The sequence below is a fragment of the Lutjanus erythropterus genome, chromosome 18 (genome assembly GCF_056507025.1).
Source record: "Lutjanus erythropterus isolate fLutEry1 chromosome 18, fLutEry1.hap2, whole genome shotgun sequence".
NCBI lineage: Eukaryota > Metazoa > Chordata > Actinopteri > Lutjaniformes > Lutjanidae > Lutjanus > Lutjanus erythropterus.
The window spans coordinates 6,097,523-6,241,701 of NC_139334.1; the positions used below are offsets into that span (position 1 = coordinate 6,097,523).

Here is a 144,179-nt window from a genome sequence, read left to right on the forward strand (position 1 = left end):
CTTGATAGAGTTCTTGAAGACGTTTCGCCTCTCATCCAAGAGGCTTCTTCAGTATTAATTTTAAAATGATTTTATGGATTTATGGATTTTATGGGCTCTCTGATCAGAGCTGTGTCCATAGCAACAGTCTATACAGAAATAACAGACCTTAGAATGCTGTAATTGACCAATCAGAATCAAATATTTAACAAAGCTGTGTAATAAAATATCCTAAGAGGGAATTCTGCTTGTATAATGAATACTTACTTGTGATACTTCAAGTAAATTTCTCAGAAAATAGTTCTGTACTTTCATGTATTCTAAATATAGGGTTTTAACTTGTAACAGGATATTTTTACATTGTGCTAGTGTAGTTTTTCTTTATGTAAATGAGCCCAGTACGTTGTGCACAACAGTGTAATTAAGGCAACTGAGCACTTCATTTACATCTTAAATTGCTACAGAACTACTCTAATTGAGTTGAAGCTCAATGTCACTTATTACAGAGTGAAGACAGGACACTGGACATATGACTGTTTCACACAGCAGTGCAGTGACATACGCTCACACGCACACAGTGTTTCAGTAAACCACTGTGCATCTGCTGTAGAGGAACATCCTGCCCCACACAGACTAGCATGCATGCCGGCTCGTCTGTCACATCCAAAACCCATGTCTGCACCACAGGAAATACGTGCGTGCACACACATAGACACAAACACATATGCACAGATACACACAGGTAATAAAATTTGGTGAGAACAGAACCGTGACTTACTAACTGCAATTCGGCAAAGTGAAACCCTCAGCTGTGCAGAAAATATGCATTTCTCATGAGTTATATTTCAGTGGTGATGATCAAAGAGTGACAAGAAAAAGAAAAACAGCGTTGCAACGTTGCAACATTCCACCTGTGTTAGCTCAAAAGATCCTGATGATGCACTGAGGTCAGTGGGATCAGTTGGGTTTGTGGCAAGACTATGGTCTGCTCTATTCTGGTCTGGCTGGGGATGAGCTCTCTCTCTCTCTGTGTGTGTGTGTGTTTGTGTCAAGCGTTGGGGCATTTGGGGTAACTGAGGTCTCGGGTTTACGGGTGCTTTTATGTGAGGCTGCAGCACTTCACCCTCCAGCTGCTCTGTTGCCATGATGTGGTGCCTCTGTGTACCTCAAAGCTGAGTGTAAATTTACCACTCTGGTGAAGACAAGTCGTTCACAAAACACACAGGCACAATGTGATAAGCACTGAGAACCAAAACATAATAAAACTAGAAGGAGTGTTTAGTTTGTTCTATCACTCGTCCTCCTGATTCAATTTTCAAAGTAAAAGCAACTGAATATGATGCACATTTAGCAGCCCATGTGTCACATATGTTGTGTCTTATCATAAGTGCTTGGAAGCAGAATTGTGTTGTACCTAAAAGCCAGATAAAGGAAACAGAGTCGATCCCAGATTACTAAATCTTAATGGATCCACAGGTCAGTTTTATTCAGTATACTTCTCAAAGTTTCAGTGACTGGGTGCCAATTTAGAGAGCTAACGTGTGTTCAAGGGCAGCACAGGAAAACCCATTAACTTGTTGTAGCATTTGTGATTGGTCTCATACTGACATTTAATATTCAGTTCTTTGAGCTACTAATTCACCTGTTTGCAGATAACGCAGAAGAGTTACATTCCACGTCCAAGTAGTGTAGTCGGCTATTGGTCAAAGTATTGAAAAAAAAAAAACAGTTTAATGCATGCCTTTCATGTCGTGTTTGGCAGCCACACAAAATGTTTCTGAGGATCTGCTACTGGCCTGCAGGTCAAAGGTAAGAAAAACAATATATGTGTGTATATGGTGTGTTGCTTTACTTATGTTTGAAGAACTAACATTTGTAAATAAATAAATAAATAAATAAAGACCTATTAGGTTTATTTGGTGGTTGGCTGAACTTATAATTGCGAGTAAACTCTTGTAACTTGAAAAGGTTACTTTTTCAAGTTCCTATTCAAAAAAAAAAAAAAAAATTACTGGAAAAAGGACTTCTTGAAAAAGTAATTTATAAAATATTTAGTTGAAACAATTTATATTTGTGAAACTGTTTTCTCAGCTTCAGTCACCCTGAGCTAACATTTTAAATCCCTGAAATCATAAGTGTAAAGAATTAGATACCCCAACCTAACTGGACTTAACAAGCACACAGGTTGCAAATAATTTCAAGTTGAAACAGGTTAGGCAAAGATTACTTCATTTCAGTTGTTCCTCTTTCGATACCTTAATTTCAGTTCAAATCATTATGTTTGAAGACTGCAGTGATGTGATTGATGTGACAAAATCTATTAATTTGTACTGTGTTTCATAAGGTACACAGGACGAACTATATGACAGCCATAAATTGTTGTAAAGGAAGCTGGATGTTCAGTCTTTGTGTTGGCATGGTTTCTGAATAACAGGAAAAGCTTTGGTGGAGGGGGTGGGATGGAGGGTTTACTACCTGTAAACATGGTAAATCTGTCTTGCAGCAGGTATCAGAGGTACAACATTGCATTACAGCTACACCCTTAACCTGGTAGATGTCATGATGTTGTGTAATAATGACATTCAGTCTAATCTGTCCTCAGACAGCTCAGCTCTGATCATCGTTCCTTACAGTGATCTCGACTTTATCTGAATATACATATTCTCGCTGCAGTGACAGTGCTTTCTGTTACGGCCCCTCACAGACTCTCTGTTGTCTTGCTCCTGCTGCAGGTTACTATAGACACGTAGCGCTCCTCGGGAACTCTGGGATACGGCTTGCTCAGTGTGTGGCGACACGGCGCACTCCCCTCCTCTCTGTGTGGTTACCACAGTCAAGTCTCCATGTCTGCTGGAGCCAATAAATAAATAATGGGCCCGGTGATCACTTCCAACCGTGATACTGCACGCTGAAACCACTGCATCTGGGAGTGCCTCACTTACAATGACAACAATAGCACAGACACATGTGGACACACACACACACACAGGTTAAAGCTGAGCTGGTTACAGTGACCTCATTTCTCTACAGACACAACTTTCTAAGAACTTAGAGAGGTCTTTTTAGAATAATGCTTTCAACTGTTTGGTTGCTGATGGTTTTTACACCATATTAACTCTGTCAAGGAGGATGTGTTTTCAGTTTGGCTTGTTGTCAGCAGGATTACAGGAAAACTATGGGCTGGATTTTCACAGAATTTAGTGGAGGGAGGAAAAAATTTGAGTGAATCAGAGTCACAGGACAGATACACAAAACAATTGTCACTTTTGTTAACATTAGGTCCGTCAGGTTAAGTGTAACACATCTTTCTACGACAAAATGAGGTGAATTCATTGTGCATGTGTGAACCTGACATTATTAAAGTGAATGGCATACTTTGCACAACAAAACACAACAGCCACCTCAAAAGCAGCAGATATCTAAGAAATAAGCAATGTGCTTTTTTTCCAAGTCAATATCACCCAAATAAGCCTATCATTATTATTATTATTACTATTATTATTATTATTATTATTATTATTATTATTATTATTATTATTATTATTGCGGGTTAGTATAATTTCTTTCAATACATTAGCTTTAACATTCACCCATTCACCCAACTTATATAAACTAAACGTTAGATATGGACACAGATACAGATGTTGACCAAACATCCATGGAGATTCTCTTCCTCTGAGCCAACAGTTTTTTTGTCTTAAAAGATGTTGCAGGAGCCTTAATGGTTTTGAAAATCTATCCAGACATACAGTAATGGTTGCATTTGCAGATTCACATTACAAAGAAGGTTGCGTTAATGACCTTGGCAATGTCTGTGCTCTTAGAGTGCCCTTCTAGTGTAAAATGTGACAAATCAGGAATTTTTACACGTTTTATATTTTCATTTCTTACACTGTCTTGTGCAAACTTCCTCTTTGGGGGTTCTTCTAAAAATGCTGAGAATTAGTTTGAGAACTTCCAGAGGAAATCTCTAAAAGTGTCTCAATATGAGTTAAATCTTCCAGCAGGACTCTCTTTCAGTCTATACAGATCAAATCTGTGTAATGTTATAAATCAGGGCACGCTGTACTAAAAGTGGACAGGGACATCAGTCTTTGGAATGAGCAGTGTAATATAATTAGAAGAAAATGGCCAGTATGAGGTGTGAGTGAGCTGGTAGGACACTGGCCCCGTGTATGCGGCCCAAAAACAGGCTCCCATGGCCTATCCTAGAGGCAGGCAGGACCATGGTGTTTGATGCAATGACGGCCACTTCATTATAAAAGCCTCCTCAAGTCCCACGCTGCATTCCACGTTTATAGGGAACATATGGGGAAGCCTGCAATTTTTAGACCACAAAATAAGCCCCTTTGCAGCTGGACGCACGACCGCACTGGGTCCTTTTTGCTCTCGCGAGCCACACCCGAGAGGCGTAGGACCACTGACAGTGATTAAACCACCACAGTTTTCTCAGCAAAACAGGAGTTATATTAAGCTTAAATACAGGGGCTTGATAAACAAGGCCTGGGCAGGGGAAAAAAAGAATTGAGTGAAAGACGGCCACAATGATCTTCAGACTATTTTCCCCTCACGGTCATGGGCAGTGCAAAGCCATGAGATACATTTCAAAACATGAAGCAGATGTTTACCTAGACAAAGAAGAAATAACACAGAAGACGGAGAAAAAGGCCTGGACTCCAGCGCTTTCTTCAAATGTCAAGCTTGGCCTGCACTACAATGGAGCCAATTCCCGTTTCTTGCACAATGCTGTGGGATGGTCCTATATTTGTTTTGCTTTTCTCTATTCCTCATTGAAAATCCAGAGGCAACGTCTCTCACCACAAATGGACAAAAATAAGGAAACTGACGATAATCCGAAACAGTCTCCTTGTGAAAACAGCGAGCAGAAAAATATATTACACACTTAAATGAAATCTGAAAAACAAAACAATGTGAATTATTACCAGCAACATGTCTCACTTGCACAAATACATGCACGTAAAATGAATATAAACTGAAACAACCACAAGCCCCTGTACTGTGGAAGCAGTGCTCCAGCATCCCCTTTTTTAAACAAATGCAGACGAGTACAGACCAGGGCCTGTTTTACAGAAACTTTTTAACTTGCAGATCTTTTCTTAACTGTTTGGTATGGAAATTAAGTCAATGTTCCTATCCTAACTTAAGATAGGAAATGTGTAACACAAGCATCCTAACTTCCCAAAATCTTAAAGAAAGTCTCCTAATTTTAACTTCTCCACCTGTAATAGTAGCAACCTGATCAACTAGTTAACAGTAGTATTATCTAACAGTAGCTAATGATAATGTTAGCTGACACAGGTTAACAGTTGTTTTCGCAAACACTAGCAAAAAGTAGTGTTTGTTAACAGTTGAGTGAGTTAAGTCGTCTAAGTCTGTTTGCATGACTACTCTTTTATTGCTTTCACACAAAGGCCAGATATGGTGTAGAATGTGTCTGCTATCTTGGCCAACAGTCCTTCCTTTATCTCTCAAGAACATCTTTGAATTCCTCTACAGATTTTTACCAACACCTCTGACTCATCTGTCTAGAAGTTAAGTGCCTGTCATTGTTTTTGCTCAACAGTTGCAGAGTTTCTCGGAGAGATGAGAAAAGTAGTATCAGTTGTTAAGTAATAGATGCAAAAATTGATTAGCAATGTTGGACTGAGTATTAAGATTTCCTAAATACTCAGATAAGATAAGAGGAAGTAAGATAAGATAGGACTCCTAAAGTTTGTTAAGATTGATTTATGTAATACTAAACTGAGAAAAATCCTATCTTTTACTTTTCCCATCTTAACTTACATGTTCAGTTTCTTCAGTATGGACCAGAACTCTGAGGAAGAACGCAAAAAGGAATCTAGGAAAATATATTTCATCACAAAGGCTCAGACATCGTGTCCCTGTCCTCACAGGGTGCAGTGTTTCCCTGTGGCCCTGCGTGTGTCACAGCAGTACCTCTGGTTCAGCAGGGAGACACAGAACTGTAATCTGTCCCTGGGCTGGCAGGCCAGGGCCGAGGCCATGTCGGGAGGCAACAGAGGTGTTAGAAGAGGAAGCCTCGCTGTGTGTGAGGTTAAGTCGGAGGCCTGTAGTGGCCGCGTGGACGGACTGATAAAAGCCCTGGGGCCGCGGCTGTGGCCTCAGCGTTCGGCCACACTTGCCGACACGCCGTGTCATTTAGCCCGCGCTGCCGCCTAACTCAACGGCAACTGCTCATTTACAGGGCAGTGCGGGCTACCAGGAAGAGCGGCAAAGCTCTCTCTCTTTCTCTCTCTCTCTCTCACACACACACACACACACACTCTCTCAGAACATGGTACTGTATATACACATACAAACACATGCTGTGGTCCACGCAGCAGTTTTGTCCAGCAATTAGCAGAGGTGGGCTGACAGTCATACACAAAGCAGTGTGAAATAGACACAGTTTTATACACACACGCACGCGCACACACACACACACACACACACACACAGGTTTCCAGGGAAAGCAATTGGGTCACATGAGTGACCAGACAGTGGTTTGGGTCCACTGTCCCACAGCCAGACATGGTCAGTGTGTCACCGAGAGACAGGAGAAAGGAGAGAGGAAGTGTGGATACCACAGGTTTGCAAATGCCAGTGATTTGTGTGCTCAAACACACAGAAACAGGCAGAAACATGCACATACATCATGTAGCACTGTGAGATTGTCAGGTTAACAGTCCCACAACAAACACTTAGTCTTTCTTTCTGTGTGTGACTGCAAATTTATCACACAGAATCTGAAGCAATATGAATCATTTCCTGTTTTTCTAACTATTGCAGTAGAAACAAATAAATTGCATAAAAACTGCTGAAAAATAAAAGTCATCACTGGTATCACATCTCATGTGAGGCTGCTACTGTACACGTAGAAAATGAATCTAGAAAATGAAAAAGTGTGAAAACCACAATCAGGTTAATCGCTTTGCACTTTTTGAGGGGAGTAAAGGGGCTATACATGTGGCCACAAAGCTCAAGTTTCAGTTTTTTTTACACTACACAAGAAGGCTAGGGTAAAAAATTCGAATATATTGCAAAAGTAAATGGTTTAAAGGAAAACTGAATTTGAAGTGAAATAAATGTTGCAGTTGGAGTGTTTATATTAACATTGCTTAAATTTAAAGGCAAAATACAGGATTTTTCAAAAAGAAAAACCTTTGCACATAATCATCCACCAGAAGTATAAGGCCATGCCTGCATCTGCAGAGACTCCGCCCTCTGCCAGTACCTTCTTATTTTCTCATTATTTTGCTGTGCTCATGATGCTGTACCAAGCAAAAATGTCTGTATTTTACATCCTGGAAATGAGACTCAACAATCAACTATCTTTCTGGTGTGTTTACAAACACCAACTGACAAATGCTGCATATTCTACCTTTAAATATTAAAAAAAACTGAGACAAAGTGTCATAGAAATAAAAAAAACTGTAACTATAACCTGACACTGGAGATGAAAGAGAAGAAAGGAGGACTGAAGGTAGAGTGTAGAGTGTAGAGAGTAAACTGGCAGTGCTGCTTCTAATGAGACTAAGATTATGATACTATCAAGTGGTAAGTGAGGGTGGAGGTTTTGCAGGCCCAAAACCACCGGTTCTTACAAACACAGATGTGCTGTGAGTCAGACAAACATAAAAGTAGCACAGGACATACATACACAGTGAGGAACAACACACTCAGTGTTGTTCAGCAGTTAGACTGACACTTTCCTGTCTCCTAGCAGCTGCTAAAGCCACAGTTACCTCTGATTCTCTTACTCTCTTCATCTGATTCACATCACTGTCTTTCTGTTTGTGTTTAGATTAATGCTTTTTAATGCTTCTCCAGCTCTTCCTCTGCAGTGGTTTTAGCGCTCTCTGCAAACCTCAGTGAGCCACAGTGGCGCAGGCCGCTGCCTGGTTTGAACTCAAAAGAAAATAGAATGTTTCCAAAACTTGGACAACCAATGAAAAGTGAGAGCGAGGATGGCGAGTCAGAGAAAGAGAAGCATGGAAAGTAAAAAACCCGAAACAGAGAAACCAGAGAAAAACCAAAAGACGATAGCAGAAGAAGGCAGGGAGGGAGGGAGGGAGGGAGGGAGGGGGAAGGAGGGTGAGACTCGAGGGTGGGAGGGAGAGGCCCGGTGACCTCACGTGACATGTGACGTGGGCTCCACCACTCACGGAGAGGAGTGTGTGTGTCTGAGTGTGGAGGATGGCGAGGAGGATGCAGATACACTGTGGCTTTTAGCCTCTTACTAGCACTGACGCTTCAGTCAGGCCACCACCATCGTGGGAGAGAAAACAGAAAGACAGATCAAGCTAACAGGCTAGCTGGCTAACCTCAGACCTTCACCCCCCCCACCCTGCGTGACAGAGAGGACCACAAACCCAAGCCCTCCCCTCCACGGCGGCCCGTTGCCACCACCACCACCCCCTGGGCCCCCTCTCAGCTACAGCCCTGGTGAGTCCACCTCTACACCTGAAGACACAAATGAAGTGTGAAACTGCTTCTCTCACTGTCTCTGAGCTGCCCTCTCTTTCTGTTTCTTCTTTTCTTTCTCTCTCTGACCCTCTCCTCTCTCAAACGTCTCCTGGTGCTGCTGCTAGCACATGCTGCTGCTGCTCTCTCTGCAGGCTTGTGGCTTGGGATTCCTGTGGTAGTCACAAACCCCAGATTCTTGGTTGCAAACGGGCTCTGAGCTCCAGGAGTTTCGTCCTCTCTGCTTCTCCTTCTCGCTTTCTCTCTCTTGCACTTCTGTTCAAATCCTCCTTTTTTCCTCCATAAGGTTGGTGGAGATCGACTGCAGTGAGGGCTCCACACCGTTCTGGCTTCCCTGTCATGGCATCCAACAGCATCTTTGACTCCTTCTCCAACTACAGCAGCAGTCTACTCAGAGGTGAGTGCTGATCCTCCCCTCTGCCCCCCTCCTCCTTCCCTCCCACCTCCATCCAACCCTCTGTCCAGTTGTATTGAATGTGCAAGAACCTGTTACTTCTGACAAAAAAGCGTTGACATGAATATGTTGTGTAATTGCTCCACAAAGGAGGATCTGATTTTGCACGGTAGCCCCTCATCCAGTTGACTGATATGGGCCTTAAATGCCTCCGCCTCGCCGCTCCTCCTGTGTTTTCTGTAAGCTTGATGGAGTAGCAGCCATAATGGGATTCTCACCACAGACATTCATTATCAAGTGAAACTAGGCGCTCTCACTGTGAGAATACGAGCTCGCAGGCTCCATGTGACTGGGCCCTTTACTGGAACACGGCAATACAATAAAAGAGCAAAGAGAAAAAAAAAAGAAAACATATTAGGCGCTCTCACTCTGCTTTACTTCCAGGAGGTACTTTTGGTCTGTGTGGTGAGGTGAGTGCACTATACTTGGCGACGCTAAACGCCAGCCTCAATGAAGAAGCCATTTGTTGCCATGGTAATTCCAATCAGATGGCTTTTACTTGCAAACAGTGAGGCTCTTCAAGTGTAGAGAAGTAGAAGAAACTTTTACTTGATTTTGACTAGAACACTTTTTGAGATTACTCCTGTAAGTGATAGCAGGATAGCAAATTGAACTTTCTGGTATCTGTATGCAGTATTGGGTATCAGATTGTATCCGAGTCTATGCACTGATCCAATACCACATAATTCATTAGCCCTGAAATGGGGCCCTCTTACTTCCCAGCAGCATCCCATATTCGGGGTGGGAATTCTTAGCATGTCATGTTTTGATTCCAATTCAGAGGGCTACAATGCGATTATAAAACGATTATCAATGCATCTTGATGTATGAAATTATTAACCTTTTAAGCCAGGGGATGTAGTCACATTGTATTCATTTGCAGGTGCTCACGCTCAGCCATCCTCACCAAAACTCAAGAAGTAGCCTGGTCTACAACGTAAACACTCACAGTTTTTACGTCCGTTACGTTTCATCATCCAATTGGTTCAGCTGTAAGGAATGTACAACCTGTAATACAAAGTACAAATTGGGTCTTTTCTGCATCGATTCATAATCTTTCAAGAGAGAATCATGATGCATTTAAGAATCAATTGTTACCCCCATCCCTAATCCAGATGCCATTTTTAACCCCAGGTTGGCAAAATCGTATTGTATGGCATTCATTCTCTGTATGTATTTTTTAATGTTTGACAAAACATTTAAGCTGAGCCAGGCCATACAACAATGACAGCAATCACATCACATCCATACAGGGTTAGTGTGTTGCAATATACCAGACAATAATCGTGAAATTTAAAAAAGGTTGTTTTATCAAATTAATAATATACATTTGATATGTATCACGATACAGAGGTTACAATTCAATATACTGCGATACTGTAAGCAAGGTCACATACTGCTACTTTTTTCTATCCAATTTCAGGAAAGCTACCATATTATAAAGAAGTCACCACCGGATGCATAAAATCTGAGTTTAAAAAGTTGATTTTTTTAATGAAATCAGTGACGATAGATAAAACTGATGTCTACTGAATATTTCTGACTCTTTGTGATTCAGTGTTTTTGAGAATCGATACAGGATAACAAAACATAATATCATGATACTCAAGCATATCAATGTTTTAGTACACCAGTGTCATGATTCTTCAAATCCACAATTCGAACTGACTTTCGATTTTAAGGTCACATTTATCCATTTAAACTTTTTTCTTTTTTAGCACCAATGGCTCTGTCATTGTTAGACTATCGAGTCTTGATTTGTGAAAATCAACAGATTATTAGTTTTATGCCCTAACAACTGTCACTTACACTTTTTTACATTCTTCTTAAAGAATACCGCCATAAGTGGAGGTGCGGATGAGGTAGAAAGAGAAAAAAACACTGGGAGGATCAGCGTTTCTGTCTTTGATTTCGATTACTGAAATAGAAAGCTCGTTTTGATTGGGTTTTGGTACTCTGTATTGGCTGAAGCGCGAAGATCAGGTATCAGAATCACTATTGGGTACAAAAAATTGTATCAGAACATCTCTGCAGGCAAAACTCTTGAAAACAAACATGAAGTAGTCTTGACAAAGCTGTTAATCTGATGGCGGCCAGGGGCCTCAGTCGTTCCCACTCTTCACTGTCACACGACCACCGAGACAGCCACCGAAAGGCAGCAGAAAAAAACAAAATCTCCTTCCCAATTAAGGCCTCATTGCAGTGTTAATTAGAGACAGCCACAGGAGAAGCACTACCAGCTCCTAATTGTTTACAGAATATATCTTAAAATCTCTGGAGCCTCTCACACACACACACACACAGTGAGACACAGACAGTTAAACACAGTCAGGACATCTGTGTCTCACATGAGAACAATCCTCTGATATCCTCCTCAGTGGAACCGCAGTGACAGCGGATGATGTTCCAGTGTTCTCACAGCTTCTACAGACACTCAGGCATTTATAGTTTCCTCCTGACAAGGCTCAGGCCTTTTCCCTTCTTTTCTTCTCTCTAGCCGCTGGATCTGCATCTCTTTATCTTCTCACTGTTTACACATCAGTGTCTCCAAATTCAGGTTTCACGCATGCCGTCCATCAGGCCTTTGAGACATTTTAACCTCTCTCATAATGTTCTTTTCAAGTGCCTGATTTTGATTTTGAACCCGACCAGAGTGGTGAGACGGGAATTGAGACAGTAGGTCAAGAGGGGGAAAGAGAGACAAGCGTTTAAAGCTGTAATCATCCGTTGGAAATCATTAGTGAATATGCAATATCCTTTTACAATTCGTTCTGTCAGGAGACTGAAACCGAACTGCAAGAGAACAAAGGCCAAGAGTCATTAAATCCCCTGGTTCAATCTGAAAGCATTTCAGATCGGGACTACCTCATGTAAGCAAAATACCCCAGCGGTTAGTTTAACAACTTGCATTACACAGGCAAAGCAATTTGGCAAGTTCTCTTTTTTAGACTCAAATCAAACTGAAATTAAGAGGAACGCTTACAGAGAATCAAGGAGACTGTTAAAAGTCTGGCTCCCCGAGCTCAGGCTTTAATACTGTGTGACATGAAACTCATGGAAACACTGTACTCACCAAGTCAGAAGTCGGGGGACACTCATTCATCTCAAAAATGACACACATACACACACACAAACATGCATTAACTGGACAGTTCACCCCAGAATTAAAAATATATATTTTCCCTCTGGTCTGTAGTGCTATTTATCCATTGAATGAGCTTTGCAGATATCGGCCTAAGAGATGTCTGCCTTCGCTCTAACATAATGCAACTAGATGGGACTTGGCTTGTGGCGCCAAAAAATACATTTGAAAAATTCAAAAGCAATGGATTATCTTGAGAAATTGGGTCATGATTTCTGGAAAAAGATAGAGACCTTCTTGTGTCCAGTTTAATATAGGAACTACTTTCTTTATGCCAGGGGTGGGTAACCTTTTTCTCTGAGACTTTTTGACATCCATAGCAGAGACGCTTAATTTGAAATGATAAGGTAAAATTTAGAGGGAAAGGCACCATGCTGTAGATATAGGAAATGGCACACATTAAACAAACACATTGGCATTGGTGTATTGGCAACATATTTTTCCAATCTGAGAATGTAAAACGAAATTAAAATTTCCTACATGAAATTGAAAAATTCAAAAGCAGCGTCTCTCTTCCAGAACTCATGACCTAATTATTCAAGATAATCCACAGACCTTACTGTGAGCAAACGTATCGTTTTTTGGCGCTTTGGGGATCACAAGCTGAGTACCATCTACTTTTATATTTGGCATTTCTACGGCTGATATTTCCAAATATCAATATGAATTGTCCCTTTAAAGTTCCTGAATTTCTAAAAACAAAATTTCTCCTCAAAATAAAAAGATTCATATATTTAACATCTCTGAGTTGTATTAGCCTGTCATTTTATTTGTGATAAAAAAAGACAGCAGCACTGTAACAAATATCAGCTCAATACAAACACTGACAGGCTGCACTGTAGGTGTTATATTGGTAACTCATTTCAGCCAATCTCACAGTGCAGACAGAGAACGCATGTAAGCATGTGATGTGCAACATCAGATGCACTTCGCGTGAGAAGCGAGAGGACGCCTCACCTCAGAAACCTCAGTCCTCTGCTGAAGCTCTGGGAGACAGACACACACACACATAAACACACGTAAAAAACATATGACACATGCACACCGAGTCACACAGAGAATAGACAGTAAGACAGACAGAGCAGGCGTCTCATGGCGTCCAGGTCTGCATCAAGAAAAAGCTAACAGTGTGACAGTTAGTATGTTGTGAGAGAGAGAAAGAGAAAGAGATGGAGAGCTTTGCATCAGCGAGGCGTTAATCTGATGCAGACTCACAGAGCTGCTGCAGTTCACTGATAATAACCACAATGAGGCTACACCTGCTAACCCTCACACAGCAGCACCACTTTTTAATCAGAAAGCTGCATTTCAGAGGCACTTTTACACTTTTTTAAAAGCAGCAAGCTCCAAAAAAAGCACTGGACTTTCCCCCTGTGAAGCTGAATTGTATAAACTTTACAGAGTTTTCCGATGCTGACATATTGGCAGTGTTTGTATCAGGTGGGGTACCTGGTTTATAGCAGCTGTGATTGGACCTGTGTGGTGGGTCATATCCTTGGCTCAGTGTCTGTCACCACATTTCCCTCCTCTTGGAAGGGCCGTCGTGTTCCCTGCAGGCTGTTTTATACAAGGGGTCCGTTTTTTTAAGAGTGTTACGCTCTTGGGAGCCAGCTCCCTTTGTGGCAGAGAAAAAAGGGCCCGGTTTATTAGGGTGGGAATGGTTTTATATGTTTGGCTTATTGCGCTGCATGAATGGAAGTGAGGGCTTGTGTGTGAGAAACGCGCCATGCCTCACCACAGTTGTAGCGAGGTTATTTTGGAGGATTCTGGGAGGTGGTCTGGTTTGTTCTACAAGTTCTCGGAGAGACGCTTGCACAGTGTGAGACAAGGACACTTTAAATGCATCAAAATGAGTCCTTCACAGGGGATAAAACATGAATTTCAAGCTAAGAACCACTGACAAATAAAAATGTGCTATACAGTAGCTCAAAAAAGAAAAAGGCTATAAATTTGACAGAACACATGGCTGGCCTCTGGTAAATTTATTAATAACAAAGTCATATGGTGAAGATTTTTTTCTCCTCTCTTAAATTAACATGCTTGATTGGAGCCCATTCAAAAGCCTGCTGAGTGTGAGGCCCCTGAGTGACGCCAAAACATGAGGACCGGGCTGAAATCTGTAACCAGATATTAAGAGTTTCAATATTCTGAAGTGAAAGCAAATAATAGAAAACTCATGACAGCCACAGAGCAGCGAAATCCTGTCTCCAATTTAGCTGAGTATAATATCTATTTATAAAACTCTGAAGGCATATTGGATAGAAGGAACGCTCTGGACTTGATTAGGGCTGTAAACGTTTTTGGAGGTACTTATTTACTTTTTGGTCCGTCTCGCTGTTTTCAGCGTCTGTCAACACGACTTTATGGGGGAACACTTTCAGGGGTTGCCAGTAAGATGGCTTCCAGGTAGGGTACGCAGAGGGGCTGTGCTGATTATGTGGTCGACTAATCCCAAACCTGCCTCCGCCCTTGTGCACTTTTGGCTCAAAACCACAGTGCTCGGCGTTGCGTTGGTCAAGGTTAAAGTCGCGCTAAGTGTAGTAGTAAATACAATTTTCTGGTGGTCGGCAAGCAACCACAGAGGCCAGATTCTTTTTCAGCCGATCTGATAATATAGATTTATGCTGTAAAGGTTTCTCTAAGTGTTCTGAAAGGTTGAGCAACTTCTTTCAACAAACAATCCTGGAGGGGTGGGGTGGGGGGGTGGTTCTGTAAATCTACTGGAAAGTAGACAGTAGGTACGTCCTCATACTGTAAAAAAAAATTACAAAGAAATGTGCAGGAATCAATCTCTTTTCTCATTAACTCATTTTATTTACTTATGCTAATTACACTTAAAATCTACTAAAGTTCAATGAAGAAATTATATGATGAAAATTTCATATGTTGAAGATTTGCTGTGTTTGTTACTTTAAAGCTACAACAAGGAGCTTTTAATTTGTTACGAAACAGTCTCAGTTTAATTACTGATGCCTGTATATGACCTACATAATCAAGCGAGACTATCCGCAAGAAGACTGGCTGTTCCTCTGTGGTTATTCTTCATACCTGCCACTAGGTTGGATTCTCCTTGTGCTGAGATGAAATGATCCTGTGTTTACATTTTTCCAGCCAAAGTCAAAATAAGTAGCACATTAGAAGCAGGAGAAGATTTTTATTCAAATAATTGTATTTTTGACATTATATTTTGTGGTTATTAAAATATACACATAACCGCATTTGTCCACAGGGGCCTCTGAAATCAACACAATATGAAAGTTCCACGTAGTAGCTTTAAGATAAGCCAAGGTTGCTTGTTTTCACAATAATTGAAACACTTGGTACCAATATGAAGGTTAGTACTGAATTCAGTACCCGTTTACACTTAAAATTTAATAAATTCACTGGGAGCAGTTTCACATATTGTCTCTGTGCCAATATTCCAATAAAGTAGCTCAACCATGAGAAGCTGCGGCTTTAAGTTCTTTGTGTCAAATGAAGAAGTGACTTATCAAACTGAGAAAATGTAAAACAAAATCAAATACATTTTGAGCAGTTGTTGGTTCACCTTAATATCTTAAGTTTACTGAACATATTTTCTCAGGTATACCTGAATGAATCAAATTTATTTGATTAAAAAAGTTTGTTTTGAATTATTAAATCTAGCTCAACTTATCTTTTCAGTTTCAGTCAGCTTAAAATTTTAAGACAGCCTGGACACTAACTTTTTTTAATGTAAGAAAAATACTTATTTTTACAGTGTAGGGAGAAGTGAATATGATCAGAGTCCGGTGTCGGGCCAAGCAGGCAGGAAGAACACTCGTCTCGGTGTCTCGGGCAGCCCCCTTTTAACACAGTTCATCCAGAAGTTAGTCTGCATGTTAAACTTTGTGATGTGATTGTGCATGGCAGCTGTGAGAGTGGTGACCTCAGGGGATGTATGCTGAACACATTCAGTGAAGTCACCATCAGATGGAACAAAAAAGAAAAAGGAGCAAATATGTACTATAGTCTTACATGATAATTAAAGAGTGGCGGCTGAAAATAATTGGTATGAAGGACACGGATGTCCAGATATGATGCAAGTGATGTAAGAGGAATTCGATAATGTCTAGACCAGCTTCTTCAACCGGGACGTAAAAACAGGAACAGGAAAATATGCAGACTTTGAAAATGCTTGCGTAATTGGATAATGAGGTGGAAATGATCACAATATAAAATTCTTTAGCATGATTTTTTAAAAAAGTAATGTCCATACCGGATGAGGCTCTTCAGTTTCTATGACTCATTTCTTTATGGTTAATTTGCTTCACTTACGAGCTGATAATATTTCATATAAACCCTTAAGTTAAAATGATTATGTCCACATCACTGTTATTAGACTCTTCATGATCTCATTCGTCCTGCATGGCGGACGACTAAATTAAGGAAAAGCCGTTCTCGCAATTTTCTCTTTCTTAATTTTGTTTTAAACCTACGCCCTAAACCACAGGCCAGCCCCACAGCTTATTACATGGTAAGGCTGGGATTGTAGAAAGAACGCAAGTATTATTGTAAGCTAATTTATGTATTATTAACCTAAATTCATGCAGCAATTATGTTGGTGTATGGGATTAGCTTGCGATTTTCTGCAAAGCTAGAAATAAGATAAACAATTCAAAAAGAAAAACCTGAAATAAAACATCACAGGTTCAGTTTGTTTTCAGTAACTCTGGCTACAATTAGAGAGCTGTGACCTGAGTTTGACTCAGATGAAGAAGACTTATTGTTTAGACCCCTCCCTGTATCGTTACACAGATGTTGTCAACAACATCCTTTTTGTTGCACTACAGTAAAGAGGAGGAAAAAGCAAAAAACTGCCTGTGACTAAGCACAATGTCGATTGCTGTGCACTTTTGTTTTTAACATTACAGTTGCATTCTAACCCACAAATTACTTTAATGGGCGGGCATGGGTCTGGTCGGCAGCACATAAAATGACTCAAACTTATGGAGATCCCACATGTTCAGAAACATATCAGCAGATCTTTTTTTTTTTTTTTTTTTACATAAGATGGAAGACAGGAGGAACAGAGGGTTTTATTTTATCATGTGTGAAAGTTTAGCAAAGATCTAAAGCCCAGAGGAACTCATTCTGTCACCATCAAAGGATTAAAAGGAATGTTTTTCGCAGACAAAAAAAATCCAGCCTCCAAACTGAATCTTCACGTCATTATGTGCAACTTTAATCATGCTCAAAACATCCTTATAGCCTATCCCTCTTCCCATAAGCAATAAAGAAAAAACTTAATTACGGTGGAGGAAAAATGCAGATAATGATAGGATGTGAGAGGCTGCAGGCTATGAAATGTTTTCAGATTCTCTTATTTTCCTCTATTTTCCCAGATTTTTTTCTCTCTCGACTTGTTTACATACAGTTAATTGTCGTTGCTGCAATAAAACATGTTTTTGGGTTGCTTCTTCCCTCCCCTCAAACATAACTTTAACCACAGGGAATTGATTTTTGTGGAGACAGCATTTCAAAAATTGGATTTTAGTTTTCTCTTTGTCTATTCATTGGGGGGTACAGATGACTGACTGTGCTAACTGCATCAGTAATGGGCCACCTAATTGTGCTTTTCAACTCAGCACTGCAGAGTGAGGATGCAAATTTGAGCATTTAGCCTCATCATTTATGTTTCGACGAAAAGATGAGAATGAAGGAATAGTTTGACGTTTTGGGAAATATGCTTACTTGGCTTCTTGCTAAGAGTAAGATGAGAAGATTAATACCACTCTCATATTACAGTATTTCAGTTAAAGGTCCAGCATGAAAGATTTAGGGGGATCTATTAGCAGATTATGGCACAAACCAAATATAATATTCATAAGTATGTTTTCATTAGTGTATAATCACATGAAAATAAGATTTGATGTGTTTTTGTTATCATCATCAACTGTTTATATTTACAGAGGGTGCGGGTCCTCGTGTTTAAACAGTAGCCCAAAGTGGCACCGCTAGATTATTATATTTATTTGTTTATTTTGTTAAAAAGTTGTGCATCTCATAAGTTTTTTTTTCCACAAAAACAAATTATTTCCACAATAAAAACCTTAAAAAGGCATCTACCGCTTCTATGTCAGTAAAAGTTCAAGAATCTATGACAATGTTAATTCACTTCTAAAGTTTCCCTGCTGGAGACACAATGTCTCCTTTTTCACTTCACCAAATGCAATGGCAGCTTGAATTTTCTACATCACACTATTTGTCATGTCACAAATCATACTCATAGGCCCATCCCTTAAAATCAGCTTTTCAGCAGGCACAGAGAAATTTTCCACTTTCAGCAAAGACAAATAAAAACACCCCTGCATGTCAAACTCTTCATGCACAGTGAACCTATAACATCCAACTGCAGGAACAAGAGGACATACACATTTCTAAGTGGACAAAGACTTTAACTTTTGATCTTTGTCCCAAATAAGTGTGGCTCCAAAATGTTGGACTACTCCTTTAAGTTAAAAATTTTAAATATTACATCAGTTGGAAATTTATTATTTACTTCCTCCACAAATGTTGCCCTGATGTCCATATTCTAATTGTGCTTATTCTGCAACCTTACTACATTATAAAAATGCATGCAAAATTTACAGAATGATCTGTTGTTCCTGAGTTGAAGCAGGTTTTGCCCTGAAATAAACTCAAGCAAGCTCATATTTTCTCTGCAGCTGCTCACTTCTGTATTGGCTCAGTAGGAAACACCAGGCCAGGGATTCCCCCTCAGCTGTGCAGCAGAAGTGGCCCCTCGATCTCTTCTCCATAGTCTGTCTGCTGTGAGGTCACTGTCTGCTGCACATACTCTTCTCACGGTCGCAGACACCGCCATCATGAGCATAAACGCATGGGGAACTTTATGGTATACATACATACACACACATGCACACACACACACACACACACACACAGTCCACCGCCTGAGTTTCTTCCCTGTGCTGAGTCAGAGAGGAGCAGTGCATGTCAACATGATGACCGTGACGTTTTCCCACTCTAAATGCTGTCTGACCTCACCGTAATAGCTGGTCAGGACTAACATATGGTCTCCCGATGCCTTAGTCCAGCAGAATTACCCACACGGTGACTAAACAGCAGAGGACTTAACTGAAAAATATCAGTGAGTGCCGTCTTGATCTTATAAAGTGCCAATTTGTGTCTCATGCTTAAAAAAATATTTAACCGACTACTGTGTACTGTGGTTACTCTTGCACTGACAGGCCTGAGAGTTCCTAACCAGTGAGCCTTTCCTGTTAGACATGACCTTGTTGAATTCACTGTCCACAAAATCTAAGTAAGGCCCGTTCAGAACTGGTATTAGCATGCGTCCTGGGTGGGTCACAAGTGGACAGCTTTAAGTACAAGTGTGAGATTGGATCATTCAGACCACATTTGGAGGTGGTCTGGGCAGCATGTGACCACATTCTTTTAGCGTGTGAATGCAATTGTGGCCTGGGTCACTGTAAGACTGCCAACTCTGTTGATGTCCTGCAAATACATAATTTGTTTCATTGAAGTGCAAATTATGTATGGGCCGTCATACCTGCAGAGGATGGTTGTGAACACACTGGTAACCCCAGACTCTCGCTGCTATTTTGAGAGAAACATTGTAAATTTTGTAAACACTGTCTATGACAAATTCTTAATGACTTGGGCCTTCTTGTAAATTTGGCAGATGTTATGCATTGATTTGTGTCTTTTGTTGTGGGACAAAAAACATTGTGTTTGTCCCAGCAGCCTGCAGTTAAAAACAATATATTAAGTGTGACCTCGAAAGGGACTTTCAAACTTCTGCATGTGAAGAAACTTCTGTTGTACTAAGGAGTTTGATTTTTGTTGTCAGAAATTAATTTTTACAAAATAAAACTGTTCGTAGTTATGACAGGATAAGCATAAACAGCAACATGAACTAAACAGCATCCTAATGCATTATGTCATGTCAAAGGGAGAGTTCACCCCAAAATCAAAAATACATATTTTTCCCCTGGTCTGTAGTGCTACTTACCTATCTAGACTTTTTTGGTGTGTGTTGCAGAGTTTTAGAGATATTGGCCATTGGGTCATGATTTTTGGAAAGAGACACTGGTTTTGAATTATTCAGAAGACCTTCTTGGTGCTCTGAGCACCACAAGCAGAGTGCCATTTTGTCCCATTATATTGGAGAGAAGACAGACATCTGAGGCTGATATCTCCAAAACACTATAGGCTAGGGGTAAAATATGTTTTTTTGATTTTAGGGTGAACTGTCCCTTTAAAATAAGCACAACAAAACTGAAAATAAGTTGGTCCTCAAGTCCTCTCAGCTCTGCACATTTTAGCATGACAGCTAGCTGTGCTAACACTGCCAACCTGGCAGAGAGACGTTTGTGTAAGAAGGGCCTGACGGACCTGAACACAACTTTTCCCCTTTAATCAGTGTGATGACATAAGAGGCAGACAGCGAGCCAGTCATTCAGTCAGTATGGAGTTTGATTAACCTAATCACCAGGCAGCCAGGCTCCAAGCTACTGATTGGGTTTACAAACGCTCCTTGTCATCGTTGTGTCATTAGCTCGTCGTTAGCCGCGGCCGCCTTGACGTGGAGCAGCGACGTGCCGCGCCTAAACACAGCAATCAGGGGATTAGAGTGCAGTTACAGCAAAGCCTCAGTGGACGCCTGAGGCTCTGAGTCAAAGAGGGGAAAGTCCTGCCTTACTATGCTAGCTCCACGTGGCCAGGGTGCTAACTGTACACGGGCAATGCCACTACTGATTAGCAGTGGAGATGATGAGAGGAAACATTCAGTCACTTCGGACACACGGGTTTCCCCAGTGGTTTGTTTCCCGGACTCCAATTAAGCCATGTCTTTGACTCAAGCAATGATTTGAATGGAGGGACTCCATTGAAAATAAGTTTTAGCCTCCAATTAGGTTTGCTTAATCTAGAGCTGGGAATCAAGCCCACAGAGTTGCATGCAACACAGCAACTCTCTGAAGTCACTGCAGAATGGCTCAGTGACATGTGGAGATGATTTATTTTTCTTTGATTTAATTTGAAATCAATTGCAGTGATTGACAATAATCACTTACTGTGCAAAAGATTGGATTTATGAGGAGTGACAATATTATGTGTCTAAGTGCTCTCCTGAGCTCCTTGGCTCGGAGGCTGAGAGTCGCCACACCCTTGTTTCCTTACGATGAAAAGCCCTGAGGGCCAGCCGAGTACTTTCCAAGAGTTGTCTCACGTCTGCAGAGGAAAGTGGCACGGACACTTGTCAGGAAACCAGCGCCGGGTTCCTGCTCGAATCTGGTTGGATTCTGCGGTGAGTCAAATGGTGCTTGGGAGGCTGAACCCCTCTGAAGAGGGAAATAAATGCAAATTCAATATTTGGGGGCTCTTTGAAGTCCATTTGCACTTGAATGAGTGTGACAGAACCTGGAATGACCCCTGCTGAAAGAGTCCCTTAACAGCGATGAAAGGAGTTGAAAGGGACAAACGCTGATGACAATAGTTGAAAAGTTGGAGACGTGTACATGGTGTGTATTCAAGAGTGTTCACATAATGAATGTGTGTGTGTGTGTGTGCATTGTGTTATATATGCCCAGACAGCAAGGATGACTAATTGAGTTTGTCTCCTTAAAACCATTTGAATATGACAACACGGTGCAGCTAAGAACAATACGTTTGGCCCGGTGCCTGGCTGGCACAGTCCCTTCTGACTTGTGATTTGCTGGTTAGCATTCATACCATTCATGTCATACGTTACATACCTCACCATGTTCCTTCATAGCTCCTTCATAACAGGGACCTAGACTCAAAAAATAAAAACATGTGGCTTTTGTTGCAGTGAGGAATGAACAACAGCATTCCTGGTGCAACCACATCAAAGGTCCCCCGCGCCACGGGGCTAAATGAGGGCAGACTGTCCTGCTCGCCCCTCCTGACATGACTGCCGCTAATTAACCAGAGATCTAAAACTGACACTTCATCTTCATCATGTTTCCTCACGTCTTCGCTCTAATCTTCACAGTTTTTTAAACATGCACGGCTTCTCCTTCAAGAGGGGACAGCCACACAACAAGCACAAAGGGGCATTGTCTGCTGGTGAAAATGTGGTTTACAGGCTCTGCTATAATGGCTTGGTGGTTGCTGGAAGCCATGCGCACTTCCTAATATTCGACTCACATGCGATTTCATTTTGAGAAAAGACTGAGCTATGGAGCTTTGCCTTTGTGTGAGGGGGACGCCTCACAACTTATTTTCTCCCTCGCCCCCTCCCTGCTTTTCACCCCCTCTTCCCCTCTCTGGTGGTGCTACTATATTTGTGTGGGATCTCTAGCGATGGAAGAGCAGACACAGGCTGCGTTGCCAGTCAAACGTGTTCGGGCTGTCAGACTGAACGGCTTCCAGCGCTGCGATCTGTCTCCTCTCCTCGTCAGTAGGAGCTGTTTGATCTGACAGAGAGACTCCATTAGAGACACAGGGAAGTTCAACTGCTGGGAGGTTGGATGGCTTCAGCAGTCAGAGTAGCAGCCCAGAGAGGAAAAGGTTTGCACACACAGTCTGGTTGCAATCTTGGTGTCTGTGCTGTGTATCTATAAATGTCTCTGAGTATTACTTGTCCGTAGACTAGGTGTGTGTGGTTACACATTGACGAGTGCAACGTAAGAAAGACCAACTGGGCTGACATATTTTGGGTGCTCTGTTGGGCAAAGGGGTGATGACGCAGTGGATAATGATATCATAAATGTGCGGCGCTGCTGAGCTGCAGTGACAGAGGTGGGGGTGGTGGGGGTAATATTTGCTGAGGTGCTGAGAAGAGCAAGTGAAACGTGCTGTCCTCTTCAGCAAACACGATAGTTTAATCTCATTCTCATGTTAGTGATGACCTTATAAACCTGTGCCACATACTGTAAAAGGACATACTGGACTTTAGTGAGACTGTTCTCATTAACTTGACTTAAATATACAAGTTTTGCTTATTTAAGTTAATTAAAAGAGCAATATGTAGCAATTGTGTGCGCATAAATGAGTATAGCAGTCAAAATTGTGAGTTGGAACCATAGACTGTACATTAAATTAGGTTGAAATCTTATTTAACATACAATCTGTGGTTGAAGCGAGTTGTTTCTAAAGCTCTGCAGGTGCGGGATCTCTGCAGGAAAATAACTGAAAATAACAAGTGATAACGAGTCCTCCGCTGTAAGTTTGTCAGCTGTTTATAAGTGTCAACTGTCTGTCAATGTAAAGCTAAGCCCTTTATCCTGAAATCGAAAGCCCACTGCTCCGAAAACACTCGCTGTGGAGTCGGAATTCAGTGACTGCCTGCCTTACTGCCTGCCAGACTCCATTAAAATATTGCTCAGTTTAACTGATATATATATCTGCTCCTTCTAAAAGATTAATAATGTTTTCATACAACTTATAAACAGACACTGAACTCATTTGTCGATCATTCTGTATTAATCTGAACTCTAATTTATGCAAAATGGGCACACAAAAACAGGTATTCCAGCCAGCACAGAAATTCCAAAGAGGGACGCAGAGGCAGCAGCACTGATGACACAGAAGCAAGTATTTCAACTTGACATGTTTCCTTGATCTCTGATGACATATGCTAGTTATTTTATTTTATTACAGTAAATCAAATTATTACAGATTTCTCCTGTAATTAAATTAAAAATTTCTAGTATTTTTTCAGAACACTTCAGAACTTAGATATACGTGTTCTTCTAACTTGAAGTTGAATGCACGTTCTGTACAGAGTTCAGTCAACTCATTAAATTAAATTTCTGAAGAAACTTAATCAGTATATCAACAGACTCCCTACACGCATTGTTTGAGAGTTAAAGTTCTGCTGAGACCCTTCTTTTTTTATAGTTTGAAGAAAACATATATGGTGAAAACTTGCTGTGTGTCTCAAATACAAATTAAGTAGTGATTTCCTGATTTCACAATAGTAAAAATGTCACATTTCCTCGTGTTTACAACTGAATTAGCATCAAGTTTAACTGACTGGATACTGACATGTTTTTGCTCAACAAATAGTTTATTTTTACAGTGTAGTCTAACAAAGTAGATGCTGGTGTCAGGGCGGTGAAATGGTAGAAGACAATGGTTTGATAAATATGCATCAATGGTTGAGCCACAGACCGTCACTACACTCCCTACATTTAATGTGGCTACGACTTCCACTAATCGGGAGGAACTCTGACAAATGACTCAATTCTCCAAGACGTATTTACAAGTAATATTAGGGGATTATTTAGTATTAGACTTAGGCGGTTTTATCAGCAGCTAGCGGGGTGTGTTCATAGCTGTTAAGAAGGAGCAGGGAGAGTGAACTGATGTGGCTCCTGTGAGAGTTTTGTCTCCTGATCTGTGTGTGGCAGCTGGGCTCTGGCAGGGCTCTGGCACCGGAGCTGCATGGCAGTTAAACTGTCACTGGCAGGAACTGTAAATCTTTTGCAGAAGGTGAATGCAGCATGGCAGCGCCACAGGTGTGTGAGCGTATGTGTGTGTGCAACTTTGTCACAACACTGTAGCTGCTTGTCTGTACGTCTTTGTCGCTCAGCCATCCCGAGAAGCAGGCTCCAAAATTTGAGCTGGACACATTTTGGCGAAGTCAGAGTGAGTCAGGATGTGTGTGTGTGTGTGTGTGTGTGTGTGTGTGTGTGTGTGTGTGTGTGTGTGTGTGTGTGTGTGTTTGTGTGTGCGTCTGTAGGGGGGTGGGGGTGCTGTCACTTTGGCAACGCAACTGCACATATTGCAGCGATTACCACAGCGGAAAAATGTTTTTCTGCAACATGCAATTACTACAGATTACAGATTGCCGTCCTTGCATCAGAAGCTCTCGCTAGAAAAGGAGAAGCAGTGCGTTTGTGTGTGTATATGTGGATTTGTGTGTGTGTCGTTACACACAAATAGACAGACAGACACGGAGACAAAGAAAGATGAGAAATGATTATAGCTCACACTAAAAACCACAACTGAAAAAAATGGGGGAGTTGACGTATTTATGGGACTCATTTAGATTTAAAAGTTACACTGACTCGCCGGGGTAAATAAAGACCCTGGAAAAGAACACAATCTGTCCTTCAGTGAGATGAAGAAAAGTAGAGCAGGGTACATTTTGTAGGCCTTTGTCCATCATCATCAACATTATGAAAAACATACTCTGATGTCCTTGTGTACACAAGCCAAATGCCACAAGTCATATCAATTTTGGACTTTACATTTTGTTCCTGGTTACAAATGACCATGAATATCAAAAAGCTTCCCTCAGGTCACACTAAACAATATGGCCCAACAGTGGTGCCCCGCAGCAAGGCAGGGCCCTATTTACAAACCCACCAGATCAAAACTCAACCCAAAGTGCTCCTATAATAGCACTGGGGCCTTCTGGTGAGCTTACCATCCAATGCTACTTTTAGTGGGTTTCCAAAGAATAAACAGGCCCGGGAACCACATCACAGGCTGCTGACTGTCATCGTTGGGTGAGTGTACCCGACGGATGATGTGAGGGCGGAGCGACCGTGACACCGGGGTTTACGGCGAGTTCCCCCCGGCCTGCCTCGGGTGTGGTGTGTGCCACTGAAAGGGCAGGGAGGGGGCCTGACCACTTTCAACCCCCGAAAGCTGATCACAGTGAACCCATCAGTGTCTCACTGTGCCCTCTGTGACTTTTTCAGTTATTGTGAGCAGGAAAGTGATGAGTCCTGATTTCTGGGTGTTAAAAACAGGGGAAGATGTACAATCAGATATGCACATACATAACACCAAGCCTCCTCTAAAAGTCACGCTAACACAATATGAAAATATCTTTCTTCATTCAGAAAAAGTCCTGCATTTAAAGGGATAGTTCGATTTTTTTTTAAACGGGGTTATGTGAGGTACTTCTCCATAGTCAGCATATTAAGCAGGAGAAGTACTGGTGTAGAAAGCAAACCACTGTACTGCTGTGGACAGGGTCAGCCACCAAAAAAATCTGTATCAGTTAAGTGTATGCTACATTTTGAATATTTCCACCGCTTTACCTTGCCATCAGATAGCCTTTTTCTGATGGTAAACTGCCATTATGTAAGCCAAATATCACTCTCTCAAAACCAACCAAACTCTATTGGCCAAATCAGTAATTTTATCTTGCAGAACAGGGAATTGCTGTCCTACCGCTGCTTCGATCTGTTTGTTGGTGTTATTGTGCGACTTGTGTGTTTCAGAAAGGTTAGTTTGGATTCACTGATGTCACACAATAACACAAACAAACTAAATGATCAAGGCAGCAACTGCTGTGTTATGTGAGGCAAAATTGCTGATTTTGCCAATGGAGTCTGGTCGAGGGAGAGACAGTAATATTTGTTTTTTCTCGGAAAAAGGCTGTCTAAAGCCAAGTCAAAGTGGTGAAAATATTCTAAATATGGCATACACTTAAACTGATGTTGATTTTTTGTGGGGATGGACCTTTTTTTAAGTGTCTAAAATATGTTTTGTTGCTGACCCTGTCCACAGCAGTACATTACTTTGCTTCCTGCACCACTACTACTGCTTCTCCAAACTGGGCCCATGTCATCCACCATCTACTGTAGCCAATACACTGACTATTGATAATGTGACCTCATATAACCCCACTTCAAACTGACTCAGTGATATCAATTACACAGCTACATAAATCTAAAGGTAGCTAACATTAGCCACCATAAGCTACTGGTCACACCAGACCCAAGTAAAGCAGTGGCAGTAAAACCTCTGAGTGCACTGAACTGAAAAAGTATACATTTGACTGGTGGTGAGTTTAACTTTTCATTTGTCAGAAGACAAACTGTGTAATTCTGTTCTTCAACAATTAGTGTCACAGTAGTCCATCTATAGAAAAATGGTCCCAGTGCATAAGTAGCATTTTGTTGTTGTAGCTGGTCATGGTGGAGCTGGTTTTGACAGGTATAATCAAGTGGTTCTGAACTAACACTTAAAAGATTAATCAATTAATCAATGAATCAATAATTCAATTAGCTGTCAACCACTAAATTAATTGCAAACCATTCTGATGACTGATAAATCTCTTGAGAAATATTAAATTTTTTATAAAGCGTTAATTCTCTGATTCCAGCTATTTAAATGTGAATATTGTCTTATTTCTTTGCTCTCTATGTTCATAAACTGAATATCCAGGACAAAACAAGGCATTTGGAGATGTCAACATTTTTTGTCATTTTCTGACATTTATAGAAAAAACTACAATCAATTAATTGAGAAAATAATGAACAGATTAATCATCAATTAAAATAATGGTTAGTTGCAACCCTATTCCCTAATATGTTGTATTTTATAGATTTAGCATTTATTTTTTCTAAATGTAAAAGCTTAATCTGAAATGTAACAGATAACTAAAGTTGTCAAATGAGTGTAGTGGAGGAAAAAAGCGCAAGATTTCCTTCTGAAATATACTCAAGAAGAAGTGTTAAATTACATAAAATGGAAGTGGAAATACTGAAGTAAAGTACAAGTACTTCAAAACTGTCCTATTTGAGTAAACGTCTTTAGTTGGTTTCCACCGCTGCTCTAGAGGGTTGGAGAACATCAAAGTGGCACCACTACCAAACTCATCCCATCATTTATTCAATATGAAATGAAGTGTCAGACACAAATACATGCCTGGTATGTTTGAAAATGAATGCACTCTTTAAGAAGTCCATTTACATTTAGCAGACAGAAATAAAAACATAGTCGGAGTCGTCCCCCAACAGCCATTATGCTGCTCAATTGATTCAAAGGGCTTTTATAAGCCCTTGGCTCCGCTCTGCACCTTTTATAAAATGTAAGAATATTAAAGATGCATGAGATGAATGTGCTCATTGTCTCTTCTGGTGACTGCTGCATCTCAACTCATCACACTTACATAGTAATTAGCTCCTGGGTTTGGAAATGTCACCATTCTCTTCATCATTTTTAGGATAATATATACTCAAAAAATGCCTTCAAGGATCTGGAATTGAGGCCTGACACTCTCATGAGTTACTGGATGTATACGGTACCATGAGGGGCAAATTACAGAAGAAAACTATAGAAATTATAATAAAAATAAAGTTTTTTAAGGTCATTAAGAGCTAAAACAAAGTTTGAATACACAAGCACATTCCAGTGATCATTAAAACTAACACAGACAGCCCCGATGGAGAAAACACAACATACAAATTTATATGATCAAAAATTGTCCAATGTGTTTCCTATTTTCTTGTCTGAACATCAAAATGGACAAAAATGACCACCAATTGTGATGTGCTGACATATTATGTAATCAAAATTTGAGAGAGAATCAGCCATCAGAGCAGCGCGAGCCCGAAACCCAAACAGTCTGTACCCACTCACTGTTGTTTAAAAGTTTCTCCATATACTTGTGTATATAAACACTCCAACGCTAGAATATGATTTGGCTTTGAGGGGACTGGCACAAATGGCTTTGGTGACTTACATCATGCTTGGAAGTCTAATCACAGACACTCTTGTCATATCAAGCAGAAAAAGTCCATTTCATAGTGAGCTACGTCTCCAAAAGAAAAAAAAAAAAGGAGGGAAGGGTAAACAAGCCCGGCGTTCCACAGCCACCGCAGAATTCATCATTCATACAAAAAAATACCCCGAGAGCCCAAAGTAGAGCTAATTTAATCCGAGAGGAATAAAACTCCATTTCATAGAAGTCGTCCATTCAGAACACTCATATTTCCACTGAGCAGAAACCCCCGGCTGAAATTCGAGCAGACACTTTTCGGAAGGAATGCATTCGGTGGGTTGAGGGCCAAAGCTTGCCCTGTAATTTGTGAATGTACAGAAATGTGTGACCGCCACAGCTCCTCTAAAGATAGAAATCTTTGTCTTATGTCATCGTTGAACCTCAAACTATTTCTAATTGCCCCCATAGCCCCCTTTTCCAAATGAATAGCTACCCATCCAAAGGCTTATGTGTGCACGTCTGAAAATAGCCCGGGAGTTTACACAGGCTAATAGATCATATTCAGTTAAAAAAAATGAAAAACTTTAAAGGGATCTCCACGTATCTGAGAGTGTCCCCATCTTCAAAGTGACTTTTAAGTGGCACTGAAAGCTGCGTGGGTGGCATTTCGAGGCAGGTATAAGTTTACAGACCCCAAAGGCTTCCACTGTTAATGGGGATCATACTCATATTAGTCTTTACAATCTGACTCATTACACATAAAACCTACAGTAAGTGGGGTTTCCTTTGGTTTTATACTCACAGAGGAGGATCGCTTCATGAGGACTCTAAGGAAATTCAGCATTAGTGAAAATTCAAGTCCCATTTAGAGCCATTTGACTGCAGTGGTTTGTTGGCTAGAAAGACACAATTAAAGGGACAGTTCACCCCAAAATGAAGGATTGATATTTTTCTACAGTGCTATTTACCTATGTAGATTATTTTGGTGTGACTTGCCGAGTTTTCGAGATATCAGTCGTAGCAGTGTCTACCTTCTCTCCAAAGTAATGGAACTATGGCACTCAGTTTGTGGTGTTCAAAGCGCCATAAAATAGATTTCAAAAACTCAGCAGCAATGTCTGTTTCCGGAAATCATGACCCAGTTACTCAAAATAATCTACAGACCTTGTTGTGAGCAGTTTCATGCAGGAACTACTTTCTGTCTTCTGCCCACCAACTGTTGCACTGTGCAGAAAGAAGCGTGCATCTACTCACGGAGGAGAGGCTACAGACTAAAGACCATTATGAATGCAATCTAAGACCCATTTCATGCCCAGACTGGACCGAATAATTTGCAGAGTAAATTAATTTATTCACATTCCACATGAACATTCAGTTGACTGGTATAGGGCTATTGTATTGTAGGATTATTATATAGGAATGTCAGAGTAGATCCAAACACTGTCTGCAGGTTGACTACCAGAGGCATGACCCAACTTATTTTGACTGTGACTGGCTTACTCTTCATAATTCAATCAATTTTTAAGACTTGACAAAGTTGTATATATGAAGCTTTAAAAAGTTCTGAGAACTAAAATACATATTCTGGGACTTTATACTTTTTAATGACCCACAGAAACCCTGCATTAATGTTAACATCTCCCCTGTCATGAGCAGGAGCCTCTCCTCCATGAGTAAATGCGTGCTTGGTGCATGGTGTGCATGCTGATTCGGTTGGTCGACAGAAGAAAAAAATGTTCCTACATGAAATTGATTATAACGAGGTCTGTGGATTATCTTGAGCAAATGGGTCATGATTTCTAAAAGGAAGACACTGCTGCTGACTTTTTCAAAATATTTGTTGGCAGTTATATTACATTTGAGAAAGGGCAGACATCTCTACAGCTGATATCTCCAAAACTTGGCAACTCACAACAAAACAATTTTGATCATGTCAATCTGGATCTGGAACAATCTGGATAAATAGCACAACAGATAAGAGGAGTGGAGGAGAGTATGTATTTTTGATTTTGGGGGTGAACTATCTCTTTGGTGTCGTCTTTCTAGCCAACAAACTATTTTCTGATTCCAAAGGAAACCACTTTTTTTCTTATGACTATTTACTGTGATTCAGGTCAGGAATACAGGGGTGAAGGTAACCTCTGAGAACAACCATCAGTAAACAATGATGTGATTTCTTGATTTATATCTAAAGGATCCTATTTCTTTTTATCCTTCAATGGTAAGAATCATGTATGCTGAGGCCTATTTGAGGTGGGTCCAGGGTTTCACATATCCTCCTCGAGTCCTGTCTTCATTTCAGGCTCAACCCACCCGGATCATTAAAAATCGTTCAGGGGCACGGCGGGCTGCGTCCTCAATGCCTGTGCGGCTGAAACTGTAGAAACTGCATGTTGAAATGCAGAGGTCTAAATGTGACAGGCGCCCGGAGCGCACATTACGGCTGAGCAGGGTATAGCTGGGGCGTGTGGTCACATATTAATAATGAACTAGGGCAGGAGGATGACTAAAATATCACCGGCATTGTCATTGTCCCAGTCGAGCTGGACTCAAAATAGAGGCTGTATGATAGTTGATCTGATCAGAGGTGATTTTTTGCAGTTAGGATTGTGGGGATTTAGCTGCTGCTGTTGCATGGATTCAAATTGTGGAGTAAGAGTGTGTGATTTGGGGTTCCCCGACCTTTTCAACTAAAAAAACACCTAAACTAAAACACATTAGGCTAAGGATATTAAGGTATTTCCCTGAAACTCTTTTATAAAGAAGGATTTCTGCTGTCTATACTGAATTCATAGGAGGGTGGAACAAGTGTCATGCTTGATGACCAATATTTACGATAATCATGGCATTTAAAAAATTAAACATTTATCTAATGTTAATAACACACATAGCACATCACAAGGGCTTGTTGATCTTTTGCTTATGAGTTCACCTGGTGCCTTTTTACTGTGCATTCAGTGTAATTGCACTTTTTGTACACTTTTGTTCAGTTTTGTAGAGGCTCTCTCCAGTTCCCTACACATATTTTGTTTTTCTTTTTTGAAAAACTTCTTATTTGATCATATTGACAGAACAAACACAAAACAAGTGTACACATACAGTTATATTTTTTTTTAAGGATTAAACTTAAATTAAATCATTTGATATCATACGTGTACACAAAAGTACCCAGTGTGCAGATAACATACAAACATAGATACATGCATATGCCTGTACCTGTATACACAAAAAACTACACTCATATTTTGTGTGTAATTCATTTGCCAAAAAAGAGACAAAACGTACAATAAGCAAAGTTAAAGATGAATTTGACTGATAGATTATTTTTTCAAGTTTTCTATAGAGATCCCAGTAATATCTATTTCTTTTGGCCGCAATAATTGTGTGAAAATCTGATATCATGATAGTCCTAGATGGTGGTAATGCCTGTGTATTGTGGTATATGTATTTTATTGTATTTTTTTTTTTTAAATATCTGTAGTGTATAATACTTGAAGCTGTGTACTTAAATTATGCTGTAGGCCTTCATGTAAATCCCCAACTAGGGAAAGAGTCGAAAATTAGCAATAGCTTTAAACTCTTTGTGCAACACATCAGTTTCATGCTCTATATTGTAACCACATTAATTGCATCATCCCTACCAAATAAAGTTAATCAAAATTTTAAAAAAGCTTCATCCTCATAATGAAATATTCTTACTCTAAGTGGTATAATTTCTAAAGTAAAAAGGTGTGTTTTTTTTGTTGTTGTTTTTTTTTATTTGTGGGTAACCCCCTTCAGTCACCACACCCCACTGAACTACTGTCCTAGATCACCAATATAACAAGCAACCACAAACAAGGAGCGTCAGAGAGTTACACAAGCTGATAGGTTCATATTTCTGTGACCCAAAAAGAGATACTTTAAAAAAGATAGAGGGTACATTTTAAAAAAGAGAAGAGTGACAGGGTGATGTTTTATGTTTTATAGAAATAATGTTTAACAACACTTTCTACCAGCAGATAATTCAGATACAGATATACTGTGGATAAACTTAATAGATTTTTTTTTTGCTTTTCCACCGTCACTTATCATGAGGTTTGTGGCCAGATTTGATCCCCACATAAACGGCTATGTAAAATAAATGGCTCTAATAAATCAGCGTTATCTGCAATTAGAAATTGTCTATTTTTAACTGGATTCAATCTTTCCCCTCCATCTCTCTCTCTGACTGTGGCTCTGATTTTATGTGATACGGAGGAAAATCTGAAGCCACTCCGATGACTCCTCGGGCCATCAGTTAACTGCACTTAATTTATTCGCATGCAAGTAAACAACACAAAAACCGCCACACACACACACACAAGCTCACACATACACAGAGGAGGGCACGTGAAAATAAAACGCGTTATTATTAAAATGAAACATCGATTCACTGGATGCATTTCAAAACGAGCTTCAAGTAAAAATCCACATGACTTGTTCAGTATTTCTTTTTACTGTCGATTTCCTGCTTGACCGAATGGATTTAAATCAGTGCTTATTTCAAAATGTTTTGGGGACATTTTATTTAGTTTTTCAGGGAAGATGCAATAATTTTCTGAATTAATTTCTGCGCCAGTAAAATCGCAGAATCTTCTTGGAAAATGCATAAAATGTCATTAATAATAATAAACTCTGTCAGTGCGCATTAGACCCGATAAGGTAAACTTATAAACAGTATTTTAAGTGGTGTTTGAGAATTTGCTCATGCATTTACAGTAAAAGACAAAAACAATTACCCATAAATGTTATATTTAAAGACAGACATGTTAACTCTGATCCGTGACGCGCCTTCAATTGTGGTTATTTAACGAATAAACGTCAGTGCTTTTTATAATAAATTAATTTCTCAACAGTAATAAACACAACTGTGATTCAGCCAAAATCTCAAATATAGATGTAGACAAAAAAGTCACCGGCGCTTCTTTTAACGAGACAAACACCTCACGGATGGAATTAGTTTAACCGATTTTAAAATGTTTAAAAAAATGAATTCAGATTGCCGACTGTCTCAGAGCAGAGATAAAAGTTGCCTTTACTCTGCAGTCAGATGTGAAATGTCTGCCTGAGACTGTCTAAGCTGATTGAAAAGGCAAATGCGCCAACTAGTGTCAGAAAGCAGCATGGCGGCGGAGGGGGCGCAGGGTGTGCCGTCATTTGATGTAGTAACCCTCAAACATTTCAGGTTTCTAATGAATTCAGCCTCCGGCACACACACGTTGATTATTACTCTGTTGTGTCGTTTGATGTGGAAGAGACACATTTTGCCTGTTTGCTTTAATTTTCCTGTTAATGGAGTTCAGTCAATTAAACTGATACAGATCTGTCTTACACCTATAATTTCACTTTATGAAAATGTTATTTAAGTGGAGAGAAGGTGCAAATTCGCCAGAGATAAGAGCCTTTAAAAATGAATAAGTGAGAATGAAACCACTGTCTACTGCAGTCAGTAAGTCCTAAATTAAAAACTCAAAAGAAGGAAAAAGAAAAGATGCTGAAATTGAGATAAATGTGCTCATCCTTTAGTTTATATATCATTTAAATTTTAATTGGCTCCCCGTAAGACTAATAATTCATAACAACACAAAGGCTGATTTGCATTAAACCACAAATCAGATATTTTATTATTATTTATTAAATCCATCATAGTCAATATCTTACACATTTATAGAGTTAACTCATCTCATGTCGCCGGTTCTCATAATTTTAAATCAATTTATGTCCAAATGATTCATTTTTTAGGCAATTATGTACAAAAAACGTATACCCTCTATTTTCCCTCTGCATCAGGTTAACGTGTGTGTATAAGCTGTATAATAATAACACAAGCAGAGAAGAGCACAGATATGTATCAATAATTCAGCCCGTGTGTAACAGCAGCAGTATGCAGAGCTGCAGAAGCAGCAGCGGGGAGTTTGATTGGTCTGGTGAAAGCCCAACCCAGCAGATTCATTGGTGGAAATCATCCCCACACTCCCAACCACTAAACACTAAAATGACTCGGGTAAAATAATATCGCGGCACTCTGCACTCCGTTCAGCCTCCTCGCGGCTCCTTCTTTGCGCCCTGTAAAGGATAAACTTTAAAGGAGACTCAGCGGGAGCGACGGGACAGCTCCTGAAATTCCACAATATCTTTGTTTTCGTGGGAAAGATCCAAGGCGGATAAAGTTGGGAGAACTTTTTTACGCACGGAAAGGACACTGATTCTTCTACTTCAGTTTGACTGTAGATATTCGGGGTTGAGAAAGTTTATTTTTCGGTTTTTTAAGTGGAGTTTGGTGGAGTCTGAAGAGGTGAAGTTTGGCTGTTTAATCGAGATTATTTTTTAAAATCCGAGAAAGCCAGTCAACTGGATTGCCCAACTTTTTTCATCACGGCTGGATTACCTTCTTAATGCCAACAGACTGTCACTGATCAACACATATTTAGGAGATCCATTGACTGATTTAAGAGTGAGAGCTCGAGTAGTTCGTGGTGTTGCTAAATCGCGCACACGCATCTCAAACTGTCCATCAAGTGCGCGACAGATAAGAGCGACAAGTCTGTGAGAGACTTTGGAGACTTCGTTTTAGTGAGAAACAAAGAGACCCTGATGTTCCTCAGGCTGATTCATTCTGTGTTGATGATATAGCAACCAGTCATCAGAGTTTACTGTGTCTGTTAAGGTAGTTTTAAGGAGGACTCGTGCGCTCTCGCCTCCATCCTTTTGGGCTCCTGAGACCATCCGCGTGTGGAGGAAAAGAGACTAAAAAAAAGAGACTGTTTTCCTCCCAAAGAGTCCAGTCAGGTGGTACTGACCCAAGCTGTTGTGATGCATATTCCCGTAGAGCCGCCAACCACCAGACGGTTCACGCCGCCCTCCACGTCCTTCCCCTGCAGTAAGATTGGAGACAGCAACGGGGCCATGGCCACCCCGGGGCCCCTCAGGTCGAGACCGGACACCAGGAACGTGGTGGACGTCCTCGCCGACCACGCCGGCGAGCTGGTGCGCACCGACAGTCCCAACTTCCTCTGCTCCGTCCTGCCGTCTCACTGGAGGTGCAACAAGACGCTGCCCGTGGCGTTCAAGGCAAGACACATGGCTCCTAATTATCATTTATTATATTTTTTATTTTAATGACGCACGCTGGGGTTTTATAACTGTGGGAAAATGCACGAGGAAAGTCAGACTTAAGACCAACCAGATGCATTTTAATGAGGAAATTTAATTGCATTTATTTAGAAATCTGGAAGTTGTGCTTTTTGCATTCATGTAGGATATTAAATCATTAAAAAGCACAGATAAGCTCTGCTTTTATTGGCTTTAATGGCAACATCCAGAATAACAATATCTTAAACCGGGCCAGAAATGATTACAGATAATAGGCATGAAATTACAAGAAGTCTGAACAAGAAGAAATAAAAATTTTAATTATCATATTTTTTCTGTTTTATACGCAAGTTTGATGCTTGATAGATAAATATTTGTGACGTGTGTCAATATTAAGCCTTGCCTTGTCCTAATCATATATTTTAAGGAAAATAAATAACTGCGGTTATACAAATTTATACTAAAATTTAGATTTAAATGTCATTACAATAGAGGATGTTTACTTAATGAAATCCGACAGTTATAAGATTTATATCACGGTTTCTTGTTGACATTATGATGGTGAAATTGTGCACATATTCCTGTTTATTATATGATGAGATCCGGATGCGGTTTTACGCGCGACGCGCAGTGTGTACATTTGGTTTGGTGACCCAGAGTGACCGCCGGTGCTTCGCTTCACTTTCTCCTCCTGTGCAGGTCGTGGCTCTCGGTGACGTCCCCGACGGGACTCTGGTCACCGTGATGGCCGGGAACGACGAGAACTACTCGGCCGAGCTGAGGAACGCCTCCGCCGTGATGAAGAACCAGGTGGCCCGCTTCAACGACCTGCGCTTCGTGGGCAGGAGCGGCCGAGGTGAGGAGCTGAACACCCCCCCCCCCCCCCCCCCCCCCCCAACACTCTCTCTCTCTCTCTCTCCCTGTCTCTCTTACACATACACACACACTGACAGTGAGAGAGGACTGCTGTAATACCATTTGCAGCAACATTTGGAAACGCGCTTACAATAAAATAATGGATCGTATTTCTCGGTCCAAGTGGAAGAAAGACTGACAGCTGATAGCATGTTATTATTTTTAAGTGAATGTGAAAAATTATCAAACGTTTAGGTCACAAACTATGTTGCACATGATCATTAAAACACAGCTTTTAAAGATATTTTATGTCATATAATTTTTGGCCTTGTCTCTGTTGTCCATTATAAAGATTTAAAAGATCTGGAATCATTTAGGTACGGGTACGGCGAGTGCCCACACTTCTTTGCCAACTGACGTCCACGGGTGTCATCCGAAACATCTGGCCTGCGTCACGCTGAACAGTTGCGATGTGTGACTGTAATTTTCTTAATCCAATGGAATACAAATAATTATCCACGTGGTGTAAAAGTGGATGAAGGAGGAAAAAGCACCTCGCAAGTCACGTCCCCGGGGCAATTCTGTCAAACAACCCGTGCCACTGGAAAGTTTATAGCCTAATGCATAGTATTTATCATAGGTATTGTGTTTAATTGCTGTAATAACAACAACAATAATAACAGGAAAAAAAAAAATCATACCTGAACAGTAGGCATGTTAGCAGAATGGGATGTAGTAGTGAGCCCACTGGACAACATTACTGAGTAAATATAAAATATATTGAATAAATCAAAACTAGAGCCCGACTGATATTTATTTTTGTAAGACCGATACTAATACTGATTTTAGAGGGGGAAACTTCACACATTACTTATATGGCGGCTGATATCATGCACTCTTGAACTGAAATGAAAATGGACCCTTTCTATATGGATTTGTGCACTGATATGACTATGCAAAGGTACTCAGACGGCTGCTTTTTTAACAGATAACATTAATAAAGAAACAAAATATTCTCTCACATGTTAAATATTTTAACAAATATACTGTCAACCAATTCTAGAAATCTGAAAAAAAGAGAATAAATAGAAAAAGAAATAGCTAAACAAACATCAGTACTGTTCAGTATCAGTAGAGTCAATTTGGGGCAGGTTGTCTCCTCTTGTCCTCATAAATATTTTCTATTGTGCTAAATCTTAATCACCCATCATTTTTTGGATCACATGTGGTGTTAAAAAGAAATCATATTGGTGCGTATTGGTGCTGATACATCTTTTTGATAGGCCCATATCATGCTCGTATCAGCTGGCTGATATCTGTCGGGCTCTAACCAATACCTCCTGTTTCCAGGCATAACTAATGAAATGTCCTAAACTAAAAATAATAATTGTTCACAAAAAAATTCAACTAGAGGAGAAAATTCTCTCAATCCCTCTCAAATCCTTTTAGGCCTTTAATGTTTCCTTTTCATGTTTCTTTGAAGAACGGGAAATGTATCTCGTCTCCAGATTAAAAAAGTAGCCTACTCTAATACCTTTTATTTCTGTAGTCAATTATCCCACCCGAGGATTCTTCCTTCTTCCTCCCACGCAGTCTGTTTTTAACGGGGACGAGCACCGGACAGGCTCCGCATGGACTTTTGATGCAGATGGGAGCAAGATCCCGCCTTGTTGAACAATAAACTCTCGCTGTAAGCTCTTTTTAGGACAATCTGGAACACATTTATCCCAATAATCTAAATCATACCCGCAGTCAGGCCATCAAAAGAGGTGGTCTCTGCTTTCCCCCCCTTTCTTTAATTCAAAGGCTGCAGCGAGACAAAAAGCCGGTGATGATTTGAAGTTGAACAAGCGAGGTATTGTTGTAAACAAGAAGAAAATAGTCTGCAGATTATTCGAAAAGACGATTTATAAAGCGAAATGACGTTCTTCCATAAATCTCACGGACACTGTTGTTGCTGTGCTGCAGGGAAGAGCTTCACTCTGACCATCACCGTGTTCACTGGACCGCCACAAGTGGCCACCTACCACCGCGCCATCAAAGTCACCGTGGACGGACCCCGGGAACCGCGCAGTGAGTGCGCACACGCACACACGCACACACACGCACACACGCACACACACACTATTGATGCTGCTGAAGTGCATTGTGGTGTGAATGTTGCAGCAGTTGCAGCTAATTCTGGTTCTGAAAGTGCTGGGTGTCAGTATCTCTACTTGCTAAAACAACTGACTCATATGCAGACGACACGTACCAACCAAACAGTGCGTACCTCTGACAGGGTGTGTATTTGTGTGTGAAGGTAAAAATCAGTTCACACCATCACATGTGCAAAAATTCGGTTCCCACTAGATTTATTTTGGGGTTAAGACTTGGTTTTGGGGTTAAGATTAGAGTTAACACTGGGTTAAGGTTGGGGTTAGGCGTGCAGCGGTTATGGTAAGCCTCTAAAGACTGAATGTAGGACAGTGTATTGTCCTCAAGTATGGTTGTGCAGGTTTGTGTGTATGCGTCTGAGGTGGCAAAAGTAGGCTACATGCATTCTCTAATCATGTAGAAGTAGAGGTTTTGTGTCAAAAGACTAGTAAAGTAGAAGTGCTGATTGAACTTATTTGATCACGTAAAAGTGAAAGAAAAAAATGGGGGAGACCTGGGGCATTTGCAACAGGAACGAGCTAGAATGACGACACTTAATCATATATATGTATGTATATATATATATATATATATATATATATATATATATATATATATATATATATATATACACACACACACATATATATATATACATATGTATGTGAATTTTAATTTTTGGATGGACAGTATTTTGCCTCTACTGTCCAAAGTTTAGATGATTGTGAATTTAATTTAAACTTGCATCAATTTTATTGGTTAAAATTATGTGAACAAATTATTCAAATATACATGGTGCTAGCTAGCACACAAGATTTTATCATGGCTGTGGTACATGCTGTGGTATAATTGCCCCGGTTCAATGTAAGCACCTTGTTTGTCCGTGGTGACATATTTTCTGTTGGAAAGTGAACATATTTCACTAAATCTAAATGTAAAATTAATCCAAATAATTAAAATCTAGTTACTACTAGAATAGTTGCCTAGTCTTCTGCAAAAATAATGAGTATGAGATTTTTGTTTTGAAGCATGATGCCTGACTTCCAAAAGAATTTGAGCCATATAGGGCCTACAGGGTTACACTTGCCCCCAAACACTTTTACAACTGCCTCTTCCAAGGGAGAAATTGCAACATTCTGAATACTTAATATTATGGTCTTGTCCTTACCAGTGAAAATATATAAATTGTATTATTATTAATTAGTTCACATATGTATGTTTCTTATATCAAAAGTTGACTAGTGTATTTCAAGTAGTGTGTGTGTTATGAATGAAGATGTTAGAACTGTCCCCGTTCTCCCCTACAGGCTCTGAAATGTACTCAAAATATGAAAGTAAAAAAGTCATGTCGCTGTTTCTGTGTAACCCTTTTCTCTGTGGTCGAATCTCCCTCCATCTGTTTTGTCTTGTTACGTCTGTCGTATGTAATATGTGATGATGGACACACCTCGTCTTTTTTAAGTGTTATTGTCCAGGCTGATGTTGTGAAGGTGGTGCACAGTGATGCAAAATAAAAATAATCAATAATTCCCTTAAGGTAAAATAAAACTTAAGGACTGAGACTTAAAAAAAAAATACAGTACAGATATTTGTGTTAAAATGTAGAGTAAAAGTAAAACACTGACAGAAAAATAAATTCTCAAGTAAAGTACAGATATCTGAAAACTCTACTTAAGTACAGTAATGAAGTGCTTATACTCGGTTACTTCCCACCTCTGTTTGGTGTGTGTGTGTGTGTGCATGCGTGTGTGTGCAGCAGGGACGGCCCAGTCAGAGGAAACTGTAAAGCATATTAAGGCATAACCCAAGACCACTAAGAGGAGCTGAGTGAGTCTCCAAGCCGCAGGTGGCTCAGCTCAGTCGACTCCACTCCCTCCCTCCTCCTCACTCACCCCTCACCCCTACCTTCCCCAGTGCTGGTCAGAGGCTCCCGTACCTGACCGACCACATAAGTGGCTCGTTGATTTAACACAGGGCAGACTCCAGCCACTGTTAGCCCTGGCAGGGAGGCCCGGCGTGCTAAAGCTGTTAGCGCCACCGTTCAGCCGCAGCTGCATTCTCGTGTGGTTTAATGCTGTTGGTGTGAGGGATAGCTGAGAGTAGAGTTACTCAGATGAGTCAGGGGCTGAGGGCTGGTGACGTATGGATGAATTTTTCGTGAGCTGGGTAGGATTTCATGATGTACCTATGGAGGGATCGTGTTTTTAATGGTTCTGGAGGTCTGTGGACAAGCAGACGGCTGTGGCTCGTGCTCATGTCTGTGGAGGAGGGATATTTGGGACAGGGTGGATTTACCCCAGTCAAAACAGACAACAGGAGGGGAAGAGAGAGTGGTAGCACACAAGGAGGGGGGACATGGCTGGCAGAGAGGGAGCCGAGGGGCACAGAGAGAGGGGGCATCACAAACCCGCTCCACCTGCCCGGCTGAACACTATTTGCAGAGGCATTAAAGAGAACACTGAGGGAGGGACTAGATAATTATAAACACTCTATGTGCATGTGTGTTTGTGTGTGTGTGTGTGTGTGTGTATGTGTGGATGGTTTCAATTTGTCTATGTTACAAGAAAAAAAAGTGTGTCTGTGCATAAATGCATTCTTATATGCATCTGCAAGCGTCTCAGCTTGAAATAACTGTGTACATTAAGGCCGTCTCCCGTCTGTCTGTCAACATGTTACGGCTCCGGTGGAGGCGTCAGAGTGGCCGTGCTACTTTTACACTGGCGCTGCTGGGCGCTATAAAGTGTCACTGTTTAATATAGGTCAGGAGGAATTTAGAGCTCCATTAAAGTCTGTTACAAGGTGCTGAGAGGGAATTCATAGAAAGTCAGAAAATAAACTTCTGCAAAGGCTCTCTTTTTTTTTTTTTTTTTGTAAAGAAATGTCTGAGTATGATTTTTTACTGCTGCATTCATGTGCTCCTCAGATGGTCCCATTTTCAGAGTTGGGAAGTTGTTCTTCTGACTTCGGGGTGTTCATGAGCTTTCAGGGTAATGTGAAAAACCATGGCCCCTTAAACCACTAATATATTGCTTTATCAGATTTGTTATCAGGGTTAATGCTAATTAGAGCTGCCACAATTAGCCAATGACTTGATTAGTTGTCAACTATTAACTTAATTGTCAACTATTTTGAAAATGAATTAATCCTTTTGAGAGATTTTTAAGAGAAATGCCCAAAATTTCTTTTGATTTCTATGACAGTAAATTGAATATCTTTGGGCTGTGGACAAAACAAGACATTTGAGAGCATCATCTTGGGCTTTGAGAAACTGATCAACATTGGTCACCATTTTCTGACATTTTATGGATCAACCTAATCTTGATTGGCTAACTGATTAATCAAGAAAATGATTGATGGATTAACTAACAATGAAAATAATCATCAGTTGCAGCCCAAACAACAAATCGCAGAGTCATGCACCAAAACCTTTAGGTTTTCCCAGTCAGGAACAAATTTTTCTGATTCAAAAAATGAAGCGCTTCCTGAACTCACATTGAGTTTGTTTGATGTGTTCTTTGGATAAGGATACATGTGTACTCAAAAATTCACTTCAGTTCAGGCACACTATTAAAGAAATTAAACTGCCTTTATTGTCACACCAAGGTCCAACTTGACAGTGCCGGCACCATAAAAGAAAAAAAACAAAAAACAAAAAGAGAGTGCCCTGGAATCTTTTGCAATTTTTCTGATTATTCTAACACCACATGAATGTTGCAAAGTAAAACCTCCTTCAGCTCAGCCCTCGGGAACCAGAGATTTTTTGATAAGTGCAAATGTTAAGACGGCTGTAATATGAAGAATACATCCAGTAACTCTGCAGTGAAAACAGCCCCAGCATCAATCAGATCATTCAAACAGGTGATTGCATCTAATAAAATAAGCGGCATATTTATAATGTTGATTATACTGGTTTGAATGAGCTGTCAGATCTGAGTCCGAGATGAGTTTTCAGTTCAGTTTAGTGTTTTTGAAGGGCTCATAGTCCCAAAATAGAAATCACTTGCGAGATGAGATAAAGGATCTCTCACATTTGAACAAGAAGCACATTCTAGAGTATAATATCAGTCATGCTCCGGCACAGTCAAAAGCACAGGAACACACACACTACCATTCAGACATTATTAGGGCCATAAAAATAATCAGATTCTTCTCTAACCACAAGGCACCACATTGTATCAGCTAGAGCCAAAGCAGGAGGCGCTTTTGCCAACACATAAAACTAACAGCATTTTTTCATTACAAATCTCATCCTCACAGACAGTTATATATTCCAACACTGCTTTGATCCCACTTTGTATGAATACAGCACAACATACAGCTCTGCTTTATCATTCATAGAGTGCAGACAGCCTGAAGCCAGACTTGGCCGCGCTGCGCTCACCTGTCCACAGGCTGGCAGGCTGCGGGACCCGGCCTGCACATGGCTTTACGGGCTGTTTGCGTAGGGCCTGCATTTGCATGGCTGCCAGCCGAGTCCACGGCAGGAGTTGGCACAGACGGGGAGGAGGTTTTATTAATGTTTACTGATCCAGTCAGGAGAACCTGACGGACAGGACTGCAGCGGTGCCTCGCCTGCAGCAATGTAACAAAGAACGCCATGCCTTCTGAAAACACTTGAGCAGTGAGTGTAAGTGTGTAGACGGTACACACACGGGCACAAATGTGTACAAATGTGTACACTAGTGTATTTTCACATGCCCACACACACATAAACTAATATAAACACACAGTGACGGGACCTGAACAGAAAGTAGGCTAAATGTTCAGCCAAGTATTTTTGTCACCCATGCTGCTGATTTCCTCACCACACATCCGGCATTCGTCATCAGACCCCCTCCCCTCATCTATCTGTCATACTTTATTATCAAACTTGTGTTGAGGACAAACTGTTGCAACTGAAAACTCTCCCTGCAGCAGCTTGAGTGCGCTGTGCTGAGCTAAAAAGACAGAAACGCAGAAAAAGGAAAGCAGATGACTTAAGTGTGGAGACCCTCCCTGTTCATCGCTGCCGTCAGATGCCTCTGCACCACCGCTCAGGGTTACTCTCACCAATTAATCTCTCAACTATATTTTTGGTGCTCTTCTCATTGCCTCACTTATATATGACATCAGCCGCTACTTATTTACCCACGGGGGAGGGGCTGTTTGTATTTCTGTATCTCTCAACCTGAAATGAATCAGTCCCCGGAAAAAAAGATGAACTCACCGCAGGTCAGCCTAGGTCAGTAAGAGAGATAAAAAAAAGGGCTGATAATATTTTGAGCTTGTTAAATGGTGTTCAGAAATAATTTTCACACAGTGTAGGTTTGTATGTGTGTCTCCTTTTAAGGGTCTGAGAAAAACAATTAGAATCAAAGCATTTGAACGTGTCAACAAAATATTTTAAGTCAAGTTTGTGAATATGTAGAAAATGATACCACTTCCAGATGTATAGAAAAGATTTGAAGATATAGAAAAAAATGAAAATGTCTAATTAACATTTGCATGAATTAGGGCTGCAACTGATTGTTATTTTTATTGTAGATTAATCTGTTGATAATTTTCCCAAATAATGGATTAGTTGTTTGGTCCATAAAATGTCAGAAAATGGTAAAAAAAAAAAAAAAAAAAAAAAAAAAAAAGACGACGTCCTCAATTTTGTCCACAACCCAAAGATATTCAGTTTACTGTCCTTATGGACTGAAGAAGCCAGAAAATATTCACATTTGATAAACCAAGAGAGTGAAGTCAAAGTGTCAAGCAAAATCAGCAAATTATCGTGGTAGTAATTATTAATTTAGGGCTGCAACTAATGATTACCTTCATTGCTGATTAAACTGTAGATTATTTTCATGATTTATCGATTAATCATTTAGTCTGTATGTCAAAAAAATGTGAAAAATGCTCATTACCGTTTGAAACAGCACAAAACGACGTCTTTTAGTTTCTTCTTTTGTCCAACCAACAGTCCAAGATCATTATATTTAAGAAGCCGGAACCAGCAAATATATAGCTAATATCTATATTTTTACTTGAAAAATGACTAAAAAGATGAATCAATTATCAAAATATTTGGTAACTAAGTTTCTTTCATTTGACAACGTAATTAAGTGATTAATCATTGCAGCTCTATATTATTTATTCAATTTATTTCTAAAAATCAAAAATATTTTAGACCCTTTTTTGTTCTATCAGAGGTCTGTTTCTTGAGAATGAGAACAGAAACAGAAAGGAGAGACAGTCATTTGCTGAATGTGTAGGATGTGGAGGCCCGTTCTATGGTGCCTCAGTGAGATAAATTTGTATGATGAGTCTTGAAAATGATACACACGACTACACCCTCACCACTAACACAAGTATATAGTATACAGTGTACATACAATACCTGCATACGTTCAGACAGGGCTCCCACCCATGGCCTCACACATCCACCAAAATCACACAAGTGCTGTCGTGTTTTGTTGCCTCTGTTTACTCGGCTGGGTGTGTTCACACAGCTCCAGGAGGAGAATGGCGGGCGTGGGGGGGGTGAAGTTGGGGCGGCGGGGGTGCATGTTGGAGTTGGCGGGTTGATTCTATTTGCATTTGGCACACAGACTGTACAAAGTATGCAAATAGACAAACAATGACATTTGCTGTGTTATTTTTCCTGTGATATTGCAGTCTCTCTGTAAAGTCAACAAAAAAGATAGCATGCGCGTTGTTGCGTATGTATTTGCGTGTGCGGGTGCTTGGCTCATACACCTGCCAGGTGCGTCCATCTCTTTAAGTCGGCCCCCACACGGACCACGCCCATGCTCCACAAATCACATGAAAGGCTCGGCCTCGCTGCGAATTGCTCTCTCAAAGGCAACTTTGATGTTTGAAAATGGAGATGGGTGTCTTTGAAAGAAAGGCCTACAGGTGTATGAGTGCCAAGGGAAGGGAAAACAGTGGCATATCTGATGCTGGGTGCTTTCCTGATTGCTAAAAGCTCACCACATGTATAACCTGGAGACATAGTGGCCTATGTATGCACACAATCACACACACACACACACACACACACACAAAGAGTGTCTAGCCTCTACAATCCAACTCATGACCACCTAGTTTATGATTTGGTGGAAAAGACATTTTGCCTCAACACCACTGACAGACAGATAGGAGCAGATAAAGAGAGGATTTTATGGCTGCTTAAGAGGAATGACAGGCTGTGGCGTCTGCAGTGACTGGAGGCCGCCGACTGTGGCGTTCCTCTTCCCCGGGGTCACTACAGACGCGTCATACTTGGCCTCAGCGATTAGAAGTAGAGCAAATATTGGTCAACTGATAAATCTGTTGGAATGCAGCACTGCATAATGAATAGGTTTGGACTGATTTCAGAGAGGATTTGGTGTGTCGGGACAAAACACAAAACACCGCAATCTGAGGTCTGAGGCTTGTGATGGGTGGCACATGAGGACAGCTTCCTCCAGGTCATGCAGGATTTCTGCATATTAGAGACAGCCAGTCGCTTTCCATTGAAAATTTATTTTGTGGGATATTTTAATGTGCTTTTTAGTTTGTGTATGAATGAATGCAGCACTGTTGGCTTAAGTAATTAAAGGGACAGTTCACCCCAATAACAAAAACACGTATTTTTCCTCGTAGAGTTATTTATCCATCTAGATTGTTTTGGTGTGAGTAGCAGAATTTTAAGTGGCACAAAAATGGCAGGTAATCATAAGATAATGAGAAACCACTGAGTTTCTACTCTACTAGTCTTTTACTAGTCGTAACTTGTTTTGTGCCATTCACTGTCTGGTTTAGAAGAAAGCAGGAACTACTCATGGAGAAAGTGATCAGTATAATTGATTCAGAGATATTCATTAACTAATCATAATATAATGATTCAATTATAAAGGACTTCCCAGTCTGTTCTCTAATAACTGATCATTATCCATTATATGGTCCTTCATTAGGAATTATTAAGGAAGTACCTATTAACAATTCATCAATTATCAAGTCATTCCTCATTTGTTCCTCGCTCGTTTCTTCATCAACTAATCATTAAGTAATCATAAGCAACTCCAAAAAATTGATTTGGAGTTACTCATCATGATTTGGAGTTACTCATCAAGTAATTTTTCACTATTAGTTCCTCATTTGTTCCCTGGTAACTATACTACTTATTGTAAAGTTTTACCAGTAGTTCTGGTAGTTCTGACAGATTCTACCAATACCAAGAAATACATGAAACTGCTCACAACAAGGTCTGTGGATTATGTTGAGTAACTGTGACATGATTTCTGGAATGAGACATTGTTGTTGAGTGTTTGAGATCTACTTTTTGGCTCTTTAAGCACCACAAGCTGAGTGCCATCAAATCCCATTACATCCAAGAGAAGGCAGACATCTCTACATCCAATATCTCCAAAACTCTGCAACTCACACTAAAACAATCTAGGTAGATAAATAGCACTATGTTTAAGATGAAAAATATCTATTTTTGATTTTAGGGGTGAACTGTTGCTTTAAAGCATGATGGGACACACATGAAAGCATCTGTAATATAATCAAATGTTGTTGTGGGAGAGTAAATAAAGGACTGAGATGGAGGCTCTTTGACCACTGTTGCCACCTTAACCACATCTAGAAGCTTTGAGGCCAACTCCCTTTGAGGGCTACACACACACACACACACACACACACACAGACACATGCACACACAGCTGCTGGTAATCCTACTTAGGCTTTTGTACTTAGGCTTTCCTGTGAAAGCAGAGCTAATTAGTCTAAATACCTCGACTAAACTGCGATGTAAACAAAGAAAATATACCCATTAGTCTATTACTGTTTTCTTCTCCTCTCCCCTCGCTGCTTCTGTTTGTTGGGAATGTTGCTGCAGCATAAGTTTCTGCTAAAAACGGGAAAAAAGAAGAACATTGTCTAACATTTTCAAACGGCGCGACGTCTCCTCCTCGGGCCAGTTGATGACTGTTGGAGACACACACAATAGCCTCGGGGTGAGATGCCCTCTCCTTTTCCACTCAGACAAAAATTTCCACCCCATATTTGCTGACGCCAGATAGAACAGCAGGACGTACAAGGAACTACCGAATTATTTACAGAGGCCCCAGACAGCGCTTTTAATTCACTTTGATGATGCAAGGAGAAGACATTTTCTCACTGGCCTCCACCTACTCCCCTACACACTCCCCTAGAAACTCAGCAGCCAAGCGTCTTTCCTGTTTACCTACCTATGAAGGGAAGTAAAATGCCCACTCTGTGTGTGCTCACTCTTCCTTATTTACACTGACCCATACAGGAGGGAGCCATTACGACCTTTCAGCCGTAATTCAATAAAAGTTCCGTTCTGCATTTAGAAAAATAAATGGCCCATGAGTGGAGGAATATTTTCTCCCCCGCTGCATTATGACAATAAACCGTTTTCTGTGTTGGGGCTAGTGGGAGGGGGGATGGAGTGGAGTGGGGGGCGGTTTGTGGGAAGAAGGCACCTGCTGGTTACTGGAAAACACGCTGTGTACCACCACCACCCTGCGGTTTTTTGGATATTTATTTCCTCAAGCCTTAATGGTGAGGAACAGTGAGCAAATAATAGGTGCAGCGAGATCTTTCTTTTGCTTCCAGGAGTGGAGAAAGTTGTAATCCTCAGTGTAAACACAGAGTGAAGACTTGGCTCTTCAAAATAAGCTGGAAACATCACAGAAAAGGAGTTGTCCATCTCTATAACCTCAACACCAGGGCTCGAAATTTACTTTTTTTTTCTGTGTCCTGCAACTGTCCCAAAGATGACATATAAGAGATGTGACACATACAATGACTGATAATCAACTGATAGTCTAGAAACGGCAGAAATTATACCTCATTTGACATCATTTTGTCCGGTCATTTGTTGAATAAGGAAAATTAAATTGAGAAAAAAAAAAACAAGAAAAAAAAAATGTATCTTATTATTAATGATTACTTAAATAATCCACTAATGTTTTCAACTGTTGGTTAAAGGAAAATACCCAAAATTTGCAACCCTAATATGAGTGCTTAATAGTTGTTGTTGAATTGGAAAAATACAGACTCAGCTGCCCTCAGGTCTACTGCTGCTGCCAGCTTAATGGCTAACTCACACCTTCTCTAAGCTAAAAGAAATAGCACAAATATTCAACAAAACATAAAAGTGCGTATTTCTCAAAGGTTACTACACAATTCGATTTGAATTTTGATTTTACATACATATACATACGTCTATTTTTTTTTTTTAGCACTGATGGCTATGTGATATTAGACTCAATCAAGTCTTGATTTGAAAAGATCAATTGATTATTTGTTTTATACTCTGACAGCTTTTAAGTAATTTACAATTCAATTTAATTCAAATATATAATAATATATGGGTAAGCTGACCTGTTTTATCTTTGAAGTCAAGTTTTTTTCTTTGGATACGCACCAGAAAGCTGCAAGTAGGCAGGGGTGGAGAGAACTGCCACCTTTGATTTGAAATTGAAATCTTAACACCACTAATTTCTACATAATATGACGTTCACTTGAATGTTGTGGAGATGTTTTGTGTGACAAATAAAAATTGCGAGTTAAGTCATATGTTTAACTATTGAGGTTGCCAGGTGTATGTCAAAACAATACACCTTCATAAATGACTGACCGTGAATGACGATGATGATGAGTTATAGCAGCCATATTTATTCATTGTTAATACATCACTTTAAGTTTTCATATTTACATAAAGTAACGATTTAGATTCCCAGTATGTGGTCAGTTTATCCAAATAACATCTGTTTACTCTTATGTTTAGAATTGTCCCAGACACTGTATCTTTGTGTCCCCTGGACAACGGGACAACCTTAAGCTCAAGGTCTGCTCAACTCTACTGCAGCAGTCCACTAACATGATAACCTCTGAGAAAATTGTGAAAGTGAAATATGTGTGCCTACACAGTGGAAAATTCACACATTCACATTTCACACATTTACTTTGACCCACCTGGAATATCAATTGTCATTCTGTGGAACTGTGTGTGTGTGTGTGTGTGTGTGTGTGTGTGTGTGTGTGTGTGTGTGTGTGTGTGTTTAAGGGCAAATGCATGCTTGTTGCACATTATTGTGTGTGACCTAGTATGCACGGAGGTGTGAATGCGAAGCCGTTTGACACATCTGCTGGCGTTGCATTGATGTATGTGACAGCGGCAGCTTGCTTTCCTTTCCCACAGCCCTGCAAGGCCCCCCCCACCCCCCACACCTCGCTGCTTCGAACAACTTGACTACCATGTACACACAAACATGCGCACATGCACAACAAGTCCATTCACCATTGGAGCTAAAATAACACACTCAGAGCAGCTTATTGCTTTAATATGATCTGTCACTGGAGCCAAATAGGCCTTCTGTGCTCAACAAGGCTGGAGCAGCGGCAGTGCAGGGAAATCTACAAAGTGTGCAGGCAAGCAGCCAAAAAGGCCTGAAAAACAGCCCCGCTCATATCAACTCCAACACGCCTCAGCTCCACAGTAGGAGACAGTTACACACACACACACACACACACACACACACACACACACACACACACACACACACACACACACACACACACAGTATGGAATGGTGGGACAAAAGAGGGATGATTGCTCTCAATGTGCTACGGGCCTTGTTGCATTGTTGGAGAATCCGGGTGCATTGGGCCTTATTTTGTTACCCCTTCACTCTGTATGCCTGCCTCAACCTGCCCCGCTGTAGGGCTGTCCTTGTGTGGCACTGCTTCTGTTCCACACATACACACACACACACACACGCACACATGTAAAGAGCTTTATCCCCTTATCAGAAAAGGAAGGCTGCACTCTCTTTGCTCAAACAGTCTCATGTAGCAACTTCCGCTGTGAGCAGCTTGTTTTCAGGCCTGCAAGGGGGATTTTCACACTGCTGATGTCCCCTGAGAGACTGAAGCATCTGCCTGAGGGACCAGACGATCCCCCAGCTGTGGTCAGCGAGGGTGAACAACACATATAAGGGGGCCATAACTTTTACTGACCTTCTCCTCAGAGCTTAGACAGGAACAATGTTTTCACAAAACCTCCCGTTGTCACTGATTTCATTGCTGTCATGTTTATGACAGAGACCTCAACTCACACTTAGATTATGTCCCAAGAAATAAATACCTTGTGCATTCAATCCATAGTAATGACAGAGTCGTAAAACTTAATGCATTCATTCTGAAAGTGTTACGAGAGTATTATGTAAATGAGAGTAAAGTAGTGTAATGTCTGCGTGCGGCTAGCATCGACTCATTTAGGCCCAGACGAGACAGCCACAATCACCAGCCAAGGGTAAAACCCACATCCTTCAGGGTCAGCCTCAAAACAAGAACTTTGATTCGCCCCACTGTAAATACCCAACTGTGTGATTGGTGGCCTTGGGAAATGCAGTGCCAAATACACTGCTGTAGAGATGCTTTTTGAGCTGCGAGTAACAGAACGAAAGGGGAAGTATGCAAGAAAGCAGCAGAAAGAAAGCAGGGTGGGAACGAAAATGTTGGGGGTTCAGGTCTGCTAGAGAGGAGGAAGAGGAAGACAGGTGTACAAGACTTTGCTCAACAGATGTTGAAACGTCCCCAGCGTCTGTTGAAGGCAAACGGAAGTTTGCTCGCAGGCAAGTAGGCCTTGCTGCGATGCATGTTTAACTGTCGCCCCACATCTCACTGTGGGGTTTCAAAAGTTAGATAAGGATGCTGCTCGTGTGTTTACATCTCTTAAACACTTAGCTTTCACTTAAATAACAAATGACGCATGGACTTACTTTAGCTAAGAGGGCACCTAGATGAATTTTAAAGGGATAGTTTAGATTATTTGAAGTGTGGTTGAATGAGGTGCTTATTGATAGTCTGTTTATTGCCTACAGCAGATGGCAGTCAGCACGCCCCCAGTTTAGAGAAGCACAGAGGAGTACCAGCACAGAAAACAAGCAATGTACCGCTGTGGATGGGCTCAGCAACATGTGTTTTAGCTACTTATAAAAAGGTCCATCTAATAAATATCAGCACCAGTTTAAGTGTACGCTATATTTAGAATATTTTCACTGCTTTACTTTGTTGTCAGACAGCCTTTTCTGACAGGAAACCACGACTATACACGGTAAATATCACTCTCTCCAAAGCAACCAAACTCTATAGACAAAGTCAGTATTTTTTTTCTCCCAACGTGTTGTGGTGTACTGCTGGTGGTGTACTGCTGCTACAATTGGTTAGTAAGTGTGTGTTATTGTGTGACTTAAGTGTTTTAAAAGGTTAGTTTTGATTTAGTCACACAATAACACTAACTAAAAGATCAAGACAGCAGAATACCAGTCACTCCTGTGTTCTGTGAGGTAAAATGACTGATTTCACCCATGTAGTTTGGTTTGGAGACAGCAATATTTGGCTTGCTTGTCAGAATAGACTGTCAGATGGCAAGGTAAAGCTGTATGAAATAAAATATTTTATATAAAATATTATAAATATAGCATTCACTCAAATTGATTTTTGAAGTAGAACTTTGACTAAAATAAGTTCTGCTGTTGACCCTGGCCATCCTGGTACTCCTCTCTGCTTCTCCAAACTGGAGGTTTGACAATTGCCATCTACTGTAGGTACTACCCTGCCTATCAAATACCTCATGCAACCCCAATTCAGATAATCAGAATTATCACTTTAATTTGAGGGGTTATTAAATTAACTCATAAACTCAAAAAAGAAGTTCATTCAAACGTGCCATAACCTACAGAAAAATATCCACTGCTATGATGGTAGCTGTCATACTAGAATCACAAATACTTCTTGACATTTTTGCATGTAATCCTATAGCATACTTACATAGACTTTACAGTCCAGACATAGTTTTCAGTGTGATACCTGCACTCCAAATCAATTCTAGCCTGTTATCAGGGGCCTATCAAGTCCATTTATACGTCGAATACAAATATTTACACTTCAAATATATTCAGTGCAGACTTGGGCCAGGGCCAAAGCACGTATTGCCCTTTGCCGTCCAGATAGAGTTTCACTTTGCCCCTGAAAAAGCGCCCAGCCCTTTACTAAAAAGAGCTTGTGTTTAATGTGTCTCCCTTCGGACGGGAACATATGTTTCTTTCTTTCAATGGAGACAGGGACAGGCAGACAGAGAGACAGAGAGAGAGACAGAAAGAGAGGAGAAGTGGAGAAAAAATGGGGGATGAAGGAAGGAAACAGGTCGTATTGGGTGATCATTCAGCTGTGGTGTTGGTGTTTAAGGCCTGGCTGTCACCTCACTGAGCAAACACTGCCTCTGTGTTGAGCTGATACAGGCTTTGTGGAGGCAAGGCTGGGCCGTATGTTGCTGTTCACAGTCTTATAGAGCACCGGGTGCAATCTCATGAAAAATATCTTCACACTTTTCACATCATTTGCGCTTGAACCTGACACTGAGCGCTTCAAAGCACAGGGTCAAAAGGGCAGAGCAACATCTCAAGTTATTCTGCAGCGGAGATAAAACACTATCAGGAAATAAAGACACACACACACACACACACACACACACACACACACACACACACACACACACACACTGCATACAAAACAAAGCGGGACTGAGAACGGCACACCCATTTCTTCAAAACACAGCCATCGCCTTTCAGTACATCGTTAATACCAGACATTTTATATCAAGCATTTTATTTGTTCTTCATAGACTTCCATAATGCTTTCAGATGATGCGACCGCTGCTCTGAGAGGAGGCTAGTAAATCTACAACCTTGAGCATCCATTTCAGCTCTGGGTGCGTATTGAGCGCTGCTGTTTAGGCCTCATGTGTGCATTGGCCCCCATCTCCCAGCTCTATCTTGTGGTTATGATATCATAGAGAGAAAAACAAGGGCATTCTCTCCTAAGTGCACCCTGACACATTAAATATTCATCCGACCACAGAAACCCCTCTGAAATGGGGCCAGTGTGGAGCAGCGAGGCACCCCTCTGGCCCCCGGACCTGCAGAGTAGAAGTCAAATGTTGGCGGTCGGAGCAGACACACTGTGGCTACAGGCAGGGTCAACTGGCCAAAGAGAGCGTGTTAACACGAGGTTTAACTGGGAGACAGAGACTGAGTCTGTCTGCTGCTTTCATGCAGAGACTGTAATGATTTAGATCATCATAAAAACTTTTAAACTGTTTCTTTCAGCAATAGTCAACTTGTGGGGCAGAAATGTACAGTCACATGATTTTTTTTTTTACAATAAATCACACACAGTATATGTTAAGTAAGTCTTGTCCCATCTTTTAATTTGCCTTTATATACCACATTTTACCATGTTTACCGTGCCAATGTTTTATATCTTTTCTTTCCAGCACATCATCATCTATATGACCTGACAATTATATTTTCACTTTAACATATTGTATCAACACACTGGACCCCAAAACACACAGATTTATCAAATTCAAATAACAGTTAGTTCATAATAATAGTTTTACTTGGTCTATCAAGATCAAACAAAAGTTTTAAGAGTTTCAAGCCAGAATTTTGATTGAAGTTGATGTCAATGCTCAATGTGGTGTTTTTGTGTTGCAATGTCTTGAACCACTCGTGCGATTTGATCAAGCAGAGATGTAAGATGTATTTTGATGACATTGTGAAGTAGTGTGGGATCATGGGAGTTGTTGTCTTCATTGTTAAACAACCACAATTTCTGATGAAACTCTGACATAACTGAGACTGCAATCATGTTAATTTAAGTTTTACTCACGTCATGTTTAGTCACGTTCACTCATTGTTTTGGATAATGTAAGTACACTACTCAAAAAAAAAAAAAGTATATGTCTTGTATTTTAGTCATTTTAATGAGGAAATGTAGCTTTTACTTATCTATAATATACAGTAGAAAAGCTTTGGTGTCAAATCATAATCCTTTTAATAGCCACAAATTTTTAAAAGAGAAAAGTGCTTGCAAAATACACAGAGGTGCAAATTAAAAAGAAAAAAATTGACTTTTTAGCTGCAGCTAAAAATCAAAACAAAGTCTGTTTAAAAAAGATGACAGAGTGTGTGTGAGACTACTGCCCTCCTGATAGGTTTATTTTACAAGTATCCAAAAGACAAAGACAGAGAGAAAATCAGAAGAGAGGAGGAAAAGTAAGTTTCGAGCCACCTCCCGGTTGATTAGTGGTGTTAACAGCGACTGTGGGGCCTGGGTTAATGAGCTCCAGGCCTCGTTTTAATGAAGCCTCCACTCTCCCCCAAAAGTCACCCTCTCACAGTCCACTAAACCCCCTACTGGAAGCTCCGAACAGTTTGTCACCAAACGCAAGTGCGTCCCTGCCAGCTGGAACTGAGCCACAGGATCTGCAGCTCGGCTCAAGTGTGTGTGTGTGTGTGTGTGTGTGTGTGTGTGAGTGTGCGTGTATGTGTGTGTTTGTGGGCAGCTGAATGATCACTTTCATCCCTAAAGAGCCAGCCAATTCATCTCAGACCACCACTGGCCACAGAAAAACTGACCAATTATCATTTTTTTTCCCTGTGCCGTCTCATGTCTTTTTTTTTCCAACCAAAGAGCAGTGGGATGTATCATTTCCCTGACCTCAGCTGTTTGAGGTGGTGTAAATCTCTTAATAACTACACAAGGACACATATAGGGGCTATATTTGGAGGGCTGCTTCCCCTAGCCGCCCCTGCTCTGGCCTGGAACAGACAGTAGCCACAGTGTCTATGTGGATGATGGAGCCTGGACCTGGCGCTGTGTGTGTGTGTGTGTGTGTGTGTGTGTGTGAGTGTGTGTGTCGTAGGCCTTCATTCCTTCCATCACAGTTTAAAGAGTGTGAGGGTGAATAAAAAAGATATCACAGGGTGTGTGTAGGTGTGTGTTCGCCCAGGACATGTTCCCGAGTAACAGCACGGAGTAAACCGGTGGGCTGGTGGGTGGAATCACACACACACACGCACACACACACTGTTCCTTTCCTTTGGCGTCCTAATGCTCCGGAAAACAAACAGCTGGAGAGCAGCAACAGAACTGCTGTCTCTGCTCAGACAGATTAGTCATGACTGAGTCTTTCTCTGTCTCACACATGTAAAGTGCAACGTAACTGTTGATCAGTGGGTGTGAAGAAAAAAGTAAATACAAGTATAAGTATTCTGTCTTTCATTTTGACTCTGGACAGCAGTGTCTGAAAGCAGAGGTGGCAAAAGTACGCACATTTTGTACTCAAGTAGAAGTACAGATACTTGTGTTACAAAAAGACCTAGGTTAAAGTAATGATTCAACTAACTCTAACTTATCTTCTCCATTTGAAGTGGGGTTGTATGAGGCACTTATCAACAATCAGAGTATCAGCTACAGTAGATGCCAATCGACACACCCCAAGTTTGGAGAAGCAGAGAAGCTAAGCAATGAACAGCTGCGGACAGGGTCAGCAACAAAAGTTGTTCTAGCCACTTTAAAAAAAGGTCCGCCCAACAAAACTGATATCAGTTTAAGTGTACACTATATTTAGAATATGTTCACCACGTTACTTTAGCCTTTTTCTGACAGGAAACTGCTGTTCTCACCACTGTTCACCCGGGTCTCACTGTGTTCACCAAACTCGATAGGGAAAGCAAAGTGATGAAAATATTCTAAATATGGTATACACTGACGAGCTTAAACTGATGGTTTATTGCTTAACATCTGTGCTGGTGGTCTGCTTTTCCTAACTAGAGGTGTGCTGACCAGCATCTACTGTAGGTAATACACTGACTATCAATAAGCACCTCATACAACCCCACATCAAAAAATCTGAACTATCCCTTTAAGTACAGTAACTAAGTCTTTGTACTTAGTTACTTCCCATCTCTGCCTAACCATGTTCAGACATCATGTCTGCGCATCACTGTGCGCCTGTGTACCCTTGTGTGTCTGTGTGTGTGTGTGTGTGTTGGGGGGCCGTCAATGTTAGATATTTCTATATAGTTCGTAAAGAGAGAGGAATGGAGGGGAGGTGGTGGGCACAAACAAATGGACAGAGCGGTAAACGAGAGGAAACTTTACCCATGGGTCAGCCTCCGAGGGAAGATATATTGCCCATGGGTCAGTGGAGAGAAAGGACGGGCAAAATCCATATTGGTCCGTCTGCCTTGCCCCCTTTATATAGTGATAAAATATTCAAATCCAGCCATTACTTCACATTAGGCTACTCTGTAGAGATGCCAGGGAGAAAACCACAGAATGTATACATGCTGGTTCACACACAGTTTTGGTGCATTGATAGTTACATTAAAATCTCTTCCTCCCATTAGAGGCATAGCCCTCATCCGGACTCACGTCTGACATTTAAGGTGTGTTCACATGTACAGCATGTGCACGTGTGTGTGTGTGTGTGTGTGTGTATTTGTACATGTATGCGTACATGTGTTTGTCTATATAAAAGGCATGTTCAGAGTTTTTTTTTTTTTTCTCACCATCTCCCTGGATGGGACATCAAAGTGATAGGGGCACTAAGTGTGTTGGTCCCAGTCTGGATAAAAGAGATGCAGCAGATACACTTCACTTACTCAAGAGTTAATTCTCACCTCCTGCCTACACCTACACCCACGCACACACACACACACACACACACACACACACACACACACACACACACACACACACAGGCACACACACCGAGATCTAAAAAAGCTCTCTTTCTCTCTCTTTTTTCTATCCGTTATGTTTAAAACTGATGACTGTATGGTCTGGTAGCCTAGTCTGGGTGTTTCCTTCTGACTAAGTGCTGTGTCAGTCAGACCTGAATGTGTGTGTGGGTGTATGTGAGAGGGGTGGTTACTGGGGGGTAGATCTACTCACTATTTCTTGTTTTTTAAGCAAGCTAAGCAAAGATCACATCATCAGTTCATAGAAAAGCCTAATATAACAAGTCATAGTTGATTACTTCTTAGACTTTAGGTCTAGGGAAAACAGCATTCCCCTAGCAATCATTTCCAACCACTATTGTTATCTGTGTTATCTGCTGATGACGCGGCAGCAGGTGCTGCTTGGGTAACAGTGTCTCGCCAGTGCATTTCAAGGTCTGCTAACATTGAAAAAATATTATTGTATTTGGAAGCTGAAAACATGGTGACAAAGTCTCTCTCTCCAATTTACATAAACTCAACAAAATTATGAACACAACATTTTTTTACTTTTGCTCCCATTTTTCATTAACTGAATTAAAAGATCTATGACCTCTTCTATGATCACAAAAGGTTTATTTCTCTCAAATTTTCTTCACAAATATGTTAAAATTCATGTGTTCATCCTGTGCAATAATCATGTTGTTTAATCAGTGCTTCTATATGCCTCAAGGCCACACTGGTTTTAACAAATTTGTGAACAAAATTTGAGAGAAATAAACCTCTTGTGTGCATAGAAGAAGTCGTTTCTTTTACTTCAACTCATGAAAGTTTGCTAAAACAAAAAAGTGTTGAGTTTATATTTTTTATTTTGTGAGTGTGTGAGTGTTTTGCATTATGAATTACAATGGAGGATACTGAAGGTCTTCACAGTCCAAGTCAAAATTTACACTAATTACAGGAGACGTTTTTAGCCAAGTCCATGTCAGACTGCCACGCTCCATTAACAAATTTGGGAAAGGGAAAGGTTTTCCAACAGGACTCTTGTTATTGTTTGTGCTATTTTTGTACAACTCTGGAAATATAAAGTGCCATTTTGTGCCTTTTTCCTGGTTGTGTAGGTAGGTGGTAAGCTGGCAAAGTCCTTGATTTCTCTCTTACCGGTACTCCTCATGTTGCTGTTTCAGGGCACAGAGTGAAGATAGAAGACCCTCAGAAGATGCAGTTCTCGGACAGGCTGTCAGAGATCGAGCGCTACCAGCGGAGTATGCGAATAGGCCCAGGGAACAGTAACCCCCGCCAAAACCTCCACCAAACCCTGCACCAAACCCACCTCGGCACCACACAAGGTGAGGACCACTGATACATATAACACTGTGAAATCAGATCACATTAAAGGGATAGACTGAATTATTTGAAGTGGGTTTGTACACTTTATTTTGAGTATTTTCATCACTTTACTTGGCAAACAGACAGCCTTTTCTGACACGAAACCACTGTTATACAAGCCAAAATCACTCCAAACCAAAAACCCAACCAAACGCCACAGGCAAAATTAGTCATTTTACCTCACAGAACACAGGAGTTGCTGGTCTACCACCGCCTTGATCAGTTAGTTTATTGATGTTAGTGTGTGACTTTGCTGAATCCAAGTTATCCTTTTACAGCACAAAAGTTATACAATAATAAAAATAAACTAATCGATTGAGGCAGTGCTAGAGCAGCATTGTTCTGTGCGGTAAAATTATTTATTTCGCCGGAAGAGTGATCTCTGGCTTATATAAAAGCAGTTTCCTGTCATGAAACGCTGTCTGACAGCAAAATAAAGTGTGAAAATATTATATTCATAGTTTACACAAATAGATTTTGATCTTTTTTAGGTGGACCTTTTTTTAGTGGCTAAAATACCTTACTTAGCTGTCCTCATCTGCAGCCGTTCATAGCTTAGATCTACTGTAACTAATAAACTGACTATCAACAAGTACCTCATACAACCCCACATCAAAAAATCCGAACTATCCCTTTAACTGCCATTACTTAGAAGTAAATAACCCCTCTAATAAAACAAACATATTCAGTTTTATTTGGCCAGAGGGTAAGTAATCTGTAATACAAATCTGTTATACATCAACACAGTACGCACCGTTCACCCAGCGTCAAACTAAGCCAAGAGCACTTCATGCGCGTTTCCAGTTCTGTTCCACTAATCTGGGAGCTGTTATATGTGTTGGCCGTGCAAGGGGAAGCTTGTGTCAGTTTTGTCCCCGGATGCCCTGCGTTGGTGGGTCTTTGGACCCCACAGTGTGCAGGGGTTGAGTCTGTGGCCAGGTGGCATGGCGGGTGCTGCCAGCCCGAGCTTGGCCTGGGTGCTGAAGCTGGCCTCCACACACCGCACACTACAGCCTCAGGAATGTAACAGCCGCCCGCTACCTTGGCAATCACGTCACTCTCAGACTGGTCGAATGTGCGGGGGCGGGGGGGTTAGGACTCAGACTGAGGTGGTGCGATGGAGAAGGGGAGGGGGTTGTTTCATGCGGACAGCTGCGTGGGTGATGGCTGGAGTGATGATGAGTGTTCGCTCTCTGTCATATGTCAGAGCCTCTTTAATAGGATGCCATGTCTGGACGCAGACTAAACACACACACTTCCACACACACACACCCACTCTCTAGTTCTCATGCAAGCTAATGAATCTCATTACCTTTGTATCAGCATGTTGCTGTGGACAGGAGAGCTTGTTTGGGAGCTCTAGGCCATGTGTGGGTGTGTATCACAGCCATACACCAGTGTTTGGCCTTGTGCTTGGCTTAGCCAGCGCTGAGTCACCAGTATGGGCCTATCTAACAGCTGACTGCGGAGAACACAGGGTCTTCTACCCCCCATGTCCTCACTTACTGTTGATATTGATTTTGTTCCCTCGCACAGCCTGTACCGAGCAGAAAACATGTCAGCCATTTTAGAAACACCATGGACCAGTTACGCTGAGAATAAACACTGCGGAGCTTCAACACAATACAGCCAGTGTGATGATAATTTTCTGATGGTGTAGAGGTTGGCGTGAGCTCTCTAGGTTGTCTGCCAATAAAAAGCCCCCTGCAGCTAGGCTTATACTGGGAGATTTAAGTTTCTGAGGCGGGGGAAGCGCTCCGCTCCAGTCGGTCGGCAAGGGAGAGGTGTACAGACTTGGTCCAGACAGCAGACGAAGAGCAGCTCTTTGCTCTGCTCTCGCGCAGGATTAGGGCAGGAATTAGAGCATCAGAGGCTTGTCAGGCTTCAAAGGGGCTGTGATGTTGCAACATACACATGTACAGTTACATACACTGAGAGCAGACACAACACATTAACATCAGTTGGAGCTGTCAGCGACGGTGAAGGCCTTGAGCTTCACGTTACAGCTGCCAGTGACCGTCTATAAGGGGTGTGTGTAAGTGAGGCAGACAAGGGGAAGGGCTGCAAAAACCACACACCTTAATCTGTGGTATTACCATCATGACGGCATACCGCAGGGCAAAGAGTGATAAAATAATTAAATAACAGGGCAGAGCGCCCTTCTCCCTCCCACCTCGACTATCTGTTGGAGCAGACTGGAAATGTATGTTGCGGTGAACATCACACGGAGCGCTCCTGTATGTGTAGGAATCATGCACAGACAACAACAGCACAGTATTACAAGCGAAGCTCAAATAAAAATAGACTTGTTGTAATAAATCCCATTCAGAGACACAGGGAGGTGTTTACATATCAACAGCACACACGTCTCTTGCTTTTGGCAGCTCTGCCAGACACTGTTGTATTTTGCAGATACTTTAAATCCCGGGGCCTGTTTGCTCGAGAACTGCCGGGTGATAGATCGCCCATCAACACGTTATAATTAAATGGATTCCCATCTCGCTGTTACAAAAGATGTTTTCCATTAGCTGGGGCTGGAACCTCTGCGTTTTCCCCCCTTGAAGGCAACTAAATAAGAAAATACGGTGTCATCTCCTCTTAAAGCCCTCCTTGCTTCATTTTGTTGTCTGAGCTATGAAATACTGTCTCGGTTTTCTTGTCAACAGGACGTGTCTCCAGACATCTGCTCAATGCTACCCTGGATTCTTAAATCGCACACACACACAGGCGATTGCACCATAGGCAAAACACACACACACACACACACACACACACACACGATTCTGTGCTAGTGTTGCAAGTTCTCGGTTAGTGCCCCAGACAGACAGGGTAATTAAGAGCTCATTACAGTGCATGCAGTGACAGGATTCTTGCACGTTGGCAGACGCTGCGTTCGCTGCTTGTTTTTGTTCTTCTGTGGCCACAGGTAAGCCTGCTAGACATGTGGAATGATTCTCAACAAGGGCGGAGGGAGTGAGTGTGTGTGTGTGTGTGTGTGTGGCTGAAAATGCGTGGTTCAACTAGTGCAAATCTGACACTCAGACAATCAAGTACTAAATTGTTATTCTGGTTTTCAAAACCTCAAGTGAGGTACATGTGTATACTATACGTGTCTGTGGGTGGCAGTTTCTTTTCTTCCTGATACAGAATGTCGTTCATCCTTTAACACCTAACTGTGACGTTGTGTTTATAATGTATACACAGTTCTTTCCACTCTTAAAGACAGCAAACACATGATACAAAATCTGATTTTCCTCAAAAGTGCAAAGTGGAAAACAGATTCCAGTTTTACCTTGTTCCATTTTAAATGCAGACAAAACTCAACAAGCCCCTGGCACAGCCTCTATCAGACAGCCGAGACGAAAGCAGCTCTTTTAACTTAAATGTGTTTTAACAGTGAGAGCAGGGGGAGAAAAAAAAAAAAGAAATACAGCAGCAATTTAATCATCTGAAAAAAAAAAGTCCTGGCACTTCTGAGGTGGTATCATTTAACATGTTATTTGTTCCAACACCTGTGTGTTCCTCTCTGAAGATGAATATCAGATACTAGCATAACGTTCCGCCATCAAGTCAAGTGCTCGATGCTTTGATGAGGGCCCAAAAGTGTGTGTGTGTGCACAAGTGTGTGTGTGTGTATGCTTGTCTGTCTGAATGTGTGACACATGTGCTGATGTTATTAAAAATGTCAGTAGGATCTGGTAGATGTAATATATTACACATTTTTTAAATGTAGCATCAGCATTCATCGTCCAAGTTCTAATTGAGAAAATAAACTTAAAGCAGCAGTTCAGAATATTTGATGGAAGGTTGTATGAGCTATTTATCGATAGTCAGTGTAGTACCAACAGTAGTTGAGTGTGGTTGGTTTAGAGAGAGCAATATTTGGCTTATATAATGGCAGTTTCCTGTCATAAAAGGCTGTCTATTGGCAAAGTAAAGTAGTTAAAGAATTCTAAATATAGATACACTTAAATGCATATTGTTTTTTTTTGTTTGTTTTTTTTGGGTGGACGTCTTTTAAAGTGGCTAAAATACATTTTGTTGATGACCCTGTCCACAGCAGTACATTGCTTAGCTTCTGTACTAATGCTCTACTGTCATTAAGTAACTGCTAAAAAGCTACTTCAAATAATGTGAATTATCCCTTTAATGACACTTCCTCCAGCACAACTGGCACACATCTGCTGCAGCTGTGCTCTGGCCCTCTTGTTCAGTATGTTCAGGCTGTGGCCTCTGGACTGGGCTTAACTCAAGAAAGTCCTGTTTGATGCAGCCCTATGCAGCGATGCCCCTCCTGCCTCATCCACAGTGACCACACTGTTTACTCCACATAAACAAGCTGGCCGGCCCCCCAGGTTCGAGGCGGCACTCCGCTACTGCCGCGGCAGAGAGGCTCACACTAATTCACACATCCAGAATGACATGATCAGCCAATTAGAAGCAAGAGCGAGACAGGAAATTAGCACCGTCAGGTAGCTGTGGTGTGGACTTTTGAGTATAGCCGTCACGCTAGTTAGGTTTCATGCTGATTTCTGCCAAACCTGAGCAGGAAGCTGGCCCTCTGAGGCCAATACAACCAAAATGAGCAGGAATCTGGAGCAGTCCTTTAGACACTCTGTTTTACTTCTGCTCTCCACTATTTACATAATATGTCAATGGCCGCCACGGAGTTTATTTGTTATGGTGCCTGAAAGCTTCACTTGTGGTTACTCTCTTTTTGTGACCCTGAGATGAATAATTCAAACTGAAAATGTTTTTGTTCTCCAACTAAAAAAAAAAAAAGAACCTTTTGAAGCTGCCTTGCTTGGTGGAAAAAAAAAAAAAAGAAAGAAAAAGAGAAGTGAGAGCAAGTTCTTTTTTACCAGACTCAACTGTTTGTGTAAGTTATAATTTCACATCAGAGTCAGGCTGAGTTTTACATTTCAGCAATTACAGAAACTACATGTGTGCCATGAACAGTCTCTATTGAGTCTGGGGAGAGGGCGAGGGTGGGAGGACGACGAGCTCTCAAAGAGAACGCAGGATTTTTCAGCCCATGTGTTTGTTTTTGCTCACGTTATAAGTGAGGGCTCAAAAGACATATCAAATGTCCCACATAGCTGAGCCAAGGCCGTGTTCCTCCCCTCTCTAACACGCTCTCTTTCTCTCTCCTTCCCTCGCTGGCGTCTTTCTTTCTCTCTTGCTTGCTCTCTCACATTCTCTCCCCGTTGCGACGCCTAAGGCCTAAGCGAAACAGGAAGCCAGCACAAGGACCAGCATTCACTGTGTCTCAATGACACGCTTCATTACGGCAGGCGCATTACATGTCTCAGAGGCGTTGCTGGATCCGGAGTCACGAGGATGGAGGCCATTTTGGCTCAAACATCTTCTCAGCTCCTTTCATCTACACATGCACTTCAAAAGCAGGGCATGTGTTTATTTGTGTCCTCCACCAAAACTACACTGGCATCACCCCAAAGCTTCTTATTAGTGACGCAGTCACCGCTTCTTCCCATTTCAGCCCCCGCCCTCCCTGCTCCTCAGCTCCGCCCAGGGGGTTGGTCCTCTTATTAACAGGGGTAATCTGTGCCTCTGGTATTGACGTTGTCTGCTGGCCAATCAAAATATTTGAAGGAAATGTTTATTTTCTTGAGCGAATCGCACCAGCTGCTTGGAAGCCTCTCTGAATAAGGCCATTTATGCGTAAGAATTTGCCATTGTGAGGCATAGTGCAGGACCTCTCGGTGACTGAGTGCTGATTTGGGCCTTTGCAAAGGAAGTGGAGGAGCTCCAGGGGAAGCACACATCTTACACATGCTGAGCCCAGTGCAGCTATAGGTGAACAGCCAAGCATCAAACCCACCCCCCACCCCCCTCTGCTTCTGGCATCCTTCGAAAGTCTAATTGCCACTACAGGAGGTTAGGAGTTTACTATATTGCGGTATCTCAACAGAGTCATAGTGATACTACATGCCTGACTGCTGCTGTCATTAAAAGCACCATGAGCAACTAGAATTACTGCCTCAACGTCGTATGCCTCTGTCAGTCAGTCATGTTCCAGTTTACATCATGCCAGTATCTATAGTGAAGACTTTGAACAGATTTAATAAAAGGTATTAAGTGTACTTTATTACTATATTGACGTGTATCAGTCCAGTGAATGATTTACAGTGAGAAACATGCTGTCTTCACTTAGAGACTATGTTTACAGATGAGTACAGAGAACTGATCAGAGCTGAACATTATATATGTATAAAAAAGATATAAAATGTCATTATTCCACATTTTATCCTATTAGATATGTCTGAAATATAGTCTCAAGTATGAATTTTTGAGATATGGGAAAAACATGCTTTGTCAGGTCACAGTGACTTTTGACTCCCAAAATCTAATCAAGGTCATCTTTGAGTGCAAGTGGACACTTGTTCCAGATGTAATAAAGTTCCTTCCAGGTGTTCCTAAGATATCACTTTCATGGGAATGGGATGGATGGACTTTCACAGTGACTTTGAACTTTGACCACCAAAAATGAATCAGTTCATCCATGAGTCCAAGTGGACTTCTGTACCAAATCTGAAGAAATTCCCTCTACGTGTTCCTAAGATATTGCATTCATGAAGATGGGACTGATGTGGGGGGACAGCGACCTTGAGCTTTCACCTTTAACCACCAAAATTGAATAGTTTATTGTCCAAGTTGACATTTGTACCGAGTTTGATATTCTGTCAAATCATTCTTACAGACAAAGAGGCAAAATAATGTGGATATACAATGTGTAGGTTTCTGTTTTCAAGATGAAAATATTCATGTACATTTAAGGAGAAACAATATTAAACAATATATTACAGAGGCATGTAGACTAGAGTGTTCATGTCCACAGAGCTCCGTGCAAGTTGTCTTGTAACAACTGCACAGACTCAGACCTAGAGCAAACAGCCCCTGTTTGTGTCACCCCTCCTGCGGTGTGGCCGTTGAGTGTGAAGCAGGGTCCCACGCGTTGGGCCAGTAAGGTCATCGACCCTTTCTTCGCTTCCTGACAGCTCGGCTGGACAGGGTAGTGAGTGTCCTGCACTTCACAGGTCTCCGCTGCCCCTCCAGTGTCTCGCCTGGAAGACCCAAAAATATCTCCCATGCACCCATCAAGCATGTTTTTCCAGAACTGGTCTCACTCTGGTGAGAAAATCCACCCCTCCTCTTCTCACTCTTCACTGCTCAGTCAGCAGAGGCCAACCTGTGACAGGAAGACACATCTCCAAACTGCCAGATGTCAAGACGGTTTTGACAAGTCTGTCATGAAAAGGTTTTCTGGGGGGTCGTTCTTTAGATTTCTACAGCACAGGCAGTGATTTCCTCACCCTGTACGCATACACACAAACCACACATTTCTCTGCCTTCCATAAAATACAAAAATTCCTCCACCAGCTTGCTTCTAATGAGCAGCAGAACTGCAATAAATAGTCAATTAATCGATTAGTTGTCAACTATCAAATTAATTATCAGCTATTTAATAACTGATTAATCATTTTCAGACATTTCTAAGAAAAAATGTTGAAATTCACTGATTTTAGCTTCTCATATGTGAATATTTTCTGGTTTCTTTCCCTGTGAGAATAAACTGTATATCTTTAGGTTGTGGATAAAACACTATTATCACCATTTTCTGACATTTTATGGCTCAAAATAAATAAATAAATAAATAAATAAATAACTGACTAATCGAGAAAATGATTCATCAGTGATGAATATACTTATTAAGTGTAGTTTTAGTACGTGGATTTTTGAATAACCTATGACTCCTTTTGTGTTTTTCAACAGCCCTGTGGCAGGAGCAGATGGACACCCCCGCTCTGAAGACATGTAAGGTGGAGGAGGACCTGAGACCATGGCCAGGTGAGACATATTTTACTATTCCAGAGATTTCTGTGTAACTCGGCTACTCTTTCAAACCTCACATAAAGCTCAGCTTTCCCTATCTGACCCCAAATTTTATATGAATTTGAGGAAAATGTTTCTATGTACCAATACACCTTTTTTTGTTTCGATCTGATACAATATCTGAATCTGCCAATACCAATACTGAAACAGACTGTCTCATGTTACATTATGGCGGGTTCATGGTCCAGCACAAGACTGTGTGCCAAACGCATAGAATACTGGGAGCCAAAAAAAAGACATTTTGGCTATGGGTTTAAAATTGTATCACTGTATATTTATAATTCATAAAAACATCATACTGTGGAGTCCAGATTTGTGCATAAATCGGTGACGTGAGCCCAATATCTGATGAGTGACTCAATATCATCACCCAGTACCAGTCTGGATCTGATTGGCCCAAACTGTGATTCTCTGCCTGTGCTTTCATGTGTGTTAAGTAGAAAATTGTTGTCAAGGGTGTTTGTTAGTTGCTGAGACATAATTATTACGTGCAGCCCAATCAACAAGCATCATGAGGGGTGAGGTCATTAAATTACTGAGTGCGAGCAAACAGAAAATGCAGAGGAGATAATTGAAGCACTTTGGAGTTCACACCTTTCAAATGACACATCTTTAAGAACACCTGAGAACAAACTATATTATATTTTAATGAGCAGAGACTCTGACAGCCATTCAAACCAAAACAAACAATACTGAAGAGCAGACGCGGGAAAGGCCGGCATAACGCAGGGCGTGCCATTTGTTGTGACAATTTTGGAGTCTGTTTCGTTTTGCCCGTAGGGCCTTACTACACCCCAGAACATTCCTCAAACGCCACCACCCTGCCTGCCTGCTTCTTCTTCTTCCTCCTCCTCCTCCTCCCCGCCCACTCCCTCTTTCTTTCATTTGTTTCTTGGCGATTTGGATCTTCACTGCTGTCTAACAGCCCCCTCAGTCTCCTATCCGTCCTCCCCTACCCAGAAACCACCACACCACACCAGACATGCTGAGTCATCCATTCACATTGTGATGAGCAGACACATTCAGACACACATACAGAAGAAAGAAAGAATAAAATGACTTTTCTCTTTTCTACAATGTGGATATAACACAATGCCAGAGGCTGTTTATTGAGACTGACGGGGAATTACATATGTTAGTGTGTGTGCAAGGCTTCTTCTATCCAGAGATTCACTGCAGAACAAGACAATCATGATGTTCTACCCAGAATAGTTTGCTTCTGAATAATTCTTTGGATTACAAATGGAACTCTTACAAAGAACCTTTCAGGTTAAAACTCTTCTAAAACCCCTTGGATTAGAAAAATGTTTTTAGTAGAACCCCCTGGGTGGGTTCTTTTTAGCACCCTTAGAAGGTGGAGAGGTTCTGGATAGAACCCACAGAGATGGTTCTGAGTGGAACCACTACACCATAGAAGGGTTCTCTGTCTCGTCGGGGGTTCTGGATGGAATCTTTTACAGATGGTTCTAAGTATAAGCCTTAATGTTGGATATTTGTAATCATAGACTTTAATCCTTTACATCCTTACTAGGGTGAGCAAAATACACATCACACATCAGAAAAGGATTTACTTAACAAACAAATGTATTAATCATGTCACCTTGGTTGTTGGTGCATTAGGAAAATATCAGGTTTTCTGTCATCACAACCCTCCTTCACCTTTGCTTGTGTTGCATGTCACAAAGTAAGGGGACATGCAAAATCCTCTGTGCTCACATGATAAAGTGCCGAACATGGATGAGGCTTCGGGGTTGTTGACCGTGGTGCCACAGTACAGAGGTGATTATCATTTGCATTCGACATGATGCTGCAGCCCCAAAGCCTGGCTGCTTAAAACAACACCTGGAGATCATTTGTGTTCATTTGGGTCTCCTATTCTTTGGTAGCAGCAGCAGCTCTGCCCTGGCATTGTGTTTCTTTGTCATCATTACCCTGTTATCAACAATGACTACTCATCCTTGTGGCATCCACTGATACAGTAAAACCACCCAAACCAGGAAATCAGGAAATCAAAGAGAGGCTCCCTGCTTCTGGAAGGAGGCGCAGTGCAGTAATGTTCTGCAGACTCGAGTTGCAATTCTACTAATTGTCAACTACTAAATTAAAGCTTCCACAGTATACGACCTACATAAGCAAACAAGACCATCTGCAAGAAGACTGGCCATTTCTATATAGTTACTCTTAATGGCTGCCAACCAGTCAGATTCTCTTTGAAATCACATTTTTTTCCAGCCAAAAGTTACACTGAATAGTACGTTAAAAAGAAGCAGGAAGAGACTTTTATTTAGATTTTTATTTTTGATGTTATATTTCTTTGTTATTAAAGTGAAAACACTACTTCTTTTGTCCATGGGGGCCTCCAAAATCAACAAAGTATGAAAGTCCTTGTAGTAGCTTAAATCACCAACTATTTTGATAATCAATTAATCATTTTGAGTCTTTTTTTGTCCAAAAATGTCTAAATTCTTCCAAATTCTTTCCAAATTCTACACATGCACAACAGATGTACATTTGACCACATGAAAACATGAAGATAATAAATAGTTCTCAAATATTTTCTGACATTTTAAGTGCCAAAACTAATAGATAAATCAAGCTCGTCAGTTTAATCGATCATAAAAATAATCTTTAGTTGCACTGCAGCTCTCGAACAGTCTCACTGCTCTGGCGTTTTCTCTCTCCCTTTTCCTTCGCTCCGCTTATTTGCCTGAGACACCATTCCCTGGGCGCTGGCCGTCACAGTTTGCATCAAGCCTGAGTAAACATTTCACAGGTGAGCGCCTGGATTTGCATCTCCCCATCGCCAGCCACCACATGCGGACACACACGCACACACACACACACACACACACACATTGCTCGGCACACAATTACACACACACAGACATGGCTGCCTCAAGTTTGCCCTTATGTTAACAACCAAAATCAGTTTCTCCCATATGCAAATGAGGCAAACCTCCTGTCATATCTGGGTTACACGCTTGACTGTGGACTAGTGGACTTCTTGAGCTGAGCAGAAAAGAGGAGGAGGAGGAAGAGGAGGACTCCACCCTTGGTGTTGCAGAATTAAATAAGTGCGTGGCGCTCTGCTTCAAAGCTAGAGGAGGAAAAGAGAGGGCTGGAACACTATGTTCTCTATAAAAGCCCTGATTCCCAGCTACCCACTCCGTAGACTGGGAACATCACAGACAGCAGACTGTGCCAGCAAGCCCTCTGGGGTCCATCCCCTCTCCTGTCCCTGCAATTTAGTCAACACGTTTCAGATGAGCCTAATGGAGATCATGTGTGGTTTCGGGCCGCAGAGGTTACAGGCAGCTACTACTAGGCTCAGTTAGGAAGACCCTCTGTGCCAAAGATACACCACGGTTACCACAGCCACAACAGCGCAGCCTGTACTTACGCTGGGTGGGGGAGGGTGGGGATGCAGGAAGGTATGCAACATGGTTAAGAAGGAGAAAAAGCAGACTTTACTTCTCAATTACAAAGCAGTTTGTTCAGCCCTCTCCTCCAGAGGGAGCTACTGTGCTACGGAGGGTTTAAGGTGCTCTTGCTGGCTCAGAGCCAACAGCTTGATGCTGCACGGGCCCATTAAGGTGTTGTGATAACTGTCCAGTCCAGTTTCCCATGATGGAGCGCAGGAGGCGATCCCCACCACAGTTTAGCCAACACGTTTCCACCCGCTCCAATTAAATGGAGATCATGTGTGGGGTGGGCTGCAGCAGCAAGGGCCATCAAGTCCCCACACTACACGTCCCCCCTCCCAGCCTCACCCTGAAGCCTAAATTTAGCACAGACAGAGAGATGAAGCGACCGACACACAGAGAGAAAGAGAGGAGGGAGGAGAGAAAGCTTTTTGGGAGTCCGGTAGGAATTAGTAGGCCGACTCCACTTCACCCGAATCAACAGCAGCTGAAGGCTTGGATTTTCCTCGCGTGAAATCAGATACGCAGCCCTGGTAGAGTCTGGAAAAAGAAACAGCCCCCCCACCACCACCACCAAACTCCCTCATCCCAAAAAGAAGAGGAAATTCAACTGCAGAAATGTGTTGTTGAAAAAAAAAAAGAGTATAGCAGGGGCCATGGAAATTGCAAAGGAACAGATTTTTTTGTAGCTGAAAATGGACCCAGTTCTCCAGACATAGGGAAAAGACATTTCAACGAGACTGTGGCACGCAAGTTTGGCATTCTCCCCCCTCAGGGCTGTGGCGTGCAAGCGCTTGCTACTTCACAAATACAAGCTCTCTTTTCTCTGCCATCCAAATCCACATTTTACACTTGCAGTCATGTGGGCACATTGGACCCATGAAAGCCACATGCGGACAAACAAATAACCATGGACTGAGGTGTGTATGACTGTACGAGTGTGTGTGTGTGTGTGTGTGTGTGTAGCAGCAGGTGTGGATGGGCAGTACTGTATGTTGACATCAGGTATGAGGAACTCTCTCTAGTTGTTGTGGTGCACAGGGCGTTTACAGCTCCAGAGTATTTTGGCCTGGCTGTCAGCCACTTTTACCTTCTTCCAAAATATCTGAGAGTCATGATACCCAACTACAAAACAGTTAAGACCCAACATGCTTAACTTGTCAGGCAAGGCTCTGAATGAGAATTGTAATGCAGTGCTTGTGGACCAAAACAGCTATGATGCTAGTGTGTGACTTAGCTAAGAAGTCACTTTATAGTTTTTATGGTTGTCACTAAAAAGAAACTAAGATATTCAATATGGTCAAATACAATAAAAAAAAATTAGTAAGCACTGCCTCAGTGACTATACTCATAATTAGGGATGTACAATAAATATCGGGTCTTACAAATTATCAGCCAATATTCACCAATAAAACTATATCCATCTATATTGGTGCTGGCGTATATTTTGTCCAATATGCCAGCATTTTTTTCCAATAGAACATAATGTAGATTGTATTTTGAGGCAGCATTTTTTGAATTGGGATCCGTGTAAATTCCTCAATTCAAGTTGTTAATAGTTGATTATAAATTATTAGAAAATACCACTGTTTTACTACCCTTATGTCCCTTACATTGACGACTATTAAAATATTCTGTTTGATAACTACATTTCAGGGTCCTTGTGTTCATATATATACATGTGTATTCTCAGGATCATGATAAATATCAATGGAAAATTATTATTTATTACTCTGATAAATATAGGCTATCATAATATATGATTTGACAGATTGTCAAAGTATTTAAATTCTTAAATGCTCTATAACAACTGAGGTGTATCTGTAAAGTTTTTTGATGTCCTTTACTAGAAAAAAGAAATCAATATTAAAACAGCCTAAACTGAACTATTAAATCATCCATCTTTGCTCACTTAGCCTTTCTTACTCTCAGGTGTGCATAAACTACAGCTCATATGAACTTTTCAAGCCAAGTAATTATCAGTTAGTAGTATTAGTTGAAAAAAAGAATTGTGCATCCTCACTCATAATACTGTCTAAATTACATAATACACCTCAAATATGGAACATAACTGTCCCTAACCCAAATACTACAGTAGGTGGCAGCAGGCAGCGTTCAGAAATCCTACACGACTGCAGACCTGTGAATGGGTTCATATCCGCAGCTCAAGGTATAAGATCAGCCAATAATACTCCACGGTTAAGTGAGAGGGGCAATGTGGTGTTTGACTTAAGGGACTGAGTTGGTGACAGTAGCGGCCCCAAATCTCAGAGAAGCAAACCGCCAAGTCAAACCCTTGAGCGATATTTTTATTTCCCTTTTGTCAGCTGAATAAATTAGAAAGTGTGCAGTGAAATTGAAGTCGTAACAGCTGGCTTCACAGCGCTCTGTTACCTGTGAGATTACACTTAGCAGTTAACTCTGACAGCTCCTGGACTGTGATACACATTAGTTTAGCGGATATTCACACAGAAACACTTTTCTTTCTTCCCTTCCTTCCTTCGCTCTTTTCTTTATTTTCCCCCTCTCTGTCTGTCTCTGATTGCAACCGTCTGCCTCTGTCGACTAAGTATGATTTATGATGAGTTGCACAACAGTGCAACAAGCCGTCGGTGTTTATACAAAGCACCCCTCAGCACTGACAATGCCTCTTTTCATTGCTCCAAGAAAGACAGAATACTGTACGTTGCTCTGCTTTTGAAGGAGTGGTAGGAGGGCCGTGGTGAGGCGAGGGGGCCTTTTCATAACTTCGGTCTTGTGCACAGGGCTGTGGGATGATGTGCTGTCAGTGTTTGATGACTGTTATTAAGCAAAAAAATGTCTCAGTTCATTACTTTGAGCAAACATTTCCATGGACAGGCATATCTCAAGAAATCTGAGCTCAGAATTGGGGGTTTGGGGAAGTTCTGGAGATGAGGGTCGTTTTTTAAAATAATAGAAAATGAGAAATCTCTGAGCCCCTTGTTTCATAATCATAACAGCAGCTTTTATTCAAGGCTGATTCTTTTGTTGATTCAGGGGCTCAAAATTCACTTTTTCCTCAATGTCCCACAACTGTCCCAAAGTCTACTTACAGTTGTCCCAGACATAACAACCATTTTCGCAAATTGAGGGTGTTTTTCCATTCAACATAGTAAATATAGTTTAATAACTTTACTTCAGTAACTCACATCATTGCATTGACACTCTGGTTCACTCTGGTTCAACCTGGAATAAAAAACTTAAATCACCCTGAGAGTTTGGCTACAATTAGTCTTATTGTTTTAGTCACTGGTTGAGTTATTGTTTCTTTTTTATTTGTAACAAATCGATAAAATGCATCACTGCAACCTGCAGCACAAATACAAACATGTTTGTGTTCGGTAAACAGCCATGGAAATTTACATACACACACTTTCTCTCATACCACGACAGTGTCGAAGCGCTTGTGTGATGCAACAGAGCTTGAGCCAGTGTCACCTTACATTTTTCAAATTCAAACACCTAACAATTGCAATGATTTATTACACATCTTTGCTAAATACTTGATTCTGATTGGTCAATTACAGCATTCTAATGTCCTTTATTTCTATAAAGAACATCGTTGCTATGAATGATGGACCGTTGCTATGAAGAACAGACCGTTGCTGGATGCTTTTCTGATTATAGACTCTGGCAGAGTAATAATATTATTTTTAAATCAATAACTGACTTATAATTGATGACTAATGATGACACATAAACGTAATTTCATAATTTCATTCATGATAAGTTTCTCTTCTTTCCCAGAATTGTCTAGAACAACAACAAATCCTTAATTTTGAGTATTGGTTGACTCTTAACCAGCATTTTGTTTCTTTCTTTTTGCCAACAGGGACTACAGATCTCTTCCAGCAGAGGACCACCTTCCCGTCTCTGTCGCCGCTGACTGACCCTCGCTTCTCGGACCCCCGCATGCACTACCCCGGGGCCTTCCCCTACTCCGCCAACACCTCCAGCACTGGCATCAGCGGCCTCAGCATGTCGGCCTCCTCTAGATACCACTACCTGCCGCCCCCCTACTCAAACAACCAAACCCAGAACTTCCAGTCCAACTCCTACCTGTATTACGGCACAGGCTCTGGGTCCTACCAGTTCTCCATGGTGGCACCGGGAAACACCGGGGGTGAGCGCTCCCCCACTCGCTTGCTGTCCTGCTCGGGGGCCGCGGGCACCGGAGGGACCAACAGCCTGATGAACCCCGGCCTGAACACCCAGAGCGAGGGCGTGGAGGCCGACGGCAGCCACAGCAACTCCCCCACTGCAATGAGCGCCTCGGGCCGCTTGGATGAGTCCGTCTGGAGGCCATATTGACTGACAGACAGCTAGACAAGCAGAGGAGGGGAGAAGTAAAGAGGATGATGAACAAAAAAAGATGAACACTGAAAGAAGAAAAAACAAAAAAAAGAGAAATGCTGCATGTTTGTCTTTTATTTCTCCAGCACTCGCTTTTTAAAGACTCTCTGCGTTCTTCTCAAGACTTCCATATGTTTTGTAAATTTTGAGTAAACTCCTGCACTGTGCTAAAACATGTACTCTTAAAAAGGACTATAAAAGCCATACAAGGTGAGATGATGTTCAGCTGAAACTGTAAATAGTTGTGAGAAGCCATAGTAACCTTTCAGGATCACTTGTCTGGTGTAAACAAGTACTCATTAAAGACAAAAAGACAGTGATGTATGATCAACCAGGACAGCTGATGAACTGAAAAACCACAGTGGACACTCATCAAACAGACTGTTCAGACTGATCCAACTCACTTGGCAGGTGGAGAAGAGCAGTCGGACCGGATGTTTCCAACATCCTTCCAAGACATGGCTGCACTGCTGTAGCAATCGGTCCTTCTAAGCTTTAATTTCTGTAAAAGAAAATTGAACATTGCAAAAAAGATGTGTCTTCAGTTGCATCCAGGGCTGTTTCATGTGCTCACATGTCTTTTACAGTACCTTATCGCATAATTTATTATCCAGATGGACACAGCCTTTGGTGCTACAGTCTGCAGTGTAGGTTTTCAACACAATCGCTGAGAGAAAAAAGCATTTTATCTGTCAGGACTCACAAGTTTAAGAAATGAATTTTCCTCTGCTGTGTCATCAGTGTATCCAGTTTCAACGGGACAATGGCTAATATTCTGAGGAATGTAAAAGACTAACACAGACACAGAGGGGTGTTTATTTGGTTTCTTTTTCTGCAGGAACATTTAAGTCCTGTTGTGTCTACACTTTACTGTTCCCTCAGATTTCTTATTCAAGCCCTTTTCCGGAAAAAAAAAAGTCCTGGTCTGGTATTTTTGAACTGGATGACACGGTTTACCTTTGATATTTATTTGAGCCAAATTCTGAGGAAATGTGTGCTTATACCCAAAATCCTTAAGCATTTCTCTCTATCTTTCCTTTTTTATATATATATATACAGTATATATACCATATTTTGTTGTTAAGTATAAATTTGGAATTTGTGTAATATATTGCTACTAAATTATAAAAAAACAAAACCTTTAATGTAATTATTTTGTCTTCCAATGTAGCTTTGATGCACTAAAAACTTTTATTCCTTATCAACCACGCCCGACAGATTCTGTTAGTGAGATGGTGTATCTAGAGCCACAATCTTTTAAACGATTTCCAAAAACTGCCTTCCTGCGCTAAATAAGCCATTCGCTTAATTTTTGCACTATGTTTGAACTTTAATTTCTCTTTTTTTAGTTTATGTATTTACGAATATCTGAAACTCTGCCGTACTAAATAGTCAATATTCCTTCACATATAAAGAGTCCTTTTAAGAAATCCTTCACAAAGTAATTAATGATAACATAATTAGACACACACACACATTCCTGCGCCACAGGTGTGTGTGCACATTCCCCCTGTCTGGAGGGCCTTACCCCTGCAGTTACACATGTGATCCCCCAATCCCTGGAGGAGGAAGAGTGTGAGGATGAACCGATAGAAGGAGGAGGAGGTGGGGTCAGAGTAGTATCTTCTTACCAGCACCAAAAAAAATCTTCCCTTGTTGTGCACAGGTCCCTTTGTTCTGGATAATCAGTGAGTGCTTTGAAGCCTTTATGGCCCTGATTCTGTCTTTTTTTGGTCTAATTTACTGATCATCAGTGCCAGGGGCTCATGGCTCTGCCAATAACTCACACGCCTGCACAGATCACATGGGTAAAGGCATTTACAGCAGGTATCAGGTATCTAAAAACTACTCGAAAAGTCTTCCACGAGAAGGAAGCTTTCATGGAAGATGGGTATTTAGTTGCTATAAAAGTGAGATTTAATTTCAAAGTGAAAGTGATCCAAAAAGGCTTGCATTTGCAGCTCAGGTAAACATAAGTTATGCAAGATGTTTTGAAGATCTCCCATAAAGACCCCTCTGCCTTACTCCTCTTTTTTAACCATCAGAGTCTCATTCCTATCTCCCTTTGATTTAGAGGAAAAGCATGTGTCCCTGCTCTCTCCTCTGGAGCCTTTATGCCGTAGAGGACCTTACTTTATTATGGGCAAAAAAAAAAAAAAAAATCATGCAGCTAGAGGAACCACATGTATACTTGTGTTTGTGTGGTTCCTTAAAAAAAACCAAAGATCTTCACAACTGCCTGTAATACTGTCAGGATGTTAATGATGGGAAAGATGTGTGGCAAATAAATCATACTTTGCCTGAACTTTAATATAATTCTTTATGCAAAACTAGGAAGCCAAAATGTACAAGTGAGTTGTATTTTGTTGTATATTGGATTAAAGAGCACAATGTTACTTTTTTTCCTTTTGTTTTCTTTTTACAAGATGCCCCTTTTTCCTTTTCATATACCAAAATGTTAATTCATCTTGCTCCCTTCATTTCTCTTTATGCTCAAAGCATGTACATCTGAAACTGATATGTTAATTTAAGAATCTCATCTATGTATGTAATGATATCGTTAATGCTTCCATATTGAGTGCTTGTAAAGTTTGCGGATTATGTAGTTTTTAATCATTTTAATTAAAAAACATGTGTCTCACTTTTGTCTTCACAACTGCTGTTTACTTCATAAAATTTCTAGTATTTATTTTCAGAACACTTTAGAACTTTCATGAGCTCTTCTAACTTGAACTCTTTTGACTTGAAATAACGAGTTGAACAAATGTACTGTACAGAGTTTAATCAACTTGTGAAATTAAGTTTCTAAAGAAACATAATCAGCAGATTACTAGACCTCCCAGCATGCATTCTTTGAGAGCTAAAACCCTCCCAAGACCCTTGCTTTTTGTAGTTTGAAGAAAAGATAAATTTAATAAGCTATGTGTGTGTCTCTAATACAATTTAAGGTAAGTAATAGGTTTTTTTTTTACATTAATTAAAATACTGCCCCTACCCCATTACTTACAATGTAATAAATTAAAAGGGAGCAGTTTCACATATTGTGTTTGAGCCGACACTGAAGCAGCTGAACCATTTGTTTGTGTGGAATGAAGAACTGACTCTCTCGAAAGAAATGTCAAAGTAAATAAAAATAGTTTGTAATGTTGGGCAGAGTGACTGAAGAGTTGTTGATTCAACTTAATATCTTAAGCTTATGGAACATGTTTTCTCAAGTACAGCTGAAGTAATGTTTATTTGAATTGAAAAGTTTGTTTTGAATCATTGCAAAATTCTTAAAAACTTTTTTTTTTTTCAAATCCAGTCAATTTAAAATGTTAAGGCAGCCTGGACGCTAACTTCTTTTAGATTTTTAGTTGTTGTTGTTTTTTGTTTTTGTTTTTTTGTTTTACAGTGGGTTTATTTTAATTAAAAAGGAATTCCAGGGGAGAGTTATGACAACACATCATTTTTCTTTCAATTTAAAGGGACCACCTGCCCTCTTGAGAAAATCACACATTAGATTTAAGTTCAGCATTTATGGCCACATTCTTCTACATTATTCGCTTTACTATAAAAACAAAATGCATACCGTAAGAGTTCTCTAATTTTGAAACTCAATGCTCAAAAGTCTGGATCGTGAGGCCTTTTATGGTTTAACAGGGGGAGGTGTTGAGAGCGAAAACGTTAAACATGGAGGCACAGGGTATAATTCAACTCCAGAAACCCAGACACCATCATGTCAGCTGACAAGTGAGCAGGACAAAAAATAAAAAATAAAAATACCATAAACGTTCATGGGACCAGACCTCATGCCAGCACATTCTGATCCAACAAATTCTGTTCTTCCTCTTTAGCCTCATAGAGTAAATGCCACACATGCCACTGCCTCCATCTCATAAACCCAGCCAACTCATTGGTAGTTTGTCCCCAATAACCTCTTTTAATAATTATCCTCTTCTCTTCCATTAGCGAGACTCTCGCTGGCAATTACCCCACACTTCTCATGGGTTTGAAAATGCCTCAGCTGTCAACACGCTGGTACCCAGAGCGTAAATAAAGTGCGGCTCAGGAATCCAACACCGCCCTGGCAGCCTCCATGTTAGCGCACGTCGGCAAGTTGTCACTTGTTAAAAACAATACAAGAGAAGTTTGGAATGTCGGCCGTCTTTTTTACCAGCTATGTGGTTGTTAATTTATGCAGCGCTGATGGCATCTGTTTAGCCCATTTGAAGCTGAGCCATGAGATTAAACACTTGAGATGCTACCTTGTGGGGTGGTCTGATTTCACATGTCTCATGTGGTTAACCTGAAATACAATACCCACAATTCCTCACTCTTAAACTAATGCCACCTGTTGATGTACCATGAAAGGGCTTTCACTTCTAAACTCTTTGTTTTTCTTCTTCAAATTATTCTTTTATTTTCCTTGTTTATCTTTACTCATCGTCTCTTTTATCCTTTCTTCTCATTCAGTTCCATCCTTTCTTTCCTTCTGTGTGGCTGCTGCTGTGTCTGTGTCAGGCCTTCTATGGGGGCAGCGTTGGCAGCACAACAAAGCCTCAGGACGCACACACGCAGCCTTGATACACTGTATTCAATTAACTCTGCGCACTCAAAAGCATTTCCACACACACGCACACAATCCCCTGCTGACAGATCTTGCACCAACCTCCACCAAGACAGCCCGAGCTCCCCTTCACAGTGTGAGCGTATGACAGATCTGCACATCTTAAACATTCCCAACTATTTTCCTCCAGGTCTCATCACAGAGTTGCTCTCTGCGATGCTCCTCTCGCCAGTCCCCCCCCCCACCCACCCACTCACCGCTCAGGAAGCACAAAGAAGAAGATGATAAGCTTTCAATTAGAGCGGGCTCAGGGGAATTTTCCAGCTGTCTTCACACACTCTGTGAGACCCGGCTCTCTTGTTCCACATGTGGGGAGCAGAGAGGAGCTCTCATCTGGCTCTGTCTTTGTCATGGACCGTACATGAAGCCCAGGCTGCTTTTTTCATCTCCTCCCCTGGTCCCGCTACGCTGTTGTTCTTCTTCCGAAAATTGTAACTCTCCAGAAAAAGAGGGGAAACGTTTTCCTGGACGAGGCTGCTCGTCTGGATGTAATTGTAGTCAAAGGCATGATGAATTGGTTTATAAGACGACATAGAAAATTGCATTTTAAGTGGGTGAAATATAAAGAGGACTGGAGGCACAATTGTGAGCATCACAGGCAAGAAAAACTGAAAACAATGAGAATCATTGAAGAAAAAATACTTTGTCAAGTCAATCATTTGTTCTGTCTTTTGATTTTTCTCGTAACAAAACCGAGCCTTGTCCCTCACAGGACTTTATCTTCAATTAATCAGAAAGACGAGAAAGATTAAAGCACTATTTATAAATTTAAATGAGAGGCAGACAGAGAAGAACAGAAAGAGACAGAGGGGGGAGAGGGAGTGTTTTGGAAAGAGCACAGAATCGTTAAAACCCTCTCATTTCTCATGAGCGCAGTATCCCGTGTCGCTTCTGCGGTACCTGCATACGAAACCCATTAAGGCCTCTTCTGCAGCCGCTGACCTCTCCTCCCACAAACCCGTGAGAAGGAGCGGGTTAGAACCGGCTCGGTTTGGGTGCCTGGTACATGACCAGAAGTCTATTTTCTAACCAGACTGGTGGTGGGAACAGAGGCTGCCGTCCAAAATCAGGGTTCCCACAGATTGACCGAGAAGCACAGGGGCCAGGGGCTAAGAAACCACGAGAGCTGTGATGCAACCGTTCTCACACTGACGACCAGTGCTGCCTCGCTGACAAGGAGCGGGCTGTGGAAGGAGTGATGAAGAGAGAAAGAAAGCGGGCTCTCCTAGTTGAGAGGGATCCCAATGAAGGTAGTTTCTCATCCATGCTGGGTCTACAGAGACTGGTCTGTGCTGCGATACGCCAGGCAGCTCCCAGTTCCCACAGTGGAGCACCTCTCCATGGGGCTAGCGCTGGGTTCCCGCTCAGACCCAGAGGATCACTGAAAGCTTACAAGAGGCTCTCGCACAAACAGTCTCGCTATCAGGTCAATCTAGAGAGCTGCCACCATAAAGTTAAGGTCATCATCGTGTATGAGTAAGAGCCGCTATGTGACCCTTAAAAAGTCAAATTTCAGATAATCTGAGAACAACAGAACCACAGCACATTTAGTGTTTTTTGCAGCAGAAGATGAACAATTTATTGATCAGTTCACATTAATAAATGAGCCAAGATAGTTCAGTACTGCTTTTTGACATAACTTCAGATAAAAAAATACATTAAAAAGGTCTGTCCAAAGGCATTTTTTTTTTCTGTCTCTGGTAAAAAAAAAACAGTATGATTCCTCAATACTGTATCTCTGACCTACCTCTTTAACCAAATCACACAGATTTAGACTATTCTATGTGATCTGAATGTGATCATTGTTGTCATATTTTTCCATTTCCCCCCTGGCCTCACAAAATACTCTGCATTATTCAATTCATCTGCAACTATTTTGTCAATTTGTTAAATTGTCAATAATTTTTCAGCTTTTCCATCATTAAGATTTGCTGTATTATGTACATACATACATACATCTAAATATATATTTGTCATATCTGACCAATAATCCAAAACTCAAACAATTTTAAGATGTTACCTTGGTTTTAGGGAATGGAAAATGTGATTTTTCACTATTTTTGAGATTTTAGTGATCAAACAATTGATGAAATAATCAACAAAATAATCAGAAACGAAATGATGAAAATAAGCGTGTGTTCACAACAGCCATCTTCTGTCTGTACTGAACCCAGGAGCATTTACCTTCCTGAGAGTTTGTGTGAATGCCAAACTCAAACTTTGGAGCAGACCAAACAACCGCTGTCTGGTCCTCCTCAATGGGATCGTCTCTCTCAGACTTGAAGTTTTACGAGGAGTTAATGAGCCAATTAAGCTAATCTTAGTTCACAAATGGGAGAAACTTCAATTCAGAAGAAGCATGGTTGTATTTCTCTGTTTAATAAAGATGATAGGTATTACAGTGATTCATTTCTTGACACTTTGAGAGTTTATTTTGTTTACTGGACGTAGTGAACATACATAGCGTACCCGCTGCATGTCTGACCAATAATCTAACAATATTTCTGCTGCATTGGCTTGATTCAGGAATCGCACCTTTAGGTGTGAACCTGCCCTAAGAATATGTGGATAATAAAAATAAGTTGTAGCTGCCACCTGAAACATTATGTTTACACTTAGTTTTGTTTTCCTTGAAAAACATCTAATGCACCTTCACCTATTTCAAGAAATGTCTTTCTGTAAAGGTATCTGCCTGATAATGCTGATAATGGAAAGGACGACACTCTAAACAATCTGCTGAAATGAGTCGTCTGTCCCCGCTCATCTCTCATCTCGTCATCGGAAGCCAAGACAAGTAAATGAGTCAAAACCAGAAGAGGCCTTTACACATTTATATAGAAACCCAACAGACCACTGCATGGTGGACCTGTGGCCCAGACCATGGTTAGAGGGTATCTGGCTTCGACCACAACAGCTAACTTTCATTTAGATGCCCTAATAGCTTGGATTTAGATTCCTGTCATTACGTAATGACCACAGCTGTCTGTGTCTAACCAATCTGGCCTTAATTTGATTAGTTACTTAAGGAAAAGTAGAACATTTGATATGAGACGATAATAGCTTGTAGTGTTTTAAGATTTTTTGTTGACTGGAATAACGAAATGACATGCTTTTCAAGTTTGATTTAGATATCGTATTTGGAGCAAGATGTGCGTTTACAGAGAGAGCAGGGCAGCTTCCCAGAAACAATGCTAGTTGTTTCCCATACAGATTCATGAGAATTGACACAACCTTTTTTTCTGTCCTTTTTTTCTCACAGACAAAATCTGAACAATCTGTACATGCGAACACTGCTTCCTCAATAAAACAGGAAATTAACATACACACACACACACACACACACACACACACACACACACACACACACACACACACACACACACACTCTAGCTCTCTGCCAGGCTCTCCCCCATCACGGTGGGGTCCTGAGTGAGGGGGGGCAAGAAGGCGAGAGGGGGAAACAGGGATCCCTGTGGACCAGGTCTCTGTTCACTTCCTGCTCAAGCAGGGGAACACACTAAATTGGCGGTTCACATACACACTTTCTATCTTTCTATCTCCCTTCCTTTTTTCATCCATCTACGCAAGTAGTGAGCAAAACGAGAATGATTGCTCAAGTCTCAATCACGTGGGAACATGAGTGGTCATTAAAAGCTTGCTCTGTCCCTCTGTTCCTTGTTCCCACTATCCAAATTGGAGGCAGTAAAGTCACATAAATGTATACCCTCAGTTGTTTTCAACTGTGGGGACTGAGAACAATGGCAATATACATTGATACTATATATTTAGTATTGTGGGGGGTTCTAAATTTATTATTGATATTGAATTTTTTCTACATGCTATGTTAGGTTCATCTGCAAATATAATGTAATTTTTACTGGATGCATTTCTTGGTACCTGAAGGACTTATCTATAGCAGACCTGGGCGAAATGTGGTCCAGGGGCCAGATGTGTGAAGGGTTTCATGTGGTCCACAAACCCATCCTGGAAATAGCAAAAATTAAAAATCTAGACCCATTATCAGACCTTTATTTTGAAAGGGGTCGGTGCTGTGATCATGATAATGATCTGTATGTTTTATAGTAAAGTGTAATTTTATTCAGTTAATGCTGTACATCCATGTTGTTTATGTTGTTCTTCTACTTTTGCTGCTAGTATCGTTGCAACCTGCACGCAGCATGCATGGTACACTGTAAAACATCAAGTTTGGACACTGTCGACAAAATATTCGCCCACAATTCATCACATGGCAATTCAGAAAGGGTGACCAACAGCAGACCCTAGGTACCCTAGTTATTATGTATATATGACGCACAACACAAAAAGGCTGTATATTTATATTTTATATTTTGGTTGGTTAAAGAAAATGATTTTTCAGCTACCAGACATCTGGCTGGTGAGCTAAAAAGTTAATTTTGAACCTTGTTTGGGAAGGTTTTTCGAGAATGCTGTTAACCTTTGGGGCTTTAAGCATACATTTATTCATTTAATTTAAGCATTTTAGGATACATTTCCCATTGTTATTATACAGGGCGCTATACTTTTCAAAATTTTCTTGCTCTGTTTTTGGATATTGTAGTTTGTCAAATAGTTAATTGTTATCTATGTCTTCTTATTGGACGCGAGTAATATGGTTGTTTGCAGACTTACAACCTCTCCCAATTAAAGATGGCTTCTCATTGTCACAAACCATTTGCCTGATGAAGGTCACATCAATATTAGAAGTCAGACAGCATGTAGGAGTTTACATGCAACATTCTGGGATTGACCACCAGATGGCTAATGTTATTTCAGCAACGAGGGCTCACGCATCTGTAAAGAAATTAGTGTAAACTGTTGAAGAACTACAGAGCTATGACCTCCCATAACCCATAACCTGTTAAACAGAGTGGCAACATTAAAAACTTCTTTACCCTCATCCTCTATGACATCACTAAACCCAAAAATCACAAAAATGTGCCGTCATCTCTCTCTCCTCCCAAAACAGTTTCATTGTTGTTGCTATTTTGGCACTTTGATTGTAAACAAAGATAATCAAAGTCTGAATAAATCAAGCTACTGCTGACATCTAATAAAATGTCACCTGTTGTTGTTAGACAGGTGAGGTGACTATAAGCCATTGCATTGATGTTTCCTGTCTACAGTGTGTGTGTGTGTGTGTGTGCCTGTGTGCGACAGTATTACACACCCCCGTGTCTGGCCGTGGCTGCCCCGCAGGTCTCTGCTAACCAGTTCCCATGGTTCCACGGTTCCACTATAGCGACTGTGGATTTCCTCAGGGGACACCTCCCACTCACTGGTTTGTTTTCATCCTTAATGGGAGATCATCTTACACTCTTTATGGTGTGTGCGTGTGAAGTAAACAGTTTGTGTGTGTGTGTTATTCATTTTGTGCATGCACCTGCATGGACAAAGACATATCATTGGGTATGATGAGTGTGTGTGTGAGTTTACACACATACACGCAGAAAAATGTTGCTTAGTGTTGATCTGCAGACACCAGACACCTTGATTTCTCCTCCTTTGTTTTTGCCCATGAGGCAAAGAGGAAGATAAAGGAAGAAAGATATCTTTAGTGTCTGGAGACGTCTGTTATGGAGCGTTCATATTTAGGAATAATTGCTTTTAAGTGCTGAAATATAACAGCCAAATGGCCCGTGGAACAAAGAGGGCCTGTGGGGGGGGTGGAAAATGAAGCATTTACATTCAGGGCCTGGTAATGAGGGGGTTTTCCTGAGAGATGACAGCGAGGAGGAGGATCAGAGAGAGACAGAGGTAAAACAGAGAGAGTACATCAGATCAGGGAGTGGCAATTACAACACTCATCCCAGACAAGCTTTTTGGCTGTAGAGATGGTTTCAGACTGTGACATACTCTGGCCAGAGGATCACACAAATACTTTATCCTCCTCCCTCAGTTTGAAGCGTACAGGTGTTTGTGCTTTATGAGAGGCCCTATACTGTAGCTCAGCAGGGGCTGCAGCAGCAGAGCAAGCCAAGGAGGATTTGGGCTCTGGGACGTCTTGGCATATTCAGCCACATTATGAGGTGCGGCCTTCTGGCAGGCCACTCGCAGCAGGGCACGGCAGACCTGAATATAAACACAGCCAGTCCTTAAAAACCATCCATCAAACAGGTCCACCGGGGAGAAAATCCCATCAATCTCACTCACTGAAACGGACACACACGCTTAGAAATACGGGTTCCAAAAGGGTCCTTCCTTTGGAAGTATTTGCTTGAGAGGAACCCTGTTTTTAAGAAAGGGTATGTTAAGTGTTCTTTGTAAGTCTAAGGGTTCCATTAACTACCTTTTTTTGGAAGAAAGAGTTCTTCCAGGATTGTTGAGATCCTGGAAGAACTCTTTCGTCATGGGCTCTTTGTACTATAATGTAAAGGGGATCTTAGTAGAACCCCCTGGGTGGTAAAAACCCTTGGAATATAGATAAAAACCCTAGGAACAGAAAAGGGTTCTCAAGTGGGCTCGTGTTAGTACTTGTAGAAAGTGGAAAGATTATGGACAGAACCCCCAGAAAGAGTTCTGAGTGGAACCACCATAGGGAGGGTTCTTTGTAGATCCTCTTATAGCAGATTCTGGGTGAAACTCTTTACAGATGGTTGTAAGTATAACCCTTTATGTTGGGTTCTAAGTAGAACTCTCTGAAAGGGTTGCAAGTGAAACCTTTATAAGAAGGTTCTATCGGTAACCTCCTCTGTTCTCCTCTGGTGACAAGCTGAAGAATGCTTTATGGTTCTAGTTAGGAGATTTATTTAAGAGCGACAGAAATAGATTGAGGCCACAGAAAAAAATTAAATGGTTTTTTAGTGGAAGTTTAGGGGTTTACGACTGCCTCTAGATGTATTACTTAGAAAAAGATATTTATTGCTTATACACTAAAAACAAGAGATTTCTCCTCGTGTTTTGAGACGTGCCATTCTACTCTGCTCCACAGTCACCCTGTATTTTGCCAAAGAGTGGCCCTGCAGTTTTCTTTTTGTGGTTTTTGGAAATGCCCCCACTTTTCCGGCCCTGCTCCAATTTTCTTTAAATACAACCGTAATTGGTTTGATTTCCTACCTCCGGCCTGGCAGTGAGGGGGGGTGGGGGGGGGGTGTAACAAGCAGCGGTGGGAGCTAGTGAGGGACGGGCTAAAGGGGGGACCCAGCCCACAGCAGGCGATCTACACGCTTGGGTGGCAATACAGTTTGGACTTGACTGCCAGCACTACTATTCCCCTGTTTAAAGGCTGTTTATGGGCAGATCCTGGAAGGCCATCAGTGGAAACTGACATAAATCAGCAGAGAAAATCACACCAACACACTCACCCACACAATATTCAGAAATGCACTATTACCTGACACATAGACACATCACAACTTGCTTTCTCCTTTTGTCTCACACACACACACACACACACACACACACACACACACACACACACACACACACACACACACACACACACGCATCTATCACACCTCTGCCAGAAAAATCTTGCGACATTATCACAAAGGCATTCCAGCCTCCAAATCAAAACCAGTCTTCTACAAAAAGTCTTTTCTTTGTGATTTCTCTCACGGGCAGGCAGGCAGACAGAGAGGAGTGTGAGTGTGCTGCTCATCAGGCAGGCGTGAGTAATCAAAAAGGAAATAAGACGTAGCGTCTGGGAGAGGCCAAGCGAGCCCCTACTGATGTGCAGCCAGCTCATTGTTCTGGCCTTCTATTGTTTCCTGCTCGGTTGGCAGGCCAGAGAGCAGCCAACCAATAAGAAGCCGGTCTAGATTTGTCCTGGTCTCGGAGCAGCGCTGGGATATGCCTGAGGTGATGGTGAAGGGGTAATCCTGGAGAATCACTGCCAACAAATGCACCGGTATATAGACAGAATATAGCTGAAAGGAGAGGAAGTGACAAAGCATTATGTGCAGTCAGATGTGATCTAGAGCTGCAACGATAAGCTGATTAATTGATTAGTTTGATTGATTTGATTAGTCAATTTTTAAATTAACTAATTGTCAACAATAACCCAAATTCCAAAAAAAAAGTTGGGATGTGTAAAATGTAACTTGTTTTTTGTTTTGTTCTTGTTTTTTTGACAATACACACTCATTCTGGATTTGATGCCTGCAACGTCAAATAAGTTGGAACAAGGGTGTGTTTACCACTGTGATACATCACCTTTTCCTTAAACAACACTCAGTAAGTATTTTGGAAGAATTGCTGAAGTTTTTAAAGTGAAAGACAGCAGGCAGGCCAATCTAGTATCTGAACTCCTACTATGAAGGCACACTGTTGAAAAAGTTAGTTAGCAATCTAACACACCCCCCTACCATCACAGATGCTGGCTTTTGAAGTTAGCCCGGGTAACAATCTGCATGGTCTTCCTCTTTAGCCCTGAGGTCACAACATACATGATTTCTTTAAAAAAAAAATCTGAAATATGGACGTGTCAGGCCACAGAACTGTGTGTCAGTCAATCTCAGATGAGACAGCAAAGACTGCAGCGTCTCTGGGTATTGCTGATATACTGCTTTCACTTTGCAGTAGTAGTCTTAACTTGCACTTGCAGATGCAGAGACAAACTGTGTTCACTAACAACAGTTTGACCCCTCAGATGACGCTGCATTAAAAGACTACATAATTGTGTAAAGGATACTACATGGGCTTGTGAACACTTAGGTTAAATGTCAGAGGCATTCAATGTTGGTTTTCAGCCTTGCCTCGTACATGCAGAGACTTGTCTGGGTTATCTAAATATTTTAGTGATATTATGGATTGTAGTTGGTGAAGGGTGATTTGATTTTCGCTAATCAAACACTATAGACCAACATTCACCTGAATCTAAGGTCATTTAAAAAAAAACACTGGTGTGTTACCATGCCAACATACTTTGTTTTTACCCCGACAGTATGTGGATTTGAGAGAGACTGAGTGTGTGAAGAGTGTTTACATTACTTAAATCAACCATAAAGTGAGTCGATAAGCTGTGTGTTGTGTTTGCTGCCAAAGAAATGAGAATTCCCAGTTACTATGACATCTTCATGTATTCTTCACAGCCGAGCTGGTCCACACTGTAAATAGCTAACTAGTTAGCAGTCATGAGTCAGACCAAAGACAATTAAAACATTCTAAAACTGGAGTTCCTCCAAATATTTTTTGGAGATGCGTAGCTGGAAGCCACAGGGAGAGTAACAAATGCGATCAGATGACATGTTACGTAAGATGAGATAAACAGGGAGTTTATATTGCTTGCTGTGGCGGCAAACGCAACACATGACCTTTCAGTAACTATTATGCCGCATCTTAGGCTAATCTACATGCTTTTCTTCTTTAATTGACTTAAAACAACCTGATAGTATTGTCTATGGAAGTAACCATTGTTATTACTCCTCCTTGATTCCAGTGCACAGCTTGACAACCCTTCACAACTGCTTGAAAATGGCGTTAATCCTGCCTTGTGGCACTGATTGGATAAATATTAGCCACTCTGGATTGTAGAAAACCAGCATTTGTCATATAAGGATGTCACCTTGGGCTTTGGAAAACAGCGATCAACATTTTCACTATTTTCCAACATTTTGTGGAACAAAGAAGTAATCAAGAAAATGACTGACAGAATAATCAAGTTGCAGCCATAATCTGGTTTTCCAAGCAAGCTACTGAGATTGAAGCCTACCGATTTCAAGCTAATTAACAGCCCTTGGAGGATAGGTTTAGAGGCCCTTAAAGGTGACAGAGTTTAGTTCTCCTGATGACTGAGCAGGCCAAGAGTACGTGGGGGGAAAATGGATCTACACATTGAAAAGTCTCAGCCTGGGGTAGAGGAGGTGTTGATTTTTACTGTAACCAGCAGCAACCCAGAGCGGACCTGTTATGGTAAGTCCCGGGCCAAACACAGCCTGTTAATATAGGATGGGGAGACAGTCGAGGAGTTTGTCTTCTTTATGATGGCTGGAAAAAAAACACATGCACTTCCAACCAAAGCAAGATTCTGGGGTATGTGGTCCAGCCGCAGGAGAAACAGACCCAGGAGGCTTCCGTAGCTGTAGCGCTGGTGCAGAGAGAACACAGGGGTGCTTCCAAAAATGGCACAAGTGCGCACACGCACATACACACAAATGTGCAGCCTTCCCGGCAAGCGACAGTCAACGCGGTGGAAAAATACGGTAACCGATGCATTAAAGCCCAGGACTTTGAGGGCTTGCAGGGACACAGTGGCATTAAAGACAGACAGACCAGGGGGAAACACTACACAATATCCAAAAAGCAGAGGAGTGTGTTGGACAAAATGGGTCATACACACACAGACTAGTGAAAAAGAATGAAACTCATGTGATCTGGGCAGAGATGGGAAGTACTGAAGTACAAATCATTCATTACTGTAAGCAGAGTTTTCAGTATCTGTTCTTCACTTGAGTATTTACTTACTATCTACTCCTTATATTTACATACATACAGAGCTGCAATAATTAATTCATTATCAATTGAGTATTAAATTAATTGCCAGCTATTTTGATAACTGATTAATCGGTTCGAGGATTTTTTTTTTAGAAAAAGTGGGAGTTAAAATGCTATGATTCCAGCTTCTTAAATGTAAATATTTTCTGTTTTTTTAAACTAGTTTATGATAGTATACTGAATATCTATGGGTTGTGGACAAAACAAGACCAAAGAACTAATCAATTAAGAGAGAAAATAACAGTTAGTTGCAGAAACGTGATAAAGTGCCCTCTAGAGCAGTCATTCACTTGGAAACTTTGTGACCCGCAGGTGTTCTACAGGAGATTTTACTTGAGTCACCAAATAAACAAAAGACTATGAAGAAAATTCTGCAAATCGAAGATTATGTCTGCAGTACACCTTTGATAAGGAATTTAAAATATGCAGACAATATTCCTTTACTGATTAGAGGTTAAAACAAGAGCCTAATTCCACCTGAATGCACTTATTTTGCTCATTTATGAAGTAGGATGAAATGTCCTACATTGTGTTCCTCCTAAGGAAATACAAACTATGAGATGGACTGTTAACTCAGCCTAAACACAATAATTTCTCCTTTACGAAATATTTAACATGTGTATAGGTTTAATAACACGTCAAGATAATACACAGTTTGGATGCAAAAATGGCAGTAAAAATAATCAGGAAAGTTCACTTATCCACACATGAACTCTTTACTTTCTACTCTTTATGTTAATATACATACAGAACTGCAATGATTAATTAATTGAATATTACATTACTTTTAGTACTTTTACTAGAGGTTTTTTTCTGTACTTCTGTTTGAGTACAGAATGTGTATACTTTTGCCATCTCTAGATCTGGGCTCATGTATGAAATACATGTGTATGTACATATATTTGAGAAAATGTGTCATCTCATATACATGTATTAGATATGTGCAGCCTCTCTGCACATCAAAATGCCAGTGTGTGCACCATCAAAGCCAGACGTACCCAATAATTACAGCGATCTCAAACAGTGTAGGCCACAGCGCCTTTCTCAAAAGAGAGGGACCTTGCTCCTAATAAACAACTTTTATAAAAACAAGATGGGTTTAGAAGCAGAACCAGAAAACAGCTCAACAAGAAAAAAATCCCCGAAAACCCAACAGACTGCCTTTCATGGCAGCTGAGGCCTGCGGTTCTGTTGCCAAATGATGCACTTCTAACCCTGTTCATACTGAGCCCCTTTCCCAGTAACGAGTCACAGGTCTCTCCTCGTTAAGTGAAACGTACGAAACATTCAGAGCTCCTGGCACTTCTTCACTTTAGTCAGTGTGAGATGGGGCTTTAAACTGCTCACGAGTCCAGGGACATTGCAAGTTTACGGGGTGAGTGAGCCACAGCTTTCACTGCTCAATCGAACAAATTCCCCAAAGTCCACAAGCTAATCCAGCTCAGGGCTTACCAGAAAACAGCAGAGCCAGAGAAACGCTCAAAATGACGACAGTAAACCAGCCTTTTGGCTTTGCTTTCCCGACTTGTGCGTTCCTGATGAGCTGACAGGCAGTGGAAGTAACACTGACTGTCTTATTAATGCTTAAAGCATTCTGACAGAGCCTTTTGTTACTTACTTAAACCACGCTGCACGACTGCAACGACCTAATGGAAGTCTAAAAGCCATTAGGCTGGATGGCTTAGCCAACACAAACCATGGACACAGTCTATGAAGGAGCAGCTAAGGGCAATCAATATATCTCCCCTCATTCTCCTCCTCCGCCTCTCCTCCTCCAGTGTTAAAGCTGAATGTCATAGCGTCCTCCATGGCTGCTGGCAAGTAAAGGAGACGCCTTGGTTTAGATCAGAGTCCAGGATGAAGGGCCACCACCTGCAGTGTGGGCAGGTCAGATATGTCCATTAAAAGAGATAGTTCAGGTTATTTGAAGTGGGGCTGTATGAGGCCGTGGTTTTTAAACCAGGGTCCAGGGGCCAACATGGGTCCCTGAATGGGTTTTAGGGGGTCCCAAGCGAAAAAAACAAATATAATATTTTAACTTTTAGCATATTTTTTGGAAGTTGGAACAATAAGGGAAGATTTGGTTGGCTGTTTTGAATCAAATTCAATCTACTAGTCTGTCTGAATGGCTTTACAATACAAGTTGGGTCTCTTTTTCATCAACAAGAGTTGACTGCTAAAAGGCAGAGCAGCTGGGGTTGGTTGGGTTAGGTGTGATTTCAGGGGACAACTAGGCTTCCCTCTCAAAACAAGAAAAGGTTTCATTCACAGAAGTGAGAGAGATTAATTAATGTAATATAGCTGGTCTAAGCAGAGAGGCAGACACTTAAATAAGAATATGTAAAAACTTATCGAGAACAAAATAAAACCATAAAGAAATAAAATATTTTCTCTACAGTGTGCCACACCTACAGTAGATGCCAGTCAACGAGCCCCCAATTTTACTGGCACAGAAGCAAGCAATGTACTGCTGTGGACAGGGTTAGCAGCATTTTAGCCACCTAAAAAGGCCCCAAAAACCATTATCAGTTTAAGTGTACACTACAATATTTTCACTTGTTTGCTGTCAGACATCTTTTGCAGACGGAAAATTTTCTAAGCCGTTATATCGCTCTCTCCAAAGCCACCAAACTCAACTGGCGAAAACAGTAATTTTACCTTGCAGAACATAGGAGTTGCGTGTCTGCCTCTGCCACAATCAGTTTGTTTGTTTATTGCGTAACTTCTCTGTTTTAACCTTAGTTTGGATTCACCAAAAGTCACACAATAGCACAAACAAACGAACCAATCAAAACCAGCAACTCCTGTGTTCTGCAAGGTAAATTATCTTTTGGCTTTGAAGACAGCAATATCTGGCTAATATAACAAGTAGCCCTTCCCATCAGGAAGATGATGGCAAGTTAAAGTGTTTAAAATATTCTAAATATAGTGTACACTTAAACTGATATTGATTTTTGTGGCTTTGAGGGTGGCTAAAATAAATTTTGCTGCCAACCCTGTCCATGGTAGTACGTCGCTTAGCTTCCTACTCCCTCTGCTTCTCCAAACTAACCATGTATTGTAGGTAAAACACAGACTGTAGATAAGTACCTCACATAACCCCACTCAAAAACCTGAACTATCCCTTTAATGTCGGCCTTTAGCTCTATGCATCTCTGCTCAGTTGTTTCTACTTCACTCTGATGTCTAGCATCTTTGTTGTACCCTTCAGCTGCTCCCGACAACTGTTTCAAGACAGCGCAGTCAGAACAAAAGCCAAAATCAAAACAGAGAGGAGCTTTACTGTCAGTGGGGGCACGTGAGTATAGTCTGTTGTCATTTTACCATGGCGACACGGCAGGGAGGAGCCGGCTGGGACGTTTCTCCTTTAACAGGCCTGGCCTCGGCAGTGGCTGGCATGAAAAGAAAGTCAGCGGGCTGGAGACGGATGGCAGAACCAAAACTTCAAAGACCTCTTCTTTCCCCCTCTAGATGTGCTATATGGCTCTGAAAGGGAACCTGCTTGTTCACTTTAGCACAAAGACATTAACACACGCACGCACGCACACACACACACACACACACACCTGGGATTATCAGCACACCCAGCAGACGTTTCCTGATTCCTTTTAAAAGGAACAACAGGAGTATGGTTTGGTTATGAAAACACACACATATAGAGTACTACACACATGCACCGGCGCACAGACGCAGTAATAATTCACCACATACCAGACAGATACTTGCCGCAGGCTTTGACACACTACTGTAACATAAACTGCGAGGTAAATCTTCCTCGGTGTGGAGCCAAGGTGTGGCTGCTGACAGAGCAAACTCTTTTATGTCTAATAGTTTTTTCGTCACAGACAAAATAAAACAGGCCACTATTGTAGTCTCATAAAGAGACTAAACAAGCTGGACAAAGGCTCCTGAGGGCATCAACTACCTGACATCACAAGTTGTCTTTCATGTGCACAGCTGACGAGGGCTCATAGTGACCTTTTTTCTCTTTAAAACCACTGACTTTAAGATCCGCATCTCCCCTTATCCCCACACACACTCACACACACAACCTCCCACATGCTTCCTGTGAAAAAATGCTGACCATGTAAAGGAGATAAGAACAAACCCCCAGGAGGATAGCTAGCTCTGCCAGCTTTGACAGTTCCCCACTCTTCTAGCTTTAGTTTTAGAGTGTCCTCTAGTGGTGATTACTGTGAACTGCAGTTTTCCCATTTAAATTTGTATCCTTGAACCCACACTGTGCCTCTTTACCAACCAACAGCCGCAGTTAACCGCAGCTCTGCCACAGGGTGTGACTGCAGGACCCAGATGGGGTGAGTGGCAACAAGCAGGGGGAAGGGGGTGAGGCGGCTTTTTGTGGGCCGCCCAAGGGGGTCCACCACAGTCCCCTATCTCCCCACCACAGTAGCCACTGAGCCCTGGAGAGAGAAAGCCACCCCACCACATTTTAATGAGGGCTAAAATAAACAATGTGAGCACACAAAACCCACCCTGACTGGTTGACTGCGGGCACTGGAGCGGGGCAGATAAGCTGGGCTGTTACGCGGTGGTCTGGGAGTTGATGGGCTGGCGGATGCCACAATGAAATCTGCTATGAGCTCGTCTTGTATGGTAACGTTAGACTCTTACAGTGCTCAGATAATGAGTGACAGTGTTTGTCTGAGAGGCAGTGTGCACCCAGTGGAAGACAGCAACAGTAGCCTTCCCTTTAATTGAAACTCTCCAAACTGTGGTCAACTTCAATTAAAGGGTCAGTTCACCCACATTACAAATTAACACATTTTCTCACATACCTGTAATGTTATCCAGTCATACACATACTGTAGTTTGGTCTTCCTCACCCAGGTTTTGAGATATCCACTGGAAATTTCCGCTTCTACCTCAATACAAAGACAGAGAGTGGAATTTCAAAAATGCTGCTCAGAGAAAAACGATATTTAAACATGCATTTCCAGGAACAGTGTATGAATTTTTTCGAGGTCATACCTGGAATGTACTGTCAACATTTTTAAATGGAACTATTTCCTATCGAGCAAAAAATATTGCTAAGAAATAAGTTTACCAAAAGTGAAATCTAAGTACATTTACTGAAGCACTTTAGGTAAATTTGATGCACTGTTGTCAATCAAACTACCCAACAGTATAAAACAGTTCAAATTAGTTCTACATGGAGTAACTACAACAATAAAATGCTACTTACACAGACAATCCTACTGTTATCAATTATGAACATTTTGCTAAAAATAAATCTGCTTTTCCATTTACATTGTGAATTTGGGACTTTGCTTTAATTAAAGCTTTCATTCAGCCAAATTACAAATGAGCACATTCTCTTACTACCGGAAAATAAATCCAGCTATGCAGATACTGTAGTTTTGGTTTTCTTTGCCGAGGTTTTAAGATATCCATCTGAGATTTCTGCTTCTACACATTACAAAGGAGGAGAGTGGAATTTTAAATATGCTGCACAATGAAAAATATTCCAAGAACAATGTTCCAGTTCCTCTGGATAACCTGTACGAACAAACGTACTGTCAATATTTTCAATTTGAACTATGTTTTATCAAAAAAAAATTCACTATGAAAACATTTTAGCTTATTGCACTTGTAACATTTGATGCAGTGTTTCCCCTTGAATCTCTCAGGCCTGGTGGTACACACTGAAAAGTCCCTAAACAGATGAGTCAGCTTCAAATGGCACAGCAGATGGTCATTTCTGTTAAAATTTTTGTCTTGCTCGGTCTACTCAAGTTCAAAGTGATCACAAGGAGAGGATTAATAAGTTCAATTTGTTGCATGACATTAACCTATGATCTTTGCAATACGTCAGGAACAGTGTGCATGAAATGCAGATCTAATGCAAAAAATAATTGATTTCCGAATGAATGGATATTTGCATTATTCTTGGCATTTAAAGGGGGGGGGGGGTTCTGGCCTTGTGGCAGTTTCCACTGGCAATTATGGGGGAAAATAACGAAAATACCCAACAGTAAACAACAAAGTTCAAACTTTTAACAAGTACGTACACTGTGCTAACAAGAAATATGTGCTTTTACTCAAGTAACATTTAAAATGCAGGATTTTTGTTTGTAAAGAGAGTAGTTTTTCAGTTTGGTTTGCTACTAAATTAGAGAGATATCTGGGGACTTTCTCCACTTCTGCTGTTTACAGTTATGTTGTTTCAAACAGACGAACAAGTGACACTGTTTTTGGAAAGACAGGTTAGCTATTTTAGTTTTACTTGTCATTTTTAAATGGGGTAAGTACCACAAATTAAAGCAACTAAAAGTACTTTTTCAATATGTTTAAAATGATATCATAACTGTGATAGTATCAAAAGTACAAAAGCTATGAACAAAGAAAATATTAAAGCGCTCATTCAAGACCTCAGTTCATTCCAGTCTATTGTTTTGCCTGATCTTTTGCCTATTTTGTGTGATAAAGGCCTTTTTCTTTTTGCCATGGTATTGAAATAGGTAACAAGAATATTTTTATATACTAGTATTGTATTAAAATTTACAAAGAAAACTCTTCTCACCTGCATTATAGACTTTTTCCATCGGTATCCATACTGATGCAGTAGGATAAACACAGGTGTTGCCCATGATACTAAGGTCCTATTCCATTTAACATCATTGATAACACCTGCGTTTATCTATTTCGTGTCAAAACGGCTGCTGTGAAAAAGGTCTACTAAATTTTGTCACGCATTTCTGTCAAGCATATATGTTTTTTAATTTAAAATCCACCTCATACAACACGCAGACCATTTATTCTAGACTTGACACCGGATACATTGCCAAACTATTGAGATTCATCGCATTTGGAAGCCATTATGACAGAGCAAATACATACAGGAATATTCTCCAGTTTCATGCTTTTCCTCCAGTGTGCCACTCTGCATCACTCTTAGCATACTGATGTGTTTTTTCACAGTATGTACGGGCCTGTTCATGAGTAACTATATGCCACCAGACAAAAAAACCCGTCCCGCTGCCAAAAAACAGACACACGAGCTGATGGGTCAATGACAGCTCGTACGACTGGGAGAAGTTTGGCAGGAAAAAAAAAACACACCTTGTAGGAGGATCGACATACCCTCGGCGCTGCTGCTGCTAACCAGTCGCAGACGACGAGTATTTAGATGCCAACATACTTTCTGCATAAAGGCCAACGTTGCTGAAGATGTAAGGAGCAGATAAAGAGCATGGAAAGCATTATGGAGGCCTGAACTTCACCTCTGTCCAACAACAACAACACCACCAACGCGCCGTGTGGTCTGTCTGTGCCAAACTAACTGCTGCTGCTGTTTTCATTCCTGCAGCTGCTCGCTCCTGATTGGCTCACTAGCTGCGGTTAAATACCCACTGATTCGCACCTGTGGCTACAAAACAGGTAATTATACATGTTAACCAGCTACTATTCAATAAAACTATGCTTCATATCAGTATCAATCTGTACCGTTGCAGGGACGGTGCAGGTAGAAATAATATGTCATTAATTATGGTTTGGTTCCATTCCAGTGTGCCAATATCCTGTTGTCAGTAATACCAAAACTCTGACACTGGCACAAATGAGTGGAATACAGCCATTATCAATGTTATTAGTGCATTTGCATGTCACACAAGTGTACTTTGACACTGTGTTTAGACAGCTAAAAACTTTTTATTTTGCTTCAAGGTGTGCCAAACTTCTGGCTGCTTGACATCAGATCTATTTCCTCATTTTAATTTTAATTTTCTAAATGCTGTAACTGAAAAACAGGAAATTAATACTTTCATGGCCAGCTTAAATGTATAATTGTGATAATAATCACCACATGTGCTGAGTGACCTCTAGGCCTGTGGTTTCTAACATGGGGTTCTGGACCCCACAAGTTGTCACAAGATAAATCTGAGGGGTCGCAGTATGATTACCAGGACAGAAGAGAGGGAAAATGCTACGTGTTTTTCTTGTGAATTTCTGAATAAAAGGATCTCATAAATGTAGAATAAGTAGGATTTGTATGATGTGAAGGCCAAGGCCACACAAATGGACAGTTGAGGGTAAAACCATGCACACACTCACCTCACTTCTTTGTTCAATGCACAGGTTACTTTAATTTGCAGTCAACCACACCCCAAACAATTCAGGTCCACACTACAGTTTGTTTGAGTTATAATTTTAAGTAAGTTAAAGTTTATTTTCCTTTAGCTTTACACTGTTTAAATAGAGTGCACACGTTTTCACACTGTAAGGTTAAATTTAGTAATTTTCTGTTGTATTAATAATTTTTCTTTGTCTTCTTTTGAGTTACCATGCTGGTGGGGGTGGTTTCCTCCTGGACAGGCAAAAGGTGTGGCCAAGCCGTGGAACCTGTTAAATCCTGTGGCCAGCTCATCAAGCCGTACCATCTCCAGCCATGTCAGAGGGGGGTTTGGGTTTAGTTAGTTTTTCCTGTGTATTAGTTTTAGTTGATACCCATTTTGTTTTCCCCTTTTGTGTTAGTTGGTTTGGCCAAGCCAGTATATATGTTCCCTCATGTTTCACTTTGTTAGGTCAGTTTGTTCAGTTAACACCTTGTTTTGTTGCTGTCATTTTGAGTATAGTTATATTCTGATGACCTCTTTTGTAGGCTTAGTTATTAAGTTCCTGGTGTATATTGTATTTTTGGGGTAAATAAAAACCCTATTTTTCAACAAATTCCTGTTCTCCTCTTTGCCTCACTGCTTGGTCCCTGACATATGAGCTGTTCGTAAACGCAGCAGAAAGATGCCAGCACACCACATACCAACGTTTTGGGCCTGTAGCATCCCAAGCACAGCAAAATAATGAGAAAATAAGGTAATACAGGCAGAAGGCAGAGTCACTGCAGATGTAAACACTACTGCACATTTCTCGTGGGTCATGCGTGATGATTGTTTATATGAGTCTATAGATTTTTTTTTTTTAAATGCCTTTAAGGTCCAGAAACACATTCAAATAAAATAGCATGGTAAAGAAATTAGTTTGCTTGACCTGGTCATAATCTGTAGATATCTGGGGACTACATACACAAGTACACAAGTAGACTCTACTTTGTTATAAGGGGTCTCTGAGTTAGATTAATTCTTTTAGCATCTGACAAGGTTTTTCGTATTAAAGATGAAAATATATATTTATATTTATTCATACTTGAAGCAGTCTCCTCTTTTGCACTTCTAAAACCGCTATAAAGCCCAGCCTCAAGGCTGCTTGTGGTTTATATCTTAAATTGATAATGGCAGGCTTTGCCTGTTGGCCACAGTGAACTCTGAGAACTGGCAGTGAAAATAACATTTATCCTTTCCTCTAATTTAAACCTGTCATAATAGAGGATAGAATTAAATTAAACTGAATCAAATTAAATTGAATTAAATTAACATGAAAAGATATTTCACAACACAGATTATACTTTCCCCAAAATTCTTTCAGCCATGAATTTTCTATATGTATGCCCTCAGCTGTCAGTCAAATACAAAGCAACTCATACAGCATGTAGCCACATCAAATGTCAGGTGCACAGAGTCCATATGCAAAAAAGCTTTTTCACACATTGTAGGTCCAAAACCCAGTTGGGATATCACTGTGTACCCTTGAGTGAGCTACTTTACCAGAGTCAATATTTATCCAGCTGAATAAATGGGTGTTGTGTAAAACCTGCAAACTGAACTGGCACTGCAGAGAAAGAGTCGATGCCAAACACAAACGGCTCCACTGAGCTATTTAGCTCGATGAAAAACACACCACCGATTGATTTACCTGTTAAAGGCTCGATGGCTAAAACGTACAAGGGTGAAAACATGTCACTCATACACAGAGACTTCATGTTTTTGTCATCCTAACATAGAAAATAAAACAAACAAACAAAAAAAAAATTGTGACTGTAAACCTGTGTGTTCAGTGCTTAGCTGACTTGTTGGCTCCCTCTCATGGTGTTTAATATAGCCTGCATGCAAGCGCACGTGCACACACACACACACACACACACACACACACACACACACACACACACACACACAGAGTTAACATATTTGAGAAACAGTACTCAGCCCCTCCTGGCCTCACCTTCATTACCCAATTACTCTAATACACTCACCCTGCTTGTAATGAGTGTGTGGTCTGAATGATAGCCAGCCTTGTTGTGTCTCTTACTTCACACTGACACACACACACACTCATGCGTCTGTCTGTGTGCGTCTGGGTGGATTTCCTCCCTGTGAGTTACAAGTGGAGCCCATGTCTCGGGGAGTGGAGAATGTGTGGGGCTGAAACACGACACTTTAATGATCTGGAGAGCACCCAAAAAACTGTACGCCCCCACACCTTTTTTTTTTTTTCCTTCTTCTCTTGCGAAACTTTGGCCCTGCAGAATAGACTTGTTTGTGCTTCAGAACAGTAGGGAATTGGCTGAAAAACATCATCAAGCTGACAGCCAGAGGGTGTCTTCAGGGGGAGGTGGAGCCCACTGTGGGTGGACACCCACATGAGACATTCCTTAGAGATGGAGCGCTGTAAACAAACATGCTTTGGCCCCGGGGCGTAAAGCAAGAAACCCAATATGAGATGTTTTAAATGGGGGAAGATATAGTGCAAGAGTGACAAGACTCACAAAAACATTCCTGAAATTCATTTTACTTTTAAATTCTGGAATAATGGTGAGAGGCCCCTGAAGATCCTGGATCCCTCAGTGGGGTGCTGTGTTTTCACTGCAGGTAAAAAATATCCCAAATTTGGATTTTACCATGGAGAACTGACAGATCTGCTTTTTAAGACTGTGTGAACAGATCAAATGAAACTAAATCTGACATTATTGATTCTGATGTAAGTACTTTTGACAATTTGATGGGAGACGTTTCATTATCACTTGATACTGGGCTGTTTAGGTTAGTACCAATATCCAGACCTACATAATAACACTGAGGGTTTAGACAAAAACACAAGTCAGAGTGCCAATAAGAAGTTTATTTCAATTCAGTCAATATTGTTAAAAAAAAGCCATGACATAGCTTGGATATTTTCTTTGTACAACATCACACTCGTGTTGTAATGAAATGATCTCTGAAAAACCTTCCTGCTGCAAAACATGCTCAGAGAGAAAAACAAGTAAGGCAAAGAGGAGATGGTTTATCTAGAATTAGAATCCAAGCAGGCGAGAAATGGCCCATTTCTCCTCAAAACTCAGATGAAATGTATAAAATTTACACATTGAATTCTGAGCAATCAAAACAAATATTTACAATTCCTTTTTTTTTTTTTTTAAATCAAATTTGTCTCATGACAAAATGTCTGAGAAACATGGCAAACAGGAGAAAACAAAAACGTGTTTTGCTTTATCCTCCCTAAAGCACTTTTGGAGCTACTGTATCATAACATACATTCACTACCTTAGAGATCAATCTACGCACTGTACTGAAGAGAAAGTGAAGTTCAACCAGGTGTTTGTTTCATTGTTACTCTCCTCGGACGCTTTTTTTGTTTCCATAAATATCTTTAGTGTTGCCTTTTCTGCACATCCTTCATTCCAGTAAGATACGGAGAAGGAAACATTGAGAGTGTGTCGTTTCTTTTCTTTTTTTTCTTTGACTTCACTAGTTGACATAGCCGGAGTCATCCTATCCACAGTGAGACCAGTAGTGAGTAATGTGCCCCTTTTTGGTCCGCCACGTGTAATCCAAACTACCGCTACAGTCTGCCTTCAGACTTTCCTTCATGCTTCACAGGAGAAGAAAGAGTCTGCAAGTTTTTATGTGCTGCTCAGTGTCTAAATGAACACTTTATATGGCAATGTGGTGATTAACAAAAGGCCAGTCTACACATAAGCTACATATGGTTAGATATTTCTTGACCTCAGGTTTGATTTCTCCTGAGTTCTGCAGCCGGTATTGGAAATTCTCTACAATTCTACTGAGCTGAGCTACTTTTGCCGGTTTGAGGCAAAGAGAAAATCAGAGCATGGATACCAGGTAGCTTTACCTGCGCTTACAATTATTTTTGATTTATTTTAAACACTAAAATAAAGCATCGTTCACTTGATATGTCCGTCATTCAGGTTTGGATTAGCTTCAGCTTCTACTTAAACCTGTCAAACACTTGAAGCTTCAACACTGTTTACAATCCCTCTTACAAAGCCAAAAGACAGGGAATAAAATGCTTCTCAGTGTTCACTTTATAGCAAACCTACAAAGAGCTGTTTCAATATTTAACAGACAACAGAAAATTAACAAAAGCTGGTGACGTCTCCGCTGCACGCTGCAGGCAGAAGGTCATCTCAAAGGTCACTTATCAGGGAGCGTTCTCTGACGAAGCTCCCGACATTGATAAGCACTGATATACGTGTCTGGCTGCCTCATCAACACCTCGCCATCTCACAACATTCATCAAGCAAATGAAAAAGCGATTAATGATGAAAGGTGGAGCAGTGGTGACCTTAGCTGAATCGACTAAAGAGGTCTTGAGAATAATGATCGAGAAGGGTTCATGCATTGGGTGGGGTTCGCTCTACATGAGGAGAGAAGGAAAAGAAGTCCAGAGTTTTTTTTTTCTTTCTCGTGAATGAGCACATCAGTCCCGGTGCTGAGGAGAGGGAGGTGTAAAGGGGGGTGGGGGGGTTACAGGGTGAGGGATGGAGGGAGGAGGAGGTCGGGACACAGGGGCTTATTTGACCAGCCTCTTGGCTACATCTCCGTAGGCTATCTCGATCTCCTTGTCGCTGGGGCAGGTGTTGGTGAACTCTTCGCGTGTGTAGGCGTTGTTCAGGTACTTCCAGATGGCCGTCATCTCTTTGGGGATGTCGAAGCCTCTGTACTTCTTGGCCACAACCTGGAGGAAGGTGCCAAAAGTTAGAAATCTCACTGGCAAACTAGACTGTGACATGAATCATCTCTCTAGAAAACATACTTATTAGGAATTTGAAAAATTTGTCATCTTCACTAATAATGGAATAGTTATTCTAGTCACTGTATGAGGTTTGTAGAGCTTTTTAAGAGGAAATTCAAGCCCTTTCAAGACTCTCAGAGCATTTATCATCACATCTAAATTGTGATGCCAGGCAGAATTTAAAAAAAAACAAAAAAACACACCCTTAATGAAAACCAAGCACTCTTCAAGGAGTATATCAGATTTCAATAATATTCGTAGACTTGAAAACTTAACTGGTAAATAAAAAAAATGAAAGCAATTTCCAAAAAATATATTTAGATTAAAGAAATAGGGTTAACAAGACTAATACCTATCATTATGAAGTTTGAAAAAAATCACTATGAAACAAACAAAAGAAAAAAACAGAACACAGTCATCTTTCACCAGCCTCTTACTTGGATTTTAGTAAGTGTTTAAGCAAATCACAGAAAAAACAAAGATTCACTAGTTCCAACTTTTAAAATGTAAAGATTTGCTGCTTTTCTTTGTCGTCTGTGATGGTAAACTGAATTAACTTTGGACTGTTCTTTTTATATTTTTTATAATTGTAGATGCCAACTTGGACTTCAGGAAATTGTGCAGTGATTGTGCATTTTGTTGTAACTATTTGTTTGTATAAGCCAAATGATTAACGAACTGAGAAAATAGTTATTTTCTAGATTAATCGATAATGGAAATTGTCTGTTGGTTCATGATGTTGTCTAATGCAGTACCTTTGAAGATGCTGCATCAGGTGCATTGATGTGAAAGCAACTGTGAGGCGGGGGACAAAGACTCAGCGATGTTTAAACTGCTCACCTTGACTATGTGCAGCTTGGGCAGCAGGTTACAGTCGGCCAGGGTCATTTCATCACCATCCAAGAAGTTGCGGTTGGAGACCTTGACGTCCTCGATGCTGTTGTGGTCGATCTCATCGGGCAGCGGCGAGCGAAGATACTCATCCAGCTTCTGCAGTGTCTTCAGAAGGCCACGCTCCAGAGCTGCAAAGACACATGAGGGATACTAAATAAATATTTAAAAAGTAAAAGCTGTTTTAATTTAACTTTATTTATATATTCAATATGACCAAATAATCAACTTTTAACAGCATTAAATTGTCACAAATCGTTCCTGAGACTTCCTGTTACAGCTGCTATGCTCATATGTTGATCAACCACACGGGGGCAGCATTTCATCAAGAGAAAAGCATGTGTATATTATAAAAACAGGAAACCTGTACAATAAAACACATTCTATTACAATAGCAGCGTAATACACAATACAACACATTTCAATTGATTGCCATTGATTGCATGGGTGTTAGACTTTGTCCTCACCCCATTTCCATCCATCTACAGATTATTCATTAACTATTAATACCATTGTTGGGAAATATGATATGAATGCAGAGAAAAAAAAAAAAAGAATGCTCGATTCAGTGGTTCCACAGTACTCTTGACCTGTTACTTTGGTGAACACTTATCACTGAACCATGAGATCTGGTCTCAAACTGTGTTGACACAGTCTTAGCTTTCATATCCAGCTCACCATGGTTCAATATTTTCCCAGGGTGGAGAGCAGCCAACTAAAACATGACACAAAATCTTGGTATTTTGTCAACACCATAAACATCTTTCTGTGGACACAATTACACAAATTGTTTCACCCAGGATGCAACAGGATCTATGAGACAACAGACGACATATTTCTCATATTGATTCAATTATTTTATCTGTTAAAGTTTATGATATGACCTGTTTCTTAACAGCAGGGGCATAAATCAATAACGGGAAGGATGAGATTTTGAGCGGCGGTTTGTTCTGCGGTTTTCCAGCGAGCTTGACCAGGTGAGTCGGGGAGCCTCAGGACAGGAGGAGGCAGCAGAACAAAAGCTCTGTGTTCCTGACTGAGGCTGCGATCCACCAATCAGGGCAGGGGCCACAAATATCACTTAGCAACCAGTAAACTCTCCCTACACAATTGGACGGTTTCTGGATCTCTGCTCTTAACCAGTGTACCCACCCCTCTGTGTGTGTGTGTGTGTGTGTGTGTGTGTGTGTGTGTGTGTGTGTGTGTGTGTGTGTGTGTGTGTGTGTGTGTCAAAGACAGACACAGGTAACTTACCCTCATTTGCATCTGGTTTTGAGTTTTTTATGTATGCTGAAAACTTGGCGAAGATGTCCATACCAGCTGTGTTGGACTCTGGGTGTCTCGCACCAAGCTTGATGTACCTGCACACAGGCAAACATACAAGTAAACACATATATGTATGTGGTAATGTCTGTATAGCCATGATAGAACATATTTCTCTGTGGCATAGACTTCTAAAAACTGTAAATATTCACAAGTGTGTGAGCGTGAGTGTTTTGCCTGTGAAAATAGTAAAACAATGCAACATTTATTCTTGCTTCAGTTATGTTTGCAAAACAAAAACTAAAGATAAATAATTGGCCTAAACCAGCTGGGATCTGTAAAGAAATAAAAGTGTGTATTTGTGACCAATTTCTGAAGAATATTTCTTTAATAGGAACAAATGGGCACAGACTGGAATTCAGAAAGTATTGAGAGATGGACGGACATCTTTTCAAGACAATAAGAGAATTTTAGATAAATACAAGACTTTTAATTTAAGAAAACATTTGTTTCAATTCAAATCTGTATAATTCTTCTACCCTTCATTACAAGCTAACATAGCATTTAAATGCTAACACTGTTCTTATGACATGGCAGTGCAGTGTGTCACAGTGTTTCCACCGGGGTGAGAAAGTACTCACTTGGGTGGGCAGAGGACATCCTCAAGGAACTCCTCGATCTTGTTGACATCAGTTTTGACCTCGCCATTGAAAGTGATGAAGGGTGGGTGTGTGCCCGGGGCCAGGTTCTGGAGGTCTGCAGGCTTCCTAGACGAGAACAGGAACAACTTTAGTGGATCAAAGCAAACAGAACCAAGTTATGCAACCTATTAAACCCTTAAAAAAAAATCAGGCATGTTTATGGATCTAACCAGTAAAAGTAACTTTCATCACTATATATACAGTACCAGTCGAAAGTCTGGACACATCTTCTCATGCAATGTTTTCTTTATTTTGTATTATTTTTCTACATTGTAGAAATTATGTTGTGTCATCATGAAACGATAAAAGTAAGTTGCAAGTAAAAAATGTGTTTTCTTAGAATCTAAAATATAAAAGACTCCCGCACACCATCTTCTGCACTTCCAGTCAAAGATTTAATAACATGCTCTGTGATATATAAGGTTCCTCAAACCAGTCACCTTTCACTTCAACAACTTTGTACACTGTTGGTTTAATCTGAACCATAATTTAAAAAGACTTGAGGAAAAAACATTGAATAAGAAGTGTGTCCAAACTTTTGACTGGTGCCAAGATAAAATATTTAAGACCATTATGCAAATGTGTTTATTAATGTGAAAAGAAGAAAACAAGATATCATTGTCCAAAATGATATTCATTGTTACAATATTCTCTGAACATTCAATGTCAGTGGACAATAACCCAGAAATCACTATGCCTCTTTGACAGCCTGTTGAACTTTAGAGACATCCAGCTCTCATACTTCTCCAACTAGTAGCTGTACAGCTGCTCAGTGCTTTGCCTTTAAGTGAGTGTGTGTGCTGTCCGTCTCCATGAGCCTGTTTGTGTGTCCTTTTCTCTCTGCGGCCTTCAAACCAGCACATTTTGTACCAGATGTCTCTGGCAGGCAGATGACACTGACACACAAACAAAAATGAGCATGTGTTGAATGAATGGTGCAAACACGACTTGTGAAATCCACAGGACCCAGAAGCTGAAATCTCTTCAGTGTTAAGACAAAAAACACAGCAGCAGCTAAGCAACTGCTGGAGCCTAATAGGTCACCACAAGCCAGCAGACAGTGTGAACGCTCTTTGATCTCGTGTAACTAGCAACGACATCTATACACAGAGACTGGGATGCACCAAAACTCTCTTTTGATCAGAGTTTAACAAAACCAGGTATGAATGAATAAATGTAGATTTATAATTAAGCAGAACTCTGCTGCTGCATTATTAAAAACTAATCTCAGTTTAGTAAATCCAAGTTTAGTGATGTAATTAGTTTAATCAGTATGGAGATGCTTGCCAAATTAAAACACATAAAAATAAATTTGAGTGCTGCTGGAAGATCCTAAGTATAAAAGAGAGGGAAAAACTTAACTTTGGTCTGTTACACTGTTTACTTGTTAGCTAAAGAATTAAAATCTTACACTGTTTGCTTGCCAAGTTAACAAAATGCTGCCATGTTTTCTCACCAGATAAAAAGTTAGTTAACGCTACCCTAGTTAGCCTTCTCACAATGGCTGGGCAGATAAGCTCTAATTTTTCCTCCTTCGAGAAAAACTTTCCCAAATTAATGGACCCATATGGACAAATAATTTAACATTTAAAAACAAACAACAGCAACGTAAGGAAAAAAGAGACTGGCAACTGAAAAGAGAGACTCAACATAAAACTCAGTTTCTTTTAGGAACTTGATAATTTGCTCAATCCATCTCAAAAAGGCGGCCATTTTAAAAATTAAACCTCTTTCTCCAAGTGTAAGTTTGAAATTAATACTGAATTACATTTTTAATTAAGTTTTTATCCAAAAGAATTAAATTTAATCTAGAGTCAGAGTAAAAAAATGAGAGGTTTAAAGAGAGATTTAAACGTTTGATACGATATAATTTGAAGTTTAAAGACAGGATTTTATCAGCTTCAGTCCTTATTGGTGAAATCCAGCCACAGACTCTTAAATGTTCCAGGTTTTTGATGTAACAATGTTCACAATGGTGGCTCCAGTTTTGGGACAGGCCATCTAAGGGCACAGAAAACGGGAAATGACTTCAACTCTCCGGCATGTGAAGGGGAAGTGGCACCCTCACCCAATGATATCACTGAGGAGGGGGCAACCAACTGTCTTCAGAACAGCAGACTTTTATCACAGAAACAAGGATCAGCAGGGCGACCGTCTTGACCGAAGAGATGATGTAAAGTCAAGGACTTGCAGAAGTGACATGTGACAGTCCTACAAGCCTAACAACATCCACTGTTCTGCCATTTAAATACTACAATAAAATGGCCATAAACATGGCAAACACACACCTCCTTTTGTAATACACAGTCTTTTTATGTTTACTCAAGATTACAGATGCTACATAGCATGGACAAAACAAAGCTCGAATTACATGTTACCTGAGCACAGGGATGTAAAACTCATTTTAGTTCATGGACACACAGCTCAGTTTGATCTCAAGTGGGCCATACCAGTAAAACCTATTGCATAATAGCTATAAATAGCAATATCTCCAACTTCTCCCTTGTTTTAGTGTAAAGAAGTAAAATATTCTGAAAAGATTAAGGGTTAGACTTCAGACAACAGATCAACAGCCAGAGATGTCTTAAGAAAAATAAGTGTAATTTCAACAATATAAATCAAGAATAAGAGTGCATTTTATTGAAAAACTGAAATTAATAACTTTTAGTGACTTGTGAAGTGTGAAAGTTGCATTCAGTGGCCCTGATTGGACCTGGTTCTGGCCCGTGGACCATATGTTTGACACCCCTGCACTAAGAAGAAATAGAAAATAAAGCATCAAGTGGCAACTCCAGTTGAACAAAGGGTTGTTTGAGAAGAGAGGAGTAAACAGACACTGCTAAGTAGGCGGACATCCTCCATTGCCTTTTACAGGATATCAGCAAGCTTTGTTTTATGTTATACTTCCTCTGCCAGGGAAAATATATGCAAATACACCCAGAGCTATGCACTCATCTTGAATGTGCAGGCTTGCAGGAAAACCAAATGACTAGTCAAATGAACGCCATTTTCCTCCTTTTAGCCATTTAAAAACAGGACATTTATCAAGTACTTCTTGGTTGTGTGTTGTCTCCATATCCCAGAGGAGGAGACGCCCGTCAGACATCTAGAATCTCTGAGTCAAACACACGTGACGAAGAAAGACCATACAAACCAGACGTCCATGCCTGAAAATAATCTGGCACTTGCCTGTCCGTTCTTGGTAAGTGGAAAAACATTTAGGGAGCATTTAGATGAATCATACACACAGAAAACATAGTGGGTTTGGTGAAGAGCGTCTAGCTCTGGAATCCACATGTGAAAGCACGTTCGCTTGCAGCTGGGAAGGAAAAATAAAATCACAGTCGAAATTGCAGGGGATAACCGTTTTTCTGATCCCAGTGGTGAAAAATAACATGTTGCCCACCAAAATCAAGGCAGGAAGTTAAACGGAGTGAAGAACCTTAAATAGCCTCTCCAGAGTCTGTGTGTTTATTTTTCTCCGATTTTCTCCAGCCTGGGAAAGGGTCATGGGAAAACCAAATAAGCAGTGGGGAAGCAGTGAGCGTGTTAGAGGTGGGGCTGGATCAAAGCGCTACAGAGCCGCTAAGGCCTTTGTGGAAACGCCCAGAAAAGCTATAGGAGACTATCAAAGAAGAAAAAGAGCAAAAATACGGATATTTTTATCCTGGTTTGAACAGTGAATGACAAGAAGGCAACGAAGAAGAGAAAAAAAGAGGAGAGGAGGAGTGGAGCTCACCTCTTGAGGTCTACCGTGGTGACGTTGAAGACGACTCCTTTAAGCCACAGGATCATGAAGAGCCTCTGAGAGAAGGGGCAGTTCCCGATGCTTTCTCCATCACTCCCCGCCTTAAATAAACAGGACAGATAGCAATTAAGTATAGAGATAGATTAACTATCAGCAATATAATGCAAGTACCATTCCTGAAGACTGAGTACACAACCGATGGCACCTGTTTCTATCTTACAGAGACTATTAAAGGGATCATTCAGATTACTTAATGAGAGGGTACTTATCAATAGTCAGTGTCTTATCTACAGCAAACTCCCCAGTTTGGAAAAGCAGAGAGGGGCACAAGGTAGATCACAGTGAACTGCTGTGGAAAAGGGTCACATTAAACAATCCAGACTATTCTTTTAAGCGCAGGGTGGGAACATCCCAGGTTAAGTAATTGCAAGCATAAAACACCAAATAGCAATCAAAACATCTGTAAAAGGTTTCTAAAACTGATAGCACTTGGCTTATGGCAGAGAAGGAAACGGAAAAAAGGTCCCGGCAATCTTGATAGAGATCACATCTCTGTTGCACAACCTTTATGGCCCGGAGCATTTTACTGTGCTCACCCAGAGAGGGCCCATTCCAGACAATGACTCTTTCATACACATTACAGGCTGCCCTCAAGAAGACTTAAGTGGGAGGGAAAGAGCGGAGAGCCGACCCCCTTGTCTGAAATGCTCCAGCACACTTCCCCTCCATTAATCTGCAGAACTGCTGTCCGAGAGTAAGAGGAAACTTCTGGTGTGATTAAGACTGGGACGGCCTCTTAGTTTCCTCTTTTGCTAGACTGCACAAACACAAGTCCGAGCAGTGATGGCGGGAATGGGATCAATGGAGGGGGCACGTGTCCTCCAAACTAATGATGAATGCTCATCATTTAGATACAGCTCGAAGTTTCTCAACCCAAAATGGCTCACAGACCAGTTTTTCATTTGGTCATCAATTGGTAGAGTAGAACGCATACTGTATTTCCTGAAATAGTAACACACAGCTTGGAATGAGACGCAGAACACAGCTATCGCCATCGCTTGTATGGCGATACCATAAGGAAAGTGATACACTGACATTTGCTCTGTTAAAGTTACTGCATTCAATTACTGTTAATACAAGCTTAACCAGTCCTGTATCTTTTTCAAATGAAAAGCCCTCTAGCCTTTCAGTGGGCAGTACAAGTTCGTGATGAGGAGTTGAGAAACTTAACATTATACTCAGCTAGGGCTGTGGCCGTAACCGCATCACCGCAGTTGTGTTATTTTCTAAGGTCAATCTCATGTCATTCTATTGCACATTACATTTGAGATCAGCGCTGTCAAACACAACAGGTCAGGAACACAGCTTCTGACTGGTCGGACTCAGACAGACTCAATCTAAGGCATTATGGGATTGCCAGTGGATGGTTAACAACATTCAACCAGACATTTAGTGTTGGATTTATTTTACAAAGTCTCAAAAAGACACAGCAGTTCAAGACTGGATTGCAGAGCTTCTGAAAGGGATATGATCCCATCAGAGCCAACCTTATAATAGTACGACCCTAACATTAGCATTAGCATTTCCTGCTCAGCTTACACCTGCGCTAAACAACTTTTAACTTTTTCAGCAGTTGGAAAATAACAGATGTATTTTCTTGGTCTTGACAAGTTGCAGTTGTACTGTACATTTACTGCCAGACTGATAATTTACTGCTAAAAGTTTTCTCAGTCTCCTGCTCGCTCTTACTTACTTGCATGCCTCAAACACATTATGCACTGCCCTATACCTTAAAAGAGCTACATTTATGACAGTATCCTTCAGTGAAGTCCATTCATGTCTAAGTATTTGGGGAGCGAGGGTAAACCATCATCCTGTGGGAATACGTCACCTTTTCACTGCAGTCAGAAAGAAAAACCACTTACAGCCTATACCCAATACATACTTTGATTATAGATGTGATTTACTTTTATAAGGAAAAAAATACATTTCATATTCATTTTAAATTGATTTGTTGTGTTCATTATCAGTAGATTTTATAAATTTGGGTCTTGGGAGACACCAAATTTCTTTCAAAATTCAAATTCTTTTTACATCTCAGTCTTAAAAAGTTTGGGTACCCCTGTACTAGCCTGAAAACAGAACTGAGTGTTGAGATTTCAAACATTAAAACATAACATGCAGCCTATGTTTTTTCTAAGCTGAAGTCCTGACAGAAGTGTTCACTGGGTTGAGAAGAAAAAGGAACAATAGCAGCAATTTCTGTCTGCCAGTAAACAGACAAGCTATGGGAGGGTGCTACAAACAGTCAGAGATATCTCCTGTCTTCCTAACAGCCACCCATCTCTTTGTCATGTGCTTTCCTTTCGCTTTCCAACTCAAATGATCCTTCACTTCAACTCACAGCCATGTATGGATGAGGAGCATGTAGCAGAGGACAAATATGGTTTGGATTGTACATCAGAAGGCAGAATAGGCATTTCATTTGATTAACTGAGCTTTGCACAGTATCTTAATGAAATCTGCAATGCTGGCTGGCGCACACTAATGTCTGCTCAAGGAAAACCTATTTAATTTCTAGTTAAGTCACGTCATGGGCAAAAATCAAATACTGTTCTCATTTATTCTTTCTCATTCATGGTGCATTGACAAAAATGCAATTTTACATCTTAAATACACCACCAGACATAGATCACAACATTTATCACAGACTTGGGGCTACGTTGCTCTGTGGATACCAAGCCTGTTGAGGTATGCCATTCTCCCAGCAAGGCAGGCTAATAAAGAATGCACCGTATTCATCTATTCACAAGGACAAGCATGGAGGTCATTCAAGTACCGGCGCTCTGGAATGCACCTCTTCATTCAGAGCACTGCTGTAGCAGAGCCTGTGTGAAAAGGCTGAATATTGTTTCATTTTTGTCAGTCACTCCTCATTCCTCATTCACTGCACCTCTCACCTCTGCATGTCCTCCAGGAGCTGATATGCAAAGTGTGGCTGTACAGTGTGACATACACAAATCAGCCATACCTCCACACCAATACCATTAAGTAAGTTGTTGGACGGATTGGCAAAGATTCAAATCAGTTTTTAACTCAGTAAGTGTCTTGTAAAGCATTTTAGTATCAGATATGCCGGTTCTGGACTGTCTTCAATAGTGGACTTTGTTCTGGAGGTTTCAGTCAGTCCGGCAGCTCCTTGCTGGTGCGGACAGGCCAGCTGCTGTTGTGCTCTGTGTGACGCCCAGTGGGATGGCTCTGTTTGATCTGCCTGCTGGCTCCCATTGTACTGCGGCTGTCCTCTCCCCCCCTCTGAATTCAATATCTGAAAAGCTTGGATTAGATCACTGCCTTTGTTCGGCAAATGAAAGTCCCCTTTTCACCTTACATGATTCTATTCTAAAATAAAGCTTGGGCCATGAAATGTTGGGGGTATCATGGTTCATGGCCATTAACGGACTAGACTAGCATTAGCAGATTCTTAGGAGGGGATCAGAAAACACATCAATGGGATGATTACTCCATTTTCCCCACAGCGCTACACCTACAGAGAACCATTCAGTTCTGAATCTAAGGTGGTGATACAGCACCGCAACCGTTCCCATGGCAATGGCCAAGCACATATGACATGGAAAGCAGAGCACACAAGTGTGGAGAGGATTACCAATTCACAGGTAAACAATGTGAAGTGAGCTTTCTTTCTGCTGTGACAAAAATGCAAAGCATATGATGCACGACGCACAATGTTTACTGAACTTCAACATAAGCTACAGCTGCATGGACATTATTACTTCAGTCCCATTGAAATCACCGTGATGAGAAATTCCATCTCAACTGTTTAAATGGACGCTAAATAAAGTGGTCCAATAATACACTTTTTTGACACGCATAAACTGGTTCTGACCACTATGAAGTTCATGTCTAAAGGGGAACCCCAGACCCACAAAAGCTCTCACTAGAGTGATCCTTTAAACCCAAACCATAATATTTCCTTAACCCTAAACATGTTTTTGAGTCCCCAAACCTACCTAGATCTTTTGAGAATGAAGAAACGATGCATATAAGTCTTGTGAGAGTTTCGCAAATTAATGGCTCCTTTCTAAATATGACCAGAACATCTTATTTGTCAGAAATATACCGAGAAGAATTTGGTTCCATTGTGCCACCTCCCAGTGAACAAAGAAGGGTTTCCGCCCTGTAATTTTTCAGATGGACATACATCGTATCCTGGGAACATTACTAGCATCTACAAAGCGTTTAATGTTTCTAACAGAAAAGTTTTATCTACTACTGAGTAGGGCTGCAACAATTATTTTCACTGGTCAATTATTTTCTCTCTCAATCGATGAATAGTGGCATGTCTTAAAATGTCAGGTGTATGTCAGTGTTTCTCAAAGCCCAGAACAACATCCTCAGATGTCTTGCTTTACTCACAACCTAAAAGACATTCAGTTTACTATCGTAGAGGAGTAAAGAAACCAAAAATATCCACACTTAAGAAGCTGAAATCACATAATTTTGACTTTTTTCTTTAAAAATTACTCAATCGACTTGATAAATTGCAATTAATCGATTAGCAAAATAGTTGCTGAGTAATTTAATTATTGATTAATCAACGCTGCTCTGCTACTCACAATTCTGTTTTTTGTACTGCCATGTTTTTGTCCCTCCTGAAAACCTGTTTGTGACACGTCACCTACCCCCACATGGGGCAGACATGCACAGGAAGAATACATTTATTCTATTGGAATAAGAATTTACATGTTTATTATTTTCCTTTTGAACAGATTATCAAAGGTTTACACCATCCCTCTCAGTCCAATTGAAAATTCCTTCCTATGTGCCTGGATTGAGGCAGTCTCCTCCGATTGAAGTGATTATCTTATCTTGGGAACTTTTAATCTGATTGGGCTAATCTTCTGATCATTTGTGGAAAATTAGGGTCCATGTAAGTGAAACAAGTGAGCTGCTTTTAAGCTGAGCTCATCCTCAAGTTCTGTGTCTTGAGTGGCAGAGAAGAAGGCCAGAGCAGCTGAGAAAGACATTTCACATTCACCCTGTTCTCAGAGCCATGGCAGTGCTTCCTACCCTCTGGAGTCTGCAGCAGAGCAGAGTCTCTGCAGCTCTCTGCCAAAGACACTGACAGAAGGGATCTGCTGCAGAAAGAGAACCCGCTAGCTAGAGAGGGAGTTTTTATAGGAAATAGGGAGTAAACGAGAGATCATAGGTAGTGCTAACAGACACAAGGGAGAACAGGCGGTAATAGATGCTTTAAGTGGGAGGAAGGTAAGATAGGAAGCTGTGTGCTTTCTGGCATTCTGCTCCATTTTTCCTCCTCTTCTTCCAGCTTTATCCTTCTCCCCTTATCCTGGGCCCCTCTGTGGAGTCAGAGGGGGGTGCCATTTGGGGAGGAGGAGAAACTATTCCAGAAATGTCCTGTTACTCCCGCCGAAGAGTGTGCTTTGTTTAGTTTAAGTGATGACGCCGGCTGAGGCTGCATTTCCGCTGCCCGTGTCATAAAAACTGCTGCGCCGTTGAGGAACGGCCGCCCTAAATTTCACTGTATGGGCCCAAATGAGGTAGTCTTCAATAATTCAATAATTGTGCTGAATAACATTCCAAAGTAGCACCTTAAAGAGTGACCTGAGTGATCACTGAAAATTAGAAACTGAAACTAGATTTTTATATGAAGCCTAAAACCAAAAACAAGTTTAAAAGAGGTTTAGGAGACCCCTGCAAATGTCATCCTACTCCACCTCCACCCTACTAACACTTTCCAGAGTGCTACTATTATAGTGTGACATTCAGAAAAGGGCTTCTGGAGGACCTTCTATACAGCAACAACACAAAGCACTTTTTGTTTGTAGAGTTTTAGGCACGTCACCAATTAGCAAGGGGGGGAAAAAAACACCTCAATAAAAACACACATGCAAGACAAGGAATTATTTCCAACAGGCCCTTATAAGGCGAGGCACATCGGTTGAAAAAGACATTTTCCAAGAAGTAAACCATCAATTCCAAACACAAACAGCATTCACAGGAACACTTAGCAGTGCCCAGTGTGTAGCCTGCCATTTAGCCTCCTGTGTTAAAAATGACTCACAACTTGCAGACGGTTGCGCCATCTTTCACAGAGATTTGAACATGATGAGAAACGCCTTTAACAACGTCTGTGCAACAGAAGCAGCAACTGCTGACGGCTGCCAACAGGGTCTGAAGCTTTATTTAGGCTCAATGGATGGACCGTAAGTCAACAGATGCTTGTTTATTTAATGCCAGACACACACAGCTGCCTAGTGGAGGGTGTGAGTCACACTCAAGTCGGAGGTTATCTAGGAGTCGGTGTCCAGGACAGCACAAGCAGAACAATGAGACCTCAGTCAGCAAGAGGGGCTTAAAATCCTTTTTTTTCTAAAACACACAATGAGGTCATACCTATTTATCACTTCCTGTATGACGATGGTCATGAAGTCACTGATGTAATGACCAACTCAAAAGGACCAGTGTGCAGAAGTTAGTGGTATCTAGTGGACATCTTGCAGACTGTAAACACATCATCTCACTCTCTGCTTCCAAGCATGTAGAGGAACTTGCGGTGGCCATGAAACTCAAAAACAAACAAAAGACAAAAGGCCCTGTCTGACCACCTACAGAAACATGGCCGTGCAGCGGACTGCGCAGTGGACTGCGTGAAAGAGGACCTGCGCTGTGTGTAGATATAAATGGCTCATTCTAAAGTAAAAAAACACAAACAAAAAACAACAAAAAAACACAATTCTCATTTTCAGGTGATTATATACTAATTAGGGTCGCACAATATGGTAAAAACAGTATATTGCAATTATTTTGACAGGTATTGCGATTGTGAAAGGATTCACAATTGAGAATTGAGAATTATCTTTTTTGTTCTGTAAATTTCATTTTCACTGGGGAAAAAAAACTTGATGGGTCTGATGATGACATTTGACGGGGTCTGCGCCAAACAAACATGTTTTCTTTCATCTGGAGAACAAGATTTATAGGTCAGATTATCTCTGCAGCACTACAGTACTTCATTATAATGCTGTTTTGTCACACAATTTTCCTTTATCAGAGAGGGTCTGTAATTTGGATATTAAACTTGGCCATATTGCGATTTTGATAATACTGTGATTAATTATGCAGCCCTAACACTAATAAAAACATATAACAGACATGCATATTATATTTCATTACTGCCATACACTGTGTGAAACGAAAGAGGACTACCATGAAAAAACATGGTGATATCTTTGGTCATGGCCCCGTCACCATGATCAGGTCTACATTCTCCTCCTACTCCTATTCTTTGGATTTTTTCCACACACATAAACCCCACTATTGCAAGGGCTCAATTCTTGCTTAACTTCATTGTCCCCCACTATAATGGCAGACAGATGATGCACACGAAATTTTCTTGCACACTGACTTGCATCTTACCGTATGATTCAGCAGGTGTTACCAGTATACATACATCAAACCCACACTGTATCCAAGTTTATTACCTCCATGTTGCACAGTGTGACTTGCAGTAAACTTATAAGACTGCTGAAATCTCAGTCTGTAGGTGCCATAACACAGTAATGAGGATGATGCTAGGCCTTCGACTGATTAGCCTGAAGTAGGGCTAAAATTAAAAATTATTTTCATTATTTATTAATCTGCTGTTTATTTTCAGGATCAATCAATTCATCATTTAGTCTTTAAATGTTCAAAAATTGTGCAAAAATGATCAAGAAGCTGGAATCAGCAGATGTTTGACATTTTTGCTTGAAAAATGACTGAAATGGTGAAACACTTATCACAGTACTGATAATACTTGAACATAATATGGCCAAGTACACACTTCAAGGTATGTGCACTTTTAACAAGCACAAAAGGTATCCTCTTCACGAGTGCAGTCCTGTAAAATTTTACAAGCAGGCCCATAAAACAAGAGCTGTTCAACTCAACCTTCACCTGCTTTATTCTCCCACTTTCTCAGTTAATTACTGATATTTCTACTAACCTAAAGCATTTAAGTTGTAGAGCTTTCTCATGATTATTTAAGACCAAAGTTCTCTCTTTTCAGACGGGTGATGTGAGATCACAGTTACAGTAGTCAGCATCCAAGGACAATAGATCCTGTTCAGACTGGGCACGGTCCTCCCAGTCTCTGCTCACAGCCTAATTTTAGTAACACAGCGGCCCGAGCCTTCCCCTCCCCAGCTTCATATTCTAAATTGGGTGGGCTGCTCAGCAAGTTCAAGCCACACTTTGACCGAATAAGGAACTGACGATGTAACAAGCACCGCAGCTCTCCTCCTCCTGCTTCGACACACAGCAGGAATGTCCGTTTGAGAGTGGGCAGCCATGGTAACGTCCTAGCAACGCCTCTCCCTGTTTGCTGGACACAAGTATGCAGGCAGGGCTGGGGTTAGGACTGTGACTAGACTCAGCAGCTGGACCTAACGCTGGCTGGGTTACTGAGCCCATGGTGGTCTCAATCCCTTAACCTGGTTCAGTTAACCATTGTTGATCAAGTTAAGTCATAACCCATAATTCATATGCCATATATCATAAGACTGGTCAGAGGTCATGGCGAGCTACAGAGCAGCTCTACACATGGAGTGACTTGATGCCTTGCTCAAGAGCATGTCAGGAGAGTAGAAGAACCCAGGTATTCAACTAAATGCTTTTTTAGATTCAGGCTGCTGATATATTTTCAGTGTTTACATGCCTGAATAAACAAGCCACGTATTCATAATTCCAGACTTAAGGAGAAAGCAGCCAGGCTAAAGATGAGCTGTCCGAGTATAAAAGTGAGACAAATAGTCTATTAAATTGATCAAAATAAGAATGGTTAACTATTCTGATAATCAATCACTCGTTCATGTAGTTGTTCAGGCCATCATCTCTCTAACAGGTAAAAGAACAAATCTAAGCGGATCAAGATAATATCCTGCTACAAAAGTTTTATTCCTTTCTCTAATCTAGAGCTGCAAAGATTAGTCAATTAATTGTCTAGCTGGCCTAAAGAAAATTAATTACAACTATTTTGACAATCAATAATTGTTATTATTATTGTAGACTTCTGACACATGTGAAGGAGGGTCCAAGTGGACACCCTTATTTTTATTTCACAATAGAACCCAAACTTCTCAAATACTCATTGTCTAAACACAAGCAGCCCTAAGTAAAGTCTAAAACTGGCAAAATTTAAGATTTAAATCAGAAATTGTATGATCAAACACTAAGCAAAGAAGAGTACAAATTCAACCAGGCATCTGATACCACTTTACAGTACTCAAAAGTTTTCAAGACTCACTGCTATGAGCAGATTTCATCGTCACCAAAGGGAGATTATGAGTGTACAGAGGAGTCAGATGTTGCCGGAACATGGAAACGCCATCACATCTGTGGTGTGGCCCTGACTCAGGCTGACATCACTCAGTGGAAACCTTCAGACTTCCAGTCAGACACAGGCCTACTGTGCTGGAGCACATGAGCGCTGTCTAAGAACCACCAGTTTCTGTGGAAAGTTGGAGACTGCAGTCGAAAAGAGTCTTACTGCATTACCATGCTACGGCGATGACGTGAGCAAAGCCAGCACTGTTTTAATTACTGCACTGAGCCTCAGAGTAAGAGAGATAAGACGGACAGCTCAGGTTTCTGTAGGCACATGATAGGGATGAGTAATACAGATCCAAAATGATGGAAAAACAAACAGTCATGTAAGAGATCAGCATGAACCAACAATCACCCTGCATCTGACTGTTGTTTCAAGTGTGTAAGACAAACAACATGATACATACTGAAGTCGGGACCGGCTCCAACTCTCCACCCACTAACACATTTGTACATCCCCCCCGCCCCCCCGCCCCACCCCACCCCCACCCCCACCCCCACACACACATATTTGCATAGGAAATAACTTAGAAAGCTTCAGCTAGTTGATCAAAAAGTACACCAAACTTTTTCGCTCTCAAATGTCTCTGCAAATCATTCATTTTAAACCTAACTGAGTCCAGAAGAAATTCCTTGCAGACAAATGTCTAGACAGCTGTGAACCACCCTTTGGCACAAACACAATGCCAGTATGCTACCACCACACATGCCAGATATGCATGGCATTAAACTCCTGCACCATGGCCACACAAACACTGGCCTCATGGGTAATTCTGAGCAGACAGTGCGTCTCTCTCTCTAGCCACTCACTGCCTTCGTCCACTATGACCTGCAATTGAGTTGCCTCTCAGTACAAGTCTCGGACATGCAGCCTTTTTTTTTTCACATCATAAAAATGAAACGTGCAAAACACTTAAAAGAACAGCCCGAGCACAAGACTAAGTTTGCCCAAGTATGTATCCATCATGTCATGTATCTGTTAATGTATCATATGTAATATTAAGTGGCATATCGATTCCTGCTGTAGTTAAATGAGTCACAATGTTGATACAGTATCCTACATAGTGCAGTTAAATCATTTAAAAAGAACCAATACTGAAGAGTAATTTCAGCAATGATCTTATAATAAATAATACATTTCAGCCCTGACTGACCAGCTGTGATTGGGACATTGATATTAAGCGCTCCAGTCTTCTTTTGCCACGGTTTCACAGACAAAGACATCTTAGGTAAAGATTTAGGACATTAAAAGGGATAGTTTGGAGAAGCAACAGAAACAGCAACCTTGCTATAATTTCAATATGTTCACAGATTTACCTTGCAGTCTGATAGCCTTTTCTGATAGTAAACTATCATTTTATAAGCCTAAGCAACAATATTTCTACTTTACAGAACACAGGAGTTGCTGGTCTACTGCTGCCTTGATCGGTTAATTTGTTTGTGTAATTGTGTGACATAGGTGTTTTAAAAGTTTAGTTCAAGTTCAGCAAAGTAACAATCAAAGCAGCTGTAGAGCAGCAACTCCCATGCTCAGTCCTGGTAAAATTACTGTTTTTAAGCAATGGATTCTGGTTGCTTTGGAAAGAACAATATTTGGCTATAATTGCAGTTTCCCATTGAAAAAGGCTGTATAACAGCAAGGTAAAGCATATTCTCAATATTATATGTATATGTAAACTGATATTGACTAGTTAGGTGGATAGGGGTTAGGGTCTGTCTACAGCAGTTTATTGCTTGGCTTCTCTACGAGGGCTGCAGTGATTATTTTCACAATCAGTTAAACCGTCCATTGCTTTTGCGATTAATCAATTAGTTGGTTGGTCCATAAAATGTCAAAAAATTGTGAAAAATGTTGATAACTGTTTCTCAAAGCCCAATGTGTGGTCCTCAAATGTCTTGTTTTGTTCACAAATAAAAGATATTCAGTTCACTGTCAGAGAAGAGTAATAAAACCCAAAAATATTTACATTTGAGAAGCTGATATCAGATAATTTGGACATTTCTCTTTTTAAAAAAAAAAAAAAAAAAGAAGCTTAAAACAATTAATAGATTATCAAAATAGTTGCTGATTAATTTAATAATCATTGCAGCTTTATTCTCTACTCTTGCTGCTTCTCCAAACTGGGGGCATGTCAACCACCATCTACTCCAGATAACAGAATGACTATTTGTAAGTACCTCATATAACCCTTCTTCAAATAATGTGAACTATCCCCTTAAGGTCCACTGTGCACCTTGATGAGAGTGATGAGTCAACAAATATGCCCCTGTCATCCTATCCTTCACGTTCAGGTACTACACTTTAGGTTACAGTGGGCTCTGCTATGAAGAAGGCAGCACGTGAAACACAAGCAGACTGGATCATGTTGAGACTGATTGAGTTACATGTGTAGAAAGCAGGGCAGATTCCCCTCATTTAAGGGGTCACACACCTCTTATGACAGTGAAGATGATGTAACAGAGAGGCAGAGGTAGAGCCAGAGGCTCATTTTCCCTCTGTATCCTGATCTGTCAGGTTAAAATTCCTGCAGTAACCTTTATGGCCCTGTTAGTTAACAAGTAAAATGCACCCGTCTATGAACGAAAAGACTCTCTGTTAGGATCAAATCTTAAAAGTCTCATTTCCATGTTGTTCTAGGGTGGCCTCACTTCCTGTTCTTGAGCTCATAGGAGAAATGCCTCATTAGCCACTGACTTCCTGGTAAGGGAGTGCAAATAAGACAAGCTCTTCCTCCTCCTAACAGGCTGCACTGCGCCTTTCCTCAGGATATGTTGGCACAACATGATTTTATACAACACATATTTATTCAGACACGAGCAGGAATGCCAGCCACCCTATATATCTACTTATGAGAACATGATATGGACTTCTGAATATACCATCCCATAAAAAAGCAAAGATTGATTGGAAAGCCCCTCTTCAAATTGGTGTAATAACACACGGCCAGCTCGATTTGGCCGGTGTCCAGAGTCAGTCAACCAGACAGTAACAATGGTAGAAGCAGTAACCACGCCAGGTGCTGCAAAAGCAAATTCACAGTGCAGAAATAACAGCAACAGCACAGCACTCTACATCCGAAAACAAGCAATTAATTCTTGCCCCCTAACTCATGATGCTGACTGCAGCATTGCTGTATACTTGGGAAACATTAACCGCTCTATTGATTTTCCTATAAAAAAGCAGTACTCACTTGCCTAGAACACTACCCAGGGAGGGGAGGAATGGTTTATTCTAAGCTGAAAAGCAACATGCAAACAACAAGCAAATTCTGTCTGCAGTTAGGGCAGTTTAATGGAATTGTTTGGGATTACTCAAAGTGGGGTTGTATGAGGTTCTTATCCATAGTCAGTGTGTTACCTACAGTGGATTCAAGTTGGCACACAAGCAGAGAGGGGAACTGGCAAGGAAGCTAAGCAATGAATAAGTATTTTAGCCACTTGAAAAACATTTACCTAAGAAAAAAAAATAAAAATAATATATATATATATATATATATATATATATGTATATATATATATATATATATATATATATATATATATATATATATATATATATATATATATATATATATATATATATATAAGACCTGAATAGTAAGTAGTAGTATTTAGAATATTTTCACCACTTTACCTTGCAGTCAGACAGCCTTTTCTGATGGAAAACCACTGTTATATAAGCCAAATACCACTGTCTCCAACCAAACCCTATAACCAAAACCATTAATTTTGCCTCACAGAACAAAGGAATGCTGGCCTACCTCTTCCCCCGTCTGTTAGTTTGTTTGTGTTATTGTGTGCCTTCCTTTTTTAAAAAAGGATTGTCTGAATTCACCTAAGTCACACAATAACACAAACTGAAAAAGCAGAGGTAGACCAGCAACTCCTGTGTTCTGCAAGATAAAATTAATGATTTTGTCCATAAGACTGTGGTTGATTTGGAGAGTGATATTTGGATAACAGCATTTTTTCTTTTCTGATATAGCATACGCTGAAGCTGACTTTTAGGTGGACCTTTCAAACATGGTTTAAATACCTTTTGTTGTTGACCTTTTCAACTGCAGTACATTGCTTAGCTTCTATGCTGGTGGCTCCTCGCTCCTCCTTCAAACTTGGGGTATCAATAAGTAACTCATACAACCCCAGTTCAAATAATCCAAACTATCATTTTAAAGTCATGGTATTATTACCACCATGTGTGTCGTGTTTAAATAAAGTTACACTTTACTTTCCATGCAATTTCATCCAGCAGCATTGACTAGAGAGCACAGTAACCTCTGAAAAGGGTCATTGTGTTTCCATAAAACAGCACATCACAAGGCCCAAGTCTGATTGTCACATGCTGCAACTGATAGCACAATATGACAAGAGCAGCTCCCAAGGTCTTTTAAATAACTTGAAAGCACTTAAGTGTTTATGGTGCGTGTTACACAGAACACATTTCCTCATATCTAGGGAAGAACAACGTATATCTGAGTGGGGATTGTGATATGTTTGCACATGTGGTCCAACAATGTAGCCCCTGATCATCCCTACAGAAGTGCTGCTTTGTTGGGACCTTGCTCATGTTGTCACAAGCCATCTCCATGGTCCCCATGGGATTGTGCTGAAGGACATACACAAACACAGACAGGCTCTTGTGCCGTCCAGACTTAAAAGCACTTCCCCACCATGTTTACTAGCTCTGCTCTCACTGCTGGCAGGAGAGTGGAAAGTCTGGAGGCAGCAGAAGGCTTTGCAACCAGTAGTGTGACCTTGGCACACTCGCAGCCAAGAGACACATACACAAGTCGAGATAAAGCCTGTCTGTTTCTCTTCACTCATCTGTATTCTGCTCACCGTCATACAGTCAGGTCATACGCTGGTGGAGGATGACTCACTGATGTGCTTCATTTATTTCAGAGCTGTGAAAAACTGAATGACAACAAACAATTCGTAGTGATTTGATGAAAATTAAGCACATGAAAGGGATAGTTTGGATTACTTGAGTGGGACTGTATAAGTTACTTATCCATCAACCAGACTCCAGAGGCAGAATGAATGATTTTACCTCGAACAACAAAAGAGTTACTGGTCTGCCCCTGCCTAGTTCTGTTAGTTTGTTTGCGTTATTGTGTGACTTCACTGTAGGCCTGGGCAATATAGCTAAAAAGTCAAGACAGAGAAAATTCATATTGGTCACAGATAATTACTGATCATGTAGGTTGAGACTGACAACGTATTGTGTACTCTAAGGAGTGAATGCAGAAAAGGATGATGGATTAAGGTTGCTGTTTTTCTGTATTCTTCAGAGGGAGCAGTGTTTCTGCTCTGAGTCCAACTTCCCTACTGGCAAGCTGACCTGTCCCTTTTTTAAATCTGCATTCATTTTGTCCCTCCATGCCATTTCTTACACATCAATGGTGTAACTAAACAACACACCTGTTAAAGGACCGGCTCTTTATGGGATGTGACAGGCTGTTTATGACTCAGAGAGTCTATTTACATGTCACTCATAGCATGCACCATTATCAAAGGATATGACATGCTGTTCATGATCTAGGGTGTATTCGTTATGTGCTTTCGTGTTGGTTTGCATTTCATGCATTTAAGTGAAAAGACTGAACATTTTAACAGACTACATTGTCATTGCTATTGATGACATGTCTGTCACTGACACATATCACTAACATCTTATCGACCAAGCCTACTTCAGTGTATTAAAAAGTTAGTTTGGAGTCAACAAAGTCACAGTGACACAAACAGGCTAACCAACTGAAGCAGCAGTAAACCAGCAACTCTTGTGTTTTGAGAGGCAGAGTTACTGTTTTTGCTGGGAGGGAGTCTGGCTGAGCAAGAGAGAGTGGAATCCAGCCTGTAGAATAGCAGTTTCCAGTCAGAAAAGGCAGTCTGATGGAAAGGTAAAGCAATGAAAATGTTCTAAATATAGTGTACATTTAAACTGATATTGATTTCTTTAAGTGGGACTTTTTTAAGTGGCTAAAATCAGTTTTGCCACTGAGCTTCCTACAACTGATTCTTCAAACTGGGGGTGGGTCACCTGCCATCTACTTTTGGTAATATACTGATATTGGATAATTACGTCATCCAACCCTACATCAGACAATCAGTTATATCCCCTTAACAACAATGAATCCCTTCACCATCTTGTAGAAGTAACACAAGATTGCCCAAAGTGTCAGTACAGCTTAGAAAAATAAAAACACTTATTCAATCAGATCAGAGCAGATGGATGGTGCCAGTCAAATACTAGACCTAAACCAATAATTCTACATAATTACATGCATCTGCACTCATCCTTTTTGCCTGCACGTTAGAGATACATTTCTCAACTATCACAGCTCATAAATACATCAGATTTAGGGTTTCATATTACCACTTTAGGCATGTGATGTGTGGAGGTGCCAAGCCAAACAGACAGGGCTGGAAGGATGCTGGGAGGTCACCCATGGCAGCACACAAGCACTGTCTACTCCTCATGTGAGCAAAACAATATGTAATCGGCTGCACAGTGATGAGGTCAAGGGTCGATACTCCCTCTTACAAAGTCATTATATCACACTCATTTGCAACAGAGAGCAATATAAACTGACAATGATAAGATGAGCACAATGTTAAATGTTTCCATAGCAATGTAACAACTGTTGCTATAAACACTCCAGGTAGAAAAGTTGCCAGATCATCAAAGAATCTCTAAACTGGGACAGTCAGCTACTTTAAACAGTGTTGTCGCTGGTCACTAGACACAGACACGGAGGCAACTCGTGGTCTGGGAGCATAATTAGTCAGCTCTGATATGTGGCAGTGCCCTAACAGATCTGACACCCCTGTGTGTGGAGAGCACACACAGTTCGTTATCAGCTGTTCCCAGAGGCCCGGCTCAACGCAGTGTGCCTATGGCAACCTGCATGCCTGCCATTGTCTCCCATGACTGTGTTTAACACCGCACAGTAAGAACAACGGCATCAATAATAGATGTGGACATGTCAGACGCTGGTACATAACGCAGAGCCATGCGTGAGGCGATAGGGACACACACACACAAGAGCACACACACACAATGGAAGAAAGTTCTTTACACAGTCCGAGGAGGGAGGGAGGGACTGGGAAGGAAGAGTTGGCCACATGTGTAAACCTTCCAGGCCTGGGGGATGATGTAACCTCTCCTGAAGGCTGCGAGACGTAGTTAAGAGAAATGGTGCTGGCCAGTTTGTTTTCCATCTGTTCTGCCTCTACAGTGTGGGGCCTGCTGCTCAACCTCATTGCAATGGCTTCTCTTTAAAGGGATAGTTTGAATATTTGATGTAGTATTGCACAAGGTACTCATTGATTGTCAGAATACCAGCTACAGTAGAAGTAGATGGAGGTGGACACGCCCTCCACCTTTGCAGAAGCAGAGAGGAGCATCTGCACGGAAGCTATGAACTGCTGTGGACAGAGGCAACAGCAAAACATATTATAGCCACTTAAAGAAGGACCACCACCAGCCCTCACCCCCAAAAAATAAAAAAATCAATTTTAGTTCAAGTGTTTGATACATTTAGCATATTTTCATTGCTTTATGTTGCTGTCTAACAGCCTTTCTCAAGGAGAAACCACTGTTATCTAAGCCAAATACCAGTTCCTCCAAAGAAACTCTCCACACAGAAAAACAGCAATTTTACCTTGCAGGACATGGGAGTTGCTGGACTATCTCTGCTTTGATCAGCCAGTTTGTTTATTGGTTTGTGTGTGTTATTGTGTGATTTCTGTGAATCTGAACAAGTCTTTCAAAACACAGAAATCACACAACAACAAACAAACTGGCCTATGGACACAGCAGTAAATCAGCAACTCCCGTGTTCTGCCATGTAAATTAACTGTTTTTCCTTAAGGTGTCTGGTTGATTTGGAGAAATTATTAAACTAATATGGATTTTTTGGGGTTGACCAATTTATAAGTGTCTAAAATACATTTTGCCGCTGACCCTTTCCACAGCAGCTAATTTCTTAGCTTCAGTGCTGGTGTTCCTCTCTGCTTCTTTAAAGTGGGAGCGTCCTAAACTACACCTTTAAGGAGCAATACGAGTAGGATAGAGTTTTGTATTTCTAGTCTGTAAAACTGGAAGACTCATTGCCAGCTACTATAAAGAATACAGCTTTTTACCGGCTTAAGCTAGCAGTAAAACAAATACATGATTTGAATAAATGTAAATTAGGTAGATTTGCATATAAACCTCTCTTTCAAGTCAGTTATGTTGTGTGTAGCATTTACTAATGTTTTTTCCAAGGCAGCACCATTACCATTGCTATCAAGTGTTTGCTGTTCTTTTCAGTGACACCCCACTGCACCATCACCCACACTCTTTTCCAGTCTATTCAGGACCCCATGATGACCCCCCTCTCGGTCCCCCTGTTCCAGCCCCACACTCCCCCTTTTTCTTTCCTCTGCCATTTTCCCGCCCTGCAAAGCAGCAGGCTGAAGAAAGGAAAACAGCCATTCACAACCTCCACCTACCATCACCATCGTCACTGCTGAGGCAGAGACAAATGATGCATAATTACAGCTTTAGGCGAGGCTGTAGTTGTGCTATAGAGCTGATGGAAAAAATGAATTATCTGAAGACAGTCCATTAAGCTCCCTGATCTATCGCAATGACTAAATATGATTAATTGTGAAGAAAAAAAATATTAACAGGTAAATAACCAGTCAAGAACACCATTTATGACAGATGTCTGCAACATACAGCAGCAATTATAGCCTTCAGTTCTCTTTAACACTCTTGTTGTGTAGGTAAAGAGGCTGCAACTAACAATTAATTTTATTGTCAATTACTTTCTTGATTAATCGATTAGTTGTTTGGTCCATAAAACATCTGAAAATTGTGAAAAATGTTAATCAGTGTTTATCAAAGCTGAAGATAACTTCCTCAAATGTCTTGCTTTGTCCACAACCCACAGATATTCAGTTTACTGTCACCGAGAAGTAAAGAAACCAAGAAACTTCTCAGAATAGCCTCTGAAAAAAAAAAAATCAATTAATCATCATCATCAAAAAAGTTACCAATTAATTTAATAGTTGACAACAAACACATTTATTCTTGCAGCTATGAATTTAAGTAAACTTGTAAACACAGCAGCACCAAGCACACTATCAAAGACCTTTGACTGCAGACTGACAGGATGACCCACACACCAAACTTCACATTCAAATGGCTGATTTTACTCTATTCCAGTATCCATTAATGGCTGAATAGACAGTATCTATGCGTTTCCAATATGATCCATCACTTTGGGACGTTACACTATTTATCAAGGAACCTACAAGCATGAAAATGCAAATGCAGCATGTGCGCACATGTTACAGTGATGGAAAGACCACAAGCACCGAGCTTTTGTTAAAGAATTAGCGCCCAGTTTTTCCAGCATGGCAGCTGGCTCCTCTTTCCCCACGATGGGGGGAGAAAAGCTGCATCCGCCCTGCTGCTGGTGACACTGCAGGCTCCACATGGCCACAGTGGCACTGAAGGTTACGGACCCAAACCTTCAAAATGAAACTTAATGCGACAAGAAATCTGCTTCTAGCTTCTCCTATCAAATTCAGACACCGCCGTGAGTGAAACAGCCTGTGTGAAACTTCTCCCATGCGGCGGTCTTACCTTTACAAACAGCTCGATAACGGGCTCGCTATCCGCCTTTACTCCGTTCTGCGGTACCGACAGCGACATTATTGCTGCTACTATTTGAAGTTTTGCTCACAAAGATGAGTTTTTTTCTTGCTACCACGCCCGACTTAGCTCCTCTTCTTCTCCACCTTCTTCTTCTTTTTTTTTCCGCACTGAAGCCCAGTAGGCGCTTTTTTCTCCCCGAGGAGGACCCGGCTGACGAGAGCACAAAAGTCTCTTTAGACAGAAGGCAGCAGCGGTATCTGCCAGATACGAACTGTTTACACGTTAATATATAACTTAAACCTGGCTGAAGCTATTAAAACATCGTTGTACAGTGAGGCTCTTTATGCTGGGTGAGTAGCGGCTGATGATGAGGAGGACGGCTGGGAAGAAGCAACGGGAATATTTAAAGCTGTGATGTCATCTGAAGCGCAAACATACAAAAAATGTGGGAGGGTTTCTGGAGGGGAGTCTTCTGATGGGAGGAGGAGGAGGATGAGGACCAAAAAAAAAAAAAAAAAGACTCAGCGGCTCCACGGAAATAATGATTTAAAATGTTCCTGGGAAGACATATAGTAAAAAAAAATTAAACAAATACATTTTTGTGAAAGCATATTTCCGCCCTTGTGATGAAAAAGGATCCTGTAAGTCATTATAAGCCATTATAACACTTTCAAAATAATGTCTAAACAAGGAAATGTCTAAATAAGGAAAAACCTCAGGATGACTCACTTATCGCAAAATATTATCTCAATTAATGAGACATTTTCTCAAAATAACTTTGACACCAAGTCACTACTTTGAGGTACTCATTATTTATGCTAACAAATTATTTTGAAATAACTCATTATTGTGAGATACCTACTCATTTTGAATTAAGTCATTTAAGTTTCTCTTTACTTAAAAAAAAAATCATACTGGCAGAAATAGGCTTCCATACATTTTAAAACCCCAACCAGCACTAGCTAGTTTTCCTTTAAACTGGTGACAAATTCTAGGTTTTCAGTCTTAAGCCATAATTTGCTTTAGTCTTTGCAGTTCTCTTTACTTTCGTTTGTATTTACACGAGTATATTAATTTTTGTCCTATTCCCTTTACTTTAAAAGTGATGCATTGTGCCTTGTCTGGTTTTTCATAATATTTACCATTCATGCATCATTAAAAATGCCACTCCAAATTTAAGAAATCAGTCAATGATGAACTGTCTGGTGTAAAAGAATACAATCACCAAATTTAGGCTGGTAATCAGGTGATTGTTAGAATGGGCTAACTAGTGTAACCAAGTTGGTTTTCATTGATTTAGCTGCAATGCAAGATTTCAGATCACCTGTTACATATGCTGCAGCATGTTGCACTGTGGTGGGCTGACTTTGCAGCTGAGAAGGTCAATCATGTCTCATTTCATTTAGTTAACACGCAGGTATTTCAGCCCCAACTGCACGAGATGTAGACTTCCTGTATACAGTGGTCCACATCTGAAGCCAACAACTACTGTATTTTTTCCTTTATCTTCTTCTTCATTTACCTGAATTGGTTAATTTAGACAGATCCCTTCCCAAACTGAAAGATGTTGACATTAAGGAAAACACACACATCCTATAAAAAGGTTTTAATTCTGAAAGGATGACAATATGACAAGAGCCAGGGGTACTAAATACAAATCATATAGCAGTCCCACAGAGATTAGCTTGGTGCAAGGGCATCAACATAAAACTTCATATCAATCCATTAAAGCAAACTGTACCACATCAGATTGTTTTAGTCTTGGAACAAGACTGTTTCTTAGTGAGAAAACAGCAGGTTAAACAATGCCAACCACCTCTATGCAGTTACAATATGGGACAAGACATTCTGTTACAGCCTCTAACAGTTCACAGAGCTGTGTAACTGTTTCCTGTAATAGAAGGCAATGGTAACAGTATGTTACTGTATGTTGGTTGTTCTCTACACTCCATAATGTCAGTGGTTCATGCACACTTGAGACAATCACTGCACATGCAATCATTTCTCAATTAAATCTACTGTAGGCTGTGGAAAATTCAAAATCCTCTGGAACCTCTTAAACTGTTCCCCTGCTCAACATTTTAAAATTATAGACAACACAAGCTTCTTTACAGTTTAGATAATACACTAACCGACAAATCAAGCTCTTAATGAAACACGCTCTTCAGAATGTACCAAACCAGTAAAAAGAAAACAAAAGACCCAAGATTTAACAATTTGTACATTCTAAAGCTGATGACAAACATCAAGAGTGAGTGGAAAATTCAAAAGTGAGAACAGCCCTTAATTTCAGGACATCTGTGAAGGAGACATCTGGGCCTTCCTCATGGAGCGCAGGGCCTTCTCCCTAAGGTGCTTCTCCAGATCATCCAAGCTGTCTTCTACTTCACTGTCTGATTCCTGAAACAACAATAGCTTGAAATAAGCATTACGCAATACAAACACCCAATGCTGGTGCATGGCAATCAACTGAACAATATCCACTACCACTCTGTTCTGTGAAAGCTGGAAACAAAAAGGGCCTTGACAGCTAAAAATCACAAACAGATTTAACCTTTCTTGACTCCCCATCCTCCTCCACACCCTGGTTTTCTTGTCCTTCTCCAGTCGCTGTGCCTCCACTCTTCTCCTTCTTATGCTTCTTGTGCTTCTTGTGTTTCTTCTCTTTCTTGTGTTTCTTTTCCTTCTTCTTTTTCTTTTTCTTTGCACTGCCATCAGCATCCGAATTCTGATATGAAACAGACTGTAATGAGGACATTTAACGTGCTGTGGAACAGGGTTCCCTCTTATTTCAAAACATAATTTCTATACATCTTTAACAATCTAGAGACTTTGTTTTTGTGGTTTAGAATGCATTCTAAGACTCAGTATAATCATGAAAGGTGTTTAAGACAAAAAAGTAGCAGCGTGCATAACTCCTAGCCCTGCCCTAACCTGTATATGCAGTCAGTAAAGCTGAATTGTCAAACCTTGCTTGGGGATTGACTGCCGGAACCACTGCTGGCCTTTTTGGCTGGTGGTGGAGAGCCACTGGCTGAGCGAGATGGTGAGGGGGATGCAGATGCAGGGGCTGGACGTTTCTGAGCTGCTGGTTGAGGCGAAACAGATCTGGATCTGGAGGACGCTCTCCTCATAGGCTGGGGACTCGGAGATGGTCTATAGAGAAGACAAAATTGACATTTAAAAGGTACATGTTACATGTACAGAACAGATTACAGCATAGAAAAAGAAAAAACTGCATTATTCTGACATGCTAGCTGCCTTGATTACCTCTGGTTGTTGCGTGGCTCAGGGGTGCGGGACACTCTACGGATGGGTTTGCCACTGTGTGAAGGGGACTGCTGTCTCCGCTGGTTAGATGGAGATGTACTTGAGGTCTCAAAACGTCCCTGAGGACTGGTGGAACCTCTAACAGTGCGACTGCGGTTTGCAGGGGACGGTGAGAGGCGGCTGGCTGCAGCACCGGGGGATCGTGTGTCCCTGCTTGGCCTGACAGGCAGCATGGGGCTCCTCCTGTGTCTGGGTGGAGATGAGGAGGATGGAGGCGTACGTCTCCTTTGAGCAGGGGAACTTCTGCGCTTTGGGGATCTGGAGGGGCGTCGCTTGGCCGCTGGAGAAGAGCGTTTTGCGGGAGAGGTGGACATCCTCCTCTTCTGTGGCGGCAAAGGTGAGGGGCTGTAGCGGCGCTGGATAGGAGGAGAATATCGCCTGGGAGATGGAGAACGACGACGGGGAGGTGGGGAAGGAGACCTGAGAAGAACCAAATTCAGTTATCACAAACCCTTATTGAATTGCCAATTAGTAAATGATAGTTGTAGAGATAATATGAACCTATCAATACCTTCGTCTTGGAGGAGAGGGAGATCTGCGGCGCCGTGGGGGTGAAGGGGAGCGACGTCTGCGCCCAGGAGACGGAGAACGTCTTTTCCTGAAAAGGTACAACCACAAAATACATTCAAAAATAAGCAGAACTTTGATTTTTGTAAAACATCAAGTCAAATCAATTGAGGTTAGCTGTCTGACCTTGGCGAAACATCCCTGTGCCGCCTCCGTGGGGAAGGGGTACGACTACGTCTCCTCCTGACTTCACCATTTCTGGCACCTGGCCCTGCTGTTGGTCTCTTAGGCCCCTCATCTTCTGAGGAGGAAGACCCTGTATCTGAAACCAAACACAGAGGACATCAACAACTGTTTTTATTGTAGCCTCAACTGTATGCGGTGAGGGAAAAAACACCAAGGTTGGGGTTAGGGCACAGCTTCAAAAGTCCATGAGACGATGAGTGCAAGATGACATGGACAGAGACTTGGTTAAAGAGAGAGAGAGGGAGGAGGGGGGTATGGGAGAGGACAGAACGGGAAAAAAAACGGTTATAACCTGAAGACGACTGCCGATTCTGCCTGCGATACTGACGCCGCTGCTGCACCGAATCTGCTGTTGCCCCTTTCTCATTTTTATCCTCCTCTGAAATGTAGAGCATGTGTGAGAGTGTCCCATCAGTGTTAGCAGAACCAGTGAAACAGACTGCCAGGGAAAACTTAGATAATACAGACAAAAAAAATTTTTATATCCCTCCTCTGGTTTGAGTTTTAATCAGACCTCAGTATGGCATAGTGCAATTTAACAATTCATTTATACTACTAGTGTATTCTAAAATGTTAGTATTAAGTGTGTTTAATCATGTTTTTGTTCACTGTTTTTAGTGATACCATAACTGGGAACAATACACAAGTATTACACAGAATTATAAACGCACATTAACAAATAAGAGCACTGTCATGAGGTCCTAGAACAAAGATTTACTCAACCATCTATTTTTTGCTACTGTTTAAACTCATTTTAACAAAAAACTGCTACCAAACTAAAAACAGAATATTGATTTATGAGAATGAAATAGGATTTTCAAACAAGCCACTGCAAATGTCTTCTCATTCTTCCCCGTGCAGGACAAAACTTCTACCATTAGTTTAGCAATCTTAGCTTCAAGTGCATTTTACTTTATAATGGGATGATAGAGTGCTGCAGTGATGTATTTCTGTAGGCCAACCAGGAAGTTAGCATCGCACTGGTTCCCACAAAAAAAGCCAACAGGATTTTTCCATTGGATATTGGATCAGTGCAGAAAATAAGCTTTGTGGCAAACAAGTGTCTATGATACCCTGCATGTTTCATTCAGCAAGATAATTTTTCACCACTTATGATTTTTGAGGCATAAATACAATCTCCACAAGCAAAAAGCTCATGTTAGGATATAAAGGAGCTACACCATAGTCGCATGATTAGACATCAGCACCACTAAGTGATTGACATTTGGCCTGACAGCGTTTCATGTCCCCATCAGCCTCTATAGTCTCATTTAGCCACTTGTTAGCAACTGCCAACATGTAAAAGCTTAAAAAATCATAAGTGAAGCATTTACTGAAATATTTTAAGTCATAGAGCGAAACATAAGAATATCTTAAACGTGTTAACCACACTCCTCAGGGAACAGGACAGGCTAATATACTAACTTGTTTCCAGATTTCAGCACTCATTCCTGTGGCACTCTATTATTTTTGAGAAAGCTAAGTTGAGATGACTCTAAACAGGTGGAAATCCTCCATCATGCCCGTTCCTGCTGAAAACCAGGGCATGCTGACCGTAAAATTGACTTTCTCACAAGTGGAAGTGGCTGGGGGCACCAGTACCGGTCATCCCAATTTGTGAAATGAAAGGCCATTATAGTTCTTCAGACAAACATGATTTACTGCTTACCTGACTCAGAGCCTTCAGAGGGTCTGGGCTTGGCATTATCAGATGGAGAATCACCCCTTGCTCCTGGTTTTCTCTTTAAACCTGAAAAACAAGAGGCACTCGTGATAGTCATACTCCCTTATTACAGCTATTGAAATATCAGCTTGGTCCAGAAACTCTGCACAATCTCCAACTCAAGTGAATTTAAGCATAACATGGTTTTAAACGATGAAATAATCTCTAAAATACAGAATGAGCCAAGAAACTCAGTGTCATGTGGTTGTTAGTACAAGATATAATGATTACAGAGCGCAGTGAAAGAATTATAAACATCCTACCAGATGATCTGTTTGGTGATGCAGAGCCTCTGCCTCTCCTGGCCCGAGGAGACGGGGATCGCCTGTCCTTCCCTGCGGGGCTAATGGAGGTGTCAGGATGATGGGCCTGTTTTCGGGGTGGTGTGCCAGATATTCTTTTCATTGTTTTTTTAGGTGAGCGAGAGCCAGAGGAGCTGCTGCCCGAGGATGAAGCGGAGCGAGAGCGCCTCCTGCAGGATGCAAACACATTAAAAATATTGAAAGTTTTTTTTTTTCCTCAGGAGAAAGTTGCTCCAGTAAAATACTGAAACAACAGAATTAAGCATGGAAGTGTTGACTATCCTTTAATGACAGTGACTGACCTTCGGACAGGAGAGCGTCTATGCCTGTGCCTGGAGCTGGTGGGGCCACGTCTGGGGGGGCTCCTTCGACGAGGAGACATTCTCCTCCTGGGACTCTGTCTTCTACGAGGGGAGTAAGATCTGAAATAGGGTAGAAAGAGAGAATTTAGAAAATTCTAAATGTTTTTCTGTGTAAAACTTTTCTTGATTTACACAAGATAATTCAGACATAAGACCCATAATAACTTATTATCACGAACGTCAAAAATTACCTTGAACGGGAACGTCGCCTGCGGGAGCGGGAATGAGAACGAGAGCGGTGGTGAGGTCTTTCCCTCCTGCTGTCCTTCTCCCTTTCACGGGACCTGGGCCTTTCCTCTTTTTTTTGAGGTTTCTCTGGTGAAGGTTCCTTGACTTCAATCACCGAGTCTGTTTTCACCACCTCCACAACTGTGTCACTATGGGCAGAGAAAGAAGTTTTAATTCTAAATGCTACACTTTAGGTTGTTTTTTTTTTTTTATTTAAACAAAACTACACTACAATACTTCCTGTTTCCATGGGTCAATGTTACTTTTTTTTTTGAGATCCAGTCAACTGCATACATTCTTTTGAGTGTAGTCTGCTACACAAAGTGACCAAAATGCAGTACAACTAAAATAAAAAAAACACACAGACAAATCCAATGGATTTGAAACTAAAGCTAACATAAACATTATGAACAAATTTTCTATGTATTCCACAAACCAGGTGGAAGTTGTTTCTTGTATGACTGGTTCTGGCATGGCTCTCCCTGAAACTTCTGGCTCCACTAGCTGCTCCAACGGTTTTGTGGGCAACTGCATCAGGGGTGGTGGGGGTGAATTGCCACCAGCTGGACTGGGTTTGCGCCTTGGGGAGCGTGATGCACTGCGTTTCCTCTCCCGCTTCACTGGCGACCTTCGCCGCGGTGACGGTGACCTTGTCTTCCGCCTAAAGAGAAGAAGTAGTTAACAATTATTGTTTTTCATGTTTTTTATGTGATAAATGCATGAACACAATTTTAATACAGAAGACTTTTTTTCTTACCTTCTTGGGCTCTTTGACTGAGCCCTCTCTCTGATGTCCTTGTCCTTTTCCTTCTTATCCTCATCCATCTTCTTCAGAGAAGCTAGCTTCTCCTGTTCAATCTACAGGAAATGGGACAATAGGAAAACAAGCACATTAGAGATGTAATGATTACAATTTTCCAGCCGATTTCGACTTCCAGTTTCTCAGAAGACTGCCCTGCGAATTCTGATTTTGCCCAATTCCGATTTTCTTTCTTTTTAGGAACCATAACTGACATATATACAAACAATTTTGAAACTTTCCTTTAATATAAAAATAAATTTCAAGTTTATAATAAAACACTGACACTTTAATACTTTAAACATTTTACATTTTTTCCAAAAGTGCTCTAGGTTAATGTCAGACCTTGTCCTTTATTCTTTTTTCACTCTCTCCACCGTATCCTTTGTCCAACCCCTCTTCTGACATGTTCTTGCCCTCTCTATTTATCCCCCTTTCTTTTAAGCCTTCTTTTTATCCTTTATTGGCAGTTCACATGCCTCTCTAGTCGCTCTTCATCCGGAGATGCAGCATCTCACCTATTTTTTAGTTGTCAGCAAAAATAGACAGTGTAAAGGATCTGTTGATAGTCGTAACAAAAATCACCATACTTCATGGCTACATCTCTTTTCTTCTCTTTACAACTGCAAACTACTATTTATTGTGCAAATTCAACGTCGAAAAGGCTGGCGGCAGCAGCATCAATGGTGTCTGTGTGAGGAAAAAAAAGAGCTGCTGTGTGCCTGACGTGTAGTATATGGTGCATGCATGTAAACTTGACAGGCTCAGAATTGGATATATCTTACACTGACCTCTCGGTCACAGCCGGTCAGGGTCAAGCTGAAACCATCCAATTCCATCCAGGTCAATTCCATAAAAGAGTATTTGAGAAGTTGTGTACACTCTTTACTCCATTAAGACACTGCCAGCCTTATTTACACCAGTCTTTTTCTGCCTGGGCTACTTGAACTTCCTACTCACTGTCAACAACTACATATCTATGGCCAACAGACATTTTGTCAAAGTTTGGCTAACCTGTCTCTGTTTAATTTCCTCTTTCTTCTGTTCCAGAAAAGCAGAAGGGATGCCAGCTATGTTCTCCTGGGCACTCAGCAGCAGGGGCCACAGATCCTTCATGAACTCCCGGGCATTCTTCCCATTCAGGAAGCCCGTCAGGTTGATCTGCATCATCTTGCTATCCGGGTGCTGCAACACACACACGAAGGGGGGAGAGAAAAGACCATATGGCCATTGAAATAATGGAAGGCAAAATATCAGGGGGAGGCAGGATCCCACAAGTGGGACTGCCTACCTTCTAGTCCTCACTAAACTATACCTGTGACTATGCAATTAACCACAATCAAAACATATAAGACTGACTAGAATATTTAATATACCTGGGTCCAATACTTGACTCAATAACGTATTAAAATAAAAGTGATACTCACAAACTCATCAAACTGAGAATGCGAGATAGCTGAGGGGAGACATATCTAGAGATATAAAGACTGCATGCAATACTGTCGTTATACCCATTTCTGGTTGTTATTCCCCAGATTACAATCTATCAAAAAAAAAAAAAGGGGAAAAAAAACTTAACAAAAAAAAAAAAAAACTGTCATTATTTGATTGGCTCAGTGCTATCCCCACTACTTTACATTTCTGTGTCCCTACCCACCCCTTGTTCTCCAGTCTCCCCACAGTCTACACTTCAGGAGTTAAAACAAATAGCCACAATACAGAGTGCATTAAAACCCAACACAGCAAGTACAGTTCCGGTGTCTTCAGTGAGTCCCGTGGGATCAGTGGGCACGGAGCTCCCTTGGCTTGCTTCCGCCTCCCTACTGCTTGAGACTCAACCACCTTGAGCTTAATGTTATATCATTTATCTAAATTGCAAGAGACGAACAAGCAATAATGAGTACACAGTTACACAAAAAAAGGAGTTTTATTTCAACAACTGAAAAAAATAGTGAGATACCGTAATCTCAATTCAATTACCCTTTCTCACCATTATGCAACAACAGTACCCTTAAAACTTAGCTTTAACAGCCCATCCCACCCCCACCCCCCCAAAAGCTATAGCAAGAAAAAGATCAAATGAAAAGATACAAAAATAATATTTTTGGTGCAGTGCTGGTGTCACATAAATCATTATTAAACAAATACATGGTGTGGTTTTTAGCATGTTAGCAGAATCAGTCATTTTGTTATAAGCATATATGCCAACACTTACATTCAAGTACGCTATGGTATGGGATCCTAGTAAGAGTTTAATGAAGGATAATGTATGTGAATTACTTGGGTTATTTCCCTCCATTAAACTTTTTTCCTATTTTAAAATGTAAGTCTGTGCAATGGAAATTACCCATTAAACAGACATCCCAAGTGGTTTGACTTATCAGTGGGGTTAACAGTTTGCTTAAACACAGGAAATACATAAGGAGCCTATGTATAAAAAAACAAACAAACAAACAAATAGCCAATAACCTATGGGATGAAGAACATGCACTACTTAGTCTTCAAAACTGAAATGCATAACATCAGTGGGGCTCAGCTCAGGTCAAAAACATGACCACTACAGATATTTTAATGCCCATCCAGTTTTTAAAGAGTAACTTGGTGCCAAACTGAAAAGTATTGTTTCTAAAGGTTGAAAATCTCAAGCCTGTTCCACATCTGACTGCACCTAACTGAGATGCTGGGTGAGGTCAGAGGTCAAACAGACCTGTTACAGAGAATAACTCAAAATCATCTGAAAATCTTGATTTTGCTGACCTCCAGTGGCTGAAGTTCTTAACTTTATTCAGTGATGTAGAGATACACCTGAGGTGACACCCTCACATCACTGTTAGGTGTGGTTACAAGTGCTCCAGGTGTCTTCTGTTACACTTGTCTGACTACACCCATCAGAGGTGCAAAAGACTTTCAATTAGAGGGGGTCAGTGAGACAATACTTTACAGCCTGACGTTAAAATACTCTTTAAAAGAATGTGACAAAGGAGATCGATTGCTCCTCACAATAAGATGTGGAAAATTGTTACAACTTCCCTGTTTTCAGCCTATAATTCCTATTATAATTAAAGGGATCTTTAATGGTGCACTGCAAATACCTACGGAGAATATGATTATGGCATAGTTCAGGTGTGTCTTTCACTAACATGGTATTGGTGATCCCTGCATATAACTCACCTCAAACCACACACTGCATCATGAAGGGAGAGTTGGGCTCAGTGACTTTGGGCTCAGGAGAGAGCTAATTAGATGTTGGTGCTATACTTCTGATGCAAGGTATAACATCCATATTGGTTCAGGCCTTTTAAATCATAAATCACATCATCATTAGAAGACTGCTGAATAAAGGCACTTTGTCACATAACAGCAAAACATGGTTATGTCATTATAAATCAATTTTACACCAATTGTTACTTTACCCATTCAATGTCAATTTGACTAGGATGTGTAATAATTTCCTTATATTCCTCCTTACTCACTAAGCAATGCCCTCAAATTTATGACAGTTCTGAATAAAATAAAAACAAAAAATAAACACAATTAAAGACATTACCTTCTCCTCAAGTTGGTTAAATATGAACTCTATGACGACATCATCCTCGAATCCCAGTATCTCTGTCACTCGCTGAGTAATCCAAGGTTTGATGACTTCCAGGTTCACTTTGGTCATGTCCACCTAAGGGTGAAATAAGTTATCAACCGCACAGTTAGTTAAGACAGGCAATGACTAAATGACCTGAGGGTACAGTGTCTACAGGGAACAAGGGTTTAATTTTTATGCTGTCAGGAACAAATCTTAACAGACAACAGTAATTGGCATATCACACTGCATTTTTCTATGTTACAATTTGTTTGGAACAGACATGACTACCAAAATACTGTAAATATGGATAATCTTTTACCTTCTTGTCCAAACATTCTGCAAATTTAAGTTGTTTCAGCAGCTTCTTCTGTTTGTTGCTGAACCGGTTGTCTTGCTCCGCACTTGTGCCCTAAAGAAAAACAATCAAATCATAGTTGTCTTGTTTAATGTGAATTGATAATCACATCCAGGATACAAAATCAACTTTTTGTCCACCAGCCAAATGGCTAATAAATGTTCAAATTTTATGAGCCACTCAATAGATTACAATTGTGTTTTTTGGCTGTTAAGTGAAGCAAATCTTCACACATCTAATCACTTCTACACGCATGTTAAAGTATCTTTGAAAATTGTTTCGCACTTTACTATGTACACTTGATTGGTATTTGACCAGGGTAACACACTGTGGCAGTCTAACCGGTGTTACTGACATCAAAACCAAACAAAGTAAAAGTTTAAGCTAACAACTTATACTTGTGCTGACATATAACGTTACGTTAGATGTTTTAATAATAGTCAACGCTGGTTCACAGCACAATATTGAATTTAATCCGTCAAACTGAGTCAGATAAACTAACATTAGCTAAGTTAACAGTTAGCCTGTTTAATCCCCGAGGGAACAGGCTAACAAGCTAATATTAGCCACAGTCTGCTAAGGGCTATATCCATCGACAAGAGCGCTGACACGGACAGCATAGGAAAAGTGACATAATTGTTTTTATTCAACGTATATTTAGCTCTACTTTTTCATCCTAGCAAAACGCTAACACAGCAGTGGTCGTGACTGCCTCACGGAGATGCATCCCTCGGACGCCATCTTTAGTCAAGGCTAATACTCACAGTAGCTAGCTAGCTAGCTAGGTTCGTCTAGTTCCAGCAAATGTCTATCTGCGTATGAACGTGGAAAGGTTATGAAGTCTAAGCAATAAAACTTTACATAAGGCAAGTGGGTAACAAAGATTCAGTTTGTAAAGACATGTAAACTCCAGGAAAAGCTCAAGTGAAACACGAGTCATATCGAAATTCAAGACTGCTAATCAGTTGATAGACGAAGCCCCGACCATACCGTCTCTGACTATATGGCCCTCCACCTAAATGCATATTGCATTTTAATGTCCTTAACAAGGAATACAGATGCATACAACTTATCAATAAGACACTCAAAAGTCAGAAATAAGTTTAAAGACTTACGCGGAAGAATCCCGCGTCCATTATGGGAGAAAATGGTTATTAACAGGCGCTGTTCAGAAAGACGTGTGTGGCTCCGGTGAAATTCTAAGTGGCTCGCCGGATGAAGGGTGCGCCCCTACAGGAAGAAACAAGAACTACTGTAACAAGGGAATCCTTGATTTGCGAAACTCTCGCGAGATTCGTACATTATTCATTCATTGCACAGACGTTTTATGATTTGTAATGTGATAACGCTGTGGTTAAAACCTTATTAGGTTTAAGGACAGAAAACACCTGGTTAATGTTAGGTAAAGATCATGGTTTGGGTTAAAATGATCACTCTCGCGAGATCTTTCGCGGGTCTGGGGTTCACTTGTAGACATGACACTAACGACAGAAGAATAAGAATAAGTCTTGACCTGTTTCTGAATAAAATAAAGTTTAGTTGTTTTTTTGTTTTGTTTTTACCTTAGTTAAATAAGTATTATTATGATCAACAAGACTCACTTGTTATCTGCTCATTATTCAGAATGTCTCCTTTCTGGCTGTTATACATCTTATGGGTTTATAATTATTGGTGCATTAAAGCTGGGGAAGACAGTTTATTTTTGGCATTATTGGGCATAATAACTTTTAAGCACAATATAATCAAAGTGGTGTTAGAGGAAAAACTACACATTTGCTTTTGCTCTTGGCTCTGTTTCTCCCGTGATGGGAGACTTTGGCCATTCATGTGTCATTAAGATATAGGGCTTTTCCATTGTCACTTTTGGCTGCACAGAGTCAACCATGCCAGGCTGCGTAACAGCTGAAATCAGGAAATGTACCTTTACGACATACTATACTGCCTAGATACAGGAGAAGTAGCATCATCCGACAGCGCCATGCTTTCCTGAGTTAATTGGGCAGCACTCACACTATGTTTGTTGATGAGCTCTTGTTTACTTTTGCCTCTCAACTCATCTGTAATGTTTAGGTTATCTGTGGCCTTTACTTTGTCCATATATGATAAGATAGTAGGCATGCAACTGGGCTTGGTAAGGTTGATGTGTAAGGTTGATGTGGCCGTGAGTTTTTGGTTATTGTCTTCTGCTAAGTTAACTCAATCAAGAGACACAGACACAAATTGTTACAGCTGATTTGAATTTCCATTACCAGTTATAACTTGCCAAATAACGCCTGAGATTTCAGAGTCCAGAGTCAAGCTAAACTGTGCCTAAACTGTCTCCAGCTTAGTAACAGTGATGTATCGCCATCTGTGGCCCATGTCTTCCCCCCGAAGAAGCACGTGTTGCAAAAGTCAACTCATGTCTATGTAGCAGTCCAGAGAGAAAGAGGTTTCCAGCTATATGTACTTTTGTAGCTTCTAACCAAATCTCTGTGGTTTGAAGATTACTTTTTATTTGATGTCTTTGTTTGTCCTTTCAGATAATTATTGTTACTGTTTTGTGTTTGCTTTCAGCTGTATAAGAGTTGTGGGGGTTTTTTGTTGTGAAGACTTTACAGGAAATTAAATGTGGTAATCTACTGTTTTACAGCCGCTCGACTTTTGTGAAGTCGAGTGGCTGTAAACATATCACCAATTAAAGCAGTGGTTGCCAAACTATTTCTGGCCTGCTTCAGAAGCCAAAAAGAAGTTCCCCCAATATTATCTCACATTAATAATAATTACAGAAGCAACTGAGTTAAATTTCGTGAAATAAAGATTAACATGACAGCATCGACTAACTCTTGTTTATTTCTCCTACATAAATCCTATTCATTCAACTTTCTTTTATTCTATATTTCTCCTCTGGTCATCCACACTTCCTCTGCAGTGGCTCTATGCCTTCCAAGTGGGGCCAACCCCATGGTTTTGGAATGACTGAGCTAAGGACACACCTTTAAGCAAGTATCCCGTGCTGGGCTGATGCACCAAGTCGAACAAAGACAAGCCAAGGCAGCACGTGTGTATGGAAAAGGGGTTGTAGTTGATTGTTGAGTATCAGTTTCAAAACACAAGTATTTGATAACCTTGTAATGAGACTCAACCATCAAGTATCTTTCCCCAGAATCACGTACTGTACCTTTAATGTGAGAGCAGCATCTTAATAAAGCTGGTTGGGATGGGGAAAATGACTAATTTACTAATATGTCATAAACTGTTCAGTAGGTGTATCTACAATAATGCGTCATATTTTATATGTTGATCATTAGATTTAAATGTAAAACAGAATTGTGAATTAAAATTTATGGTGGTGACATAAATGTTGTTAAGTAAAAAGTACAATAACTCTCCCTGAAATGAGTAGAGTAGAAAGATTAAACTGTTTGAAATGTAAATATTGAAGTACTAGAACCTCAAAATTGTACCTAGTTACCACCATAATCAATAGTACTGTTGTCAGCATCATAAATATTATCAGGGCACATTCTACATATAGAATACATGAAGTTCAAGAATTTACAATGATTACTGCTGTTTGTTTTTATTATTCAAAGTCTGATTCAAAAGTACAGTACACTGCATTTTTTTTATACATTGTTTTCAAAATTAATCTACAGTAAATAAGGCTTCATTTGTTATTGGTTAATAACCAAAATCACACGTCTGGCAAAAAAGTAAAATAAAGGCTTCCTGTTAGATGCCACAGCAAGGGTAGTGGGGTTGTATACAGTGTGTGATTTTCACTTGATAGACTATATTATAAAAGACTGCCTTTAAGACAGCCAGAACACATGATGAGTCATTACAGAGTTAACTGAGCCTGCCATTTCAGATGATCCTGAACTAAAAGTGTACAACAGATTTGTTACTTTAAATGTGCAACTGGTCCATATTATCTTAGACATTTTAATAGACATTGTAACAGACCTTTGTGTCCATGGATGCGATTAACATGACATTTGGAAATCTCTAAAGCTTAAGAAAGAAGTATTTTTCTGTTCCATCTGAGGCAACATACCCATGTGAAAAGTGATGCTTATACCATGATAACAATTAAAAACAACAAAGATGAAGAGAAGGTTTGACAGTATATGATTCCCTGAAAAAGACTGAAATGTGCGTGTTTGAGTGCATGCATATGACGTCTCATTGTCCACTGTATATTGAGAGGTTCTGACTGAGAGTTCCTACTTTACAAACAGTCCCTGGCTCATTGTCGTAATGTTCCAGAGTAACGGAGGATAGTGGTTGACAGCTTGTGAAAGTGAAGTGAAAGGAAGGGTGCTGTTGGTGAATGCAGGCTGAAGAAAAGTCAGGGGGGGGGGGCCTTGGTCAGTCTTTGTGGAGCAGGTTTCGCTAGCTGACTGGCAATCCCTCATTTGTCCTCTTGTCTCGAATGGAGCGCAGCATGTCTGACACCAGCTCCTCAAGCCCAAATGCTGGTGCCCAGCCCCAATCCCTCCTGGCATTGGAGTCATCAAACCTTACAGGCCAGCTGTCTGCTGCAAAGTGACAAGAGAGATGACCACATTAATTCTGTCGCATTGGTTGTAATCAATCACACTAATAATTATTTCAAAATAAAACAACTGATAACAATCAATAAAACGATAAGTAATGCAAAGTAAGATAAAACATAAAGTAAAATGTCATTCTTTCAGGTCCATGCTGGAAAAGACTACGGGACCAAAATAAACAGTTTACAGTTTTAGCTTTTTCCTAGTGCAGTGCTCATTCAGAGCATAGAGAGCATGCCCATTTGGAACAGGCTGATTGCTTGGGAAAGAAAAAAAATATTCATACAAAATTCAAAACAGTGGAAGTAGACAACAGTAGATATAGATAGTCTGGGCCCACAGA

The 144,179-nt window shown here is 40.8% G+C and overlaps 4 protein-coding genes across 7 annotated transcripts in view; 1 reads left to right on the top strand and 3 right to left on the bottom strand.

Annotated features, from left to right (window-relative positions):
- Positions 1-8,251: 8,251 nt before the first annotated feature.
- Positions 8,252-76,913, top strand: runx3 (RUNX family transcription factor 3). Its single transcript, XM_084741834.1, has 8 exons — positions 8,252-8,445; positions 8,771-8,881; positions 35,366-35,607; positions 36,328-36,484; positions 38,452-38,556; positions 58,361-58,522; positions 66,357-66,431; positions 73,752-76,913. The coding sequence occupies exons 2-8, from the start codon at positions 8,824-8,826 to the stop codon at positions 74,228-74,230; spliced, it is 1,278 nt and encodes a 425-aa protein (XP_084597960.1). The 5' UTR covers positions 8,252-8,445; positions 8,771-8,823; the 3' UTR covers positions 74,231-76,913.
- A 23,364-nt stretch (positions 76,914-100,277) lies between these two features.
- clic4 (CLIC family member 4) lies at positions 100,278-128,283 on the bottom strand. Its single transcript, XM_084742079.1, has 6 exons — positions 127,858-128,283; positions 108,807-108,916; positions 105,008-105,133; positions 104,358-104,464; positions 103,053-103,234; positions 100,278-102,155 (listed from the first exon to the last, which is right to left on the bottom strand). The coding sequence occupies exons 1-6, from the start codon at positions 127,924-127,926 to the stop codon at positions 101,991-101,993; spliced, it is 759 nt and encodes a 252-aa protein (XP_084598205.1). The 5' UTR covers positions 127,927-128,283; the 3' UTR covers positions 100,278-101,990.
- Positions 128,284-129,460: 1,177 nt separating this feature from the next.
- On the bottom strand, positions 129,461-140,532 carry srrm1 (serine/arginine repetitive matrix 1). Of its 3 annotated transcripts, none has more exons than XM_084742188.1 (17): positions 140,414-140,532; positions 139,263-139,352; positions 138,914-139,036; positions 136,381-136,551; positions 135,325-135,425; positions 135,004-135,228; positions 134,531-134,716; positions 134,280-134,399; positions 133,939-134,147; positions 133,622-133,702; positions 132,245-132,331; positions 131,893-132,028; positions 131,711-131,797; positions 131,140-131,619; positions 130,839-131,025; positions 130,424-130,597; positions 129,461-130,269 (listed from the first exon to the last, which is right to left on the bottom strand). In XM_084742188.1, the coding sequence occupies exons 1-17, from the start codon at positions 140,432-140,434 to the stop codon at positions 130,159-130,161; spliced, it is 2,589 nt and encodes an 862-aa protein (XP_084598314.1). In that variant the 5' UTR covers positions 140,435-140,532; the 3' UTR covers positions 129,461-130,158. The 3 variants fall into 3 exon arrangements, with proteins under 3 accessions (XP_084598314.1, XP_084598313.1, XP_084598315.1); XM_084742187.1 differs by having other exon boundaries at positions 130,424-130,612; XM_084742189.1 differs by lacking the exons at positions 138,914-139,036; positions 139,263-139,352; positions 140,414-140,532 and adding an exon at positions 138,538-138,890 and having other exon boundaries at positions 130,424-130,612.
- Positions 140,533-142,844: 2,312 nt separating this feature from the next.
- The window catches only part of tdh2 (L-threonine dehydrogenase 2), a 6,905-nt gene continuing 5,570 nt past the window's right edge, over positions 142,845-144,179 (bottom strand). For both annotated transcript variants that reach the window (XM_084742997.1, XM_084742998.1), the window contains one exon: positions 142,845-143,821. In XM_084742997.1, coding sequence (XP_084599123.1) covers positions 143,676-143,821 — 146 coding nt within the window. In that variant the 3' untranslated portion in view covers positions 142,845-143,675. The remainder of the gene's footprint in view (positions 143,822-144,179) is intronic.

What these genes read in the sequence shown, in the direction of transcription:
- runx3 (XM_084741834.1), top strand. Translation starts at nt 8,824, where the DNA reads ATGGCATCCAACAGCATCTTTGACTCCTTCTCCAACTACAGCAGCAGT. An exon ending in CAGCAGCAGTCTACTCAGAG is followed by an intron (nt 8,882 to 35,365) that starts GTGAGTGCTGAT and finishes ATATTCCCGTAG; the next exon opens with AGCCGCCAACCACCAGACGG. An exon ending in GGACCTGAGACCATGGCCAG is followed by an intron (nt 66,432 to 73,751) that starts GTGAGACATATT and finishes TTTTGCCAACAG; the next exon opens with GGACTACAGATCTCTTCCAG.
- clic4 (XM_084742079.1), bottom strand. Translation starts at nt 127,926, where the DNA reads ATGTCGCTGTCGGTACCGCAGAACGGAGTAAAGGCGGATAGCGAGCCC. An exon ending in ACCACGGTAGACCTCAAGAG is followed by an intron (nt 105,134 to 108,806) that starts GTGAGCTCCACT and finishes GTTCTCGTCTAG; the next exon opens with GAAGCCTGCAGACCTCCAGA. An exon ending in AAAACCAGATGCAAATGAGG is followed by an intron (nt 103,235 to 104,357) that starts GTAAGTTACCTG and finishes GTGTCTTTGCAG; the next exon opens with CTCTGGAGCGTGGCCTTCTG.
- srrm1 (XM_084742187.1), bottom strand. Translation starts at nt 140,434, where the DNA reads ATGGACGCGGGATTCTTCCGC. An exon ending in GAGCCACGCAACAACCAGAG is followed by an intron (nt 131,026 to 131,139) that starts GTAATCAAGGCA and finishes TCTTCTCTATAG; the next exon opens with ACCATCTCCGAGTCCCCAGC. An exon ending in AGGATGGGGAGTCAAGAAAG is followed by an intron (nt 130,270 to 130,423) that starts GTTAAATCTGTT and finishes TTGTTGTTTCAG; the next exon opens with GAATCAGACAGTGAAGTAGA.